Raw genomic sequence first — 140,600 nt, 5'->3', positions numbered from 1 at the left:
TTGCCTTTTTGGTTTAAAACTTTGAAAAGTGTGGTGTATCGGAACCCGCTGTATGAGTTCCAGATCCACACTGATGACCTCCAGGTTTATTACTTTAAATGTAGGCAAAGATGAGACAAATCATTGTTAACAGACGCTTCGGAATAAGTTTGAATGATCATAAAAGGCCTGTCGACCTCATTTTCCCGCTGTTTTTTCGTTTCTTTGTGTTATGGAATAGCAAAAGCCCTTAAGAGACTTACTTTATCCACTTTCTTAAGTTACCGATAAAATCCTCATTTTTAGGGGAAGTTGCAAAGAAAATTCATTTTTAATTTCATATTTGGTGCCAAGCATTGTGTTAGACACAAGTGAGTCAGACAGGACCCGCTCTCAAGAAAGTGAGTCTAGTGTTAAAGACGGATAAATACATGCGGTTCATTTTTTCAGTGTCAGGCACGGCGACTAATGCTTTCTACCCTCTTCATCTCCATGAGCGTCCTTCCCAAAGCCCTCCACATAAACATAAAATCTAAGTGAAAACGAATGTGCTTACTTTTGCAAACAGTGTCAAGACAAGTCCTGTAGCCGCCTTTCCAGTTGGGTTGCCCTCGTCAAGCCTATCAGTATGGCGGGCCTGGACCCCCAGTAGAGTAGAATTATCCTGGTTTTCAGGTGAGACCATAGATGCAAGGAATTCTGCAGGGCCTCACAACTAGTCACTGAGGGAGCTAGGATTCCAACCCAGGTTTGTCGGATTCCAAAGCCCCAGTTCTTAACATCATGATTATGCAAATTAGGAAGGAGCACAAAAAGCGGTCAATTCTATTTGAGAAGGCCAAGTCGGGCTCCATAAAGAAGGACACTCTTCAGGGAGGTGTTGAGGAACGAAGTTATTTGTTCAGACTAAAATATCACTCTCTTTCAGAGCAGCTATTACTTTCAAAGTGAAATGACAGGAGAAATTTTTACTTTCTTACTTTTCAAAGGACTTTGAATTTCTATGGTTTTCCTCCAGAGTATGTTAGTTTGGGGACCTATAGCCAGGGTTGGCTTTTTGGACATGCAGCTAGTGCAGTCACACAGGGCTGGCACTTAGAAGTATTTGGGGTTTAATGCTCTGCAGTTGCAACCTTGAATTTCTTAATCATTTCATCTTGAATTTATGTTTTTTTTAAAGATTTTATTTATTTATTTGAGAGAGAATGAGTGAGAGAGAGCATGAGAGAGGAGAAGGTCAGAGGGAGAAGCAGACTCCCCAAGGAGCTGGGAGCCCAATGCGGGACTCCATCCTGGAAGTCCGGGATCATGACCTGAGCCGAAGGCAGTTGCTCAACCAACTGAGCCACCCAGGGGCCCTTGAATTTATGTTTTTTAAGTGAAATTTGATGGGCCGATGGAGCAAGCCCAGGGGTCTTGGAGCCTCATTTCCTACACAGTCCTGCCTCCCATTTTCTCCCCTACTTCTTCCCTGGTGCTCATTCCCTGGCACCTTGCCAGCCCCCCAAGCCAATCCCATGACTGCTGTCCACTCTGTTGGGGCAGCAATCTCACTGCTAGGAAGGAGTGAGAAGGGAATCTTGCACTCCACCACGGCCATCCACCTCTCACCCCCATGGGTGCCTGGACACCGACTAGGAGATGATTAGGGTCAGACACAGCCCCTGACCCCACCTCTTCCTATGTCCCTGGGTGAGATATACAGCCATCCTTGCTGGAGACTGGAAGTGCCACGGCTACTAGTGGGAATCTCTTGCCTGTCTCCATGCAGTACCAAATGTGGCCAGGCACAGCAGTTCTAATTCCTTGGGGGTCGCTCACGCACTGTGGGAATAGTAGTTGACTTCCCTGTCCCTGGCCAGAACCCCACATTTCCATTTGACATTGACCTCTGTAAGTTATGTAGCTGGCCCCGCCCATGCCCTTTATGATCTCTGTCTTTGAGCAAGGTATTTGTCTCAGTGCCTCTGTTTCTACATAGTGTGATGACAATGGCAGTGATAATTATCTCAAGGGTATTGGGGATTGTTCTGAAGCCTGAAGATGATACAGGTGATGGCCCAGTAAGCAACAAGAACTGAAAAGGTGACAGCTGTCTTGGTACAATCCTACCAAGCAGGACATGATTTAGCCTCTCTCCCACACCCCAGACTGTAGAAGGAGAAGCAAAGTGACTTCTCCCAATAACCAACTGTGGGACTTTGTATAACAAAGAGGCTTTGTTTTTTGCTTGTTTGTTTTTGTTTTTAATTTCTAGTCCAGTCCTGGGACTAGAAATAACAGCTTTTATTTTTAATCAACTACACGAAATTTCCCACTCTTCAAGCCATCCCATGTTATGATAATTACTTTATCCTACTCTTCACCATCCATTTATGGTCAAATTGGTTTGCAGTATGATCATTCTGGACACTGGACACAACCACTGCATTCATACATGCTCAGGAAACCAGCCAATACAGCAAGCAAGGAAAGGTTTTAGAGAGTGGAAAGGCTGGCTGCCTCCAGAGACACTTTAGACTCAATGATGAAAACCCACACTTTTTTTTTTTTTTTTTTAGTAGGATCGACGCCCAATATGGGGTTTGAACTCACGGCCCTGAGATGAAGAGTCACATGCTCCACTGACTGAGCCAGCCACGTGCCTCATAAACAACAACAACAACAACAACAGAAAACAGGCTTTCTTTAAGAAGCAGTAAGAAAATATATAGAGAAATATATAGAGTAAGAAAATATACAGAGAATATAAACTACCATCTGTTTCCATCTTGCTCTTTTCCAGCTATCAGCATATTTTTACTTAATCTTTAGGGTGTGGGTCAGATCTCCTTGGGAGAGCCTCTCCCAACTGATTGAAAAATTCCTGTCATGCTGAGGTCAAATAATTCTCCATCTATTAATAAACCCAGATGGAAGCCCTTAGACCTTGAAATATTTTAATTTACACACAGTAGTTTAAAGTCACTCTTTTGTCCTAATGCTGCCCTAAGCTTACTTGGAGAATTATAAATAGGAACAAATCTTAGCTCACATAGAAACAAGTGCCCGACCAAAGGCAGTGCTTCCCACAGACAAGTGAAACCTATGCGTACTCTGAGAAAGGGGGTTGCCTCTGGTGGATGGTTGGGCCTAGCCTAGCCACATTTGTATTTCCTCTTCTTTGAAGTCACTGAAAGCAGCCTGTCCGTGTGTCTTACTCATCTTTATCTTGTGCGGATGCACGGTAGGAATTCACTTAATATTGCCATCTAGATGAGTGAAATGTAATCAGATGAAAAGCATCCCAGGCAGCAATTGATTATTAGGTTGGGGGAAGCAAGAGTTCAAATATGTATCATATTTTATATATTATGTTATATTGCATATATATAATATCCAAGGACTAAGAGGTACGTGTTATTGAATGGCCACTTGCCCAACTTCAGTTTTAGCAAATGGTCTGAATCTGAAGATTTACCCTCTTCTTTCGCCTAAAATAGAAAATTCCTTAGCCTCTTGCCGCAGTCAGGGCTCTTTCAACCTTCCTGTGAGGTTGGTGAGTAACAGAGCTGGATCAAGAAGCATTTGGATCGTTCTCAATCTTGTGGCACTACAATATGAGGGCCTGCTAGGGAGACTCAGAAATTGTAAACAAGAATGTTCTGGTAATTTCTTCCCCCACAAAACACGCAACTTAAGATGGTCACGTGGTAGGGGTTCTTGATGAGCCTACTCTATGATCTGATTCTCATCAGAACACAAGTTCATGGCCTGATTGGTTTTTCATTAATAAGGATTTAGTAATGGCTCATTCTGACTTGTCTCCCAGCCTCTCCCAATAAGACTGGAAGTTAAAAAAAAAAAAAAAGGTTGGGGGGGGCACCTGGGTGGCTCAGTCAGTTAAGTGACAGGCTCTTGATCTCAGCTCAGTTTTGATCTCAAGGTCATGAGTTCACTCCCAGCATTGGGCTCCATCCTCTTGGTGGAGCCAAATAAGTAAATAAATAAATAAATAAGATCAGAAGTTCCCTAGGACATGCATAATTTCCTTTATAACTAGCATTTAACCATGAATTGGATGCTATAATATTAAGTAAGACTTTAGTGAGGAGGGGAGAAACAAAGATTCTCACCCATTAAGGGGTGGGGGGAGGATGGGATAAATTGATGGGGCAATAAGGAGGGCAACTTTGCAATATCCATCAAAAACTGTATCAATATGGGACGCCTGGGTGGCTCAGTTGGTTAAGCAGCTGTCTTCGGCCCAGGTCATGATCCCAGCGTCCTGGGATCGAGTTCCACATCGGGCTCCTTGCTCGGCGGGGAGCCTGCTTCTGCCTCTGCCTGCCATTCTGTCTGCCTGTGCTCGCTCGCTCTCCCTCTCTCTCTCTCTGACAAATAAATAAAAAATCTTAAAAAAAAAACTGTATCAATAATTTCACTTCTGAAACATACAGTTTCATACATACATTTCTGTATGCAACCTATAGATACATCCATACATGTGTGAAATGCCATATGCCCAAGCCTACTTATTGTAGCAACTTTGTAACAGTGGAAGTTTGGAAAAGTCTAAAGGTTCATCAGCAGGGATAGGTTGAATAAATAAAGGCACAGCCATAGAGTGGGATACTATGGAATGTAAAAAATGAAAAAGTTTTTAAGTGGAGGCTATAAAATTTTGGTAAATATTCTGGGGTTATGTGCTTGGTTTCAAGCACCTGGCTCCAGCAATTAATAGGTGTGTGACTTTCAATTAGGCATTTATCTGCTTAGGTCTCAATTTTCTTGCCTATAAAATGAGGGTCATGGAGGAGGCTGGCTGGCTCAGTCTGGATAGCATGAGACTCTTGATCTCAGGGTCATGCATTTGAGCCCCACATTGGGTGTAGAGATTACTAAATAAATAAACTTTTTAAAAAAAGATTTTATTTATTTATTTGACACAGAGAGAGATCACAAGTAGGCAGAGAGGCAGGCAGAGGGTGGGTGGAAGCAAGCTCCCTCCCAAGCAGAGAGCTCAATGTGGGGCTTGATCCCAGGACCCTGAGATCATGACCTGAGCCGAAGGCAGAGGCTTAACCCGCTGAGCCACCCAGGCACCCACTAAATAAATAAACTTTAAAAATATTTAAACTGAGGGTTATGAGGATTATGATGGCATCTACCTCCTAGGATTGTTATGAGGATTAAATAAATTAATGAATACACAGTTATTATATTGTTACATGTTGTTACATAGTCCGTGATCAAAGCAAGGGGCAAAACAGTAGACAGAATAGGCTACCATTTGTGTACAAAAGTAGAAATAAATACTGTATATACCTATGTCCTTGCACTTAGATAGAAATAAAAGGAACTATGACATCAATTGCTTTTAGAGGGGGAACGTGGTATTTGGAAGAAAGATTGAAAGAAGAGTTTTCACTGTATACTCTTACAAAATGATTTATTTATTTTAGAGAGAAAGAAAGCATGAGCAGGGGGAGGGACAAACTGGGGAGGGAGAGAGAAAGAAGACTCAAGCAGACTCCCCGTAAGTGTGGAGCCTGACTCAGTTGGGGCTCAACTCAAGGGGCTCAGTTGGGACCCTGAGATCATGACCTGAGCCAAAATCAAGAGTCAGATACTTAACCAGCTGAGCCACCCGGTTGCCCCTCACTGTGTTCTTTTATACATCTGGATTTTAAACCATCAGTGTTATTATCTAGCTCAACACCAAATTAATTTAAAAATTACACACAAACTCACACACAGAATTATCTCCTATAGGTTTTTTAGATTGGGGTGAAAGTGACATGACCTGAAATTAGCCATTTTAAAGTGAACAATTAAAATATATTTGATTTTAATTTAAAAGCAAGAGCCTTTTATATGACATAACTTTCGGTCTCTACTTGTCTTGGCATTAGTTGCCAAAGCAATCCATCCATTCAGGTCTAACCTCACCACCTCTTTGACATCTTCCTTAGAGACTGTAGGAATCAGTCTAGAGGTCTTCTGAATCCGTAAGCATCCAGTATCTGTACGCTGCATTGGCCCATGAACTGGAATATGCCTGGGAATCACGACAAAAGGGCCTCCTCACCTTTGTCTTCTCTCCTAGAGTTATCCTGGGAGCTTCTGGAAATCAGAGGAAACCCTCTTGCGCATGTTGGCATCTCCTACGGTGCTCTCCTTGGTGCTCTGAAGAGGGTATCACATTGATGGAAAGCCTTCAGAGCTTGCCCCAGCTACTGAACGTTCCTGAACCCCGAAGGTCTCTGGGACAAGGAAACTGTGCCCTCTACAGGACAATCTGGGAAATGCTGAGCAAGGAATGTCCAGGTCTCCCCCACTAACCAACAGCTCTTGTCACCCCACTCCGCTTCAAGAAAGACCCCCATTAGTATCTGTTTTGTTAATGAAAAAAAATCCAAAGACAATTTTTGCTTTTAACAAAATGGCAATTGCTTCTTTGCTTACGCCATTGCGGCTTAGAGTAGATTTCATAGGAATGCTTTCCTTTCCCACCTCAGGGGAAACCTGAATTCACAGCACACATCGGGGAGAGGGGGGTTCCCTCAGGTCCAGCACGGGATCAAGGAAAATGACGGAGAGGGAGGAAGCCAGGCCCAGTCCCTCTCTGTCCTCCTTCACCAGGCCTCCTCAGTGCCCGCCCGCTGAGTCTCAGTAGACGCTGTGCTTCCGTCAGTGGCCAGGCCGCCCCCAGAGGCTGTATTTGAGGAGTGAGGGCGGCGGTGTCACCAGGCCCGGAGAAGTAAAACAACTTGCCCGAGGTCGCACTGATCCGTGGCGCCCTGCAACTTAACTCCTGGAGTAACACAATCTTCCTCCTGATCATGAATTCTAACACAGGCAACTTAATCTGGTTATTTCTAAGCTTTGTCTTTGTCACTTTGAGTCTTCTAAGTCAGTCACAGTCCATTTCAGAGCTCCCTTCTGTGTGTCTTCCCTACTCTCTGGGGTGAATTAAAGGATGAGCCCCAGCGGGGCCTGGGGTGGGGCAGGGTGGGCTGCCCATCTCCCTGACCCAGGCCCGTTGTCCTGCGTGTCGCTGGTAGGTGCCTGGTTCCGGGGGTGCGGACTTGGGCCTGTAATCCCTCGGCCCCGCCCCTGTTGCAGCTGGCTGATGTGGCGATTCCTTAGAGAAGCAGCTCAGTCCTCCACCCTGGGGCACGTTGTGCCCTATCTGGGAACGGGTGTGCCCTTTTCTTCTGTGAGGCAGCCTCCCAGCAGCATCTTGGCTCTCTTTCCTAATTCCTTTCTGGATCTCACTTGGGGGCCACCGTTCCAAAACCCTTGGGAGGCCCGGAAATGTCAGGGGTTTTTTGCAAGTTCTCTAGGGCCTGGAAGTCCATGCCACAATTTCAACTCCTCTGTGCCTGGAGGCAGTGGAGGAGAGATTGTGGGAAGGGACACGCTCTGAAAAAAGTGGGGGTGCCAGACTCCGGCCAGCTTGTCCCTTCTTTCCTCAGTTTCTCTAAGTGATGCGGTAACGGTGGGGCAGTAAATGCAGGAACACTACCTGTTTCTTACTCTGCTTTTTCTCTCCCAGTCTAGTTCTCTCCCCAGCTCAGAGCATAGGGCAGAGAGAGAGAGAGAGAGAGAAGAGAGAGAGAGAGAGAGAGAGAGAGAGAGTATGTGTGTGTGTGTGTGTGTGTGTGTGTGTGTGAAGTAGGCGGGAGGAAGCAGCCCGCAGAAAAACCTGTTACTTTTTTGGCTCTTTCAAATTTCTCTTGACTCATTCCAGGATGAAAGAAGTCAAGATCTGGCATCGGATTCACAGATGAATTCCAGGAAAGAGGAATGAAAAAAGCTCGTTGACATCTCAGATTATTAAGATTGACACGTCATGCTTTTCATGTTGACCAGCTATGTGGAGGCTGTGTGTCACAAAATTAAAACAAGGTATTATTTCTCTTTGCATTTTAACTGAGATCAGAACCTTCCATTTAGATGGTAGAATTTCTGGTACTCCAGCACTAGTTGGGAAAAATTGAGGGACCTGACATCCAGGCTGCTTCTGCTCGAACTCAAAGGAAGATGACACTGAGAGAAACTTCTCTTCCTTCCCAGTTTTGTTCGGGGCTGCCTCTGGTTTGAAAATCTGGAAGAAAGGTGGGAGGACACCTCTTTTCCACAGAAGAAGGGCCACTGGTGTTTGGAGCCGAATCATCTTAGAAGGAAGAAGGAAGTGGTTGCTGTCATAGGGGCCAGGAGAACCTTCTCAAATAAAAACAGTCTGCGCATGCCTCCCTCCTGGGATATTTGGTCTTTGTTGAAAGTGCAGTCAGGCCTGTTTTGGGCTTGGCTGACCCCTTCCCGCTCACTGGAACCCTGAAAGGCTTTTTGTTCAGGTAGTGGTAGAACACAGAGGATGTGAAAGGCCCGCTGTTTTAGGTCTGAAAAAGTTATCTGTCCCAAGGTGAAGATGTAATCAAAATTGTTTTTTAAAAATCCCTTTGTCCAAAGGCAAAAAGAGAATGCAAGGAATAGAAATGGCTGAGCTGCCAAGAAACATCTCTGTATTTTTAGAGAGTTACTTTTCTGTTTGAGCTCTGTTAATGGCTGGCCATTTCCCTCTTCCCCTCCAGAACACTGGAGTCTATTCACCATTCATTCACCTGGTCTCTGGAACATTCTGAGGGCAGCCAAGCAAAGCACCACACCAGGCAATCTCAGGCTTTGCAGACATCTTAGGCAGGTTTAAGAAACCTGAAAAGAAGTTTTGTGGCTCTGCTAAAACGATGGGTTGGGGGGAGGGCAGAAAGAGGGAGGGGAGTCAGTTCATTCTTCCCCCTCATGTGAGACAACATCAACTGAAGAGAAAATACTAGGAGGAACTTAATCTGAAACCACACAATAAATTATTATTAATATTATTAAAGATTTCATTTATTTATTTGACAGAGATCATAAGTAGGCAGAGAGGCAGGCAGAGAGAAGGCGGGGGAAGGGAAGCAGGCTGTCTGTCGAGCAGAGAGCCCGATGCAGGGCTCGATTCCAGGACCCTGGGATCATGACCTGAGCCGAAGGCAGAGGCTTAACCCACTGAGCCACCCAGGTTCCCCATTATTATTGTTATTTTTTATAAAGATTTATTTATTTGACAGAGAGAGACACAGTGAGAGAGGGAACACAGGAAGGGGGAGTGGGAGAGGGAGAAGCAGGCTTCCTGCCTAGCAGGGAGCCCAATGTAGGGCTTGATCCCTAAACCCTGGGATCATAACCCGAGAAGAAGGCAGACACTTCATGACGGAGCTATCCAGGTGCCCCCAAACCTCACAATATTAGAGAAGCAACTCATTCATTCTTTTCCCTTTTGTTTCTTTTTTCCTTTTTTCTTTTTAAGTCATTTCTATACCCAACATGGGGCTTGAGCTCACAACCCTGAGCTCAAGAGTCTAGGCTCTACTGCCTGAGCCAGCCAGGGGCCCCCAGATTCATTTTTATTTATTTATTTTTTAAATTTCATTTTATTATTATTTTTTTAAAGATTTTTATTTATTTAACACACAGAGAGAGATCACAAGTAGGCAGAGAGTCAGGCATAGGGAGGCAGGAAGCAGGCTCCTTGCTGAAGCAGAGAGCCCGATGAAGCTCGATTCTGGGGCCCCAAGACCATGACCTAACCTGAAGACAGAGGCTTAACCCTCTGAGCCACCCAGGCGCCCCTGAATGGGAGTTTGAATGCTCTACTTTTCTCCTGGTCTCCTCCTCTGCCAGGGCAACACCGGCCCCATTCCTGAAGGAAAGGTTCTATCCCTTGTGGTCAGGAAAGGAGCTCCCCATGACCTATGATGACCCCTAGAGGGAGCAAGATGTGCACCAATGGGGAGAAGTGAGCATCAGGGCTTGGCCCCCGGTCATGCTGTTGGTTCCAGTCAGGCAGTGGCGGGAGATGAGGCTGGAAGGACGGGCTGGAGCTAAGTTTTGGGGCCCCTGAATGCCAGGCTAAGGATTTTGAAATTTATCCTTAGGTATGTGGAGCTATTGAAGACTTTTTATATCACTTTTTTCTTTTTAAGGAATTATTTGGGGGTGCCTGAGTGGTTAAGGCTCTGCCTTCAGCTTGGGTTATGATCCTAGGGTCCTGGAACAAAGTCCTGAATCGGGCTCCTTGCTTAGCGGGGAGCCTGCTTCTCCCTCTCCCTCAGCTGGTCCCCCGGCTTGTGCTCCCTCTCTCTGGGTGTCAAATAAATAAAACATTTTTATATTTATTTATTTATTTATTTATTTTTTTAAGATTTTATTTATTTATTTGACACAGAGAAAGAGATCACAAGTAGGCAGAGAGGCAAGCAGAGAGAGAAAGGGGGAAGCAGGCTCCCTGCTGAGCAGAGAGCCCGATGTGGGGCTCGATCCCAGGACCCTGAGACCACGACCTGAGCCGAAGGCAGAGGCTTAACCCACTGAGCCACCCAGGTGCCCCAATAAAACATTTTTAAAAAGAATTATTATGTAATAATTATTTAAGAATTACTAAGTAACCATTTATTGTGTAGTAAAACTTATTATATAAACATAAAAACAAGAAAATCTCCTAATTAAATAGAAATAAAAGTGCCACACTGAACAAGCCATTATTATACTACATAAGGGGTAACCACTGGAAACATTTTGGGAAAGAATGGTCTGTACATATGTTTGTCCATTAAAACAAAAAGGGATAGGGACACCTGGATGGCTCAGTTGGTTGAGTATCTGCTTTTGGCTCAGGTTATGATCCCAGGGTCCTGGGATTGAGTCCCGCATTGGGCTCCCTGCTTAGCTTGGAGCCTGCTTCTCCCTCTGCCTGCCGCTCCTCCTGCTTGTGCTCTCTCTCTCTTTCTCTGACAAATAAACAAAAAAAATAATTAAAAAAAAGAATTGTCTTAAAAAAAAAAAAAGAATTGTCCACTCATGGACATTGTTTATTTACACCTTTTTTTAAAAAAGGTTTTATTTATTTATTTGACAGACAGAGATCACAAGTAGGCAGAGAGAGAGAGAGGAGGAAGCAGGCTCCCGCCGAGCAGAGAGCCCGATGTGGGGCTCGATCCCAGGACCCTGGGATCATGACCGGAGCCGAAGGCAGAGGCTTTAACCTGCTGAGCCACCCAGGCGCCCCATTTATTTACACTTTCAAACAAAGAAATTTATCTTACTATTTATTACAAAAGTTTTCCATGTTCATTGTCAAATCATCTGCGTCTGTTGAAAAAGTCATTGAGGATAAGCAATGTTAATAGTTAATAGAACTTCTGTGTGCGCGTGTATAGTTAGATGCATGTATTGCGGAAGTGGACTCTTCCACAGATACTGGTTTTACATAGATTTACACATGCAGTGAACATCTCAGCGGCCAGTAAATACCTCGCTACATCATTGTATCTAATGATCCACCAAGTGGATGTTCCATCTGTTCAGCTCCTGACCACTTAGGTAACATAATAAAAATCCTTATGCCTGTGTCCAGTTCTTTTCTTAGTGGAATCACCCTAGTTATTTTCTTTAAATGTTATTCTGGGATACAGAAATTTTATATTTTTGTAGTAAAACTCATTATTGGTTGATTTTCAGATATTCCCATGATAAATTCCACTTGCTTGGGGTGTGTATATATATAATATTATATATAATATAAATTATATTATATTAGATAAATATAAATAATATAAATATATGTATAATAAATATTATACATAAATATATTATATATAATAAAATTATATAATACATATTAAATAAATATAATGCATATTATTTAAAATATTTATTTATTTATTAGAGAGAGAGAGAGAGCACAAGTGGGAGAGAGGGGCAGAGGGAGAAGCAGACTCCCCATTGAGTAGGAAGCCAGATGCGGGGCTTGAAAGCCAGGACCCTGGGATCATAACCCATGCAGAAGGCACACACTTAACTGACTGAGCCACCCAGGCAACCTCTTTTTTTTTTAAGTTGTTTTTTTTTTTTTTGAGATGTGAGAGAGAGAGAGAGAATGTGTGCCAGTGCACACACACAAGCAGGGGCGGGGTGTGGGTGGAAGGAGAGGGAGAAGCAGGTTCCCTGCTGAGCAAGAACTCTAGTGTGGGGCTCCATCTGAGGATCCTGGGATCATGACCTGAGCTGAAGGCAGACACAAAACTGACTAAGCCACCCACACACCCTGTGATACATCTTTATCACTTTCTTTTCTTTCTTCTTTTTTATAAGTAGGCTCCCGTCCAGCATGTAGCCCAATGTGAGGCTTGAACTCATGACCCTGAGATCAAGACCTGAACTGAGGTCAAGACTCAGGTGCTTAACCAACTGAGCCACCCAGGAGTCCCTGTATTATTCTTTATATATATTGCTGGGTATGATTAGATAAATCTCTTAAGGGTTCTTCACTCTTATCAGGTACATTGGTCTGAGCTTTGTTTTTCTTCCTTTCTTTCTTTTTTTAAAAAAGTAAGTTCTACACCCAATGTGGGGCTTGAACTTATGACCCTGAGGTCAAGAGTCACACACTCCACCAACTGAGCCAGCCAGCAAGCCCGAACTTTCTCTGAGCTATTTTTATTTGGTTTTGATATCCTGGTAATGTTGGTCTCATAAAGTAAGTTGAGTTTGAGCCCCAGAAAAAATTATTATAAAGTTATTCATAAGTAACTTTATGGGATCTCTTACCCCAGCTCCTCCCACTCTCCAGTCTGTCTAGTATGTTCCAGTTACCCAGAACTCCCCTTTTCAATTCTCTGGCCAGAAATCTGGGGTTTTAGTTACCACTACCTGTTACACACTTCTATGGCTGTACTCCTGTCTGTGGCTAAGCAGTGAGTTTACCTTTGGAAGGTGGAACTATGGCAAATTGTTAAGCTGATGATACTTCCGTTCTTGTTTTCTCCAATCTTCCTGTCACTAGTTACGTTTTAGAGTCCTCAAACTGCTGATCTATGTATTTTATCCAGACTTTATAATTGCATTCAGAGGGAGAGACAGGGAGGAGGGTGCTTACTTCAACTTACTGGGAACTGGGATTCATAAATTTGGTTTCAATTAATAATTTAGGGGTGCTGGGTTGGCTCAGACAGTTAAGCGTCTGCCTTCTGCTCGGGCCAGGATCTTCAGATCCTGGACCAAGCCCCACTCAAGCCTGCTCAGTGGAGAGATTGCTCCCCGCCCCCTTCCCCTGCTTGTTCGTGTTCTCTCTCTCAAATGAAAAAAAAAAAAAAAATCTTTTAAAAAAATAATATAGTTCGTAGCTGCCTTTCCACTTTATTATATACTAAGCCCTCTCTTTTTTTGTTGTTGTACACTAAATTTCAGGAAAAGAGAAAATTTAAGAACTCATACAGGTAAGAATTTTGGCATCTACAAAATCTTTTTTCCCTTTGAGCCCATCTTTGTTTCTCTTCAACTCCCATAACCTTCTACCTCTTTCATTAAATGCAACCAAAGAGCAGACAGGAAGACAGACAGGCTGCTCCAATGTTACTGTGAGATTTTCTGATTTTTGGTCTCTGCTTTATAAAATAAAGGGTTCCCTTAAGGCCATAGTCTGCTTAAATTTCAGGCCTCCTTCCCCACATTTCTCTTGAAACAATCAATGAAGGAAGTGCATTTTGTGTTTCTTTATGACTGTCCTTTAGATTTTATTTTTTAAAGTAATCTCTATACCCACCATGTGGCTCAAATGCACAAGATCAAGAGTCGGATACGCCACCAACTGCACCAGCCAGATGCCCCTATGACTGTCCTTTATAAGAAGTGTGGGACACATCAAGTATCCTACTGTATAGGAGAGAAACACATGATCACAGAATTGAAGAATTTTGGAGCGTGCATAGGTAAAATGGCTGGAGTCTCGGGTATCATAAAATCAAATGCACACAGGCCAGTCTGGTAGGCCAACTAGGGAATGGTAGAGGCTATGATACACTTTCCAGAAAAGAGTTTGTCTTAAAAATTTATCCTCTGGAAGGAATAGCCATTAATCTCAGCTTCAGCTAATTGTTAGTGCACAAGAACATACGCCCCTTGTCATCGATCTTTCCATTTTTTCAAGAGAAGTCAAGTTGGGATTTTTGTGAAATCCTTAACACAGGCTGTTTTTAACAGTGTTTGGGACAAGTAAGACACAGCTGTATCCTGGACCTAGTATGTAAGATGACTTCTGGCTAGGTACAGGTTGAAATGCAAAGCAAAGGAGATGGAAGTCCCTCTTTTCCTAGAATTGTCTAACCATTGACCTTTCAAAAAGATGTAGCTTTGTAACTTCCTTAGAATGAAGAGGTGAAAGGGGGCTGATGGGTAGGCCTTTGGAGGAGACCAAAATTGGATTACTTAAAAACCATTGGTACACCATGTCTTAAGCATTAAAATTCTACAGCAAGAGGCTTGGCTGCGGGACACATCTATGCGAGGTTAGGCTGGGCTTTGAGGTCCACAGAACTCTCCAAGTATGTAGCTTTCTGATGATCTGACCCAATTCAAGAGATTACATTATTCAAAAGATCTTTTATTACAGAAAGGACAAGCTACTTAAGCTCAAACCCTAAGCCACGCATGTGTAATGGTGAACATAGAGCAATGTTGTGAGGATGAAATAACATACACTGTTCAGCACAGTGAGGCGGACTTGCTTCCAGGTATTTTGAGTAGCAGCGACATACTCCCACGGACGCTTCAGAGGAATAATCTAGGGGCTGTTGGCTGAGAGACTGGAGGCAGAAAGAAAAGAAAGCAAGATTGGAGTTTAGAAAAAGGCAGGATTTGGAGATAATTTTAACAATGGTAATATCTAAACCTCGGAGGATGAATGAGATCCTCAATGCCATGTACATATACAGAAAATGCTGATGACAGAACCATGGGTGCTACTTAGAAGCAGCAGCAGAGAAGGAATGTTCAGAGAGATAGGTGGGAAAAAAATCCCCAGAACACAACCACCCAGGAATTCCAGTGCCCTGGAAAACAAGAGAAACATTAACATGTTAGATAGCAAAATCAGCATGCATTTGGCCAAAATCTTCTTTATGCCTGCATTTTGGCTGCCATGAAATAACGACCAACTTTGAGGCAACTTGCTGTGAGACTTCTATTCAAATGATCTTATCGGGTACATGGACTAACAATATAAAGGCGTAACTCTTTTTACTGTGCTTTGCCTTACTGCCCTTCACAGATGCTGCATTTTTAATAAATTGACGGTTTGTGGCAACTCTGCATCAAGCAGGTCTATCAGTATCATTTTTCCTCACTTAGTGTCTCTAAACCACATTTTTTTTTTAATTAAAGATTTTTATTTATTTGACAGACAGAGATCACAAGTAGGCAGAGAGGCAGGCAGAGAGAGAGAGAGGAGGAAGCAGGCTCTCCGCGGAGCAGACAGCCCGATGTGGGGCTCGATCCCAGGACCCTGGGATCATGACCTGAGCCGAAGGCAGAGGCTTTAACCCACTGAGCCACCCAGGCGCCCCTCTAAACCACATTTAAAAAATAATTTTTAAAAATTTTTAATAAACATATAATGTATTATTGGCCCTGGGATACAGGTCTGTGAATCGCCAGGTTTACACACTTCACAGCACTCACCATAGCACATACTCTAAATCACATTTAAAAAAAAAAAAGATATTTACTTATTTGACAGAGAGAGAAAGAGAGTACAAGCAGGGGAAGAGGAGGGAGAAGGAGGCTCAGTCCCAGGGTCCTGGGGTCATAACCCGAGCTGAAGGCAGTTGCTTAACCAGCTGAGCCACCAGGCACACCTCTAAATCACATTTTGGTAATTTTTAAAATATTTCTTTTTTTTTTTTTTTAAAGATTTTATTTATTTATTTGACAGAGAGAAATCACAAGTAGATGGAGAGGCAGGCAGAGAGAGAGGGAAGCAGGCTCCCCGCTGAGCAGAGAGCCCGACGCGGGACTCGATCCCAGGACCCTGAGATCATGACCTGAGCCGAAGGCAGCGGCTTAACCCACTGAGCCACCCAGGCGCCCCTTTAAAATATTTCAAACTTTTTCATTTTAATTGTTATGGCAGTCTGTCATCAGTGATTATGACTCTCTGAAAGCTCAGATGACGATTAGCATTTTTTAGCTTTAAAATTTATTTTTAAAAACTTTGTTTTTTTTAAAATACATAGTGGTAGGGGCACCTGGGTGGCTCAGTCAGTTAAGCATCTGCCTCCAGCTCAGGTCATGATCCTGGTGTCCTGGGATTGAGCCCGGCATTGGGTCCCCTGCTCAGGAGACAGCCTGCTTCACCCCAGCCCCACACCCCCCTTATGCTCTCTCAAATAAATAAAATCTTTTAAACAAACAAAAGACCTAACGGTATTGCATACTTAATAGATGAATGTAACTTTTATATATATGGGGAAACCACTTTATTGTGGCATTTACTGTATTATGGTGGTCTGGAACTGAAACTCCCAGTACCTCCGAGGTATGCCTGGTAATCACACCTTCAACTTGGAAAAGATCTGATTATCTTATGTACTTTCATACCTAATGCCAGGACTTTTAACCAAAATCTTAAGCAAGTGGTTGTAATTTTGAACACAGGCAACAACTTTACAAATGACCTCTACCTATTTTACTATTGCAGTTAACATTTTCAAAAAGTTCTTTCTTCAATTGATTTTTTTTTTCTATAGCTTTTTATACTTGAAGATACTTATAATCCTCTTTCCCCCACATCATCTCTAGTCCCTACTGCTCTGTGGTTCCAATTACACGGAAATTCACTATCTCGGTCAGAGTATCACTTTAAAAAACAATGCCCAGAGGGGTACTGGGCTGACTGTCAATAGAGCATGAAACTTTTTTTTTTTTTTAGAAGATTTTATTTATTTATTTGACACAGAGAGCGAGCGAGCGAGCACAAGATGGGGAGTAGCAGGCAGAAGATGGAGAAGCTGGCTCCCCAAAGAGCGGGGGGAGCCTGATGTGAGACTCGATCTCAGGACCCCGGAATCATGACCTGAGCTGAAGGCAGTCGCTTAACTGAGTCACCCAGGTGCCTGAGCATGTAACTCTTGATCTCAGATTGGAGTTCAAGGGCCACGATGGGTATAAAGCGTATTTAAAAAAAAAAAAAAAAATGTCCAGAATTGAAGACCATGGTTCTAGATATGGTGTGACCAATGCCAAGGATATGCGTCTCTCATTTTGGGTGTCAGATAAAAGACAGAAGTAGCTCCTTCTGGGTTAAGTTTCAATGCTGGCTCACTAAAATTAGTTGGGATTGGTAATGTAGGTTTGAACTTCCCTCCAAACCCCTTACCTATGCATTTACATTTTTTTTTTGGAAGATTTTATTTTTTATTTGACAGAGATCACAGGTAGGCAGAGAGACAGGCAGAGAGGGGGAAGCAGAAAGCCCAATGCAGGGCTCAATCCCAAAACCCTGGGATCATGACCTGAGCTGAAGGCAGAGGCTTTAACCCACTGAGCCACCCAGGTGCCCCTGCATTAACATTTTTAAAGATTTATTATTTTTAAATAATCTCTATACCCAGCGTGGGACTCAAACTCACAACCCTGAGATCAAGAGTCACATGAAAGATGCCCCAGGCCTTCTGTTTTTATCTACATTATAAAGAACACTAAATTGCACTTACAGGCAGCAAGTTCCTTTTAAACAGCTCATAGCAAAGCTCAAAGTAAATTACAACACCCTGGAGTTTTTTCTTATTAGGAACCTGTCATTCTGTTATTACTCTGTATTTCTTTAACATAGGGCTCCACTGATCCAAGCCCTAGGTATGTGCTGTTTTCCCTATTTCTGAACTCATTTTAAGAGTGATTAAGCTAATGGAAATTACCTAATTGCTTTTTCAGTATATGTGCTGCCGAAGCGAGCACCTTAATTGCTTTTTCATACTCTGACTCAGTAGACTGTAAGGAAGCATTCACATTGTTACTCAACTGATTAAATAGTCCTGTCCAAACCAAAGACCCTATTTCTCTAATACCTGGTATTACTTGGAAGTCTATTAAGAGGTGAATATAGTAGGTTTGTATTTAACATACGAGTTTAGGTACTTCTTTTCTTCTTGCTCTCTTTTTTTAAAGATTTTATTTATTTGACAGAGATCACAAGTAGGCAGAGAGGCAGGCAGAGAGAGAGGAGGAAGCAGGCGCCCCAGTTTAGGTATTTCTAAAAAATACTCAAGCTTTTTAGTTACTGTTTTCCATTTTCACATTTTATTTTATATCTAAGATTATCACACTAAACAAGATAAAGACTAAAATTACCTAGACTACAGTTAATCAGTAAAACTGCTTAGAGAATGGGATATTATGATTTGCTAAATATCCCAATTAGCCTATTGCTATATATATATATACAGTATGGCTAATAATAAAATACCTTTGATACTAAATACTAAAATTAAATACTAAATTTAAAATACAGTTTTGCAGGGTGCCTGGCTGGCTCAGCCAGTAGAGAATAAGACTCTTGATCTCAGGGGGTGCCTGGGTGGCTCAGTGGGTTAAAGCCTCAACATTTGGCTCGGGTCATGTTCCCAGGGTCCTGGGATCGAGCCCCACATCGGGCTTTCTGCTTAGTAGGGAGCCTGCTTCCTCCTCTCTCTGCCTGCCTGTCTACTTGTGATCTCTGTCTGCCAAATAAATAAATAAAATCTTAAAAAAAAAAAAAAAAAGACTCTTGATCTCAGAGTCATGAGTTCAAGCCCCATGCTGGGTGTAGAGCCTCCTTAAAAAAAAAAAAAAATATATATATATATATATATATATATGTAAAAATAATAGTTTTTGGACTTAAGAGTACATGATGGTCACTGCTATAAAGCATGTTTTTTTCTTCAAACATGATCAGTGTACCACTTGCACCAGAACCACCTATCTTGAAAGAAAAAAAACCTAATTTGGAATGATCCTATAGTGCTTGTTAACTGAAATTTCCTGAGGCACCTGGGTGGCTCAGTTAAGTGTCTAGACTGTTTTTGCTCAGGTCAAAATCTCTGGGTTGCGATTTCGAGCCCCAAATTGGGCTCCATGCTCAGTGGAGTCTGCTAGAAATTCTCTCTCCCTCTCCCTCTGTCCCCTTCCCCACTTACACGCACACTTTTAATAAAATCTAAAAAATAAAAAAAAAGAAAGAAAGAAAAAAGTAATTTCTCTATGTATACTGATATGGAACAATCTCTAGAACTCCCAAGATATTAAAGGAAAGAAAGGCAGCCACAGAATATACATAGTATGCAGCCATTTATAGAAGAGCAAAAGGGTGCACATATTCAGACCATCTGCACAGACCATGGGTATAAGGACATACAATGGATTTATTGACTCCCTCTGGGAAGGGGCAACTTACGAGGCAGAAGACATTTTATGCCATATACTTCTTTAGAACTTTTACATTTTAAACATGTATGAACCATCCACTCAAACAATATTCTTAGGCTTATTCTGGCCCTCCTCAAGTTTTGGAATTAGGGCTTAAAAATATTAATTTTTATGTTTCCCAGATAGCTCTCATTGAACAGCCAAATTTGAGACCAATGTTATGAATATTATCTCTCTAGGATACTATAAAGTTTGCCCTTTACTGGGAAAAATCTTCAAAAATTAGATAGCTGTCAAATTCAGTATAAAAAGTAGTGGGTCCATAGAAGCAGCTGTTTATAACTTCAATTCATAACATACATTGACAACATAATAGCATGACCATGCAAGAAAAAAAAATTTTAAGAAGGAGGAAAAAATTATAAAATACGGACTTAAAAAAATCAGAGATCTTAAAAAAAAAATCAGATCTTTTCTGTGCTGTTTGTGCAAATTCTCCATTTTTAATTCTAACTTCTTCTAAGAAACAGAAGAATAGTGATGAAGGAAAAACAATACTAATTTGGAGTGCACTGTACAACGGGGTGGATGAAAGTAATCAATTTATTTATCATTAAATTACTCTAACATAACAACAGGGAAAGCCAGCCTGAGATGCAGAGAATAACTGATAATTAGTTGCCAAAACAATTGGTTCAAGAATGTATTAGGATGATGCCCAATACTTTTTTTTTTTTTTGAAAAGACTTTTTTATGAGAGAGCAAGCGAGCACATGTGTGCTGGAGCACACAAACAGGGGGAGGGGCAAAGGAAGAAACTGAGCAGGGAGCCCCACCCATGGCTCTATCCCAGGCAAAGGCAGACCCCTAGCTGACTGAGCCACCCATGCATGCTCCTCCCAATACATCTTTTCACTAGAATTTATAGTTTTCTTTAAGAATTATCAGTATGGGGTTCCTTGGTGGTGCAGGTCATTAAGCGACTTTTGGTTTGGCTCAGATTGTGGTCTCAGGATCTCAGGATTGTGGGATTGAGCGAGCCCTAAATCAGGCTCCACACTGAGTGCCGTCTGCTGGAGATTCTCTCTCCCTCTCCTTAAGCCTCACCCCCCTGCTTGCTCTCTCTTTCTAAAATAATCTTTTAAAAAAATGTCAAAGCAGAAGACAGTAATGAATCCAAGTTATTTCATATAAGATGGTTAATGTGGTCTAGCCATAACAATGGAAATTAAGTCATGCAAAAACTTGGTACTGAAACAATTATTTTTATAAAAAATTTAAATGTCACCAACTGTTTATCTGGATGAAGATACCCAAAACAAATCAAAATTTTGTAACAGGCTGAAAACGTGTTTAGAACATAACTGCAAGCTGAAGGCAGCAGCATGGAAAAGTGCGGAGTATGAATTTTGAAACTTGACTCAATTTCAATCCTGTCACATAAGTTATTTGTGATCTTGTCAGCCACTTTGGGGTTCAATTTTCTCATCTGAAAAATATGAAATACAGCACTGTAACTTCTTGTTTAAAATGGAAAAACATGTGAAATGACCTAGCATGTCACTGGGGTGTGATGTTAAGTTCTTGCCTTCCCTAAGAGAACAGTGAGAAACAACATTCCAAAATTTTACTGGGCAAAACTAATTATTCAAATATTCAATCATTCAAAAAATTTATTATTCAAAACTAATTATTTGAAAGAGTAAAATGAGACCTAGAAACATTTAAGAAACACAAAACTGGGGATAGGGGTGAAAAAGACTTGTCTGTGTTACACAGATAGTATGTGACAAGCTTGGGAGAAAAGCCTATGTCTCCTTTTCTAGTTCTCCAGTGGCTGTCTCCTATAGTTTCCTGGTCTACTAAGGGTCCAGGGAAAGATTCTAACTCCAGAAAGACACTGAGTCAATATACTATTGAATTATAGTTTTTTCTGGAAATTATGTGCTCAGGCAACAAGTAGGTGTCAGGAATAACAAGATATAAGTACCCAAATAAGCCCGAATATGGTCATTTCAAAGCAAAAGTAGTTTGAGTCAACTCTAACATAATATACATTTAAGTCATTATGTGAATTTAAGTTTTTATTTGTGTATTTCACTGTAGTGCTGTGACAACAAAATGACATCTGTGTACCAGAGCATACATACATCAACAGTAAGATGTAACTTCTCATTACACCACTGCTAGAATATTTAGCTTTTTGTAGGACACATAAGCATGTAAGATGGCCACACCAAATAATTTTCTGGTTTTTTTTTTTTTTCCTTAGATAACCTTAATTTTTTTATCAGTAATACTTTATCAACCTCACTGTTAAGAGAACTGTAAATTACCTGGGTGATGGGGCATGAGGGCACAGAGGAGGAATCATTCAACTGTGTTATACTGTAATAGTTTGCTAGAGTAATCTCACACACACCAATAAGGAACTGTCATCATAATTAAGGGCTAGTTACTGTTGTTAGTTGCACAATGATAAAGTTCTTTTGAAAATATTGGTTAGCCCACTTATATATGAAAAATGCCCTTTCCACTTATGCAGAAGAAAAAAATATTCAGAAAGTTATTTTTGGCCTTGCTATGTCAAAAAGTCAACTGTACAAAGATCTACGTGTCAAACCTAAAATTATAATTTTAAAAGTCTATTAAAAACAAAAATGTCATGCATTTTTATTATCAATTATGCAGAGGCTTTAAAACTGTTGCAAGACCATATAGTATATATTAGCTTTTATACTGCTAATGCACAACTAACAGCAAACTTGATTAGATTAACAGAAATCTGTCTTAATTACACCTTTATATATCACACTAGAGACAAATGCCACAAGATCTGCAGAAACAATCAGTTCTGAGTACTTAAATGGCAGAATAACTTTTTGTGTTGTAATCCATCACATACAGAATAACAAAACAAAAGGAAAAAATTCTGCAGTTTCACGTTACAAAAAAACGTACTGCCGTAAAATATTAAGAAGGGGTAAAGGATATCACCTATAACACAAAGTAACAACTAGTGTCAAAGAGCAAACAAAACTCCTAAATAAAATATCAAAATACACATAGCAACTGAAGCACAAATACTGCATTAAATACAGTAAAGATTTAATAAGACTAGTTAATAAAAGACACAAAAATAGGGGGTGCTAGGGCAACCAGTAAATAAAACCAAAATAACGGGGAAAACATCTGAAGCATTGTTTTTCCCCTAGTTGGGGCACAATTCTTTTTTTTGGGTGTCTTTCCATTCATATAATACCTAACACTGTACATTAAGATATTAATGTCACAGAAAAACTTGGTTCTTCCATGAAATTCTTTAAATTCTTGATAAATTTTTCAAAGTAGACATTATTATGAATGAAAAACAACCAACAAATGGGCACCTGTTGTTTTTAACACTGCAGATTTACAGGAACTTTTTAAAAGTTATCATAATCTTTTTTGTCTTTTTTCCCCTCAGCTTCAAATCCATCAACTCCATCGCTATCCCTTCTTCGTTTCCTGTTGTTGTGGATGTTAAAACGTTGGCTCATTTGGGGTAATGGATCCATGCCTAGAACTTTGTGTATCTGGCGGAATGCAAGGAGTCTCAATGCAAACTGCAACAAAAAGAGCCAGGATTCAGAGTTAATTTTAAAAACCAAAATATTAATTATTAAGTAGGCTTACATCTCCATATAATGTAAAAAAGCATATTTAATTAAACACCTTGAATAATATTAAGTTTCACAAACTAAATGCTCTGTATGTTCTAGTGTTTATATTTTCAGGCTTTTCTGTACCCATGCCGTTTTTCCTTCTTTTTAAAAATTTTTATTTTATTTATTTTAAAAAAGATTTTATTTATTTATTTGACAGACAGAGATCACATGTAGGCAGGGAGGCCAGCAGAGACAGAGGAAGGGAAGCAGGCTCCCCTGCTGAGCAGAGAGCCCAATGCGGAGCTCGATCCCAGGACCCTGGGATCATGACCCGAGCTGAAGGCAGAGGCTTTAACCCACTGAGCCACCCAGGCGCCCCCAGTTTTGGTTTTTAAAACATAAGCTAAGACATAAGCCTGGGCGGCTCAATCAGTTAAGGGTCTCTTGGTTTTGCCTCAGGTCATGATCTCAGAATCATGAGATCACGTCCCAAGTCAGCTCCACGCTGGACATGGAACATGCTTAAGATTCTCTCCCCTGCTCCCTCGACCCCTCCCTGCCCTACTTGCATGCATTTGCATTCTCTCAAAAAAAAAAAAAAAAGAGAAAAAGAAAAGACATAAGTTAAGAAATAAGTCTTTACAAAAATTCAGTATTATGTCATTAAAAAAAACCTTGAAACTTAAAACAATACACAGCAAAAGGAATGTAAATCTCATTGAGGAAATCCCTCTTCAGTTTCTACCCATGTATTTTCCCATTTTTTCTGTGGATGCCCATGTGTATAGGCTGCACATGTACACACATGAACACACACTTTCCCAGGTTTACAAAAAAGGGTCACATTTCTTCAACTTGTTACTTCATGAACTAAAATAAAAATCTTCACTAAAATGGTTATGTACATGCAGAAATAGGTTAGGCATCAATGTCACAAGATTTCGTAAGACATTCATCAATTTCTGGGAATATATACCTCTTAAATTGATTCAAGGAGATGAAGTCATTTGATTATATGGCAAATTTCATTATATGGTTATAACCTTCAATGTAAATGTTTAGATTATTTTTTGAGATATAATTAATATATCCTAAGAGTCTCCCTTTTAAAGGGTGCAATTTAGTGTTTTTAGTATACTTACTCAACCATAACCACTCTCTAATTATAGAACATTTTCATACCTGCACCCTCACACCCCCATGACCCAGTGTTATTCATTCCTGAACCCATCCACCCTTAGGTCATGGTAACTACTAATTTACTTTTCCATTTCTACAAAGATTTGCATGCTGTGGATGAATATTTCATATAACATCTGACTTGGCTTCTTCCACTTAACAAAGTGGCTGCTATTTAGACTGTTTTTTTAAGAAAGGATTTTATTTATTTGAGAAACAGTGAGAAAGCGTGCGCACGCGCGCGCACACACACACACACACACACAAAATCAGGCTATCAGGAGCCTGATACAGGGCTCAGTCCTAGGACCCCAGGATCATGACCTGGGTGGAAGGCAAGGGCTTAACCAACTGAGCCAGGCCCCCACCAACGCACTTGTTTTTCAGAGAGCGAGTGTGTACATGGGCAGAGAGGGATTGGGGGCTGGGTGAGGGAGAGACCACATGTTAAGCAGACTCCATTCCCATCGCTGAGCCCAATGTGAGGACTGATCCCATGACCAGGAAGTCAGGACCTGAAAGGAAATCAAGAGCTGGACACTTAACTGACTGAGGCAACTGGGTGCCCTGAGACTATTTTTAATACCCATTTTCTTCAGCTGAGATTTAGTTGTTTGTTATAATTATCTGTATGAGAATTTATTATTCTAGAACTTTACCCAATTATACAATTGCAATTCCTTAGAACTTTGCTTCATATGTTGGCTTTTGAAATCATGAAAGTCTCCAAATCATGTGTGTTAAGGACTTGACACAGCATTCTATTTAGTCCGTAATTCTGGATTTTTGCCAGTAGTCGGTGCTTCTCTTCTCATTTAAGCTATAATATAAGGCTGATAACCTTCTGAAGTGAGAACTAGATATATTTATAGTTAATAGAATACTAATTCTTTATTGAGAGATTTAGAAAAGATAAACAGAATAATGCTTTCTTCTGTATTCATGGAAAATACCCAAAGATATCTGATTTATGATAATGAATACTAATATATTTCTACCACAGGGATATTGCTGCTAATCATCAGCCTATTTGAATACTAGAAGATTCTAAATGAAAGAATACTCCAGAAAGTAAAATCAAGCATTTGAGGCTAGAGTGAGCATCCTATAACCTCTTATTCTGTATGTATTTCTAACTTTAACAAGGGAAAATTCTGCCACACAACTGGCAATTACTTAGCAGCAAACAAAATTTGAGGACTGATACTGGAATAATTCTCAAAGATATCTTGGAATTTTAAAATAACATCAAAGAAGATTTGAGGTTTACTTTACAATTACTTTTTGAGGGGAGAGGGTTAATACCTATGGGAAGGGATCTGAATAAATGACCAAGGCTGTATCTTGAAGAAGCAACTTGTAAAGATTACTGAAGGGTAAGACTACAGAGGAACGCCTGGGTGGCTCAGTGGTTAAAGCCTCTGCCTTCAGCTCAGGTCATGATCCCGGGGTCCTGGGATCGAGTCCTGCATCAGAAGCCCTGCTCAGCAGGGAGCCTGCTTCCTCCTCTCTCTCTGCCTGCCTCTCTGCCTACTTGTGATCTCTGTCAATACACAGCAAAAGGAATGTCACTCTTTTTGTCTGCCTCTCTGCCTACTTGTGATCTCTGTCAAGTAAAAAAAACAAAACAAAAAACAAAACTTAAAAAAAAAAAAAGAAAAGAGTAAGAGACCATAGAAATACACAAAAATAAAGATAAGCATTATTGGGGAGTGGGGGATAGACCTAGACAGAGACAAAGGAAGAAGAAAATTATTAACATGGGTGCTATAGGTCACCAAGAAATAAACTCAAATCAACATGGGTGCAATTTGTAATTCATAGAGCTTATTCGGATTTTACCAGTTATATATGCACTCCTGTGTGTCTTTAGCTTTAATGCAATTTTGTCATATGTGTAGCTTTGCATAGCTACATCACAATCAAGATATTAACTGTACCATCACCAGAGACTACCTTTACAGCCACCATTAACAATCCCTACACCCACACTCACTCCTAACTCTTAGGAACCACTACTGTTCTCCACCTCTGTTATTTCATGAATATTACATAAATGGAACAGTGCAGTTAACTCCTTTACTTTTAACAAGGACATCTGTCACTCCTACCCAAAGCCAGACCACTTTCTTCAAAGTGACGTTTTAAAAAAAATGCCTTTCGGGGCGCCTGGGTGGCTCAGTGGGTTAAAGCCTCTGCCTTCGGCTCAGGTCATGATCCCAGGGTCCTGGGATCGAGCCCCACATCGGGCTCTCTGCTCCGCAGAGAGCCTGCTTCCTCCCCTTCCTCTCTCTGCCTGCCTCTCTGCCTACTTGTGATCTCTGTCAAATAAATAAAATCTTAAAAAAAAAAAAAAGTGCCTTTCGAATGTGAATTCTTTTAGTTTTTGAATGCCCTGCTCCTAACCCTAAATTTCCTTTCCCTTAGAATTTACAAATAATTTCTCCTTTAAGCACCAAGGAAGAAAAAAAGCCACTTAGAGTAACTATCTCCATTCCCAAAAATTAAACCCAAAGAAATACAAACAAAACTTGTCTAATAAATTAATCCCTTAATATGACTTAACAATTTACTTTAATCTTGATACTTCCAAATTATCGTTGCCAGAAGAGATAACGAATCAAGAATTTAAGTCCAGTACCTAAATGTCTTAAGAATCAATTATTACTAGTTCACTGCTAGTTGCCTTTTCTCCCCTTAGTACAGTTTTGGAATAGAAAAAACGAAAGTTATAGTAGTTTTAGATTGACTTTTTTCATTCATTCGTTAAGGTTCACGTATCTTTTCCATAAATCTTTTTCCAATAAAATTACCAGTTGATAATGATAATCGCCAACATTTGTTAAGATCCTTCCATACACCAGATACTGTTAATACAGTTAAACACATTAACTCATTTAATCCTCCCAATAATCCTGCTTCAGACAGGATATTACTTTTATCCATTTTACAGGTGAGACAGCACAGGTGGTATTCAAACTCAGGGAATCTTGACGCTAGAGCCCACACTCTTTTCCCCTCAAAAGATTTTATTTATCTGAGAGGGAGAACACACGCACAAGCTCTCACAGGGGCGTGTGGAGGGGGGCACAGAGGGAGAGAAACTCAAGCAGACTCCCTGTTGTGTGTAGAGCCTGACAAAGGGCTGGATCTCACAACCCACGAGATCATGACCTGAAATGACCAGTCTGACACTAAACTGACTGAGCCACCCAGGTGTCCTGAACACACACTTTTAATTAACTACATTGGACAGCCTTTCCAGTAGCAAGAGAGACATATAAATTATAACAATAATCACCACAAACCACACAGCGTATCGCTTCTTACAACCAGAGTACATACACAGTTCCCAGACTGATCACGACATATAACCTAACTCCCACATTTAATAAGACACTGGAAATACAGCTGTATTTTTATATTAATACGCTTCCTTCAGACATACATACTATAGTTAAATACAATTTAAGGTTATGTTAGTGAAATCTAATTAAATTATACACCCTCCAAGGGCTTACTTACGAAAGAAGAAGAGAAATGAATATTACACAGTGACTTCTTTTGAAGGACAATTATAAAAACCAAAACTTTAAGGGCAGTGGCCCAACAACAAAGCTCTGGGATGAAGAACACATTTGTACCTGTGCACTGGATGTGATGTCTTCACGCTGTTGGTCAGTCATTGTTGCCAAGGTATCAAATGGATCCTTCTCACAAGGATCCAGAAGTCCAGGACTACCTACAAGTAATCAATATATGGAGAAAAAGGCATTAGCATTATCCATTTGTAAAAGAAAGAGTTCTTATTCAGTTGTCAACACCCAAACATTAAGAACAAAGCAAAACTTACCTTTAAGAATAATGCCTGAAGAAATGCACTCAAAAACTCTTCTTAGTGCATCTCCTGGGCTCTGAGGACTAGAAGCACTACTGATTGCTTTTTCTACTAGTAACTCCATAGCCTAAAAATAAAAACATAAAAAATGTGTTTAACAGCTTACAGACCAAAGGAATCACTAATTTTTTTAAAAAGATTTTTATTTATCTGAGAGAGAACAAGAGCAGGAACACAAGCAGGGGGAGTGGGAGAGGGAGAAGCGGCTTTCCACAGGGAGTGCAATGTGGGGCTCGATCCCAGGACCCTGGGATCATGATCTGAGCTGAAGGCAGACGCATAATGACACCCACCCAGGCACCCCCCAAAGGAGTCACTCATTTTCACACACTAGAATGACAAATTACTTATGAAGTGGTTATTAAAAATTTTAAAAGATTGAAAACGTGACAGAACAGATCACGAAACCAGAATATGAATCACATATAAAAATCATCAAAATGAAATAAAACAAGCAATGAATACAAAACTCTTGAGGCAATATGTAACTTACATTTTAAAAAGATACTGTAACTTATGCTTAATGAAAAATGTAAAATAGATTAATAGGGTTTTTCTGGTTTCTAGTTTTAATTACTGCTGGTCTATCCTATGAAATGACAGTCCTTAACATTCTTTTTTACCCCAAATATTTTATTTGAGAGAGAGCACGCATGAGTGGGGAGAGGGGCGCATGAGTGGGGAGAGGGGCGGAGGGAGAGAAGCAGACTCCCTGCTGAGCATGGAGCCTGACTCTGGCCTTGATCTCAGGAACCAGGGATTACAACCGGAGCCAAAGGCAGACACCCAACTGACAGAGCCACCCAGGCACCTCAGTCCTTAAATTCTTTACATATTTAGGGCTCACAGGTTTAAAGAACTGTAGGTTCTTTAAACCTACAGTTAGGGGCGCATGGGTGGTTCAGTTAAGTTAAGCATCTGCTTAGGGCATGATTAAGTTAAGGATCGCTTCAGGGCATGATCTCAGGGTCATGGGATTGAGCCCTGCACCGGGCTCTCTGCTCAGCAGGGAGTCTGCTTCTCTTTCTCTGCCCTTCTCCCCACTCATGTGTTCTCTCTCTCTCAAGTGAATAGATAAAAATCTTCAAAAAAACAAAACAAAATAAAACAACAACAAAAAACCCCCCTACAGTTAGAGCAGGTTAATATCCCAAGTAATGAAGACAGTGTTCTTTCTTTATAAACAATGTATGTTATCTAAATTTTCACTTAATGCACAAATGAACTTCTATTATCTTTAAAGAAAATATAACTTATGCTTTTGCTATAAATTACACGAGACTCAAAATTTAAACCAGAGAAAAGTGGAAGTATAGACTTAGAAAGGAGACATGAAGTGTTCTTAATGTTATTAGAAAAATTTGCTTTCATTTAGATTTTAAAACTTGAGATATAATTCACATAAGAACCATTCTTTTAAAGTGTATAATTAGTGGTTTTTAGTATACTTACAAAGCTGTTCAACCATACTTGCTATCTAATTCCTGAATATTTTCCACCACCCCCAAAGAAACTCCATACTCCTGGCAATCATTCCCATCCTTCTTTTCCTCCAACCCCTGGCAAACCACTTTCTATGTCTACAGATTTGCCCATTCTGGACATTTTTACAAATGGAACTATATAAAATGTGGCTTTTTGGATTTGGCTTCCTTCACTCAGCATAACGTTTAAGGTCTACTCATATCATAGCCTTTACTGAAATTTTAAATATGACCACCAATATAACATTCAAAGAAACTGAATAGACTGGAACTACAATGAAATCCTTAAAAAGATAATGAAGCTGAAAATACCTTAGTGAGAACCCATTTTATTTTTATTATTATTATTTTAAAAAAGATTTTCCTTATTTGACAAGAGAGCGAAAGAGCAGAAGCAGGCACAGCAGCAGAGAGAGAGGGAGAAGCAGGCTCCCCACTGAGCAGGGAGCCCATGCGGGCCTTGATCCCTGGGCCCTGGGATCATGACCTGAGCTGAAGGCAGTCACTTACCCAACTGAGCCACCCAGGTACCCCGTGAGAACCTATTTTTAGCTGTGTACCCAAGAGGCTTATGGATGTAACCTGAGGTAAAAACCATATCCACCTATTCACCCAAGGTCATCTCGCAGATCTTTTAAATAGGAAAAACTCTAAAAAGTTTGGACATGTGGAGACTGCAATTCCAAACAAATTAGGAATAAATTATAAGAGATGGAAATTTAAACAGACAATATACATTAACAGCTACAAAAACTGATAGCCGAGCAGCACAGGATTAAAAACAAAAAAGAAAAATATGTAAATCACAATGAAAAAGTTTAGTTCAGTTTATTCATTAGAAAAATACAGGGAGATGTTCACGACTTTTTTAAAAAAACTATTTATTTTTATTAACATATAATGTATTATTTGTTTCAGGGGTACAGGTCAAAAAGGTTTTTCATTAAAAATTTTTAGGATCTTAAGAAATCAGCTTCAGTTACTCGATAATTCTATGAATGTATTATGAAAAGTATTATGAATCTCACTTTTTAAACAAACCAAGTATTACTTTAAGATGTCTTATAAACTGTGAAATCCTTAAGGAGAGACCAATATCATTTATTTTGAGCTCCTGTGCCTAGCATAAGTGGCCAACATACAGAAAATACTGAATAATAAAATACTTAGAAAACAAAATACTTTTGAAAATAATCCTGCCTATAAGAGAAATTAAGGGTAATAATTATAAAAATTATTGATGCTATGCTTAAAGTGCAAAACTGAGTCACAAAATATGCAACTTTTGTAAATATAGTTGACCCCAAATAACACGTGTTTGACCTGTATGGGTCTACTTACATGTGGATTTTTTTTTTTCAAAAAATGTATCAGAAAATTTTTTGTACATCTGTGACAATTTGAAAAGACAGATGAACCACAGAGCCTTGAAATACCAAAAGAATTTAAGAAAAAGGTATTACTATAAAAAAAAAAAAAGAATACAGGATATAGGGGCACCTGGGCGACTCAGCTGGTTAAGCATCTGACTTGATTTCAGTTCAGGTCATGATCTCAGGGTTGTGAAATCGAGCCCAATGTTGGGCTCTGTGTATGGAGCCTGCTTAAGATCCTCTCTCTCGGGGCACCTGGGTGGCTCAGTGGGTTAAGCCGCTGCCTTCAGCTCAGGTCATGATCTCAGGGTCCTGGGATCGAGTCCCGCATCGGGCTCTCTGCTCAGCAGGGAGCCTGCTTCCTTCTCTCTCTGCCTGCCTATCCATCTACTTGTAATTTCTCTCTGTCAAATAAATAAATAAATAAAATCCTTAAAAAAAAAAAAAGTTACAAGATTTAATGCATACAACACAAAATATGTGTTGACTGTGTTATTGGTAAAGCTTCTAGTAAAGAGCAGGCTGTGACTAGTTAAGAGTCAAAAGTTTAGACATGAATTTTGACCTGTGTGGGGATTGGTGTTCCTAACCCCTGCATTTTCAAGGGTCAACTGTATCTCAAACTTTTTATTAAGTACTTTCAGAGAACGTTAAGAGAAAATTAAGTATTAAATAATCAACTATAATCTTGGTATGCCAAGATACAGGATGTGTTCCAAGTAATTCAAAACTTTAACAAAATCTGCTTAATAACTGACCTTAAGAAATGAGAATTTATTTTTACTTTTTTTTTAAGATTTTATTTTATTTTTATTTAATTAGAGAGAGGAAGAGAGCACAAGTAGTGGGCGCAGCAGCAGGAGAGGGAGAAGCAGGCTCCCCCCTGATACAGGTGCTCCAAAATATGAGAGCTTATGATTTATACTTGCATATAAAGGTAGAAACTAAAACCCAAGAAAGAAATAACTTATGAAAAACCAAGAGTCAATACATCAACACACACAGTAAAACTAAGTCCACTATGTGCCTTCTGAGATGACTTGCTATGAAGTGAACAATTTAAAAATACTGATTATCTAGAACACAGTTGTTTGCCAAGCAGATATCTGTAAGTTAGGAAAGCAAAAGCAGAAAACACATGGTTTATAAGCTCTGAAATGTATGCAAAGTAAAAGGACAATATCAAAGATACATACTATTGAATCAAAGAAATAGTATTTAGACTGTACCATAAAGGGTCTTGGTAGTTTAAGTTATTTAGAGAGAAAAGCTCTCCATATTAAATTATTTGAAATCTATGATTGTAATATTTGCTTTCAAAACCACTCAAAATCCCTCTCTGGTATTCAAGATGTTGAAGTGAGAATATGGTGGGTCATCTGGTGTGAAGTTCCAGCTTTCCCTGGGTCTTCTGGTAGGAGCCATGATCAACTGTGCTGATAACACGGGAAGCAAAAATCTGTGTATCCCTATGAAGGGGACACCAAGGGATGACTGAACAGACTTTCTTCTGCGGCTAGCATGGGTGAGATGGTGACGGCCACAATGCAGAAAGACAAACCAAAGCTCAGAAAGAAGGTACATAGAAAAGTGGTAATTCAATAATGAAAGTCATACAGGAGAAAAGATGGTGTGTATCTCTATTTTGAAGATAATGCGGGTTAACAGTAAACAATAAAGGCAAAATGAATGTTTCTGCTATCACAGAACCAGCTGCAAAAGCATATTTAGACTTGCAGCCCAGGATTTCATTCATTGCCAGCAGGACTGCATGGTTTTTCGGTGTATTTGTAAAAAAATAAAAATAAAAATTATTTGTGCCTTCCCTACCTTACCACTCAGTGAAGCCAGTTTTTCCATAATAATGCTTACTATGTGGCAAGCAAAATGCTAGGCACTTTTTATGTATGATTTCATTTAGTTCTCATAACTAGATGTTATTATACCCTAATTTTAAAAATGGGGGTGGTGGGGGAAACAACTTAAACAGGCTGTCCAACGTTATATAGCTAAAACATAAAAATTAGGCTGGGATTCAAACCCAGGTCTGATTTAAAATATATTTTTGTTTTTTAAAAACCCACAGTTATATTTCAATAAATATCCCATATCAATGGATTCAAACTGATAACTAGTTTCCTTGCATATTAGTTCCTTTTTAAAAAAAGATTTTAAAGTGATTTTTTTTTATTTTCTTAAAGATTATTTATTTATTTGACAGATCACAAGTAGGCAGAGAGGCAGGCAGAGAGAGAGAGAGGAGGAGGCAGGCTCCCCGCTGAGCAGAGAGCCAGATGTGAGGCTCGGATCCCAGGCCCCTGGGATCATGACCTGAGCCGAAGGCAGAGGCTCTAACCACTGAGCCACCCAGGTGCCCCTAAAAAGATTTTCTTTTTTTTTCCCAAGATTTTATTTTCTGGACGCCTGGGTGGCTCAGTTGGTTAAACAGCTGCCTTCGGCTCAGGTCATGATCCCAGCGTCCTGGGATCGAGTCCCACATCGGGCTCCTTGCTTGGCAGGGAGCCTGCTTCTCCCTCTGCCTCTGCCTGCCATTCTGTCTGCCTGTGCTCGCTCTCTCTCCCTCTCTCTGATAAATGAATTAAAAAAAATAAAAAAATAAAAAAAAGATTTTATTTTCAAGTAATCTCTATACCCAACGTGGGGCTCCAACTCACTACCTGAGATCAAGAGTCACATTCCATTGACTGAGCCAGCCAGGTGCTCCACTGCCTGAAAGTACACCTTATAAAATTGTGAAAACACAAATACTTTCATTTGGTAGCAGTATAAACAGGTAAAACCTTTTTCAGCGTATAACTGACAAATTCAAAAATTTACAATAGGAGTATTATACTTAACAAAAGCACAAAAAGGGGCGCCTGGATGGCTTAGTCCGTTAAGCATTTACCTTCGGCTAGGGTCATGATCCCAGGGTCCTGGGACTGAGCCCTGCGTCAGGCTCCTGGCTCAGCGGGGAATCTGCTGCTTCTCTTTCTCTCCCCACTACTGCCTGCTCACATGCTTTCTTTCTCTCCAATCAATTAAATCTTTTTTAAAAAAGTGAAACCACAAAAGATATCTAACACAAGAAAATCTGGTTAAATAATAAAAAGAATAGTAATTATCTCCTTCATTATAGCTAATACTTACTGAGAGCTTGTTATATACTAAGCATTAACCAATTTAAATCATCACAATCACCTTTTGGGGATAGATTTGACTATTATTCCTATTTTACAGGTGAAGATGCTCATATTAATAAATAGAATTTTATGAATACCATTACAATAAGCAACTGTATACAAAAAAACCATTTCTACATTCCAGCTGATGTAGGCTAATACTGATACATGCATGACAGACTTCCATTCCTAAGTCCATGTGTAGGATGTTCTATTTTTGTATTGTATTTATGTATAGCACCGTATTTCATACTCAACAATCTTGGTAAAAATTGTCATGTCTTGTAGGAAAGCGACTTTTACAGCTTTCGGGGATTCAGTAGTGCATATATCTTTAAGTAGATGGTTTCTGTTAGACATACATTATTTTTAAGCTAAAGTGAATGAGATGATACACTTCCAAGTGTAATTTGTGAACTCTTTTGCAAGCCAAGACAACAGTTGTTTGCCATGAAGGTCAGTTTCCTATCATTTAAAAGCTCTTCACTGGTTCTAAAAATGACAGACACGGGGCGCCTGGCTACTCCAGTCAGTAGAGCAGCGACTCTTGAGTCTTGAGACTCCAGAACTCGAACAAGGAGTCCTGAGTTCCAACCCCCTGTTGGGTAAGGAGATTACCACGGGGTGAGGGGGGGCAGGGCCAGTAAAATCTAAATTACTCATGTTCTTAACACACACACACACACACCCTCGAAATACATATAAAGAAATACTGAATCACGTATTCCAACAGCTATCTGAGCACAAAGTAGAATTATAGTAGCTCTCTCAGCCTCTTCTTTGAAAACTGTCCTTTTACATTTGACAGACTGCTTTTTTTAAAAAACCATGGTAAAATTCACATAATATAAAATTAAGTACTTTAAAGTGAGTAATTCAGTGGTATTCAGTATATTCACCATGTTGTACAATGACCATCTCTTACCTATCTCAAAACAATGCCATAATCCCAGAGTAAAACCCCTTAACCCATTAAGAAGTTTCTTCCATTCCCTCTTTCCCTCAAGTCTCTGGCAACCCACCAATTTGCATTCTGTCTGTATGAATTTTGTGGGTATTTCACATAAATGCAAAAATATAATGTGACCTTTTGTGTCTGGCTTTCTTCACTTAATGTAATGTTTTGGAGGCTTATCTATTGTCACAAATCATCCTTTTTTGTAAAATATTCCTTAACCTAATCTACACTGTTCAGAAATACATACAATAAATAATAACATATTATGAACATTAAAAAATTAAGTATATGCCTTTTATAAATTATAGCACATATACCATTCCAAAGGAGGTTTAGATACTATGTCATAATTCTGATGTCAGACTAATTTGACAAGAATTCTACCTGTATTTTCTGAGCCATGGGCTCAGGACAAAAGAGGAACTAATTTGAGGGCAGAGTACCATTTTCAGTACTCACTGCAGTAGTGAAGGAAAGCCTAAAAGTAGGCACTGTTACTTTTTTTTTTAAATTTATTTTCAGCGTAACAGAATTCATTGTTTTTTGCACCACACCCAGTGCTCCATGCAATACGTGCCCTCCTTAATACCCACCACCTGGCTCCCCCAACCTCCCACCCCCCGCCCCTTCAAAACCCTCAGATTGTTTTTCAGAGTCCATAGTCTCTAATGCTTCACCTCCCCTTCCAATTTCCCTCAACTCCCTTCTCCTCTCCATCTCCCTATGTCCTCCCATGCTATTTGTTACGTTCCACAAATAAGTGAAACCATATGATAATAGACTCTCTCTGCTTGATTTATTTCACTCAGCATAATCTCTTCCAGTCCCGTCCATGTTGATGCAAAAGTTGGGTATTCATCCTTTCTGATGGAGGCATTAATACTCCATAGTGTATATGGACCACATCTTCCTTATCCATTCATCCATTGAAGGGCATCTTTCTTGGTTCTTTCCACAGTGTGGCGACCGTGGCCACTGCTGCTATAAACATTGGGGTACAGATGGCCTTTCTTTTCACTACATCTGTATCTTTGGGGTAAATACCCAGTGACACTGTTACTTCTTTACTCAAAGTAAACTGAATGCTAAATAAAACTGAAAATAATAAAGTTCGTAAGAATCTCACATTTCTTTTATGAAAATCAAGAAAATTACTTTTGGGGCACTTGGGTGGCTCAGTTGGTTAAGTGTCTGCCTTTGGCTCAGGTCATGATCCGAAGTCCTGAGATGGTGCCCTGCATCAGGCTTCCTACTCAGTGGGGAGTCTGCCTCTCCCTGTCCCCCAACCCAACCCTGCCTGTGTTCTTTTGCTCACTCTCTTTCTCAAATAAATAAATAAATAAAGTCTTTAAAAAACAAGTTATTTCTGCTTAAGGTGACAGTATAAAGCCTAATTTCAGAATCTCTTGCCCAAACACAAAATAAATATGTTACAACACGCCCACGCAAAAATGTAACAGTTTCAACCAAAAACAGAGGAAAAGGTCAGTGAAAGAATCTTTCCAAGGAATTGAGTGCCCCGAGTAACTCTCTCCATGGAGCTCGTAACTCCGTTATCTAGAGGGAAGATGAGGGTAGGGTTGGCAGCTGAATGAAAAAAATAAAAAAAATTCACCTATAACTGCCCAACTAAGAGAAGTAGATAAATAAGTCATATTGAACGCAGTTGCAGAAAAATAAATTTTCCTAAATGTAAAAACTCCTTCTACTCCCCCCTTCCTTTATCAGAAAGAGGAAAATAGAATTCACCATCCTGAAGACTCTTGCAGAAGGAAGGAAGAGAAGAATACAAGAATCCTAATTATCCACATCTAATCACGTCTAAACAGATATTTGGCTAATACATAAGAAAGGTACATAAGATTAAGATCTGCCAAAGAAGGAAGTGGTAGGGAAAAGGTATTATTAAGGGTGGCTGTAACTCTCAACAGAAGTGTCCCAAAGTGCCTTCACATACTCAAAACACTCTGTTGGCTCAGGGAAATGGAAGTTGTTCCTAAAAAGGATGGTGAATAGGGAAAAGAAAAAAAAGAGAGAGAGTGAGCACAGATTCTGCATAGGTGAAGGCTATAGGTACCTACCCTGGGTTTGAAAACCAAAGCATGAAGGTATGCCAATGGAATCTACCTCACATAGAGTAGCAGAGCACATTCAATCAAGCCGCAGTAGAGAGCACCACCTATGCCAGCAAATCCATACATCTTGGGACGCCTGGGTGGCTCAGTTGGTTAAGCAGCTGCCTTTGGCTCAGGTCATGATCCCAGCGTCCTGGGATCGAGTCCCACATCGGGCTCCTTGCTCGGCGGGGAGCCTGCTTCTCCCTCTGCCTGCCATTCTGTCTACCTGTGCTTGCGCTCTCTCTCTCTCTCTGATAAATAAATAAATCTTTAAAAAAAAAAAAATCCATACATCTTTTGTTTAACTCTCAAAGCAGAGCTCACAGAGGAAGAAAAAGGAGAGCAATTTAAAAAGGCATGGAAAGGTTCAAAGACAATTCTTGTTTGGAGCACAAAATGATTTTGTAATGGAAATGAAAACTAATGAGACGAAAAAAACAAACCCAAACCAAACCAGGCATGATATCTCTGTATTTGGGTGGAACACACCACAAAAAATAGAGATGAAAAGTCTATTCTCTACGGACTTTGAATGATAATGATGTGTCATCTATGCTCACTGCTTATAACAAATGCACCTCTCTAGGGAGAAATGCCGATGGGGAGGGTGTGCATGTGTGAGAGTAGAAGACGCAAAAACTGCTCTAAAAAATAATGTCTGTTAAAAAAATAAAATAAAAAACCTGTTCTGGAAGGATCTTAGTTTAAGCTAATAAAATCTATCTGCTAGTATTCTGAGTTATAAGAGAACTTGATGAGCAAAAAACCAGTAAAATTAAAAAGTAAAAGTTGAGATGAAAAGGAAGATTACAGAACTAATAAAGCATACTGAAATATAAAATAACATTATTAGAGAATAAATGAATTATAAATCGCAAAGAAGACTACGACATAGCTGAAAACCAGGTTACTGCCAAAGAGATAATCACAGGAGACACAAGAGGAAAGAAGACAAGATTTAAAACAATTATAGGGATGTCATGGTGACACAGTCAAGTTAGTGGCCAACTCTTGCTTTTGGCTCAGGTCGCGCTCTCAGGGTGGTTAGATAAAGTCCCATGTTGGGCTCACACTCAGGAAAGACTGCTTAAGACTCTCCTTCCCTCTCCCCAACCTTGCGCAGGTGTCCTCTCTCAAATAAATTAATAAATTAATAACTTTAAAAAAAATAAAACAATTACAAAGATAAAAGATATGAGAACAAAAGCAGTCCAACATAAGGATAATGGGGCCCCTACAACAGAGAATGCTATTAATCAGACATAATGGAGGATGGTTTTCTCCCCTAATGGAAAGAAAAAGGAAATCTGCAGGACAAAATGACAAAGATTTCAATAAAATGCTGATATTGAAAAACAGATCCCAAGACATAATTTGGCTAAAGTTAATGATATGCAAAGATAAAGAATTCTTTCAACAGCCTCTAAAAAAAAGTCAGGGCCAAAAAAACTAGGCTGAACTTAGACTTACCAAACCCAGTGCTGGAAGGTAGTGAAGTGAAACTAAAGATGGGGAGGGGGAAAAACTGTGACCCAACAATATATTTCTAATTAAAGTAATGGCGATTGGCAGAGCTTCTCAAACATGACAGAATTTTAAAAAACTTAAATGCCTTTTGATAAAAACTATTTGATGATAAAATGCAATCAGGAAATGAAAAGCCCCAGTACAAAACCTGGTGGTTTGCACTGAATCATTTAAACACAGAACATTAATCAGAGAATATCAATACAGAAGGTAAATGCAGTTATTTTCACACTTTTAAAGTTTAAAAAGTCCAAGTGTGTAAATGTCTATTTTCCAAGTGGAATTAAAAAATTTTAAGATAAGTTAATCAAGAAGCATTAAACACATTAAAAAATATTAATGGAACAAATGTAAGATTACAAAACAAGAAACCCAAAGAAGGATGGGGGGCGATATAAGTGAAAAATGTCTCAGCTTTTATGGGTGTAAGTTGACAGATACTATATATAACTGTTAACAGATGAATGAGAACTTCATATAAAACTAGAAGAGGAACAACTAACTGTCACAAAGAAAAAACATTCACATAACAAAAAGAGTAAGAAAAGGAAAGAATAAAAATTAAGGTAAAGCACAGAAGAAAACAAACATAAATATACTCATACCAGACAAATACTCATGACAAGAAAGCTAGAGTTTCAATGTTAATCAATGGACAAGGCTTATTAACTCATGACAGAAAGAGTTAAACAAGGGACCCTTCATAATGGCAAAGGTTCAAATTCACAATGATGACATAACTGTATCGTTTATGTCCAGAATTATCCCTGCAACAAAACAATAAAGCATAAACTACAGGAAATAGAACCAAAATGGAAACATAACAGAAACAGATTTTAATTCACTTTCATCAATCCATGGATGGATGAAGTAGACAAAAAATAAGTAAGGAAAAACTACAGAAGATATGAACAAAATGACTAAGCTGAACTAAGAGGTGTATGCTGTGTGTTACACCTTATTGAGAACATCTCTTTAAGGTGCCCATTGGGGAAAAAATGCCCAACAGATCATAAAAACTGTACATACTAGAATATAAAGCAAAACTTTAAATTCCAAAAATTGTAAACAGAATGTATTTATCAGATTACAATGCTACAAAAACTAGAAATTATTTACAGAAACAAAAGTAGCCTGCCTTCAATCACACAGACCTAGGATCTTCTCTCAAGGAGGCATCTGGGTGGCTCAGTCAGTTAAGTGTCTGACTCAGGATTTTAGCTCAGGTCATTATATCAGTTCATGGGATATAGCCCTGCATTGGGCTCTGTGCTCAGCAGGGAGTCTACTTCGGATTCTCTCCCTCTCAACACCCCTCATCCCTGTCCATGTGCACTCTCTCTCGAAAATAAATAAATAGGGGTGCCTAGGTGGTTCAGTGGGTTAAGCCTCTGCCTTTAGGCTCAAGTCATGATCTTGGGGTCCCTGGGACCTAACCCTGCATCGGGCTCTCTGTGTGTGCTGCTCTGCCTCCTTGTGATCTCTCTCTCTCAAATAAATAAATAAAATCTTTAAAAACAAACAAAACCAAAATAAATAAATAAATCCTACAAAAAAACCAAATTGAGAGTGTACTTGTCTTGATGAGCCCTGGGGGATGTATGGATCTGTTAAATCACTGTATTATACACCTGAAACTAATATTAAATGCATGTTAACTACACTGGAATTAAAATAAAGAGCAAATGAAACAAGTATCCAACACAAGAAGTTTGTAAAAGAATAAAATAAACAAGGAAAACAGAAAATTAGAGATGAAATTAGGATTAAATAGGAAAATGATGGATCTGGCAGATAAATCCAAGGAGCTAATTCTCTGGGGAAAGGAAAAAATAATATGAAAACTAAGCCACTGCCTAAAGGCGACAATACTAGGAACATTTTTAAATGCCAAAATACTGACATTCTTGTGTGTTTTAAGCAATCAAAAAACCGGTGTACTTTATTTTACATACATCATTTCAAAGAATAACCACCAGCTTCATTTACACTCTTTGACTCTCCTATCATTACCCTGCCATTGCCTATGCTCTTCTAATTCCTTCTACACCTTTTTCTCCCTTCTCCACTCAATTCATAAAGCTCTGCCCCCTCAAAGGGGTGTCTGAAGTTCACATCTCCCTCTGATAAAGAGGAAAAATAAAGTTGTAGGGCAGGGCCATCTATAGTGATGAACCTCTAGACTTCAAGAGTAGCCTAGAAAGAATGGCTTGAGAGTCCAGTATCGTAAATATCGTATCTTGGACTTAATACAATAGAAACAGCCTCAAGGGCACACAGGTGTAGAGAATTGAAGTTCCCTGCTGAGCAGAGAACCCGATGTGGGGCTCTATCCCAGGACCTGAGCTGAAGGCAGAGGCTTAACCCACTGAGCCACCCAGGCACCCTTATAGCACATATATTTTTGTACATTAAAAAATTTGAAGTGAGATAATACTAAACATATTTTTATATTAAAATATATAAAAAACTGGGGTGCCTGGGTGGCGCAGTCATTAAGCGTCTGCCTTCAGCTCAGGTCATGGTCCCAGAGTCCTGGGATCAAGCCCCACACTGGGCTCCCTGCTTGGCGGGAAGCCTGCTTCTCCCTCTCCCACTTCCCCTGCTTGTGTTCCCTCTCTTGCTATGTCTCTATCAAACAAATAAATAAAATCTTAAAAAAAAAACACAAACAACTAAGAATTTAGTGAATTCTGACCACATTACAAATAATGAAACACCCATCTGTCATTTTGCTCCTATATAGCAACTACTACTGCTGGCTAGTCTAATCAACAAAGCTAAGAATTAAAAACAAACAAAATAATAATGAAGATGCTCCAAGTACTTAAAAAACCTTGAGAGGGGCAACCTGGGCTGCTCAGCTGGTTAAGCCTCTAGGCTTTTGATTTTGGTTCAGGTCATCTCAAGGTTGCGGGATCAAGTTCCACATTGGGGTGGCATGGCAGGAGGAGTCTGTTTGAAATTCTCTCTCCCTCTCCCCTCCTCTGGCTCACATGCAGTCTCTCTTTAAAATGAATAAATAAATCTTACCTGTGCCCAAAAACCTAAAAAGAAAAACAACAACAAAAAAAGCAAAAAGCAAAAAACAAAAACCCCAAGATCCCCAAGAACAAAATTCTATCATATAACAATGTGAATAGCTGAACTGGTCAACTTTCCTAGGATAACAAAAGTTGCCAAAATTAAATAGGAGAGATAAAAATTAGACTACCTGCAACAGAAAAAACTGAGAAAATGTTACCCCCTTTATTAATACAGATTGGGAAATAATGTCATCAAATGACAGTAGTTTGATCCTCTAAAAGTGTTTCAGAATTTGGATAAAGAATAAAAACTTTCAAATTGTTTTTAGAGAGCTAGTGCACCAGTGATTCTAAATCTGAAAGAGGACAAAAATAAAACGATAAAATTTTCTTTTGTGTCACCAAGAAAATTCCTAACCAGGTTATCAGTAAACTTAATAGTTCATTAATATCATTTTCGTGTAGGAGAGTCACACTTGGAATGCAAAATTAGTTCAGTATGAGGAAATCTATTTGTACAATGAACAACACTGAACAGGTTGAAAGGAAAAAACTATACACTCATGTAAATAAAGCTTGAAAGATTATCTGATAAAGTTTCATTTCCGTTCCTGACTTTCTTTTTTTAACCTTAAAAAATTTTGTTAAAAAAATATAAGCTCCACACCCAATTTGAGGCTTGAAACTCACGATCCTGAGATCAAGAGTCACAGCTCTACGACTGAGCCAGTCAGGTGTCCCTCTATTCCTGATTCAGAATTACTTAGCAAACCAGGAAAGGACTGATAATTCTAAACTGATAAAGAAGTACCTCAAATAAAAGGCTAACCATCATGCTTAGTACACTAGTCACCTTAGAAGCATTTTCTTTATGATTAGGAACATAGCATGCATGTATTTTCTTTTACTTCCTATTTATTCTAGAAGTATCAGTTAAATTAGAAAAAAGAAAGATGACAAAATGTCATTTAGGTATGATTCTAAGATTAGAAGACCCAAGAGAATCATATGAGAAAAATTATTACAAATAAAGGAATGCAGTCAGGTGATAGGGGTTGCAAAATTAATATCCAAAGTTAACAGTTTTTATATACACAAACAATAACCAGAAAATAGATGTGAAGGGGGAAAAAGCCTCTAAAAGACAAAATACCTAGGTACAAACAAACAAAACCCAAACTTAACATGCATAGAACATATTCAAATCTAAGCAGGTACGTAAAATTAACTTCAGTAAACTTGACGTCACATACTCTAGGGTAAGAAGAGTCAGTATAAAAGTGATGATAATTCCCCCAACATGTATTAATTTCAATGCAGTACTTCTTAAGGAAACATCACAAGAACTTCGGAGAAACTGAACAAAGTTGTAGTCAAGTTCCTTTGGAAAAACAAATACGTAAGAAAAGCCAAAAAAATTCTTCTGAGCAAGATGGTGTTTAAAAGTGGGCAAAGAACAGAGAGGGAAGAATGTGACAATGAGGACACTCAGAAATTTAAATCTCTGAAGCTTCAATCATTAAGAGTTCAGTACTACAGAAGAAAACAGACTAAGGAATCATCAACTGCAGAAATGGGCACGCAAAAAAGGAACTTTGGTCTAGGACAGGGTTTTTCAACCTCGGTGCTATCAATAACTAGTTTTGATAACTCAAAATATCTCCAGACATTGCCAAATGTCTCCTGGTGGACAAAACCGCCCCTGGTTGAGAACCACAGGTTTATAATAATGGTGGTATTTCAAACTGGGGGTTAGAAGGTGTCATTGTTAAATAAATTACTAAGTGGTACTGGAATAATTGGCAATTGGTCTAAAAAAACATTTAGCTAAATCTATTTATGATTTAAAAAATTTTTTAAATTGAAAATTATTTTTAATTATACAAGTAATGTATATACATTTTGTCCTGATAAAAATTAAACATTACAGATCTCTACCATAACCATCCCTTTCTCCTACTCCTCAGAAATAACCCCTATTATAAGCTGGAATATATACTTATCAAAGCCTTTATTATGTATTAAAAAAATATATATGCACTTGTAGAAAATGCAATTTGATGGGGGAAAAAAAGCTTTAGAAGAAAGCATGTGTGAACCAGTTTATAATCTAAAATACAAGAAGATTTTTATAGTAGAATATAAAACCCAGAGGTCATCAAAGATTAACGGATTAGAATTTACAAAAATTAAAAATTCTGATATAACAAAAATGGTAATATAAATGAAATGCTGGAAAACATTTTTGTTACAGATAAGGGCTGATTTCTTATATAAAGATTTAATATAAGTAAGAAAATGTTGAGTAACAAAGGAACTGCTGGTTAAGAGAAAAATAATTCTAAATGCCAGCAATCACTCAAATAAAAAAATGTAAATAAAAAACAAGACCATTTTATATTTATTATATTGTTAAGAAGTGTGATGATGTCCCAGAGTTAGTGAGGGTGTGAAGGAAATGATCGATCCACCAGTTTCTGGATGTTTTCAATGATCCAACTTTCTCAAAAATAACTGGCACATGTTCTTTGACCTTGGAATTCTAGCCCTAGCAATTTATTACATGAACTATAATACAAAAGCTTGACAACAGTATAATGAAGACTTAATGGTAAAATACTGCAAACAACCAAATGTCATCAAATGGATACTAATTAAATAAAATATGGCATGTTCCCTAAAGGGAATACCATGTAGTTAATGCAAAGAATAAGGTGGATTTGACTGTGCCTTTCTCAAAGAGTTCCAAGATGCATTTTGTTAAGCAAATGAAAATAATTAAATAGCATGAACACCCATGTTTAGAAAAAAATTAAAGCATTCAAGTAGCCTGGCTATTCACTTCTCTCTAACCCAACTCTGAAACCAATACGTTCAATTATATTTTTGAATACGCTCCCCCCTCCAACTGAATTCTTGCTACTCAGGAACCAAAAGGGCTCAAACTTCACAGGGATACTAGTACATATATAAAAATAAGAACATGTATGGTGTATATACATGTACTTTTTTCCTGGAAGTAATCACAACAAATGTCACAGATAATTTGCCATTAAATAATAAGATGACTCACTTTTTGGTGACTTTCTGCATTATTTGAATTTCCTAACTTCACATATTTCTTTTTCTTCTTCACATTTCATTTCACAATCTCTATTTCTGGAATTTTTAAATTTTTAAATATTTTTTTAAAAAAGATTTTATTTATTTGACAGAGGGAGAGAGTGTGCACGTGCACGAGTAAGGGGAGGGACAGGACAAGCAGACTCTCTGCTCATTGGGGAGTCCAATGCAGCACTTCTTCCCAGGATCCTGAAATCATGACCTGAGACCAAGTCAGACACTTAACTGACTGAGCCGCTCAGGCACCCCTACATTATTAAAAAAAAAAAAACCTGTTAACAGAACTCTGCATAGGGAGATTAATAGCTTAATTTTTAGTCTTTGTACCTTTATGTAAATAAAAGCCAATTAACGATTGCTGTTACCTTAAAAAATAAACATAAGAGCAAAAGGAAAAAAAAGGAGGATAATACAAAAAGAAACATCAAGTGCAATTCTTTAAATAATAAAATCTCAGAAAGTTAGACACTCTATGACCCTCAGGATTCTCCCTAGAAGAGGAAAGGAAGTACATTTAGCAAACGAAAAAATAAAGTTGACAATTAAATGTAAGAGGAGATTATAAAAACTGTGATAGTGTTTCCTAAAGATTTATTTTTCATACCATAAAGTTACATACTACTCACCCAGCTTGGAAAATCAGACCACGTTGGAACTCGCTGACAGAGGTCCCGGAGAATACGTATGATAATCACACAGGACTGCAGACCATTAGCTCTAGCCTTGAGAGCAACACAAAAACCCAGGTGAATTAATCTTAGAAATATTGAAAATAATCCCTTGATGAAAAAAAGTTAAAATACCACTGTTCAATGGAAGCTCAGATAAAAATAAAACAAAAATAACCACACTTAAAATTGGATTCAATGAGCTGCCATTTACAGCAATATTTTATGCCAGGGTTAGTATTTAAAAGCTGGTATTTTAGGTCAAAGTAAACAGATTATACAAGAATAATATTTCTTGATCCCCTGTGAACCTTGACCTGTGTTCATTTAAAACAGTAAACTTAAAAAAAAATTCTGCCTACATTAGAAATAAAAGAAAAAGTAAAGAGCTAAAAAGTTTGTCTAGGGACTGAAAGGTTAAGGAAATCTGTTTGGTTTCCCTTCTGTGCCTTTGCATGACTGCAAAGTCACTAAACCAAACAGCTGCTTCCTCACCTTTCACTCCCTACACTTATTAACTTAGAGAAAGAGGGGGAAAAAATCTTAAAACTATACACAAAGCTTTAAACACATATTCCATTATTTAAAGCAAAAGTTAATCTGCAGCCTTATGGAATATAATATATATACACAAACATGTGATGTTCCTAAACAAGTAAACTTTAAATATAGCCACTAAAAATAAAAATAAAAAAACCCAAACTACAAAACACCCCCAAACCTAAGGTTATTGTCAAATTAATAGTAACTGCAATATGCAGATCTTCATACCCAGCTTTCTATGTTAACATATTTTCTGAGATTTAATTTAAAATAGTATTGCTTGGGCAATCTTTTGAAATGTTTAAACACAGTTAAACATGTTTACTGAACTACTCTCTCATAAGGCTACAAGAAAAAAGTAAAATGATGTTCCGAACCTGGAACCACTTAGCGTGGCGTAGAGCAGCCAGAGCGTCAAGGCATTTTTGCCTGTCCAAGACGTCCGGTGGGTCTTTCACCATACCCGAGGTTACATCTAAAATGGATTGAATTGGCAAAATGCAGTGAGGAATGGGTGTTTGACCAGGTGAGCAAGACACTTCCTTAAAGTAGCATCAGTGTCACATGAGCCATTTGTGAGTTTACCAGCACTTTAATGTACCCAGAGTTATTTTCAGCAAATTTATATAACCCAATGTGAAAATCAAAAGTATTTAAACTCTTAAGAAATGTAATAAATGATTTCTGCAAATAACCCTACCCACCAAAATAAAATCAAAAGGAAGGATTACTGGACACAGCGCACCAGCACAAAGACAAGACAAGAGGGAACACAAAAATCCACCTTAATAAATGAGAGTTCATGATAAACTATTAAGTTTGTTCAGTATTCTAAATGGTCAGAGGTTATTCTGGGGCTCATACAGCAAAGAACTAATAATAAATATGGAATGATCAATACAGTAATAATTATGGAAAAAAACAAAGAGCCAAAAATATGCATTTCTAAGAGGTTAATGGTTTCTCTTCTACAGCTTTAAGGGAATATGAAATGCTCTTTAATAAAGTTTCCATAAAATATCCCAAAGAATAACTGGAGAGAAATAATGGATATAGAAGAAAAGGGCGAAAGGAACTAGCATGGTTAAATAGGATAAGTACAGAAAAAGAAGAGATGCAGTAAGAACTCTTTGATGATAAATAATAGGTATGGTCTAAAATTATAATAACTGATTTTAAATCCGATTATTATGTTAAAACAAAGGAGCCATCTAAAAACCTTGAGGAAATCTGAACCTAACTAGGACAAGAGGTTAATTTTACATTCACGATAGAGGGCCAGCTATGTTCATCTAAACGTATCTGTAGAGTGTGTATAAAAATAACAGCATATTAGCTAATTAAGCTATTCAAAATAGCAACTAAGTCAATTTAATTCATAGCTCTTAATGATTTTAACAGTAGAAGTATTTTCTAAACACAGCATAATTACATACTAGGTGAGTAATCTATTGAATTTCACAGTCTACTGGCTAAAGTGCACCAAAATTATGGGGTATTTAAAATATAATTTAATAAATCATTGAGGTTACCAAATGAGTATAAGGGACAAAAGAAATAATATGATAAAAGAAGTTAAAGATGATTTTTAGAGTATTATTGCACTTTAGGCAAGTTATTTAATTGTATATATTTTGTATGAGCATTCAGTTATCTTAAAAGACACTTGTCCTTATTTTGAGGAGATAATACATAAAGAAGCATATTCTAAAAATGATAACTCTATCCATTGGGCTTTCTATTCTTAGTTCTTCTCCTCAAATAATCAAATGATCCAGATTTTTCAAGAAGACATGTTAGAAGGGCGATTTTCAGATAATCAAAGAATGCTGTGTAGCATTCTGAGAATTAAGACTGAAAGAAGAATGTGGATACTAAAAAGAAACTATCAAGACAAAACATTAGTGATTTTTAAAAAACAGTGGACAATCTCAAAACCTGCAAGACCTACTACTAAAATGAGAAACATACTGACCATAAGATATAGGGCTCTTCTGAGATAAGGAAAGAAAGGGATACAGAAAAACACAGCTAACTAAGGGGAAAAAAAAAATCACTTCTTCTTTTTTTTTTTTTTTTTAAATGCAGGATTACAGAACTGCTTAAGGACCCTCTTTCTATTCCCTTATTTACATTACTTGCTAAAGCTAAAATGCAAATAGGTGACAACGTGCAATCTCTTTCTAAAAAAAGTTTCTGAATTTCTATATGTTATTTTCACAATGTTATAATTTCCTTTAATATGTAAGAAAATTTTTCTTTTTGAACACAAGCATTTATAACTTTGAAAATTTTAATTAATGATACAATTTCAAAGATGCCAAGACACCTATTGCAATTTAAAAACAAATTAAGAGCTGTTAAGTAGAAAGTTTCTGTTAAATTTAGAGTGTGGATTTTTGCACCCTTTTTATATTTCAAGTGGATTAACCCCTTAGGTATATTGTACTAAAAACAAAAAAATTATACTTCTTGCCTAATACCCAGTTAACAAAACAAAAATAATTTAATTTATTTAAAAAAAAAGGGGAGCAAATTCTTATCCTACATAAATGTATTTCATAAATTTTAAGGGGTTAATCACTAGTTAGAAGACATGCTGTGTCCACACTATTTTATGATTAAAAGTTAATGGGAATATATTAATTTAAATTAACATGGTTATGTAAAATACATAATCCACCCACAACCATTTAAAAACTAGTGTGAACACTGCTCAATTCTGGAATAGACAAAGACAAAACAAACAAAACAGCCACACAAAGGACAATAAATGCCAGACTCTGCATCCAAAATCCCTCCTTAATCAAATGGCAGGTGTGACACTGAGCTTTTGAAAACCTTGGTCAAAAATCCTTCCGATGTCTTGGCAGCAACCCCTGACAGGAATCAATTCCCTCTGCTAGAAGGCTTTGGACCGGGCCTGATAAGCTACAGGTGGAAAAAAACACACACATACTTGACTTGCTGCAGAGAAGACACTGTAGCAAGGGTTAGAGCATTTCCAACATTTCAAGCTTCAAGTCAATAGTGTTTAACTGTCAAACACAGTACCATAAAGTAGATCTGACATGCGTTTAACAGTTATTTGGGCAATTTAATAATTTTTAAAAAATAATTGAAAAATAATTTTTGGTATTAAACAGGACCATTAAAGAGCTACCACACTGCACAAGGCACAAGTCTCAAGACTTATAATTGTTCTTCCGGCAAAGCCTTCCTTACCCCCTGTACTAACTCCCCAAAGCAAGCTATAGGCTTTAAGTGATTTTAAGACACAGAGCATTGGGAGCTGCAGTGAGAGAGAATACATACCGTTATTCTGCAGCAAGAAAGAAGCAATCTTCATAATGAAGCTAAAGACATAGTTTACTGCAGTTATCTGCAGCAAGGAACACTCTATCAATGTTTCTATACTTTTTGCACATCCAACTTTTCAGCTCAGTGTCTTGAAGTAAAATCTTCTAGTTTTGGGCTGATCATTTCTCTCACCAGAGTATTTATGAAATCCAGAACAGTAATTCTAACTCAATTCTGGGTCAGACAAAAATATAATTTTGTTTCCTTTAGAAGGAATAGGTTATCAAAGACTCTACTACAAATGTGGTATGAACTTTAGACTTCTGCAACATAATGAAGTAACCTGGTACTGCATAAATTTAAGGCTAAATGTAATTGGATAAGATGTGCTCTGAAATAGTATAATTTCATTCTAAGTATAACAGCTTTTATCTTATTAGAAGATTTTTCAAATCCTAAGGGTCATATGTTGCATATGAATTGAATAGATCGACTCAGGAACTGTTTTTTCCCCCAGCATATCCATAGTCAGACCTTCAATGGAAACTCATGTTCATATAAAAGATCCTTTACACAAAACCCAATTATTTTTAAGATGCAAAGCTTATACAACATACAAGTCCTGATATGATATATATGTGAAGTATGCAAGATTAGACATGCCTCCCAATGACCACATTTTAAATTAAGTGTTCTCTTTCTGGGTTGTGGAAAAGCCCAGTGCCTTTAAAAAAAAATGCTTTGCTGTAAGAAAACAAATTTAAAGGGACAGTAACTAAGAGCCTACTGATACTATGTTAAACAATTTTAGTATTTAATATACAGTATTCTTTTCTATCTGTATCACAAAGAAATATTAGTGTAGACTATATAACTTCATACTCAACAAGTTAAGATGTACAAAAACAACATGAAAGGAAACAAAGTAAATTTTATCTGACCCATAAAACAACAGAACCAACATTAGGCAGACACTGACCATGCTTTTTGGCTTAAAAGCTTTTGAAGCTTTGAAAATGTTACAGAACAGTCCCTAAAGCAACATTGCTGGCACCAGCAGGATTTCATATTCTACAATTGTAAAGTAAGTTTAAAAATCCTGTACTGTACTATAACTTACTAAGCCTACACCATTTATTTTTCAGTATCTCTAGTATAATAATATTGGGTTTAAATGCCCAAATCTATGTGCATTAGGATGCTCTGCATTCATGAAAACTCTCCAAACCAAAGAGCAACCTCAGAGAACTAGAAATATTTACCTCAGGACAAGCCAAATCCATGATTACACATATAACAATGCCTCTTAAAACATATTACAAGTATATAACCAATTTTATTTGAAACTCTCGTCTTTTTTAAGACAAGGCAAGAACAAGGAACTTCTTAACAGAAGTTAAATTTGTGGCCCTTTACTACCAACATTTAATTTTTTTCATGTGTCCATTATGTCAGCAAGAATAATTTTGAACTTTTTTTTTTCCAGAAATCTGAGGTTAGCAAGAAAAGAAAAAAATCAAGAAAGTCAATAATACCATGAGTGTTTCATATAAAAGTACATTACTAAAAAGAGCATTTACTTTCTGGGAAATGATCTTATTAAGCAAAACTGGTTGCTACTTAAGTCAAATCTATCAAATTCATATGTAATGCCAGCATGTTGCCTTCTAGGGCTTAATGCCATCTTAAAGAGTAGGTAAATGAAAAAAAGTTAATAGAAAAGTAGAATGTTTAATGGCTTTCCAACCTCCTTCCCTCATGTTCTCTTCTCGAATAATTGGAGATGTCAGGGTGATAGTGACTTGCATTTTGGGTTCCACACATGAATTCAAAATTATTGCCGCTTCAGACACAGCACATTTTATATCATACTTCTCAGGACTTATAACCTATGTAATGAAGAGCACAAAAAATTAGCTGGACTTTTATATTATCAGACAAAGCAGTTTCATTATGGCTCTTTCATTTTCTCACCATCTCAAGTATTTTTACTTATTTTTAAAAGTTGTTTATTTTTTAAAAAGTCATCTTTATACCCAACATGGGGCTCAAACTTAAAACCTGAAGATCAAGAGTCACGTGCTCTACTGACAGAACTAGTCAGGGCCCTACCTCAATCCTTTTATAAGGAGTAGATAATATACTTCTCCTCTAAGAAGCCTTACAATAATCCAAGTATCATTCATCTCTTACTATACTTTCCTTTTACAGTTCTTTATTGAGCTAGTATTTACCATTATTTGTATCGGGAGTTATTTGTATATGTCCCTCTTAGATTATAAATTCTTGAATAGAAGAAACACTGCTGTGTTTACTACTATACCTTCAAATTGCATCTGGGTAGTTAAGTTCTTCTACATCTGCAGAATTTGAATGAAACTAAATAGATCCTTGAATTCAACCATTCCCACTGTATGTACATTGTGAAATCAACACATCTATACATCATAATTGGAGAGCAAAAAGTCTTGATTAAGATCCAGAAAAACCAAGATTCACTGTAATTTGATAGATATAGATAAGCCGCAGTTTCCACTGTAATTTGATATAGATAAGCCCCAGCTTCTATGAATGAATGCTTTACAGAAATTACATTGAGTGTTTATAGTACAATATGTAAGTTCAAATTCCATCTATTACTTTACCAGTGTTGTGAATATGGGCAAATTATTTAACTCCTCTACCCTGTTTCTGTAAAATGGGGACAGAAATTGTTACCTAACCTGAGGAACTAAATGAATTAACTATATAAAGCCTTAAAACAGTGCCTGGTTGGGGCACTTAGTCAGCTAAGTCTTTGACTTTGGCTCAGGTCATGATCTGGGGGTCTTGGGATTGAGCCCCATCTTGGGGCTTGTGCTCAGCGGGGATGTGCCTGAGATTCTCCCTCTGCACCTCCCCTCCCCTAACTCGTGTGCTCTTCCTCAAATAAATAAATAAAATCTTAAAACAACAACAACAACAACAAAACAGTGCCTGGTACATACTAAGTACTATATAAATGTCACCTATAACAATGATGATGAAGAATTTTTTTTATTCCCTTGTATAGTAAGTACAGTCTGATTTGGAAAGGGTATTTTGCTTTTAGTCTAACTGCTTATTTCCTTAGGATATATTTCCCTACTTCGTAGTTTTATTAAGCATCTTTTTTTTCCCCCCAGATTTTATCTATTTATTTGACAGAGAGAGACACAGAGAGATCATCAGGCAAGGGGAGTGGGAGGGGGAGAAGCAGGCTTCCAGCAGGGCAGGGAGCCCAATGGTCACTGGGATCATGACCTGAGCCAAAGGTAGATGCTTAATGACTGAGCCACCCAGGTGCCCCCAAGCATCGCAATTAAGATCAAGGTATTTCTAGCAAATTATGTAATTCTCTCAAGGCCCTCAACACCCACCTCCCCTCATATCCAACTGCCCTAGCAGCCTCAACAGAGGGATAAAAAGCAGACACACAATGCCAATTCTTCTGGTTCCTAGCACTTAAAAGACTCAACCACAACGAGAAATTTCTTATCTGGAACAATGGGAACATAAAGCAAACAACATTAAGTGTTAGCTGTCAGAGCTTAAGTTCCACACTGTGGTTCACTATCCCTTTTGCTACCAGTTGCTCTGCTGTAGTCAGGTACTATTTATTCTGACTCACTGCTGTAGAATACACATGACCAATGAAATGTCAATCCTTGGATTTAGAATACCTAATTAATTTTTTTTTTTTTAAAGATTTTATTTATTTATTTGAGAGAGAGAGACAGTGAGAGAGAGCATGAGCGAGGAGAAGGTCAGAGAGCGAAGCAGACTCCCCATGGAGCTGGGAGCCTGATGCGGGACTCGATCCCGGGACTCCAGGATCACGCCCTGAGCCGGAGGCAGTCGTCCAACCAACTGCGCCACCCAGGCGTCCCCCTAATTAATTTTTAAAACCAAAAGGGTTTTGAAATAAATTATATACATTAAATTATTCAAGAAATATATTTCTTTAAAAATTTATTTTAGGGGCACCTGGGTAGCTCAGTGGGTTAAAGCCTCTGCCTTCGGCTCAGGTCATGATCTCAGGGTCCTGGGATTGAGCCCCACATCGGGCTCACCGCTCAGCAGGAAGCCTGCTTCCCTCTCTCTCTCTGCTTGCCTCTCTGCCTACTTGTGATCTCCATCTGTCAAATAAATAAAATCTTTAAAAAAATTTTTATTTTATTTAGAGAGAGAGAGAGAGAGAGAGGGAGTGTGCCGGGGTGGCTGAGTGTGTGCTGGGGGTGGGGGGAGGCAGAAGGAGAGGAGGGAGAGTCTTAAACAGACTCTATGCTGAGGGCTGAGCCCAATGTGGGCCTTGATCTCAAGACCCAAGCCAAAACCAAGAGCTGGACATTTGACTGTATCATCCAGGTTCCCCAAGGAGTATTTACTTTAAATCCCAATCTGAGATTATGAGACTAATGTGTAACATTTTCTAGAATTCAAACTTAAAAAGTTTGCTTTTGTAAGACCAAAAAGGGGATATTCTACTAATTGTGAATTGCCATGATTTGCTGGACAAAGATAGAATTCCTATCATTATAAAGACAGAAAAAGAAAAATCCCAGTAAGACCAGGGAAATTCAAATTAGACTATTTCTTACTACATTTTATTAAAAACATGTATTCAACTAAACAGGCGAGAGGTTCACAGATTTTAAAAATTCAAGTTTGCTACACAGGGGTTTTGTTTTTAACAAAAAAAAGAAAAAGAAAAACCATTTTCTGTCAACAACTGCCTTCTCTCTTAAGCTTCAAATCTTGGAAAAAAAAAAAAAAACCAGGATGAGGACATGTGCTATAATTTTACATTTTTAAATAAATTAGTAAGATGGCTTCATGTCAAATATAAGCACTATAAAACCTAAAAAAGCAAACTAGAAAATAGTCCTACCAATTTGCACAACGAAGCAAAACAACAACAACAACAACAAACACCCCCCCCAAAAACAAAACAAAACAAAAAAAACACCCTCAAAAGGGAAAGTCAAGCCAAAAATTTAAAGGCTGGCTTGGGTTTAGGCTGAAGCACAGTTAGTCCTGCCAAAAACTTCTGAACCAGACAAGGGGTAAAAATGAACATTTCCATAATACTTACAGCAAGCTGTTTGGGTAGGTTTTCTGCAATACGGCTTAATAATGTCTTTGAAGGTTTCTCGGAGCACAGCAAAACAAGGTTGACATTTCTATCTCCTCGGAGAAGTAATCCTTTTGCCAATACTCCCACTCGCAAAACTCCTTTTAAAGCTCTGCAGTGAAATCAAATTATATTATGACATTTGTCTTCCCAGCCACAGCCATGATAATCTCTAAATATATAATAGTAAATTAAACAATTGTATGCTATCAACTACAGTTTAAAAATATTTAATATTTTTATTTATTCATTTTTTAAAATATTTTTTATTTTATTTGACAGAGAGAGAGAGAGAGAGAGATCACAAGTAGGCAAAGAGACAGGCAGAGAGAGGGGGAAGCAGGCTCCCTGCTGAGCAGGGAGCCCGATGCAGGGCTCGATCCGAGGACCCTGAGATCACGACCTGAGCCGAAGGCAAGAGGCTTAACCCACTGAGCCACCCAGGCACCCCCAATATTTAATATTTTTAAGAAGCAGCCTTCATTTAGATAAGATATATAGATAAATAAATCAAAAACTAAGATCTCACGGGATCTTTTGTCTCACAGGACAATTTCAAAGAATATTAACATCTCTGTGTCTCATTTTACAAATCAGAATTAAGAGTCATGGTTCCTTATTTTAAAATCTCATGACCCTGAGACCGAGACCTGAGCTAAGATCAAGAGTTGAATGCTGGGGCACCTGGGTGGCTCAGTGGGTTAAAGCCTCTGCCTTCGGCTCAGGTTGTGATCCCAGGGTCCTGGAATCGAGCCCTGCATCGGGCTCTCCACTTAGCAGGGAGCCTGCTTCCTTCTCTCTCTCAGCCTGCCTCTCTGACTACTTGTGACCTCTCTGTCAAATAAATTAAAAAAAAAAAGAGTTGAATGCTTAACTGTCTGAGGCACCCAAGTGCCCCAAGAGTCATGTTTAATGTAATGTAAAAATATTTCCAAATAGTAAAAGGAAAAATCACAACGTAAAACTTGGTATGAAAGATGTTTCCAAGTGTGCCTGTGTGGCTTAGTTGGTTAAGTATCTGACTCTTGATCTTACGGTAATGAGTTTAAGCCCTGTGTTGGGCTCCACAGTGGGCCTGAGCTTACCTAAAAAAAAAAAACAGTTTCCAAAGCTTAAGTTTCTTCATGCTTTATGGTCAACGAACTAAGGAAACAAATTGCTAAAATAAGGACTGAATGTGGGACAGAAACAACAAAGGAAAACTGAAGAGCAGCTGAATGCAATTATGGAGGCGGCTTTGAAAAAAAGACTCAAAATAGTTTTATATAAATTAAAATAAAATTAGTAAAATCACAAGGTTGGAGATTTTAACTGTGTTATTTATTTTAGCAAAAAGCAGCTAAATGCATTAAATATCTACCCAAAAAAGACATGTATATTCACACCAGAGAATTTTTAGTCTTTGTAACTTTTTATTTCAAGTATAAGAAGTACATGGAAAGAAAAACAAAAAATAAGCAAGTAACTCTGAAAACACACCTGTCTTTACCTCCCTCTTTCTTATCATCTCCCTCTTTGCTCTTGCTCTTCTCATGTTCAGACAAACTGTCTGAAACAAGTTTTAAAGCACGTTCAGTGATAGAAACGATTTTCTGAACTGCCTGTAATTCTTCTTCAGTTGGATAAATGGTTGCGTGTTTTGTCATTACATAACGGTCATCAGATGAATCAGGACGACGTAATGGCTAGAGAAAAAAAGTTACTTCATTTAAAAGCAATGTTTCCTGGGCAAAAATAAACATATTTTTCATCTACATGTATGTTTGTCATATCTTTTTAATAAAGTCAACTATGCAAAATGTCCACTTAAAATATCTTCCCCTTTTCTACTTCAGTAAAAACAAAACTGCAACTTTGGAAAAGTTATACTATCAAGAGTTGGATGCTTGTGTATGTATGCATTTGCTTATCTCTGTATGTACACATGCTCTGCCTGAACACCGTATCTAAAGTTATGGAAATACTTCTTATTCAACTTTAAAGACTGTTGATTGTGAAAATTTTTTTGACTTTGATAAAACAGGTCTTACAAATGCTTGTTCTGTGTAAAGATAAATGAGAAAGAGAGTAAGTTAAAGAGGAGGACTTTGCTGTTTCTCCTAAATGCTCTCTGGAAAACAACAAAAAATTCTCTAGTTTTGTAGTCTAAACTTCTATGGAATGCTCTTCATAAGCTGGTGTCTCTTCGCTTACACAGCTTCTATGGAACACAAAGCTCAAGATGCATTATCTTTCCTACACTTTTCCTAGTACATCAACTGTGATGCTCAAGTGGAACCATTTACATACCCCTTATCCTGCACTCAATTCAGAAGCAGTAGCAGGTTTTAGATGGTCAGGTTTTGAAGAAGGAAAGAAGATTCTCAACAACAGGGAATGGGAAGGCAAAGCAGCTGCCTTCAAAAGTGGTTGCTCTTGCAAATGTCAAGAAAAACAAAGGAAAGAAAATCTCTAATTTTAAAGAACACTTGACAGAACAAAAGCTCTGCTCCTGTTTAGCTTTTACTGAAGGTTAAGAAAAATTCATGGACACTCTATGAAGTCCTTTATAAGACATGAGTTAGAAGCTATAATAAAAGGAGGAAAAACTCTAAATCAGATGAAAAACTTATACTGACATTATGAGACTATTAAATCTAAGAATTAGTTTCCCCAAAATGTTATCTTCTAAAGCTGAATCAATCTTAACACTTTTATCCCCTAAGTAAATTATGTGTACACTTACTGCAGGCCCCTGTGGCTGAGGAGGCATGCCTGGTCGAACTCCCAGAAGGCCTAATGGGCCTGGGGGACCATGAGGATAGCCTCCATCAGGCATTCGGCGGCGATCATCCCAATGGTGTTGTTCTTCCTCCATTCTTCTCCAATACATGTCCTCTTCATAACGTCTGAAAACAGAGAATGGTATTACAAACCTTATTACAAGAAAAATACAACCCAAGAACTTACATCAATAATGACAAAAAATGCAATTAAAAAAACTGTCCCACATCAGCTTAGCTAATACCTGCCTTTTTCCCTAGTGTAACTAATATCCTTTATTTGCTTTAAAAATCTACAAATAGATGAGAGTATGAGTGAAAAGAGGTGAGAAAACAAAGAGAAAAGCAACACAAAATTTCTTAGCCTGATGTCAAAGCCAAAGGAACAAACACTAGAAACCTCAGAGATTCCTTCAATCTCTACTTCTTTAAGATATTGTAAACTTAAATGCCTACCTACAGTGGCTGGACCAGTAATGTGTGTCAATGAAAAACCTGAAGCACACATTCAGGAATTTTCTTCCTGTCTACAGAAATGTGCTCCCTCCTATTTTCTATGTAGCGAGAACCTCTTAAGACTATTTTTAATTTCCCCATTTATGATACCGGCATACACAGATTTGTCTACTGAGGAAAAACAACAGTGCGAGACAGTGATGAATGGCAACTCACATTCTGTCTCATTTGTGGGGAAATATTAAGGTTGGGGAGGACTATGGTCAAGTAGAAAGCACGTCTGTTATCTAGCATTTAAATAAAAATTTGAAGGTGGGGGGAGAAAGTACATGTTCTGGCTAAAGAGAACAGCTGTTACTCAGCCCCAATTAATTAATGCCATAAGGGAATACAGGGTTCCAATCTCAAGATCATCAGGATTTTAATATTTTTCAGAATCTTTAGTGTTGGTTCAAATTAAAAATACTATGTGTATCAAATGAAAACCTCCATGGGCTGAACCTGGACTGTGGGCAGCTATTGTATAACTTCTGCTTTAATGGTCATTTTCAGAATCTAATTTCTTTTTTACTACCCCACTCTCACTTCTGTCTTTATTTTCAGCTTCAAACTAGGATACTGGTAACTACGAAGAGAAATTATGTTTCTGACATTAATTTTGATAGGAATAAGTTTTACTAGACAAATTTGTTTAATGTAAAAGAAAGAAGCACACTTCTCCAAAATCAAAAACAAAAAAACCCAAACCCACGTATGCTTCCCATGTAGCTCTTTAGAAACTACCAATTTCCTCAGATTGGGAATAAGCAGTGCTTTTTTGGGTCATCTGACTTAGAAGTAGTATAGAAACACAATTCTCTGTTATTTAGGCCTTGAGAGAAAATGAATAACAGGTTGAAGGCTTTGAAAAACTATACTCATCCAGTTTTGAATAGTTTATTGTTATTATTGAACACAAATGTTTAAGTTATGTAAGGGCAGGGATTTTTATCCATTGTTTACCAATTCATACTCAGTACCTAACACACTACATGCAATTTTCTAGCACATCATAGGTGCTTAATAAATATTTGATATATCAACAAAAGAGGAAAAGTTCCATATCTAAGTACAGAGTTTCAAATGCATTTCAAAGGCCGATTATTCACAAAAAATGAGACTGATATATTTAAACATATTAAAAAGTAAAAACCAATACATAACAGTTAAAACTATCTGAAGATAACACATTAATAATAGGTTAATAGCTACAATATAGTGTCTGTACAAAATAAGTTAAGTAAAATAAATAAATAAATAAAACCCAGGCAATTTACAAGAGGAAATGTAAATGTTCAAACATGTAATAAAATTCAGTATGTGAAATAAAAAGTGGTTGACAAGGATGTGGAGAAAAAGGAACCCTTGTACAATGCTGGTGGAAATGTAAACTGGTGCAGCCAAGGTGGAAAACATTAAAAATAAAAATATCTTATGATCCAATAACTCAACTACTGTATAACTAACCAAAGAAACTGAAAATACTAATTTAAGAAGATACATGCACATCTATGTTTACTGAAGTATTATTTATAATAGCCAAAATATGTAAGCAACCTAAGTGTCCACTGATGGACAAACAGGTAAGGAAGATGTGGATGGACACACACTGGAATATTATGCAGCTGTAAGAGAAGATGAGATCATGCCATCTGCAACAACATGGATGGACCAGAAAGTATTATGCTAAAAATAAGTCAGACTGAGAAAGACAAATATATGATTACTCTCATATGTGGAATCTTAAAAAACAAGTAAGCAAACAAACAAGCAAAATATAGAGAACTGATATAAATACAGAGAACTGATGTTTGCTACAGGGAAGGGGCGTGAGGGGATGGGCAAAATGAGTGAAGGGGAGTAGAAGATCTGAGCTTCCAATTATGAAATGAGTAAGTCACAGAGGCATAATATAAGGAATATAGTCAGTGATAATGTTAACAGTGTCGTCTGGGGACAGATGGTAGCTACATGTGTGGTGGGCACGTATGAAGTATCAACTTACTAATCAGAATGTTGTACACCTAAAACTAATGTATTGTGTGTCAACTATATTCAAAGAAGCTTTAGAAAATTTGCCAGAAATATAATTATAATTCAAACTGAACTGAAACAAATTTGAAAAGATTTACCTTTCCTATCCCAAATTTCAAATTTGAAAACAAAACCCAACCAACCAAAAACGGATTTCATATTTCTCTCTCTCATTGGCAGAGAACTTTAATGTTGTAGCAGCAATTTTCAAAGTGTGGCCCAAGGACTCCAGATGGTCCCTGAGGCCCTGTCAGGGGATCTATGTCTTAATATTAAGACATCATACACCTCTTCCATTCTTACTCTCTTTTGAATGTATAGTGGCGTTATCCAGAGGCAGAATGTGGTATTGCAACAAAATGAACACAGAAGCACACATGAGAATCATGCTGCCTTCTTTTAAGCAAGACATTTAAAGGGATCTGCAAAAATGTCAAACAGTATCATTCACACAATTCTGGTGAAGAAATAGTTTAAGATTAATTTTTCACCAAGTTATATTTATTAAATATATGCAATGTAATATAATTAGTCAATTTGTTTATATACATATTTTTAAAGATTTTGAGAGAGAGAATGAAACAGAGTGGGTGAGCACAAGAGGTGGGGAGGGGCAGAGGGAGAAAAGCAGACTCTCCACTTAGCACGGAGCCTGATGTGGGACTTGATCCCCGGACTCCAGGATCATGATCTGAGCCAAAGGCAGCCGCTTAACCAACTGAGCCACCCAGGCACCCAATACTTTATATTTTAACAAATATAATTAAAATGTCATTCTTAAATGAATTCATAAATATTAAGCTTCTCAGTTTTAATTTTTAATACAGTGAAATCTTGACAGCTATAACCCATATAAACAAAAACTATTTGGAGTCTTTAATAATTACTGAGTATAAAGGGTCCTGAAACTCAACTGAGTTTATCTTTAATATTATTCTTCAACTATATCTTCAATTATTATCTTCAATAATTATATCTTCAATTATTATCTTCAGTAATAATGGAGTATAAAGGGGTCCTGAAACCAAAATATCTGAAAATAATTGAAGTTCGAGTACTCAGTATATGCAGAAGCATGGGTTTCCTTCAAACAAATATTTCTATTTCTAGAAATATTATTATTACCAACATAAAGTCATAATTTATGCAATAATATAGCCTCAAGCATGGTCAATGTAATAACCATGATACAGAAACACTGGAAACAACCCAAGTATCTAACAGAGGAGGACACGCTATAAAGAAAATTACACATCCATATAAGAGAATACTATGCCGTCACAAAAAAAGAAAATAATCCTAGCTTAATTTTTATTTTTTTAAAAGATTTTATTTATTTATTTGACAGAGAGAAAGATCACAAGTAGGCAGAGAGAGGGGGAAGCAGGCTCCCCGCTAAGCAGAGAGCCGGACGCGGAACTCGATCCCAGGACCCTGAGATCATGACCTGAGCCGAAGGCAGTGACTTAACCCACTGAGCCACCCAGGCGCCCTCCTAGCATAATTTTTAAAGTGGCATATAAATGAAAAAAAGTGAATTATAAAATGTGTACAGGGGTGCCTGGGTGGCTCAGTTGGTTAAGTATCTGCCTTTGGCTCAGGTCATGATCCCAGGTGCTGGGACTGAGCCTGTCACTGGGCTCCCTGCCCTGGCAGGGAGCCTGATTCTCCCTCTCTCACTCCCCCTGCTTGTGCTCTGTCAAATAAATAAAAAAACTTAAAAAAAAAAAAAAAAAAAAAAAGAAAGTGTACATTATGCTTATTTTCTGAAATCTATATCCGTATAGATATATTTAAAGTATTTTATTCATTTGACAGAGAGTGAGTGAGTATATACACAAGCAGGCAGTGTTGAGAGGGAGAAGCAGGCTTCACACTGAGCGGGGAGCCCAATGTGGAGTTCAATCCCATGACCTGGAGCCCCTGAAATAATGTTTTATTTATTTATTTAAAAAAATTTTTTTGAATTTATTTATTTGACAGAGATCATAAGTAGGCAGAGAGGCAGGAGAGAGAGAGGAGGAAGCAGGCTCCCTGCTGAGCAGAGAGCCCGATGTGGTGCTTGATCCCAGGACCCTGAGACCATGACCTGAGCCGAAGGCAGAGGCTTTAACCCACTGAGCCACCCAGGCGCCCCAATATATTTTAAAACTTGTACAAATACTCCTAGCAGCAGTATTCATGACACCCCAAAAGTGGAAACAACGCAAATGTCCATCAACTGATAAACGAACAATGTTACACATTCTTATGATGGAATATTATTAAGCCATGAAACAAAGTAGTTATATGCTAAAACATGCACGAATCTTAAAAACATGGTGAAGTGAAAGCAGGCAGACAAAAAACACCATATATCGTATGATTCCATTTATATGAAATCTCCAGAATAAATCTAAAGATTTATTCATTTGAAGGGGGGGTGGAGTACACAGAGAGAGAGGGAGAAGCAAACTCCCCGCTAAGCAAAGAGCCCAATGGAGAACTTAATCCCTGGAATCATGACCTACGCTGAAGGCAGATGCTTAACCAACCGAGCCACACAGGTATCCCCAGAATAAGTCTACAGACAGACAGTATATTGTGGTTGCCCAGGGGTATATGTAGGGGTTGGGGGAAAATAGGGAGTGACTACCAATGGGTTTGTGGTTTCTTCTGGAGAGGGTGACAAAAATGTTTCTAAAATTGACTGTGATGAAGGCTGTACAACTCTGTGAAACTCTGTGAATATTACTTAAAAACCACTGAACAGTACCATTTAATTTTTTCAAGTAACCTCCAAACCCAATGTGGGGCTTGAACTCATGACCCTGAAATCAAGAGTCACATGCTCTACTGACTAAGCCAGCTGAGTGCCCCTGAATTATATTATTTAAGGATATGCTGGGGCACCTAGGTGGCTCAGAAAGTTAAGCACTTGACTCTCTGATCTGGGCTCAGGTCATGATTTCAGGGTTGTGAGATCAAGCCCCATATGGGTATCTGCACTGGGCATGGAGGCCACTTAAGACACACTCTCTTCCCCTCTATGCCTCTCCCCAGCTTGCATGCACTCTCTCTCTCTCTCTCTCTCTCAAAAAAAAAAAAAAAAAAAAAAGTCATCAGTTATATCAATAAAACCAAACATTAACATATCTCTGGAAGACATGTTTTCTCTTTTCGCTTTCCCTATAGCCTCAAGCTTTTATGATAGATATTTCTTTTTAAAAAGCACACAATTTTGTCTAAAATCTACTAGATCCTATACTCATGGTATTTCTACCATGTAACCAAATGTTCTATTTTGTTTTAACTGAGACATTTATTTAAAATATTAAACTATTCTGGGGTACCTGGCTGGCTCAGTCAGTAAAGCAGGTGACTCTTGATCTTGGGTTTTTGAGTTTAAACCCCACACGAAGTGGAGTACAGTTTATTTAAAAAAAAAAAAAACAACAAAAAACTATATATAATTTAACTATTTCTTCATGCACTTAATCTATGTAAGATACCACTTATACTTAATATATATAAGATACCACCAAGGCCACAGTCAAATACTAGAATAGCCAATAACTTAATTGTAATGCATTTCTTTTCTATATCTAGGATCTTCCTGAAAAGTGAAAACTTAAGTACATCAAATAATCTGGACTGCTTTGAATAGGAGTCACTCAGAATAGCTAAGCGTTTTAGAAAGGCCGAACCACTGTCTATCATGGTACTAAAAGTTAAAGATACTACCTCATTTCCATTCTCCAGCGTTCTTCTTCTTCTCGTCTTCGCCAATACTCTTCTTTCTGCATTTGCTTCCTCATTTTCTCTTCTTGAATCTTTCTGGCTCGAATACTGGGCTTTACTTCTACTTGCAAATCTGGATTTACTTTTTTCTGTCAATACAGACATTTAAAAAATCAGTGGGACCTCTAATAATCTACACATATTATTCACCAGACAATCCCCCATATTCTTTCATCATAGAAGTTTTCAGTTGCAAATTTTTCACTGTAAGAGTAAAATCAGTACAATAAGTAATTCCTCTAATACAAGAGGAAAGATTCAGAATACATTAATAAACATTCTTCTTTCCCTCCCACCCCTAAATTCTTAATTGTCTACATTTACAATGACATACTTAGTATCTAAAAAGTACAAACTAACCAATGGAAGAAATCCTTCCTGAACTAATGGATATTTCATTTTCCTTTACTTGTTTGTAAGCAGATGATTCTAAATGTCTGACTGTGAAGGTTAAAGAACAGACTATTTTAATTTTCACCACCTCTTTGTTTAGAAGGGAAAATATGAATCTAGTGCATTAGTCTAGGCTAATTAAAAACTTTTTTTTCTAAAGATTTTATTTATTTATTTGACAGACAGAGATCACAAGCAGGTAGAGAGGGAGGCAGAGAGAGAGAGAGGAGGAAGCAGGCTCCCTGCTGAGCAGAGAGCCTGATGTGGGACTCAATCCCAGGACCCTGAGATCATGACCTGAGCCGAAGGCAGAGGCTTAACCCTCTGAGCCACCCAGGCGCCAGGCTAATTAAAAACTTTAAATGATGTGGATTTAACTTAACATCTGAAGTGTTTTCAATGAGGAAGTCCTCATCTTAAAATTCATTTTAGTGGGAATTTTACCAAGACAAAGAAGGTAAATAGATGGAGACCTAATACTTCTTTCAAAATACTTTATGTAAAGCAATTATTTATATATACATGATTACTTGATCCAGGCAATGTTACTTTCACTAAAAATGATCAAATATGGTCATACTCTTCTTGACTAAGTATAAAAAACTAATCAATAAAAACCAAACATCTGAATGTAAGACATGACATGCTAATGTTAGCATACAGTTCATGAACTGAGTTATATTTAGATATTTTGTTTCCTATGGAAAAGGTTCCAAGCTGTGTTTAAAAAAATAAAAAGTAAAAAGACAAAAAAAAATTTTTTTAAGATGATTTTATTTATTTGAGAGAGACAGAGAGAGTGAGTAAAGAGGCATGAGAGCAGGGAGAGGCAGAGGGAGAAGCCGACTCCCCGATGAGCAGGAAGCCTGACGCAGGGCTCGCAGGACCCTGAGATCATGACCTGAGCTGAAGGCAGCTGCTTAATGGGCTGAGCCACCCAGGTGCTCCTGAAAATTTTTTCAAGAGGGGGAGGGGCAGAGGGATAAGGACTCTGAGATCGTGACCTAAGTTGCAATCAAGAACTAAACATTTAATTGACTGAACCGCCTGACAGTTGAAATCTTACTCACTTTATACTGAAGTCTGTGTCTTCGCCCTTTTAAGTGCATCTCCTTAGCATTGGGATCATTAAAACTGCACTCGCATAATTTACAATGGAATCGAATTACTTTTCCCTCATCATTTCGTACCTTGACATGGGAAAAAAGAATTCAAGAATCATTACGAAAATACTATAGTTGAAGACTTCATTCACAAACCCTCAGATTCTGTGATGAATATATGTAAACAATTAAATTTGCATGTATTTGCTTTTGATATTAACTTTAATTTCAATACCTTTATCTATGTGTAAACATTTAGATTTAAATGCAATTGGATAATAATTCTCTAATAAATTCTCTAATAAATAGTGAACAACTGCTACTGGCTAGTTATTGCTCTTGGAGATGGAAATAAGAGAATTAAAGACATTATTTTGGCATACAAGTTTCTGCAAAGCTTAAGATCTTATATATGTAACTTTATGGAAAATCAATGTCAATTTTTTCCCAAATGCACAACCAATTAGGAAGAGAAGTATAGGGTTATTAAGATGCCTGTAATGGATACTAGGTTCAAATTATTTGTGGAAGCTTTTAAGACTGGCTCTGAATCCAATTCTCTGAAGTTTTGGATTACTTAATTGAAAAATATCATTAAAGATTAAGGTGTCCTGGCCATATACATTTCTTTAGATAGCCAAACCTTACTCTCTTAAGATCTGACATTTTAAAATTGTGAACTACTTATAAACTATATTAATCCACTTTTCTATCTGGCAAAGACAACATAGTATGTAATTTTTGTTGATGGGAGGAAAAAAAATGAAGAACTATTTAACAAAAATCTACAATATGTTAGGAATTATTCTAGGTACTGTTATTTAATCTTCACAACTTTGGAAATATCCAAGTTTTATAGATCAGGACACTGACGCTCAGAGAATTTACATATGTTCTACAATACAGTGAAAATAAAGACTAGTGCTACACCATTCTATGGCGGGCTTTTTGCTAATAGCAAATATCTATCAGTCCCCTCCAATGTTCCCTCACTCCTCAATTTACTGAGTTTACCTATAAAACAAGAAGATTTCTAATCAAGCTTGACAAATCAAATAAACATGATCTGATAACTCAGCAACTTTAATTTTATACATGAAACTACATGACTGTCCGGAAAGAAATACTCTATTACTTTCTGGTTCACAATTTTTTTTTTTACTCTTTATATGCCAGATACTTGAAGGATATAAGAATGCCTACCAAACAAATAGAAAGTTATCTTCTATCACAGTGATGGTGTTGGTAGGAATAAAGTTAAAAAAAAAAAAAAATTACGATGTCACTTAGGCAAGCTTAAAGAGCAAGAAATTTATTTATTTGAGGGTGGAGGGGCAGAGGGAGAAGACCTTCAAGTGAACTCCCTGCTGAGTGTGGAGACCACCATGGGGCTTAATCTCACGACCCAAGCCAAAACCAAGAGTCAATCGCTTAACCGACCACCATCCAGGCGCCCCAAGGGCATGCTTTTTAAAAACTTTTAACAAAGATACCTGTGATATTCCTTTATAAGTAACCTAAATCTAATTTTACACATAAAGCATTCCTGCAACAAAATGACACTTTTTTTTGGCGTGGTGGTGGTGGTGGTGGGGTTGGCGGTGCAGAGGGAGAGAATCTTAAGCAAGCTCCATGCCTAGCACAGAGCCCAACATGGGGCTCAATCTCACAACCCTGAGATCACGACCTGAGCTCAAACTAAGAGTCGGACACTTAATCAATCAGATACTTAATCAACTGAGCCACCCAGGCGCCAAAAAAGTGACAGACTTCTTTCCTATACTAATCTCACAGTGATGGTATTCTCAAGTCAATACCTCCTCCACATAATCATGGCCCACGGGCTGCACATCACTCTGCAAAGCAGCAAGAGATGCAGGTGTGACTGGGTCTGAGACGGTGTCTGGCTTTACTTCTGGAATCTGTACAGAGGCTACAGGAGTGCTTTTAACACATTCGGTGCCTTTTAAGTCTTCTGTTTTATTTCCTGTTGACTGCAGCTTATTCCCACCTAGAGGAGCATAAAAGAATTATAGTAATTTTCATTTTTCTTTTGTAAATGTATAATCTGATACAAAAGAAATTTCAGATAAAGTTCTATTTTTTTCACCATCAGTCCAACTCCTGGTTGACATACAACAGAATTTTGAAGAACACATCAACCACTTGGCTTTTTTCTCCTGTTAATGAAATAGATACCTGGATTTCTTCCCTTCTCCTACAACCAATGATCCTGTCCCCACCATGACTCTCATAACAACAAATACCTAAAAGGGGACAGCAAGTAACTAAAAAGATAGGGTCTAAGCACAATTCATGTTTGTATCCCTAGTTCCCTCCCAAGCAACTGGGTGATAGGATATCACCCAGTCCTGATAATATAAGAATTAGATAATGTAGCTGCTTTTGAGGTACCAACAATTTAAGGGAAGATACAAATAAATACTATGTTAAGTGCTATAACAAGTAGGAACACAGTGAGGTGGGAATGCTTAAAAAAAAAAACAAACAAAAACAAACAAAAACCAAAAACCAAACCCCCACCCCCCCAAACAAAACAAACAAACAAAAAAGCCCACAGACCCTTTACTCTCTAACATGATCCAGTTAGCAAAGGCTTCACTAAGGGTGTGTCACTTGAGCTGGGCTTTTTTTTTTTTTTTAAAGATTTTATTTATTTATTTGACAGACAGAGATCACAAGTAGGCAGAGAAGCAGGCTCCATGGAGCACAGAGCCCGATGCGGGGCTCGATCCCAGGACCCGGGATCATAACCTGAGCCAAAGGCAGAAGCTTTAACCCACTGAGCCTCCCAGGTGTCCCTTGAGCTGGGCTTTAAAAGAAGACTAATTAGGTATGAATTTGGCCCAGAAGAAGGAAGAGAATGATGTCTAAATAGAATACCATACACAACAATATGAAGTTTAAAAGACTATGGTAAATTCAAGGAAGACATCAGCATCAATTACTATGTAGGCAGACGTGATGACACATTCAGACTATGAATTATCGAATGGATAATTAAGGAACATAGTTTTTTCCCATATGCAAGGAGAAGGCCACTGAAAAATTTTTAAGCAGGAGACTAGAACAATTTGACATGTATTTTAACAAAACGACTTTGATAAGCTTGGAGAGACTGTATGTGGTATAAAACAAAGCTCTGAGGAAGAGACTTTGAAGGCCTAACACAAGTCAGTAGCTATGAAGAAAAAACACATCTTTTTGTAGAAATACTATAATAACAGAAACAAAAGGACTAAGTAAACAACCGGAGACAATGAACAAGTAGAAATAATATCAGTAAAATTTTCCACGTGAAAAAAGCAGCAATTTGAAGAGATTACTTCACGACATTCTTGTGATGGAATCAGACACTGGATGCCCACAGAAACCCAAATAGATAATAACCAGGTAATTCCTACACCACAGCTTGAAAAGGTGGGAGTTTTGAGTTTGCCCAAGAGATTTTAAAGTTACTGCATAATGGAATGAATGAGACCACTTGTGAATACTGGGTGAGAAAAGTGAGATAAGAACTAGAATCAGAATTTTAGAAGCACCACCATTTAATGAACATGAAGGCGGGAGACCCAAAAGAGACACCTGAGAATGGGGTGGAGAGACACAGAAGAGACTTTAAGCTTTAAGGCACAGCAGTCAACTGTGTCAAATGTCAGAGGAATCACCAGTGTGAGACTGAAAACTGGTCACTGGATTTGGCAATTAGATCTTCGGTGACTTCTGAAAACAGTTTCAAAAGAGTAGAGTGCAAACAGTGGAACAGACTGAGGACTGGATAAGAAGTATAGAAGCAGATAAAGTAAGAATTAGGCTGCAGCATGGGGAGGATTACAGTAATGAGAAAATGTCTGGCTTTTTTATTTTGTGTTCTTTAATTTCTAAAGACTATGGAAGACACAGGTAAACCAAAGGAAGAAACCATTAGAAGATGAAGGACTGATTAAAAATTCAAGAGAAAAAAACAGGTATGTGATCAGTAAGACCCCAGAGAAGAAGGGGGTTGGGTACAAGAGCATAAAACAGAAGGGTTAGGCCTGGCATGGAGGAGAAACATCACTTTGACAGAGTTAGGAGAAACACAGAATCTTCAGTACTTGCCAACAAAGTTTATTTTGGGTGTAGATGTTTTCTTGGCAGCCATATTTGTAGGCACTGCTGATACTTTAGTGTTGGATGTGCTATTAAGAGACGAGTTTCCTGTAGTTGTAAGACCTTTCACTGAAGAAGTTGCAATTGATGAAGTATTCACAGTACAATTGCTTGCTGCAATGCTTGAGGGAGAGGCAGTCGGTTTTGAAGCAGACACAGCTGTTGAAGAAGTAGCTTGGCTAACAACGTTTGGTTCTGTTGAAGGAATGGGTTTACCAAGTTTTGTGTGTAATTTAACCACCTACAAAATAAAAGCACATTTGTGAGGAAACTCAAAAAGCACTGATTTTTAACTTTTTCTAAAAGAGTTTTTCTTTAGAATCAAGGAAATGGGTATTTATCATTTTAAATAAAAACCCTAAAAATATACACACACACATCCTCTGCTTTAAACAACATAAACTAAACAAAATCCAGTCCTTTTTTGAGAACTCTGTGAATACCCTTGGATGCTCTGAGCATGACAAGAGGAAAATAATCATACAACAAATTTCCAAGTGGAAGAATAAATTATCTAGTTTAATTCAAAGGGAAAAAGTCTCCAATCTTTCCCTCTTTAAGCACTGACTATTTGATGTTACCTTTATGTATATCAGCATATAAACAAGGCCTATAATCCACTCAAAGTTTTCAAGTTTTAAAGACACCTATATTTAAACCCTCCATTGAAAAAGTAAAAGAAAAAAGAGTAAGACATAAGGGTGTGTGGGAAAAAACACCTACTTTCTGATGCTTAGCACCACGAATGTGGGCAGCATATGCATCTGCTCCTGTACAAGACACATCGCAGAGCTCACAACGTAACTGATTCTGAGTCCCACGAGTAGAGTTGTTGCTGCTGCTGGTATTCTGTGAGGCTTTCAATGCGGCTTCTTTTTTTTTATGTTTCTGTCCTTCTAAATGTTCTTTGTAAGTCTGTTTCAAACAAAAAGGATAAATGTTGCTTTGCTAATTTTCTATCTATATCATTTGAAATTATTCAATTCTCAAATCTCTAGTACTCATTTAGTAATGCGGACTCAACAACTGTAAAAGCGACTGAACAAGAGCATGTGGGATTCCCTATAGATGTGATGTATCTGTAGTTCTCTGTACTCTGCTTACCAAGAATACACTTATCCAACACTTTGATTTGCAAAGGACTTTCATACATAGCCATATTAACAATATAAGGTAACCACACCCAGTTTTAAGAATTTGAATCTTCTACTACTTATGTATAAAGATGGACAGAGTGACCATTCCACAAACTATTTAACTGTAGAATTAAGAGGAGAGAGGAATGTATCTGTATCATGAAAAAAAAAAAGTTACTGAATGGTAACAAGACGTTTTATTAACAGGTATGTTTATTTATAAAACTAATTTTTCTAACTCAGAATGTGTTTTCATATAGAACCCATACCATCCTGAACAAAAGCTTATCTAAAATACGAAACAGCCAAAATTACGTATGTTTGCAAGGAAAAACAGTATTATTGTAATACTAGCCAATAAAATAGTGAAACTATATTAAAAACTATCTGGGGATCCCTGAGTGGCTCAGTCGGTTAAGTGTCTGCCTTAGGCTCAGGTCATGATCCCAGGGTCCTGAAACTTGAATCCACTTTGGGCTCTCCGCTCAGACGGGATCCTCCTTCTCCCTCTCCCTCCTGCTTATGTGCTTGCTCTCTGTCAAATAGATAAATAAAATCCTTAGCAAAAAAAACCAAACAAAACCCCAAAAAACAACTATCTGGAATCAGCTGATAAAAGGTAGCAGATTTATTAAAATGAGGTTAATAAGGACTGCTGTTTCTTTTTCCTTGAGTGGGGCCAAATAGTTCCTCTTCCGTGTTTTATTTTTAAAATTGTTCTTAAGACAGACGTATAATTAGCATAAAACTGTATATTCATCACAGAATTTCAGAGCTGGATGGAACTTTAGAGATTACCTAAACAATGATTTTCTAATTTTTAAACAGAGAATCCTTTCTCCAAATGAAATCTTATGCAGAAGTAAGGGAAGTTGCTCTGCTTTTGAAACAAAGAGGGAGACCTAAGACCCAGTCATCTGATTCTCCTCTCATTATCTACAGTGGCCTGGAGTGGCTCCATGAAGCAGTCTGAGCCTCAAATATTTAGGGCAAATCCTTAATAAGTGATGAAACAAAAGCCCAAAGAAATGAAGGTCTCCAATTTGTCCAAAGCCACACAGTGGCAGAGCCAGGTCTGAGAACCTTAAACCTGAACCTTACTCTCTCTCCTCATGTCCAGACCTAGGTTCTAACCTACAATGCCAATGATGCTTTTCTCATTAGCCCCTTAAGGCACTGCCTCTGACTTGCAGAAGTATCCTTGGCCTATTCTTTCGTAAAGATCTAGGCACTCCAAACTGATGGTCAGCTTTATAGATATCATTCTAAATGCTACTCTTTACCTATGATCCTAGACCCATATTCTATTATATATCGGTACCAGATACTCAACACATCTCTTAGGCCTACATTTGCTACTCATGGCATCATCCCCTCTCAATAGCCATTGCAGAATAGGATATACTCCTTCCATGTTTAATCCTGCCCAACATTCCCTACCTCCTCCCTCTCCTCCCACCTTGTAATCACAATGAAACGATTTCCTATCACACTCAAAATAGGGAGAAACAAGGTTTTATTCTAACTAGTCACATATATTAATTACTCCCTAATTTGTGTAACTCAGGGAATGCTGATAATTGAAAATAAACTAAAAACTCAGTATTAAGAAGCAGATACAACTAACCTAGTAAATTAAGAAAAATGTATATAGGTGGGGCAGAGTTCTTTCAACTGAAAGAACCTACTACAGAGGCAAAGACTGTTCCTTTACCATAATATGCCTTTTATCTTCCAAACTGCTTGTCAATTCTTTTTTTTTTTTTAAAGATTTTATTTATTTATTTGACAGACAGAGATCACAAGTAGGCAGAGAGGCAGACAGAGAGAGAGGAGGAAGCAGGCTCCCCGCTGAGCAGAGAGCCCGATGCGGGGCTCTATCCCAGGACCCTGAGATCATGACCTGAGCCGAAGGCAGCGGCTTAACCCACTGAGCCACCCAGGCGCCCCGACTGCTTGTCAATTCGACATTTTTAAAGAAATTAACAAATAATGTCAGGATAAGGGTTCAACACATTAGACTTTATAAACACTCATGCCGAAATCACATTTTAAGGTATAACAATCAGGAAAAAAAAAACCGCATCGGGCTCTCTGCTCAGCGGAGAGCCTGCTTTCTCCTCTCTCTCTGCCTGCCTCTCTGCCTCCTTGTGATTTCTGTCAAATAATAAATAAATAAATCTTAAAAAAAAAAAAAAAAAAAACCTAGGGAAGAAAGGGAATAAATATTTTACATGCTTCATTAGTTGATATTTTTGAAAAAGACACTTCCCCACATCTTTCTTGTTCCCAAAGTTTCTATTCCTTCACAAAGGAAATTACACAGAAATAAGTAACATCCTATAAAGCATAGTTAGCCTTATCAGAAATGTTATCCTACAAATAAAAAAAAATGTCATCCTGCAAACTACAGATTGTTAAAAGAACTTATTTTAAGGACTTTCAAAACTGTAGAAAGACAATTTTCTTCTGCTATTTATATGCTCCAAAAAATAACACATCTGACAAAGTCCTCTCATCTTTAATTCAAGTATATAAAACTGAATTATCTCTACGGTCATCCTTTCTAAGCTACAATATTCTATTCCTATAGTCATGGACCTCGAACAAGAGCTAAGGAAATTAAAAGCCAACTGCGTTAAGTTGAAGAATTTTGTATAAAGGCTTTACAGAGCAAGCTGTGACTGTTAAAAGAAATAAAAAGTCATTCTTATCCCCAACCCTAATAAATTTAAAATTAAAACTTTTAAGTTAAAGTTTTATTTAAGGGGCAAGGTATCTTTCATGAAAAAAGTATAATTTGCCCATTTTCATTAACATAATTATTTCTAAAGTTTTTTTTTAAATAGAATTCTTATGTTTCTATACAAATACTTTTTTTTTTTAAATACAAATACTTCTTAAAAAAAGACTGCTTAGTGAAATATGTGTATGTGTTAGCTAAAAGCTAACAGGAAAGAAAATGTAAACCTTTTCTGTGAGTGTCAGAATATCAACCATACTTGACTACGAAAAATAACTTGAAGGCTCGTGGTAAAACATACAACATAAGTACCTGTGGTCCAGCACAGCTGATCTTACAAACATCACAATAGTGAATCTGGGGCGGTTTGGGAGGCTGTTTTGGTTTCAGTTGTTTATTTTGGAATGGTGCTTTTTTAGTAAAGGTGGTCCCTGTCCAGGCAGCTGTTGCAGCAGCAGCTGCTGCCGCCGCTGCCGCCTGCTTCTGTTGCTGTTGCTGCTGTTGGTAGTAGGAGGATGCAGCTGAATAGACTGCTGCTTCATAACCTGAATAAGACGTACCTTACAAATAAAATCAAACAAAGATTATGTTACATAATTACAATAGGCCAAGTTAAATGCGTTGAATTTAAATTCAATAAATTCTGCTAGCAAAGGCAGGTTTACATGTGCATATTTACAAATAATGAGTAACTCACAAAACCTGGAAAAATTATAAGTCAATCAATAAAATTTTAACTCAACACATGTCAGGTGTTATAAATATATAAGAGTGTATGATTTGGTCCTTGACTTCGAGAAACTTCCCAGTCGGTGGGATATGACAGTGATAAAATGTACATGGTTACAGAATCTGTTAGTATTTTCCCAAAAAGAATTCCTCTGCATACATTTGGGAAGGGCTGAATTTGAAGGAGAGTCTGAACTAGGATATTAGACAGGAAAAAAAGAAATTCATTAAAGTATATGCTTGATGACTGAGAGGACAGAAGATTTAAAAGAACAGAAAAAGACTTTGAATCCCGGTGATTGAGTGATGGGTTGTGCAACTGATAAAAGCAAGGAGTTGACAGAAGCTGCTTTGGAGAAGCAAGGTGAAGAAACCTTAGCAGAGGTCTGTGATGTGAAGCTGGAGTTCAGATGAATATGTAAGATAACAGAAAAAAAATTTTGGAATTAGGAATTAAATACATTGGTTCTCATTTTTCAAAAGAAAAAAAGCACTGTATTTTCTGGCTGAATGAATGGATTAATTCTATCCATTTCCATTGTTAAAAGTCTCTAATGAATAAGCACAACAAGCTAGTTACTGATACAGACATAACTTATACATGTTGTTTATGTTCAGTGATTTATAGACTTAAAAATCTATAGAAGTTTTAAATTTGACAAAGTTACTGATTTTACTTATAAGCCTATCTCAAAACTAGAAAACTTATCCCTTTTCTAAACTGAGGTCTCTGGAAATTTGGCAGACTCCCTATTTATCACACTACAAGACTTTTTTTTTTTTTCTGAAGTGGAATTGAGTGGAGGAAAGACATGTAAGGCTCAAGAAAAATATTCCTAGTTGCCAAGATGGCACAGAAGAACTACTTAAGGAAAACTAAACTTTTTGGTCTCTCAAATGCAACTACTATGTTGAAAAGAAAAGACTTATGATCCACTAGCTCTGAGGCATCTGCATACACAGGAATGAAAACATGAATTGGAAAGGTGAGGATTTAAGATGCGTGAAAAGAAAGAATCACAAGCACCTTAAAGTGGAAATATCTGGAAAACAGTGCAATCAAGTAATTTGCATGAAAAGCCTTCCTAGACTTTTATGTCAGGCTATTAAATTATAAAGTGCTTATAAAGATAGAAAGTACTGTGAGAAGAAAATATCTAACAGTAAAAACGTGAAGAAGCAGGTAGGCATATTAATAATAAGCATATGATCAGATAAGAAACAATCAGGTAACAGCTCACATAACTGATCAAAGGAGAAACTACAGATCAATAAACTCTTCTGGACAGTCTTACTAATGTCCCATGGTACTTAAAAATGTGGAGGAAGACCAAATGTATTCAAAGTGATAGGCAGAAATATGCAGTTTAAATTTCACTTCTAAAGCACCATAAATTGTCTAGTTAAAATTAACAAAGCTACTTTTAAATTGTAACTGGCTAGGACCATTATTTTTATATGAAAAATTTTAAAGATATTTTCCAAATGACTAGCTGTTGTGTACAGTAACTGTAAAAATACCACTTAAATGTAACCTCATGAATTAATGTATCAAGAAGATAAAAAGTAGCATAAGGGCAATAGCATTTTACAATGCTGGATGACCAGGACTTTCAGCTTTTTTTAAATTGAAAATCCACAGTATTCGGGGCAGTGCTCCAGATACAGTGAAGTCTAAAAACAGATCTATAAGACAACTATTATTATCCTTACTTGACAGATGAGAAAACGGGCTAAGAGACTGTGAGGCAGTCTCTTTGAGAGAGAGAGAGACAAATAAGGATTTTATTTATTTATTTGATAGAGAGAGTGATCACAAGTAGGCAGAGAGGCAAGAAGAGAGAAGGGGGAAGCAACTCCCCACTGTGCAGACAGCCCGATACAGGGCTTGATCCCAGGACCCTGAGATCATGACCTGAGCCGAAGGCAGTGGCTTAATCCACTGAGCCACCCAGGCGCCCCGTGAGGTGTTTTAAACACTGAGTTATTTATACCATAAAAATCACCACACTAAGCTTAATATTTACAAATTAATCTTCATCTGCGTATCTGTAGTCTAAAACTAATAAAAGGTAAGCTTAACTATATAGCTTACTACTTAATCTCCTATGATTATTGGCAAACAAATGTACATTTCTCGTAAAAGCACTACTGGAAAGTAAATAGAAGGTTGAATCTCTAAATAAAAGCTCAATTTCTGAGGGCTAAAACATTTTCACTTAAAAAGTACTTTTATTAAAGGAGCACCTGGGTGACTCAGTCGCTAAGCATCCAACTCTTGATTTAGACTCAGGTCATGATCTCAGGGTTGTGATATTGAGTCCCATGTTGGGCTATGCGCTGGGCGTGGAGCCTGCTTGGGATTCTCTCTCCCTCTCCCTGACCTCTAGGGGAAAAAAAGTACTTTTATTAAAAATCCTTATCAATAAGGGGTGCCTGGGTGGCTCAATTGGTTAAACGATTGCCTTCGGTCAGGTCATGATCCTGGAGTCCCAGTATCGAGTCCCACATCGGGCTCTCTGCTCGGCAGGGGGTCCGCTTCTCCCACTGATGTCTCCCCTCTCATTGTCTCTCTCTCTCTCAAAAAAATAAATATATAAAATCTTAAAAAAAAAAAATCCTTATAGGGGCACCTGGGTGGCTCTGTGGGTTAGAGCCTCTGCCTTTGGGTCAGGTTGTGATTCCAGGGTCCTGGGATTGAGCCCCACGTGGAGCAGAGAGCCTGCTTCCCCACCCGCACCACCTGCCTCTCTGCCTACTTCTGATCTCTGTCAAATAAATAAAATCATAAAAAAAAAAAGTCTTTATCAATTAGTAAGTTACAAATTAAGTTGAAATATTATTTTTAAATACAATGTACAATATCAGAAACAAAAACCTACCATTCATTGCAGTAGTAAATTCAGCATGTTACAAGCCACCATTTATCAGGTACTGAGATTCTAGAACTAAGTTAATGAGATGGAAAAAACAGCTGACCTAAATTGTAGCTGATATAAAATTACACATACAGAACTCAGAAGTCTTAACAATGATTTTTTTGGATGGCAATTTCACACCATGTATCACTTTTTTTAAAAAAAGTGCATACTCTTTGACATACTGGCAATTTCCAGGAATTTAAACAACTGGCAAATTTATAAATATTTTCATACAAGGATTATTTTACCCACTGTTGTTTCTAGTTTTTCCATAATACGAAAATTAGCATCCCAAGAAAGATACTTTAAAATATATATAGTACAACCAAACAATATTATACAGCCATTAAAAACTATGTATTTCTAAGTATAGATTCTGACTTCTAAATACCATATTAGAAAACGCAGCTCCTTTGTGAAATGGCTGATTGTGAGTTTTGGGCATGAAATGCTTTAAGTGTATGTCCTTACTGTGGAAGAAAAAAAGGAAAAAGTCCTCAAAAAATAATGATGCCAAGTCCAAAAGGTTCAGGAGCCAGTTTGAAAAGGATCTCATTGGCCAAAATTGAGAAAGCATGCACCTCAAAAAGAAAAATGAAAGTAATGGATTATACTACACTGAACAAAAAATACTGAGTCCACAGTAATGCTAAAAAGAGGTGACGCTTCCTTAGAGAAGAATGCTGAGAATCAATGTAAAAAGATTTTATATCCATCATTGTAGAACTTGATTCATTTAAGAGACTTTCAAAGGATCCAACACCACAGTCAAAAGTAGTTTGGTTAACAGGCCCACAGACTATTTGGATAAGTACAAAGGGGAAAAAGTATCCTTAAAAATGGACAGATCTGGTAGTCACCACTTTAGTAAGTGATTATATACCTGCCATCAATAAGGAATTTATAGCATTACTTATGTGCTCCTGATGTGATGAAATGCTGAAGCTCACTTAGGTAGTTTTATTGATTAAAAAACTGACAAAATCTAAGCATAAAGAAAGCAGCTAAATCTGGATTATGGATTTTATAGGACAACTGGCCTGAACTCTTAAAACATGTCAAGGTCAGGAGAGACAAGATAAAACAGGAGATTATTCTACATTAAAGAAAACTGAAACTAACAAGACATGACAACCAAGTATAATCCACAATCCTTGATTAGAACCTGAATTTAAAACAAAACAAAAACACATCAAACATAGAAAGCTCAGCCATAAAAAACACTTGTGGACAACTAAAAAAATTAGATAAATTAATGTTCAATTCCTTTTAATGATATTTGCATGTGGTTATATAATGGAATACTCTTATTCTTAGGAAATACAGGCTGAAGAATTCTAGGCAAAGCACCAAGTCATCTACAACTTATAATGCTGACCCATTTGAAATGTCTCAAGAGATAAGGCAAATATGACAAAATATTAATAGGTAAATCTAAGTAAATGGTATATAGACTTTACACTATTTTTTTGAATTTTCTGCAGAATTAAAGTTCTCTAAAACAAGAAGTTGGGGAAAAACATAAATCAGAAGAATGATGTACCTCATACTTAATGACATGCACAAACATTCACAATCAGAAAAAAGCAATTAACAAAATTGTATGTGTTGGCCAAATTCACTTTTATTAAAAAAAAAAAAATATATATATATATATACACCGAATATGTATATTTCCATGAGGAAAACGAGAAAGACATGCACCAAAATGTTAATGGCAATTGGCATCTAGGGGTACATGTCCTGTGATTTAATGTTTTCTTTTTTATCTATAGTTTCTAGTTTTAAATGATGTATTATTCACATATTATAGCAGTAAATAAAAATTAACTAAATCCTGTGTAAGATATATTCAAGCAACTGAGACAAAGGAAGAGAGACAGAAAAGACAGGCCAACATGTAAGACAGAAGCAGTAACAGGAAAGGATACTATTATACTTCTTATTTTGTTGAATGTGGACATTAAAAAAAAAAAGTGTCCAGTCAGAGCTCACTGAAATTATTCCACTTAAGAGTTACAACTGATTAATCAGATATAAATAAAAATTAGAGATAAAGAGGGCCAGAAAAGTTGTATCTGGTCAATCCTGAATGACAGATCTAGGAATAACAACCTCTCCTCACTCCCAATTCATTTCTGCATGGTTTAACTTATAAATCTGTGCCCACTGCTCCTTTTGGCACCCTTTTAGATAGAGACAGACACCATAACAGACCCTGCAAGGCTTTTCACATGACATTTCCAGCCTTATCTTTTAATATTTACCCCATATATCCTGGATTCCAGCCACAAAAAACTTGTTCCTAAATACTCCAAGTCAGCCTAATTCATCACCATATCCCTAGCACCCAACACAAGAATTTAGCATAGGATAAAAAAATCTCTGAAAAACAGGGTGCCTGGGTGGCTTAGTCCATTAAGCGTGGGACTTGATTTTGGCTTAGGTTGCTGTCTCTGGGTCATGGGATCAAGTCCCGTGTTGGGCTCTGTGCTGGGTGTGGTCTCTCTCCCTCACCCTCTCCTCCCCTGCTTAAGCACACGCCTGCGCACTCTCTCAAAGCAAACAAACGGTGAAAAACAACAACAAAATTTTAATTCAGTAGTAGGCTTTTAACAAGCAAACTGGACGAAATAACTAAAACTGCCCATACCGCCTTAAATCCTCCATTGAACAAGACAAGGTCCAGAAAGATAAATAAAATGCATAACAAAATAAACCATACAGAAGTACAAGGTTACATGTCTACAAAAGAAGCAACATGTGATTTTAATCACTGAAATAATGCAAAATACCTTAGCTAGAAATTAGCAAAAACAGTGGACATAGGAAGATTTTAGTGATATTTCTCTTAATATAATGATTATTTAAGGAAATATGTAATTTCCTTAATAAAATAAACATAAAATTATTTAAGAAAATAGAGCTACTCTGTCCTTCCAAGAGACGTATGTTATATAACAATATTATGGATATTTAAAAAGACTACCCAATATTTTCAAGATTTATTCCTGATAATAAATACTTCCCTGGTGGCTGAAATAAACAGTACAATTTGTCAGTGTTAGTCCCTGACTGTTAACCTTAAATTTTCAAATTCATTTGGAAAAGTCAGAAAAAAAAATGACCCTGTAAAATACTAGGTGTTATTTTTTCTAACTGCAATGCTAGGCCAGGACTCATGGCTGGCTTTCAAATGCCCAAAGAGAATTTTATGTTGTTAATTATCTCCTGGCTTAAAAAACAAAAGCCCCAAATACAACTTATTATGGTCCATTTGTCACATTATACATATATATCGACACCTATCAATTAATTCAATTCTTGCTATTGGAACTAAGATTATTCCACAGAACATCAAGATAGTTTCTAATTTTGTTTACTCATTTAAACACAGTTCATCTGTCTTACCAGAATAAGTAACTGCCGTGGTACTGTAAGTAGCACTCTGGGTATAGGATGGCACCACAGTAGCAGCAGCTGCTACTGGCTGTACGGTGGAAGATACAGGATAAATGGAGAAAGTAGTGGTAGCTGGACTTGGTGTGGCTGGTTTTATGGCTGTCACTTGTCGAGTTTGCTGGGCTTGTGTATACTGAGTTGCACCTTGGCTATAACCCGCTTTGGGGGCTAAAATGGAAAAGAGATTTCAGAAAATGAGAAAGATGAACCTCAACAGTTATTATACCAATATTCTTGAAAATTAGAAAAGTGTAAACACCAACTATAAATCTGATGCTAGCAATTTCTTCCTGGCAAAGGTTTGAAATTTTTATTACCAACTGAGTAAAATATAACCTTTACATAAATTCATTTATCATCCCTTCCCAGATGCTTTCCATTTCCAAAATGGCATTTTTGTCCAAATTTACAACTAACTGAAACAGCAGTGCTACTTAAAATAGGTACTAATAGTTTTTAGGTAAAGGGGTGTGTGTGTGTGTGTGTGTGTGTGTATCGAGTCAGTTAGTTTAACCTGAGGGTTATGCGTAATATTGTGAACAGAATAAAGAGCCTCAAATATGATTTCAATTCACAGTAAAAATTTCAAAATTTAGTTATATCGGGATGTGCTCATATAACATTCATTGCCTTTTATTAATTCATCTATGGTGAATGTCAGTCTAATTCCAACTCACAAAGTGCCACTGACTTAATTCTTCAAATATCAATAGCTTGAGTGCAGCTGTTTTTAAATGGCTACCATTGGGGCACCTGGGTGGCTCAGTGGGTTAAAGCCTCTGTCTTCGGTTCAGGTCATGATTCCAGGGTCCTGGGATTGAGCCCCGCATCAGGTGCTCTGCTCAGCAGGAAGCCTGCTCCCCCCCCCCACTCCGCCTGCCTCTCTGCCTACTTGTGATCGCTCTGTCAAATAAATTAATTAAAAAAAAAAAAAAAAGAATCTTAAAAAAAAAAGGCCACCGTTCACATTTCGCTACTTTTGACCATATTCAAAATAAATGTATGCTTTAAGAAGCTTATGAACTGTTACTATCAAGCCCTAAATTAATAATTAATCTTATTAATGATCACTAAAGCATACAAATCAATTTATGCTTAGTTAAGGCACCTTAAATAAACAGCAGTTAGCAGTTTATAAAACTGTTATCTACAAGTATAAAACCTGATCCACACAACACACAGATGAGAACATTTTAGAAAAGGAAACTAATGTCTAAGAGCTAAATGGCTTACAAGGCACACAGTCAACATCAGAGCTAAGACTAAATCAAGACTCTTCTGACTCTTTAACACAATCTAACTTTGATAATTAACCAGAAGTTTGCTACAGGTCAGTGTACCCACAAATTATTAGAGAAGGAACTATAGAAAAGTTGATCATTATAATTCAAAATATTTTTATATCACTTTTATGGGACTCATAAAAATCTCAGAAGTAAAAGTACCCCAGAGTCAACTACCTCATTTACAAATAAGAGAACAGAGATGAAAAGAGTAAAACTCACTCATCCATATTAGTGGTAAAGCCAGTACTAGAAGCCAGTCTGACTCTTTCCTAATCGAAGGTCTATCCACACTCCCATGGTCCTTCAAAAATTAACTAAAATAAAGGAACTATCTACTTCTCTGAACTCAGCTTTGTTTTAGAAGTTATCAGGAGAATCTCTATCAAAAAATCCATCTTTTAAAGACTACAAGGGGTGCTTGCATGGCTCAGTTAGTTAAGCATCCAATTCTTGACTGAGATTCTTTCCCTTTGCCCCTCCCTGCTGCTCACATGAGCGCTCCAAAATAAATAAATCCTAGGGTGCCTGAGTGGCTCAGTACGTTAAACATGGGCCTTCAACTCGGGTCATGTTCCTAGAGTCCTCAGATTGAGCTCCACATTGGGCCCTCTGCTCAGCTGGGAGTCTGTGTCTCCCTCTCCCTGCCACTCCCCCTGCTTGTGCTCACACACATGTTCTCTCTCTTATCGTCAAATAAATAAAATCTTTAAAGAAAGAAAAAAGAAACAAAGACTACAAATACATAGGCTTCCTTGAAAACAAAGTATTTCCTGTATTTGAACCATTACATTTACTATAATATCAGATGCTAGAAACAGAACCAACTGTCATTACTGATCAGAGAAAGATGAATTAAAAATAAGGGCCAAAAAAAAAAAAAAAATAAGGGCCCACAAAGGGTTTCCACTGGTTACACAAAGGCAATCAAGCAGCATGTTCTGGGCATTTCTGGCGAAGCTAAGGATGTGGCCAGAAGTTATCACCACAACTCCTATTGTACAGCTTATTTCATAGCAGAAAGAGAACTGTAAAGCTGAAGACCAGGAACAAAAATTCATCTCTGGGAGAGAAGAGCATGATTATGATTTGCCCCCATGGCCCCCACCCTCTTTGGTACTCAAAGAGCAGAGCAGAAGAAGAGAAGGACATGGCTACAATTTGCTTCTTGAGGTAATATAACAAAATAGCTTAGGTGGACTCAAAAGGGTATTTTCATGAAGCACACTGAATAATGTATTTCAGTAGTTTTCAATGAAATTGTGTATGCTAATAAAACCCACCTGTCTGATAGTAGGTTTCGGCAACAGAAGGCTGAGGCTGGGCAGCAGCGGCCACAGCAGCAGCAGTTGCCGCTGGTTGTTGGTAGTACTGCTTACTGTCATATGCTACAGCAGGAGCTGTGGATCTTACATAGGAGTACGAGTCCTAAAGAAAGGGAATGAAAGAAGATCTTGCCATAAGTGAAGTGGTAGGAAAAAATCCCCAACTCTATAAAGTGTAATAAAGGAAAACAAAAAACTAACTATAGACCTATGTTTAAGAGTTAAATTCAAAACAAAGGGCCATCTATTTTTGGACTTTTAAAAATAAGGTCAAAACCATTTCAAGCAGCATGTTTAACTTTCACATGAGAAAAAAAATCACTGAAACATTTTAAAATAATGCTTATCTTTAAAATCCTATTAAGAAAGGGGGCATCTGCGTGGCTCTGTTGGTTAAGCGGTAGTCTTTTTTTTATTTTTTATTTTTTTAATTTTTTTTATTTTTATTTATTTGAGAGAGAGAGACAGTGAGAGAGAGAATGAGCGAGGAGAAGAAGGTCAGAGAGCGAAGCAGACTCCCCATGGAGCTGGGAGCCTGATGTGGGACTCGATCCCGGGACTCCAGGATCACGCCCTGAGCCGGAGGCAGTCGTTTAACCAACTGCGCCACCCAGGCGTCCCATGCGGTAGTCTTGATTTAGGCTTGGGTCATGATCTGAGGGTCCTGGGATCAAGTCTGGTGTTGCATTCTTGATAGGGAGTCTGCTTGAAGATTCACTCTCCCTCACCCTTCCCCCTGCTTCTCCCTCACTGTGTCTCTCACACTCAAAAAAATAAATCTTAAAAAAAAAAGTCTATTAAGAAATTCATAGCAGTTTTGCTTTAAAATTGGATCTCACTGTAAAGACCACTGGCGTGTTCTAAGCTTTGTGACTATTCCAGTTTTCTTTTCATTCTTTTTTATTTACTACTATTATTATTATTATTAACAACTTATTTTTTTAAAAAAGGCTCCATGCCCAGAATAGAGCCCAATGCAGGGCCTGAACCCATGACCCTGAGATCAAGACCTGAGCTGAGATTAAGACCTGGACGCTTAACCGACTAAGCCACCTAGGTGTCCCTATTTACCACTATCATTAACATAATGAATAGAAACTTCCGGATCAGGGAAAGGAAAGGGGAACACAGGTTCCAGGCAGAAGGAACACTAAATATAAATCTCCAAGGCAGTGAGGATCAAGGTGAGCTGGGTGAATTCTGGCACTAAACAAAGTGAGGAGAGAGATGGGAAGGTATGTAGGTGGAGGCTGAAGAAGTAGGCAGGGCCCAGAGAATGATGGGCTTCATTAACCTTATTAAAAACAATGGAATTTTTTACATTTCATCTCTGGACATAATGAAAACAATCACACATGGAAAAAGGAATTCTGAGTTTAGTAACATGCATATTTTTAAAATTAAACTTTATTTACTTATTTTTACAGAGAGAGCACAGGGAGGAGCAGCAAGGGAGAGGGAGAGAGAATTTCAAGCAGACTCCCCACTAAGAGCAGAGAGCCCACTGTGGGGCTCATCCCACGAACCCAGATCACGACCCGAGCTTAAATCAAGAGTTAGGCACAGCCAGCTGAGCCACTCAGGTGCCCCACAGCTTGCCAAATATTAATAAAAAATACTAATATTATAATTTATATGTCAATTCATTACTTAACAAAATAAACTCCTACATTAGAAAGAAAATAGAAAAACTAGGCAAAGTTCAGAAGATCCTAAAGCAAACAAAAAGAAAACAAGTTATTAAAGGATTAGAACCAGGGGAGCCTAGATGGCTCAGTCAGTTAAGTGTCTGATTCTTGATTTTGGCTCAGATCATGATCTCAGGGTCAGGAGACTGAGCCCTACATCGGGGGGGTCTGCACTCTGTAGGGAGTCTGCTTGAGATTCTCTCCTTCCCTCACCCCTACCTCCTGCATGTTCTCTCTCAAATAAATAAATAAATAAATCTTAAAAGAAAAATAAAGGATTAGAATCAAATTTAAATAAGTAGTAATTTAGTACCATAATAAACATAGTACTATGAAAGGGAATTAGATCTTCATGTCCCAAATAAGACAGAACCAAAAGCAACTACAGAATATAAGAGCAGCATCAATTTCTGTTACATATGAAGAAAGAGGACTTTGAGAGGAAGAATGTGCAGGGAACAGAATTTCTGCCCTTGTAAAGTACCAAAAAGACACTATGTAATTGTTTGGCCCATATAGTTTAGGCTCATGGTTCCCAAAATAGGAGACAGAGGACGCCTGGGTGGCTCAGTGGATTAAGCCGCTGCCTTCGGCTCAGGTCATGATCTCAGGGTCCTGGGATCGAGTCCCACATCGGGCTCTCTACTCAGCAGGGAGCCTGCTTCCTCCTCTCTCTCTCTGCCTGCCTCTCTGCCTACTTGTGATCTCTCTGTCAAATAAATAAATAAAAATCTTAAAAAAAAAAAACAAAAAACAAACAAAATAGGAGACAGAAGAATACCGCCATAGTACAAACAAGGAGCATTGTCCCTATTATCTTCATTTTTTTGGAAACCCTGGTTAAATATTTAACCAGTAATTAAAGCAAATTACTTCTAATTAAAGCAGACATGGATATAAAATGGACTGGAATGGACTCTGGGGAATTATTAATAAAACTCATTGCAAGGGAACTTAATTCTTGGACTATGCCCTTAAATTACCTAAGAATATACATTCATTTCTATCATCTGAGGTATAGTTTGGAAGACCCAAGTTTGATAAGCACTGGCTTGGACATTATTATCATACACTGGGGTCAGTGAAGGCTGCGTGTTAAGACCACTGAAACTAGTAGTTTTCTTACCTGGTAGTTCTGTGTAGTAGCTGGGGGTGGTGGTGGTGGTGCTTCCTGTTGTCTCTGGGTATAACCATAGTCAGTTGCTGTATGTGCAGTGGGGTAACCTCCATAAGCAGCAGCTGTTGCAGCAGCTGCAACAGCTACTGGAGCAGGCCTGGCAACTGCGACTGTGGCGGCTGCTGGTGCATAGGCAGCAGTAACTGTGTGAGCAGCTACTGGAGCCTGATGGACAGTGTAGCTAGCAACTGTAGTTGGATGAGAGTAGGCTACACCCGAAGCTGGCTGCTGGCTATATTGTGGAGTAGAAGAATAAACACAATACAATTTAATTTTAAAACCTAAGAGTTTAATACAATAAAAAGCACATTTTTTAGAAATTTAATTATCGACTATGAAACACCAAGTATTTGAACACAATAAGCCTAGTCAATACCACATTTGTTACTGTTGTATAATTTTTATTCCTTAATCTTAATGCATTAGACAGTCACGCATACTATGCTTAAAATCATGGACCATATTACAAAGGAGGGATGACAAACTGGGATAAAAAGCAGTAGTAGGAAGAAAAGAAAACTTGATGAAACTAGGAATTTTAAAAAGTATTTGTTGCTTGTAGAGTTCTTTATGTTCTACAGTTTAAAAAAAATCTCTACAAAGAAATCATGTTAAAAATATTGAATTCTAACTCCAATGGTAGAGAACATTTGAAGCAGAAACTATTACCCAGTTGACTTAAATACTTCTGATACTCTAGGGTTGTAGTTCTCAACTGGGGGAGATTTTGCCCTCCAGGGACATCTGGCATGTCTGGAGATATTTTTGATGGTCAAACTGCAGAGGAGGTGGTGGTGTGTGCTACTGGCGTCTAGTGGGTGGAAGCCAGTGATGCTGTTACATATCCTACAGCGCACAGGACAGCTACCCACAACAAAGAATTATCCGAAGAATGTCAATAGTGCTGAGGTTGAGAAATCTTGCTCTAGGGCACAAAACCTACAACAGACTCTCTATTATTTTAAATAAATTACTCAAGTTACAGGCAGCGTTTCATTATACACATTTATTTCTCTCAAAAATGTAGCACATGTTGCAAAAGGAGACCTAAGTCAGATGCTTTGCAATCATAACAATTTAAAACGCAAAGAGGCAAAAACATTTTCCAATGTAAATGAAATAAATTTCCAGCTAAAGTTTTCAGAGTAATGTTTAAATTTTTAAAATTTTAACTTTTAAATTGAGAGTCTATGTTACATAAAACCAAGGCTTATAGATGTTAAGCACATGAAAGTCTATTTGTCGTTCTAGGTTCTCTAAAATGCTCAAGATTACACTTGCTAAAGCTTTATTACCAAGGCAGAAGTGCCTTCTAAAAAAAAGAAGAGCCCCAACAGTTACTTAGCTGACAGGTCTTAGATGACCGTAAGTCTTAATATGAGCCAACAGTTAAGAATAGCCAAGAAAAAAATACCTGACTGAAGCTGAAGCTACTCTAAGAAGTGTCTGATTCATGGGTTATAGTACAGCATAGTCTTCCTGGTGTGCACTCTACCCATACAAATATGGCATGGAATTAAAATTTGGGGCCACATTTTAACTGTATTAGAAAAAACACTAGTAATTACAATATATTCAAAAGGAATTGATATGAAGCTTATAAGTATGGCTACTATTTCACATAAAAAGTGGAGGAACATTCAGTCTAGAAGAGGTGACTGGGGAAGATATGAGAGCTGCCTTCTAATAGAAGAGACTTACTCCATGCTGCTCCAGAGAACAGAACTAGAACCAATGGATGGAAGGGTGGCAGATTTCAGCCCAATATGAAAAAGAAAAAAAAACAAAAACTTAGAACAAAGTCCAAAGAAACTCTTATAATTTATATTTGGATGAGGTTTTCCACATTTTGATATTAAAAGTAGCTAATATTTTCTACAAATATGACAATTAAAAGACAGGAAAAGGGAAATTTAAATTGTAATAGTGAAAAAATTGGTTTGGGATTGACATTTCCTATGGATAATTCCATAGCCTTAAGAAAAAATGCCAATAACGTATTTCTTCAAAATTCCTAGAACTGAAAAAAGAATTATATTTAAAATATAAATATACCAGTTCTGTGAAACTTGTATTTAACATTTACTGATAAAATTTCACACATTCAGACTACACTGCATAAAAAGGATTTGGTTATGTAAAAATTCAGATATCTTGGATTCCTATACAGTTTCCATTCATCCCATTGCTCTTTATTGCACATCTGTTCACACTTCCTGGTCTCCAAAATTGTCCTATAGGACAAAAAACAAGAGTGGGAACAGAACAGGAATGTCAAGTCAACCAGGCAAGCAATCTGACTTATACTGGCTCTGATCCTTACAAGTCCATGTGACTAAAAAAGGGATGATATGCTCTGGTTTAAGCCTACTGCCCCCTCATAATCATTAACCGTATGCTCTCACACCTGTGTGTCTCAGTTTGAACAATAAATCTTATAATCTCCCTTCCCAGAAAGCATATAACAGGATGTCAGTATGCTTAGCAATTAACATATACTACATGCCTAGGACTGCCTAACTTAAGTCTGATCTGTATAGTTAGATCTGCTCTGTACGGCTGGACCCATATCCTCTACCAAGAGCATCATGAAGAATAATGATCTAGTTCTAATTCCTATAGTTAAGGGCTAGGGCAACAATCTGCTGTTCAGAATAAAGATTTTCTAGTGTATTATCTTATACCCATCTAGGAAATTTGTTTCAATCTGAAATATCCTTAGAAAATTGACTTTTATGTGATGTATATGACCAGCCTGGGTTATAGCAATTCAATTAAGTATCTAGTGGCTATGTAAATTTTCAAAAATTCAGGTCACATCAAATTCTAATTAGTTTAAGCAAAATTAGTCTAAGATTGAAATATTTTAAACCAAGGTTTCGCCTAGTTTGTAGTACTCAAATAAAAGGTATTAAATTATATGCCTTCATAAAACTTAAGACTTAATGGTCACTAAATGATTTTTAAAATAAAATAAGTAAATAAAACCCCCAAATTTTGTGCCATAAAAACATCTGTGAAATATGCAAAGACTTTCATTTTCATCCAGCAGAGAAGCAGCTTCTATTTGGATAATATCCTTTGTAGATAAATTAAATCTAATAAATCAGTTTTAAACCAGGACAAAAAATAATAAATTAAAAAACAAACACAAATATGGGACGAGCAAGGTTAAGAAATACATAAAATGGGAGGGTGTTTCTCTTGGGAGGAGAAAAAGGTAAATAAAGTATTTAAGGAATTATTAATATTAAAAAGTAGTAACACTTTTATATTCTTGGACTTAACCTGGAGGTTAATGGCCAGCTCTCTCCTTGCTTACCAGAAAGTGAAACCAGCCAGAGAGTCCTTACAAAATAGCTGACCAAAACCACGATTTGAAGAAAGCCTATATAAACTGCAAAAGAAATAGGAATAGTCCTGCAGGAAATGGATATCTCAATGCAACAAACAAGAATTTTCACAAACTCTAATTTGTAGTCATAAAGTAAGAACTTAACATCAGTCAGAAGATAAAGTTAAGGGATACAGACAAGATCAGGATATAAAAAACTATAAAAGAGAAGATAAATCTAGGAAGTCCAATATCCAACTAGAAGGAATTCTGAAAAGAAAAAAGCAAATTAAAGAAATGAAGAAAGAATACTTCCTACTCTGGAAGGGAGACACATATTTTCAAATTTAAAGGGTCTACAGAGGGGTGCCTGGGTGGCTTGGTTTGCTAGGCATCTGCCTTCAGCTCAGGTCATGATCCCTGGGTCCTGGGATAGAGCTCCATATCAGGTTCCCTGCTCAGTAAGGAGCTTGCTTCTCCCCCTGCTTGTGTTCTCTCCTCCTCTCTCTTCAATAATGAATGAAATCTTTTAAAAAGGGCCTACAGAGTGCAAAATAGAATGAAGGGACAACACCTAGAAACATACAGCATTTCACAACATCTCAAGGTTAAAAAAAAAATCTTTCAAAGTCTCCAAAGAAAAAGTCACCTGCATACAACTAAACAAAAACCAGTTTAACAGATTAACTAGTGGTTAGAAAACAGCAGACTAAAGTCTTAAAAATGTGAGAGAAAATGGTTATTAATACAGAGTTCTGTACCCAGCTAAATCACTAAGACAGAATAAAGGGTTTTTTTCCTTTCTTTCTTTCTTTCTTTTTTTTTTTGACATTCAAGAACTGAGTTTACCTCCTATATACCTTTCCTTTGGAAGTGACATGAAGATGTACTTTAACAAAAAAATAAACCAAGAAAGAAATCATGGGGTCCTATAAATAGTAGATCCAAACCCAGGAGGGAGATGAGAGCCCAGGTCAGCAGCTATGCATCGGGCCCAAAGAAGCAGTGAGCTTGGACTCGAAGTGAAAAAAGACAGAAGCCTCCAGGAGAGTGATATCCAGGAAGATAAAGAACTGGACTACAGATAGTAGACCAGAAGCTTGGAAAAACATTAAAATACAATCAAAGGGGATGCCTGGGTGCCTCAGTGGGTTAAGCCTCTGCCTTCCGCTCAGGGAGTCCCACCCACCATCAGGTTCCTTGCTGGGCAGGGAGCCTGCTTCTCCCTCTGCCTCTGCCTGCCTCTCTGCCTGCCTGTGTTCTCTCTCTCTGACAAATAAATAAATAAAGTCTTAAAATACAATCAAGGCACCAAAAAGATTTTGGGGGAAAAAAGGTAATGAAAGACTTCAGCAGGGGCACCTGGGTGGCTCAGAGAGTTAAGCCTCTGCCTTCGGCTCTGGTCATGATCTCAGAGTCCTGGGATTGAGCCCCGCATCAGGATTTCTGCTCAGCGGAGAGCCTGCCCCCCCCCCAACCTGCTTATGATCTCTGTCAAATAAATAAAATAAAATATTTTAAAAAAAGACTTCAGCAAATATGACGTTACTCAAGAAAGGCATGATCTTGGTAAAAGACACCACAGTTAAGCAATTAGTAGGATATAAAAATAGTAAACATCCATTTGAACTTGAACTGAGGAATATTCTATTAAGTGGTACACGGTTGTAAAAATGGAACACATTAGGAATAATAATCATAGAACACTACCACCTGGGTCCACAGTAAGTACTATTTACAGTCATAATAAAGTTTCTGCCATAATAAAGTTTTAGAATCAACCTAAATTACAGAAGATAAACTATGATTACAGAATATAAATGTTAATCACAAGTACAACTACAGCTAAGTTGGGGGATGGGGTGGGAAAAGAAGTAAAGTAAAGCACCAGAGTTTCAAGATTCTTTTCCTAAAATAGAGAGTACTGAGATACTGACTACCTTTGTTGGAAATGGGGGAGTGTCTGAAAACAAGAGAAACAGCCATATCATTTAACCTGGAAGGAGAAATGAGAAGCATGAGAGAATATATACTAAATCTTAACTACGATTATAGGAAATCAAAATATAATGTGTAAAAAGTCAATAAATTAAGACACAGGGAAGCATATTATTTTATGATATGGAGTTAGAAATAAAACCAGAATGCATTAAAGGTGGGAGTCTCTACAATGCAGAATTGGGGATAAGGGATTAAGAAAATGATTGAATGTTGTTTTCATTAAAAGCCCTTCTATGGTGCCTGAATGGCTCTGTCAGTTAAGTGACTCTTGGTTTTGGCTCAAGTCATGATCTCATCAGGGTTGTGCGACTGAGCCCCACATCAGGCTTACGCTCAGTGTGGAGTCTGCTTGAGAATCACTCCCTCTCCTCCTCCACTACACGCACACGTGTGCTCACTCCCTCTCTAAAATAAATAAATAAAATCTAAAAAAATTCCCTTCTATACTATTTTTAATTACATTATGTATAATTTTGGGGGAGGGGCATAAAAGATAATTTTCAAACTGGTTAGCTGAATGACCAACCAACCACAAATTTAAAATACTCCTGTCTAGGTATTCTAATATAATTTTTTAAAAAAGATTTTAATTTACTTATTTGACAGAGATTGCACAGTAGGTACAGTGGCTGGCAGAGGGAGAGAAAAGCACACTCAATTCTAATTTCTACATTTCTGGTCTCGACCCTAACCTATACCCAACTCTGAGCCCATTTTTAGTGCTTTTAAATTCCATTATGACCTGGATTTACATTATACTAAGGTTATAGTCACTACCAGCATTAAAACAACTATGCATACTAATGGTCTGTCCATGTAAGTGGCATCTGGTAACAGGAAAAATATTCCTATACCTCTTTTACTTTCTGTACAGCAGTGATTTTCAAAATAGGATCCAAGGCCTGCTCGGATCCAGGAGGTTATCCCTTTTTCAATTACAGATTGCCTTCATATAATTTAATCCAAACAATTTACTGTAACACACTGAATGCAGAAGCAGACCAAGCACCATTAAAAAAATTTTTTTAAAATATTTTTTAAAATTAGCATATAATGTATTATCTGCTCCAGGGGTAGAGGTCTGTGAATCGTCAGGCTTAAACACTTCACAGCACTCACCATAGCACATACCCTCCCCAATGTTCATAACCCAACCACCCTCTCCATAACCCCCCCACCCTGGCAACTCTCAGCTTGTTTTGTGAGATTAAGAGTCTCTTATGGTTTGTCTCCCTCCTGATACCATCTTGTATCATTTATTCCTTCCCAAGCCCCCAAGCCCCCCACTTTGCCATTCAAATTCCTCATATCAGGGAGATTATATGATAATTGTCTTTCTCTGATTGATTTATTTCACTCAGCATAATACCCTCTAGTTCCATGCACGTTGTTGCAAATGGCAAGATTTCATTTCTTTTGATGGCTGCATAGTATTCCATTGTGGTGTGTATATACACCCCCCCACCCCCCCACATTCTTTATCCAATCATCTGTGGATGGACATCTAGGTTCTTTCCATAATTTGGCTATTGTGGACATTGCTGCTATAAACATTTGCGTGCACATGCCCCTTCAGATCATTACATTTGTATCTTTAGGGTAAATACCCAGTTGCACGATTGCTAGGTGGTAGGGTAGATCTATTTTCAACTTTTTTTTTTTTTTTAAGATTTTATTTATTTATTTGACAGACAGAGATCACAAGTAGGCAGAGAGGCAGGCAGAGAGAGAGGAGGAAGCAGGCTCCCTGCTGAGCAGAGAGCCTATTTTCAACTTTTTGAGGAACTTCCTTGCTGTTTTCCAGAGTGGTTGCACCAGCTTGCATTCTCACCAGCTTGCATTCTCACCAACAGTGCAGGAGTTAAGTGACCTTTCTCCGCATCCTCACCAGCATCTGTTGTTTCCTGACTTGTTAATTTTAGCCATTCTGATTGGTGTGAGGTGGTATCTCATAGTGGTTTTGATTTGTATTTCCCTGATGCCAAGTGATGTGGAGTGCTTTTTCATGTATCTGTTGGCCACCTGGATGTCTTCTTTGCAGATGTGTCTGTTCATGTCCACTGCCCATTTCTTGACTGGATTATGTTTTTTGGATGTTGAGTTTAATAAGTTCTTCTTTATAGATTTTGAATACCAGCCCTTTATCTGATTACATTGTTTGCAAATATCTTCTCCCATTCTGTCAGTTGTCTTTTGGTTTTGTTGACTGTTTCCTTTGCTGAAGCACCAATCATTTTAATTGAGATATTAAAAAGATTTATAAAAATCTTTGTAAAGATATAAAACAATGCCTCATCTCCCTATTTTTGGAGGACAGGATATAGTTATTTCTTTATAGTTACATAAAGAAACTTGGGGTTAACATGTAGTAATCTTATTTTGAAATTATTTAATAATATCTTTTTAAAAATTCTAGGGCAGTAAATAAGTATAACCAACATAAACAAAAGCTCTAGGGGTCTTCGATAACTATAACTGCTTTAGGGGTCCCAAAACCGTAAGCTTCAAGAACTACCATTTTATGATACAGAGCATTAACTCTGATTCATCATTCATTTTCCTGCTCTTTACACCTTTAAACAAAAACATTTTCTTCTATTCTGAAACAGGGAGACAATTCTCAGGGAAAATGAGCAGCACACATGGTCAGAGCCCGAGGTCTGTTGCTTACAACTGCAATATTCCTATCGAGGGCTCCAAATCTCCCAGTTTACCCAGTGTGCTGTTCACAAACATCATTTTCTGTGTTAGCAGACATGAAAGGTATTGGGAAGCAATGGCCTACAAATCTGGGACTCCCACAAGAAACCAGCACAGAAGGTGAATTAGAAAAAAGTCCATTTTCCCTTTCAAGAGAAAACTGTAGAAGAACCTTTCCTAGCTCAGCCTTGGCTCTGGGTAAAAGGGAGAGAAATATCCCTAACAGTTTTTTTTTTTTTTAATGAGAGAGCAGTGTGCGGGCATGGGGTGGGGGAGTGGGGCAGAGGGAGAGGGAGGGAGAGAATCCTAAGCAGGCTCCACATCCAGCATGGAGCCCATCAGGGGGTTCCACCTCACGACCCGGAGAGACCCTGAGATCATGACCTGAGCCAAAATCAAGAGTTGGATGCTTAACCTACAGAGGCATCCAGACAATCCTTACCTGACAATTCCTTTCTTTCTTCTTTTTTTTTTTTAAATATTTATTTGAGATAGATATAGTGAGAAAGCACATGAGCAGGGTGGGGGGATACAGGCAGAGGGAGAAGTGGGCTCCCCGCTGAGCAGGAAGCCCAATGTGGGATGTGATCCCAGGACTCTGGGATCATGACCTGAGCCAAAGGCAGAAGCTTAACCAAATGAGCCACCCAGGCACCCCTCCTGAGACAATTCTTTATGACAAGTTAGTCTTCCCTTAGGTTTGAGTTCTCGAATTCACCTTATCTAACTAGGAAAACTCCAAGCTAAGAAGTTAGTTTAGTAGATCTCTGAGCTGACAGTACTTTCACATGCCAGAAAATACATTTTCCTCTCTAAATGCTACAGTGTTCTAAGAAAGAGAAGATCTCAATAAAAACAACACAACAATCCTATAAGGAAACAAGTTACTAGAAGCTAGAGTTTGCAGAATTAAAAAAAAAAAAAATCCTTTTTGAAAAGCCTGAAAGCACTGGAATTATTGAATACAAAATATAAAATAAGTAACTTAAAAAAGTAAAAAAGGAGCATCTGGGTGGCTCAGTCCATTAAGCGTCTGACTCTTAATCTCAGCCACTCCACCCCTTTTTTTAAGGTTTTACTTATTTACTAGAGAGAGAGAGAGAGGAGGGGTACAGGGAGAAGATCTCAAGCTGACTCCTCAGCACAGAGCCCATGAAAGGCTCAATCTCACAACCCTGAAATCATGACCTGAGCCGAAACCAAGAGTCAGACACTTAACTAACTGAGCCACCCAGGCACCCCTCAGCTTAGGTCTTGATCTTAGGTGTTTTTGAGTTCAACTCTGCATTGGACTCTGCACTGGGTGTGAAGCCTACTTTAAAATAATAATAATAATAATAATAATAATTTTTAAAAAAAGGTAAACGATTAGACTATCAAAACTAAGACTCAGGACCATGAAGTTGATTAAAAAAACAAAAACAAAAACAAAAAGACAAAAAACCAACCAGATGAATTTTTAAAAGAAAAGACCTCCCAGAAATGAAATACAGTATATAAAAATTATAATCAGAAACTTAGAAAGGTATTACATAACTGATTAGACATGGCTGACAAAAAACTTAGTGAACTAGAAAGTTATCCCCACAATTACTCAGAATGCACTCAGAGACAAAGAGAAGAAAAATATTAGAGGCTTAAAAACGATGAGGATAGGATAATAAGTAATAAGTTACATCTAAGTAGAGCTGCAAATGGAGAAAATGAATAGAGGAAACACATCTAAAGAGAGTATCTGAGATTTCCCAAAATTAATGAAAGATTAATTTGAAAGCCCAAACAAAAATAAGAGAAGCACCGAGAGGGGAAAAAAACAAAGTGCCTACAGAGACTGAGGACTTCTCCAAAATGAGGAAGGTGAAATTAAAACAACAACAACAAAAACCCTGTTACTAGTACAACCATATTAAAGGACATTCTTAAAGATTTTTTTAAGAAAGAATGAAAATGATCTCAGAATGAATGTCATGTTAAGAAAGTGAAATATGAAGGCAAATTTAAATAATCAATGACTATATAGAATAATGGTATTCAACAATGATGGGTTGTGGGGTTAAAATGTAAAATACTATACAGTAATAGCACAAAAATCACCAGAGGACTGATCAAAGCTAAAGCATTTTAAGTCCCTGTATTGTTCAGAAATGTAAATAAAGATAATGATTTACTTTAAACTGCATAAAATCTTCATGATAAATTTTTAGAGGAACCATTATAAAACAGAAGCAGAAGTTCAATTTCTGACCTTATAAAAGGAATGAGACAAGGTTTCAATCAAGAAAACGAGACTGCTTCTATACTCAACATTATGGGGTATGTTTCTCCTCCCCCGGAAAACATATTGTGTGTGTGTGCATTATTTTTAATTCTGGATAAAATGGCAAAGTAACTGACAGACAAAACGCTTTTTCCCTTTTCATGGCATACAAAATACAATTTGGTCTTTTCATTAGTCCAAGCTGAATGTTCAACACTGTTGGACTTTTCTATTTTCTAGGTCAAATTATGGCATTTTATATACCTACCAATTCACAGATTTTTCTTTATATTACATTTACTATTTTATGATGTGACAAAGATGCAAAATTAAACTTCCTCAGAGAATCACCCCAAAGACAAACCATCTTTATTCTGTACACTTGCTATTATATATCATGCTCCCATTACCTTTACAACACTATTAAAACAGTAACTGTATTGCTGAATTTTAGAAGAAATTTAAATGTCTTCTAAGAACTAGAACAAATAAAATAACCAATCCTATAATTTTTACTAACACATTACACTAGCAGACTATTAGTGGGTCAGGGTGGTTAAATGTTATATAATATGAAAACTGTTAAGTTTTCTTGGGATCCATCACTCATAGTATACCAAGAAAAAAAGTCATTACCATTACCTGGATCCACTGGACCTTTTGCACTTTTGTACTTCTGAAGTCGATTAAATTATGTACACAAGAATAAGGGATAATAATAACATTGATGATAATAAAACCTATCAGAAATCTTAAAAGCAGCAGTAGACCCTAATTTTTACTCCATTTGCTCCTGGTTTTAAAACGAACCATGTTCTCTGAACAGAACCACTAATCAACTTTCATGCACAAATCTGTAACATTTCTCTCTCATAAATGCTGACTGCAGATTTCAATTATTATCTCTAATGAATTCTAACTTACCATTCTTCTGGTTTTTCTTTTTGTACCTGCACTGCCAAAATGCAATGCTTGCAAAATTTTTAAAAACATTTGATGGACTGGGGTGCCTGGGTGGCCCAGCTAGGGTTAGAGCATCTGCCTTTGGCCCAGGTCATAATCCCAGAGTCCTGAGACTGAGTCCCGCATCAGGCTCCCTGTTCAGCGGGGAGCCTGCTTTTCCCTCTTTCTCTGCCCTTCCCCCTGCTTGTGTGCGTTCTCGCTCAGTCAAAAACAAACAAATGAAAACCCAAAAAACCCACAAAAAACATTTGATGGCTTTACGAGAGATAGTCATCTTCTTTGCTCCATAACCACAAAACATTTTCAATTTTAAGTTTGGAATGATCAATATATAAACAATCTTTTCCTTTCTACACCATTGATCTCCTCCAAATTATCTTTGAATACATACCTGCCTTCAGCATCTATCCACTAATAAATCATACGAAGTAAATTCTGGTGCACAAACATCACAGAAGATGAAAGAACTGCTGCCACATACACTTTTAGCAAACGGAGATGTTCGAGATCTTTTCATGGAATATTACACAATGAAGTCACTCTTACTAACTGACCTGATAAAAACACCATATTTACTTTTTTTAACCTTAGAAAAACTTATCTTTCACTCACTGACTTCCCAGTTTAAAAAATTTTCACTTAGGACATTGTATCTGAAGATTCTTGGTCTGAGATCTTGCTTTTACAATCAATTTTACTAACTATCATCATTAGTCTAGAGTGATGCTGTTTTTTTTGCATTCATGTTATTTATCTAATAATTGTTAAACATCTTCCTGTCTTTTCTTCTCTGCCAATACGGACAGAGTATGGACAATTTGGAATGCTCAGCTGTGCTAAGGAAAAAACTGAAAGCTAACTATCAAGGCAGTGTCTCTACTTTCTTTCAGACCATCTTCAAAGATGCAAAAATTGGATGACTGGGTGGCTCAGCTTGTTAAGTGTCTGCCTTCAGCTAGCTCATGATCCTGGAGTTCCTAGATGGAGCCTGGCATCAGGCTTCCTGCTAGGAAAGCCCCTTACCCTGCTATCTTATTCTTCCTCAAATAAGTAAAATCTTAAAAAAAATAAAAGATGCATGTGCTATGGTGAGTGCTGTGAAGTGTGTAAACCTGGCGATTCAAAAACCTGTACCCCGGGGGATAAAAAAAAATTTATAAAAAAAAATGTAAAAGTTTGGGCAATGAGTGTCTTCCAATTGTTTTACTATTGTACCACCCTTCTAGGTAATTCCAACATTCCTCCATTTTCCTATCGTATTAGTCTTTTTTAGAGTAGTTGGCAAAAAGTGACAAAAGGAAATAATTCCTAAGATAATGAAAAAGCAAAATGTTTCAAGACAGGGAAAAATAAAATCCATTTACCATTTATCATACGGTAAATCTTAGACTTATAAAAAGGATCCAATAGATCCATATAGTAATTGGAAAATAAAATGGATTTCATTCCACTTATTTTTTTTAAAAGATTTTATTTATTTGACAGGGAGAGAGCACAAGCAGGGGGAGTAGCAGAGGGATAAGAAGAAGCAGGCTCTTAGGTGAGCAGGGAAATCTGACGCAGGACTCGATCCCAGCACCCTGGGACCATGACCTGAGCTGAAGACAGAGGCTTAACTGACTGAGCCACCCAGGCACACTATTCCACCTTTTAAAAAAAAAAAAAAAAAAAAAAAAAAGATTTTATTTATTTATTTGACAGAGATCTCAAGTAGGTGGAGAGGCAGGCAGAGAGAGAGAGAGAGAGAGAGAGAGGAGGAAGCAGGCCCCCCACCGAGCAGAGAGCCCAACATGGGGCTCGAACCCAGGACCCTGGGACCACAACCTGAGGTGAAGGCAGAGGCCCCAACCCACTGAGCCACCCAGGCATCCCAACACTATTTAACTTTTAAAAATTAGAGGATTTTCTTTGGAAGACCTCTAAGGAAGAAAAAGTCATGAAATGGCAATCCTTTTAACTATTTGTAAATAAAACTGCTCAAAAATCAAACCCCACAAACGTCTGGGTACATAAAGTTAATTATGTACGCCATAAGTTAGATACCATAATTAAACCAAAGTACCCTTTAACTTTCTGAACTCAAGAAAAATTTTGCCAGTGAAAGAAAAGCTGGTAGATACCATAAGTCAATTAAACCAAAGTGCCCTATAACTTTCTTAACTCAAGAAAAATTCGCCAGCGAAAGATAAGAACACTCACACTAAGTGAGATGAAACAAAACTAAAAATAGCCTCCTAACACTTAAGGTCAGTTTTTATTGTCAAATGTTTTACAAACACACTAGGAGTATTTTCAGAAGTCTTTTGATTTTATAAATATGGAAAATGAATTACAAATGTGTAAAGTAAGATCCTGAAATTCTTAAAAGTAGGATAACCAGATATTCTAAAAGTAATGGATAGCCAGTTAAGATTGTAAGCAAAAGAGTGTTGTGCACAATTTACATTTTATGATGAGCATTCTGTTTACAGTAAAAAATGGTTTGGGGTGGGTATAACTTGGAGTGAGAGAAACCATAAAGCCATCTTCATAAATCAGAGCATTCTTTGCCCTCATCTATATGGTTACTATTTAAATGGCTTCTATATTATTTTTCCTATCAAAAAAGTAGATTTCTTCAAACTTCTTTTCAAAAACATTCTTTCCGAGTTAAAGCTGACTACCCTATCACTGTAATGCATTTTATACACTACATTTTCCCAGAAATAAAAAAAAGATTTAAAAATTTTATTTTCATTCATCATCAAGAATAGTGTTTCCCAGTATTTTATGCCCCTTTGATCTCTAAGACCCTCAAGAATTTATATGAATACTAAATGAAACCACAAAACTTTTTTTTTTTTTAAGTCCCCAGGATGAAGGTCCAAGTATGTGGACAGAAAAGCAGGTTTTTAACAAAAGATCTAGGACACAAGCAGTAAAGTTAACCTTATCCACCTCACAGTGAGGCTGGAGAAACCGGGAGAAGGCCTTTCCCTCCAGGGACACTGTGCATGCCCTAATAGAGACCACAAAACTTACTTTAAGCAAAATTTTATCACAGTCTTTCTGTAGTTCCAAATAAGTAGATTTGAGGTTTTCTATAATGGCTACCCATTAAAATTATACCTATAATTTGATAACTAACACTGCTTACTACCTCTCTTCTTCTGGTTTTTATGACATTCTCATGGCTCTTTGCCTACCCTGTATTTGTTTCTTTCTCTGGCCTTACTTTAAACACAGATGTTCCCCAAGTCTGCTCTGTTTTTTTTCTTTCATTCATTCAAAAATGTTTACTAAATGATACATTTCATACACTTGTATATAATGGGGATCACTACCATATAAATGATATCCAGATTCATACTTCCAACCCTTATCCCTTTCCTAAGCTTCATTTCCAAATGGTCTACTGAATATAATAGCTAACATTAATGGGGATGTAATATATGCCAGGGACTGTTTTCCAGAACTCTGCAAATACTATGTTAATGAATCCTCAAAACACAATGGAGAATGTAGAAGCCTCCCGGGATGCTGGTAATATTGTTTTTATTTTTATCTGGGTGCTGGTTATACAGGTATATTCAGTATACGACATCTCATCAAGCTATACTATTATATGTGCAGTTCTTTTTATATATATTGCACTTTAACAGAGAATTTTTTAAAAAATCTCAATCCTATGAGGTAAGGAACAGTATTATCTCCAGATTAAAGATGAAGAAACTTAAGTATCAAGAGACTGTTTCTCCACTGTCAAATGGCAAGTGGTATAGGGTACCAGGATTCAGCTCAGGTAGTCTGACTTCAGACCCATCCACTCTCAATCATATCAAGCATCATACAATTCTGTCCTGGCTCAACACATGTCTTCTGTCTAAAATGATCTTCTCTCAGTGGCACCTGGGTGGCTCTGCTGGCGAAGCATCTGCCTTCAGCTCAGATCATGATCTCAGGGATGGAGTCCCAAGTCAGGCTTCCTAATCAGCAAGGAGCCTGTTTCTCCCTTCCCCTCTGCTGCTCCCCCTGCTTATGCTCTCAAATAAATAAAATCCTAAGAAAAAAAATAATAAAATGCTTTAAAATAAAAAAAATAATAAAATAATTTCCCTCATTTTTCTGCGTGGAAGACTATGAAGCATACCTCTAACTTCATAGTCAGAATCCTCCAATTCCCCATTTTAGTATTTTATTAAAATTCAGGTATGATCATAAATTTACATAAATGTAAACTCCTGAGTGCAGAGACTGCACATATTGTAGATACTCATTAAATATCATGTGTTACTCCCTAAAAATGTATTTTAACATACAAATTATATATGAGAAGATTTATATTAAAACAATAAAAAAACCCAATGTCATATTTATTTAATCTTTATTTGTCCTCTACATGCATGAAAGCACACAGCTTTCACACAACACTCAGAAATGCTATACTCAGAACAGTGACCCTAATTCTGAGATGAGAGTGCCAAGGACATAAATTGTCTGAGCATAGTAGGTCCACTCCACACCTTTAATCATGTACCTACTAATTCTAACACAATCTGTCAATTACTACACTTACAAGCCCCAAGCTCTGTCTTCTGGTTAACCTGATGGTGCACTTCCGGGAAAAAAAAAAAAAAAAAATTTGGCTGGTTTTACAAATATGTCTATTTAAACATCTATACCTTATAATCCAACTGCTCATAAGCATAATTCCATCTCTGGGACCTCAGTTTTAATCCAGTGATCTATGTCTATCCCTATACCGAATAAAGTTTGTGTATGTGGTAACATATGACCTTGCTTGTCATATTATTACAAATCTGTCATGACTACTTTTGGACAAATATTGTCTTCATCACCACCATTAGAATCTCTTTTGATCCAGTAACTCAAAAAACCTGTTGTGATTTTTACTGGAATTACATTAAATATATAGATTACTTAGGAGAAAGCTGATAAATTTTTTAAAGAAGATTTTATTTATTTATTTGACAGAGACACAGCGAGAGAGGGGACACAAGCAGGGGGAGTAGGAGAGGGAGAAGCAGGCTTCCCACCGAGCAGGGAGCCTGAGGCAGGGATCTATCCCAGGATCCTGGGATCACTACCAGAGACAAATGCAGATGCTTAACGACTGAGCCACCTAGGTGCCCCGAAAATTGATAACTTGATAGTATTGATTTTTTTCACTCCATGAACCCAGCCCATCCTCATTTATTTATGTCTTCTTTTATGGGCGTTATATCCTAATGTATTTTTTTCCTTAAGTGTTCTACAAATTTCATTTGTTTTATTTCTACTTAATAGGCTTTGTGGCTATATAAAAACAAGATTTAATTTAAAATTTATTAATTCAATATTGCTAAAATAGTAACTTTACCAATTTTTGCCTAATCTTAGATCCAGAAAATCTGCTGAATGCTTATTATATCTCATATTTTTGTCTATCACTTGTAAATAAAAAATTTCCTTCCTTCCCAATTAAACTGACATGGAACCTGAGACTTATCAATTGATACTCAAATACCTACTTTTAAAACATTTTACTTAAGATTATGACGTTCACTATATAAAGTATATGAAAGACCTCAACTAAGGAGTTCCTCTAAAATCCTTATAGTATTTTAAAAAAAAATCCTTATAGTATTATTCAAATACCTATACTTCATAGATAACTAACATTGGTAAAAGGCTTACTGAAAATCAGGCACTAGGGTAGAAGGTTTTATATATAATCTTGATCAAAGGAAAGTTAACTGAGGGAACAGTCTCTGAAAAATGAAGTGATTTGGCCAAGTGACTGATGGGATAGAGCTTAGATTCAAATCTGAAGTCTCAGAAGCTCCAAATCCATGCTCTTCTTGTATATGGTAAAGCCATTTAGGAAAGCACAAACATACACCTTAAACGTTCTATACAGGAGTATTTTGGCTCACAACTACTCTTAAAACTATTAATATCACAGAAGTATCATTAATGTAACAGCAGCAATCCTTTTAGAACATTTTCATTATTTCAAACTCATTCATGCAATATGAATCCCAAGATCTCTGATTCAACAATGAAAGAGCTGATATAATTAGCAGTTGCAGAATTTTTTTTTCCGTACAGCCAGTAAACTTCCATCACCATGATTGGTTTCGAAAACCTGTTCACCTGGTTTTTCACCTTCTCGGTGAGTGATTACTCCTTTTCTACCTTACCAGTGTTACTCTTATTCTTTCCTCAAGACATAGTTTTCTTACCACTACATTCAAAATAAAGTAAAAAAGGAAGAGGAGGAGAAAAGGAAAATTCATCAGCTAATCAGCCTGCCCAAGTTATCTATCTCAATGATGTGAAGAGAATAATTATCTTTTAGGAACAGACATAGTAAAGATATCTCAAGAATCACTGGATGAGATGCCTTTGTAGCAGATGATTAAACTAATGTCCAGCAAACAGTCAGGATTCACGTAAACATCTACCAATTAACAATATTTGCTAAGACTCGAAGACTATGGGGGTAAAGTAATTATTCTGCATCTTTACATAATCTCTACCCCAAAGCCTTTGAATTCAATAAATACTAGATATAAGAAGGGTTAAAAAAAGTTGCAAAATGGTTTTTTCAAATCGCTAACTTTAAGTTATTTAGTGATACACTAAGTATATATAGGACAAAGAAAATTAGTTTAAGCAAAGGCTAAAGATTTAGATTATCCAGGTTTTAACAGACAAGTAGCTTGATTAGATAATGTCAAGGAATTGATGTCTAAGGCTTTCCTAAATAACAAAGGGAAACTGGCTGTTTAAAACTCAAAAAAATGTTTGTCCTATTAATAGTGGAATATAATGGATTACTTTATATTTATATTACATATATATATTTGTGTATGCCACAAACTCCTCTCTGAAAGTGAACACCTATGAGAACCTCTGTATTACTCCAATGAAGGAGTGAAAAAAAAAATGATTTTAAGCCTATGAAACGATCAGAAAACTTTTTTTCCACTGGGGATTATCTTCCCCCACATTCTTTGCTACCCTAAGTCCTCCTAACTGTTGAAATATGTTTTCTCAAGATCACAAAATTAGATTTATCCGTAAGTCTATCTTCTCAAACAAAAAAGGTAACTCTATTAAAGTAGATTACATACCCAACCAAGTCCCCTTTCTGCCTCGAAAGCATCCTATTTTCTCACCATACATGAGATCTGCTTTGTCCTGTGCCCCACAAATTCTACCAAATACACATACATAAACACATACAAATTAATACTTTAAAATATTTTGATTTCTTCATTTCCAAGGGTAAAAAGCACACGAAAGGTCAGAAAATGAAAAGATTGCATTTGCAAGGGCGCCTGGGTGGCTCAGGTCAAGATCTCAGGGTCCTGGGATAGAGGCCTGCTTCGGGCTCTCTGCTCAGCAGGGAGCCTGCTTCCTCCTCTCTCTCTGCCTGCCTCTCTGCCTGCTTGTGATCTCTCTCTGTCAAATAAATAAATAAAATCTTAAAAAAAAAAAAAAAAAAGACTGCATTTGCAAGAGTGGCAAATGGGCGTAATAGGTTTATTCACTTAAAAAAAATACAAAGAGGAAGAAAAATATTCAGTAGCTGATGGAATGTGCAGCACAAAGGCTAAGTAAATGCTTATCACAAAAAGATTTAATATGCATTACACAAATGAAAAAGTTAGCTTATCTAGCAGTTAACAGTTAGAAGTAGCAGAATTCAGAGCTTTACATAGCTATATAACCAAGAAAACTAAGAAGCAGAATGCAATGAAGATTTAGGTTACTTTCAGTTATCTGTATTCAACAACAGGCATAGCAACTACTCACATCATTCACATGTAAACGCTTAAAATTTCCCCAAGTTTGCATCCTTTAAATTAAAACAAAAAACCCCACAAACAACAACAAAAAACTTGCAAAGTAAGCCTTGGTCTTCCATCTCAAAGTTATATTATAACGATTTCTAGGCAGAAAAAAAATAAGCATCATCACTGCATTCTTTGCATATCCTTTTATTATGGCTACTTATCTTCCTTGAGCCAAAGTATTAGCAGTATTGGGCCTGGTTTCTTCCCATTAAAAGCAAACAACTTTTCATGTACCTTATCTATGTAAGAGGGACACAGCACATTAAACAGTTAGTTCTGCTGACATATGTATGCATAAGTAAGTATAGCCCAAATACTAGTCTTTCCTCATTAGACATACACATAACAATTTAGTAATTTGGATGGTTGTTACAGTTTACTGAAACTTGAGATTCAAAGCCAAAGAAAAAATCAGATACAGAAATTCTGTACTAATCTTCTATACCAGGATAAATTACATACATCCAACTATTTTATTAAAAAAATAAAAAGTATCTTTAAGTTGCCATTTCCTCCATTTCTGTCTGTAGGTTTGCAATAGAAAAAATACTTCGAACTGCCAAAGAACCCACTACATTTTTACTAAGTAAATAATCCTAAAATCTATCACTCTGCCCATAGTAACAACAAAAAATGCTGTGTGAAACAAGTCACATTTTTAATGGCTAAATACAGCTTTGTCTAGAACACATAGTACTTGGTAGCACAGGATTTATAGCACAGATGCTGATTAGCTATCTTGTTTCCCAGAAAAAGAAAATGGTTTGATTTTTTTCTCTCCCCACAAAAATTATTGGTCTAAAAGGTGTTTATCAAAGTAACTGACACTTTGTTAGCTTAATTATCACAACTTATAGGCCAAGAATTTAATATCTAAAAAGTCCCAAGACTTTGCCCCAATAATTTGTCATCTCAGTCCTTTTTCTGGAACATGTCTCAAGATAGAACAGATTTGTAAAAAAATGCCACATGCATTCAAAACACTCAAAACAATTATAAAAATACCAATTTTGTAAATATAATGCATTTACACATTTTAACAGCTCTTAGAATCAATGGGGTTGTAACCATAGTATTATATTTTAATTAGCAGCAATTTTTAAAAATGATACATAAAATAAGTCACCCTTTACAAATAAATGGCATCTTAGAATTCCATGAAATACGGCAACTTTCTCAGAATCACAGGCTTTTACTCAAGAAGATAGCCCAATATCTCATTTTACAGATGAGGAAAATGAAAGCCCGAATAAGTATGTCCCCAACGTCATAAATTCAAGAGCAAAAAAAGACACAGAAGCCAGGTCTTCTGATTCCCAGTGATGCCCTTTCCATTACACAACCCAACACATGAAGTTAATGAGATGAAAAAATTACCTGGGTTTAACCAAATAGTTAACACACAGTTATCTAATATAATCTCTCTCTATAAAAAGCTTGTCACTTAGGAACCCTGTAGGTTTATGGTCTGAATCTAAAGAAAATGTCTCGGACTGACTCAAAAGCCACAACGACCACACACACACACACACACACACAATCTAGCGTGTTTTCCTCATTTGGTAAGATGTATAATGAATTACAGACACTTCAGAAATTAGAGCTTCCCTTAATGTAAAGATTTCATAGGATGCATCAGAGTAAGTCAATATAATGTCTCTTGCACCTCCCCCCCAGCAGCCCCCCCCCCCCGCCCAGTCCTGGGAGAAAGACCCGCCAAGGGGAATTATTACCGCCCCCCACCCCCCGCCCCCGCCAAAACTCAACAGTTAGAACAGGCCAGGGATTCATTTACCAGTACTAGAAACTTCGCACATCTTTTCCAGTCCACCAACTACAAATTCACAGGTGGTTGGTATGTTTACATCTCTCCCCGGAGGAAAAAAACTAAAGGAACCCAATCAATGTAGTGACACCCGCAGTTTGTTTGCACGCTTCGAGCGGAGGGACAGGAGGAGCCGAAGGAGAAGGTACCCGAGAAAACGACACGTTATCTGGGCTCTGGGGGGCCGCAGCACCGGGCGAAGACTGGCGCACAGGAGGCGTCGCGGAAGAGGCCGGTGGGCAGCGCGCCTCGGCACTCCCCTTCGCCCACCCTCTCCGTTCCCCAAGTGGGAGAGGGATTAGAGGTGGGGACTGGGCAGGCGGGGCGGGGGCTGGGGGGAGATCCGAGCCTCGGCCTCGCTCCCTCCCTCAGCCGGCCCGGTGGAGGTGGCGGCGGGGCTCCGAGGCCGCGGGAGGCCATTTTAGCTGCGGGGCCGCGGAAAGCCCCGGCGGCCCTCCACGTCTCAACACCTCGATCGTCCCTCGGTCCCGCCCTCCCCCCGGGGGCCGCTCCCCGCCGCGGGGCCAGGCCGTGCCGTGCCGTGCCGGGCGGGGCGGGAGAGGCCACCCGGCCCGGCCAGCCTCGGGCCGGGGCTCGGAGCCGCCGGGCGGGGTCCGGCGCGGGGGCGTCGTGTCGACGGGATCCGGGCGGAAGAGCGAGCAGAGGGAAAGAAGGGAGAGGGCGGGGAGCCGTTACCTATACTGGGCCGCAGCCGCCGCCGCCGCCGCCCCGCTGTGGGTGAATCCAAAGTAGTTGCCGGTCGCCATTTTGGCATCTTCCCCCAGCCGGCTGGGCACTGCGGCGGGCACGGAGAGTCGGGTCCCATGGCGGGAGGAGAGGTGCGTTGGGGCAGAAACGCCGAGGGAGGGAAAGGGAGAGAGAGAGGCGCTGTGAAAAGCCGCCCTCGCCGGGCCGGGGCCGGGGCCGCGGCCGCCTCCCCCTCCCGCCTCGCACTCCCTCACTCACTCGCACGCCCCGGTGGCGGCCGCCGCCTCCTCCCCGGAGCCAGTCCCAACCCCCGCGTCTCCCCGCGGCCCCGGGTCGGGTAAGGGGCCGGGCAAGGACCTCGGCGGGGTACTTTATACTCACCATAGGTGAAAGAAACTACAGGGCATATGGGAATCATGGGCTCGGGCTGCTGCTGCTGAACTCTGAACTCTCACCCACTGCCTCCCTCCTCTGCCCCGCTCCTCCTCAGCGGAGAACAGACCGCCACCTCCCGCCGCACTGCGCAGGCGCCCCCTGCGCTCGGCACCCTGGGAGCTGTAGTCCCGGCCGCCTTCGCGGCTCTGGCGGGCGCGTGCCGGGCCTCGGGCCGAGGCGGGCCTGGGTGAACCGGCGGGAGAAGGCGGTCTGGCAGCTAGCTCTCCACCGGGAAGTGACCGGGGAAGGGAGCCGCAACAGGGGCGATAGAGGAGAGTGCGAGGAGCGCCTCGTCCTGCCGTGGGGGGAATCAGGGAGCGTGACCACAGAGAGTGACGTCGGTTAGCCTTCTCTTCTTACTTTTCACCCTTTCACTTTTTCGTGTGCAATGCTCTGTTTCAGTCCTTCTCGATTGTGCACTCTTCGTGAGAATTTGAGCTGGAGGGGCACCTGGGTGGCTCAATGGGTTAAGGTCTGCCTTGGCTGAGGTTATGATCCCAGGATCCTGGGATCAAGCCCTGCTTCGTGGGACTCCCTTGCTCAGCAGGGAGCCTGCTTCTCCCTTTCCTCCCCATCTGTGCGCTCTCTGTCACTCTCTCTCTCAAATAAATTTTTAAAAATCTTTAAAAAAAAAAAAAGAAGAATTTGAGCTAGATGAATTTGTATACTTCCTTATTCGCTCATTCTTCTTGTTCCCAGCCTCAAAATTGGGGAGGGAAAGACAGGGGAGGAGAGGAAAAGAATGCTAGTCTGTTGGACTGGAAGCACAACTCCAAACATCCCTCCAGAACACCCTCTTCCCCCCACCTTCAACCCTCCCACCCCCACCCCAATGAAGTGTCAGGCTACGTCGGGGAGATGTATCCGGGGAGAAAAGGAAGTCCATTTTTACCTTCTGGGGAAAAAGGAGGAGGGTGTCAGACAAGGACCAAATAGTATAGCGGACAGTGACTGCAGCTTTAGGAAGAAAGCCAGGCAAAGATAGGAGGGAGGTGCTTTTTGTAGAGTGTGGGCAGAACAGTCTCCTGAGCAGAGCCTTGAAGGAAGTGAGGAAAGAGCCTGGTGGATACCTGGAAGAAGGACAGCAAAGGGAGGGCCCTAAAGCCGGAGTGCGCAGGAGCAGCAAGGAAGTTAGTGAGGCTGGAGCTGAGCGATAAGGAGACAGGATCTTCAGAGAGGTCCCTGCTAAGGATGCCAAATCTTTCCTGGTGAGGACAGAAGACTACTCTCCCTCATGCAAGCATTTCTTTCTTCCCTGTGCTTTCTCTCTGTTTTCTCTTTACTTTCCCCGTTCATTTCCACCCACTCTTCCTTCTTACAGACCGTCTTCTGTTGGACTATTTCCTTCCCCCTTACTTCCTGCCTCCAAACAATGCATAAATGCTCCATTTCACCTCTTCCTCATCTTCTCCATGCCCCAGACCCTCCGCTACTGGCTTCTCCTCAGTGTTTGTTTATTTACTTAATTCTTTAAAAATAATCTAACCATTTTTTAAGAAGTTTGTTTAAGTAATCTCAACATCCAGTGTGGGGCTTGAACTCATGACCCGGAGACCAAGAGTCACGTGCTCCTCCAACTGAGCCAGCCAGGTGCCCCTCCTCAATGCTTAACATGAGCATTAAAAAGAAATGCAAAGGGTGAATCAGAACTCACTCATGAGGTTTAGGGCTTTATCCCACATTTTTATGCCATAGCAGAAACAATACTTCACTTCTTACTTGTGCCAACCAGACTCCCCCACACCTCCTACAAATGTATGAGTTCTAAGAACCTGATTTATCCTCTTACTCATTTCAAAAAAGAGAAAATGTAGAACACTGGGGGGAAAATCAATGTCATTGTTTTTGACAATACTGATGTTTCTCTAGGCAAAAGTTATTTGCAGTCCAAGTGTGATGGTAGGAAAAAGTGTCTCCTACACATAGGATATTAGAACCCCATTTAAAGGTCTTGAACTTCATGGAGCAATAAAGCTTTTAAGGCACTGTAACTGCTTTGATAAACTTGTACTATTAGTTACTAGGCTACTTGAATAAAACTGGAGGAGAAAAGACAGGTGTTAATCACCTGCCTAAGAAGATTATTTTTAGGCCAATTTTATGCTTGGCTGCTTGGCAGGCCTTTAGAGGACGGAAGAAGGCTGCTGGCCCACCCCAGTGAGCGAGCAGGTAACTAGGAAGAGGGAGGCGTGCCTCTTTGGTAACTGTTCCTAGAGTTCAGAATAAGTGTGGCAGTGGTGAAAATTGTCTGCAACAGTGTACTCTTTAAAAAGAGAATCTGTAGGAAGGGCTCAACTTACCCTTGGCATGGATTTATTCAAGGAAGGAATTTTGGGATGGGCTTGGAATTAAGAAGCCTTGGGTCCTTTTCCTCCGTATTTAGTAGCAGTACGACCCGAACACATTATTTAATCTTTCTCAACCTCTATGACAGGAATAATAATAACATCTCCCTCACAGGACTGTGGTGGCAGTTAAATGAGGTAGCACTTCTATAAACCAATGTCAAGCACAGAGTATTTATGTAAAAAGAACTAGGCGGGATGATTGTGAATCCTTTCAAAATCTACCTTCTAGTAAGTGAATGCACTATGCAAGTCAGTCACCTAAAACCAAAAAGTAGGTGGCTCTGCTCTGGGAGGCTTTATGTCCCCAGTCTAGGCAACATGGTCATATGTAATCCTCTAGACCAAAAACAGGTGGGAGACTTGATTGGAGGAAGCCACTCATAACATCTGTCATCCTTCATGTCCAGAAATGGTTGGCGCGGGAATACAAAAAATTACACTTAGCTGTCATTCTCCACACTTCAGCTAGAGTGATGGGTTCAAAATGCAAATTTGATCAAATCCTTCTGTGCTTCCTCTCACTCTTAGGACCAAGCAAAATTTTCACGTGGCTTATAGAGTCCTTGCAGTCAGGCATACCAGCCTTTTCCAGCATCTTCCTCCTCCTTCTCTTCATTCCAGCTACCTTGGCCTCCTCTTTACCATGCTCCCTCCCACCACAGGGCTTTGCATGTTTTGTCTGACTAGATGGTTCTTCCTTCCTCTCTTCACCTAGTTAACCCTCATGCTTCAAGATCTCCACTGGATCAATTCTTCCTCAGTCTTCTCTGACCCCCTAGTCCATCAGACCCTGATTATGCTCTCAGAGCCTCAGGCATCCCTCCTTAAGTTGCCTTTGTGACAGCTGCAATCTCACACTTACTGCGCCATTGTTTGGTTAGCATTATTCCTGCCATCAAACTACAGCTGGATGAAGGCAGGGTGCCAGTATGGGGTGCCTGGTGATAGGCACCCAGTAAGTACTGATTGAATAAATGAACCAGGTATTGCACAGCTTAAATCTTTGATGATTCAGAAGGCAGTTTCAGGAACCTGTAATGCCTCGGGGTCATCATTAAGAACTTCAGTTAGCATCTGAAGGCAAATGAGAAAACGGTTAATCGGCAGATCCATTAACCACAAGGTGGAGCTGGTCTGAGAAGGCCTGTCCCTAAACTCACCCCCAGTACATCTAGTCACCTTTAGTCACACCTTTGAATTGAGACCTGGTATCCTGAAAGGCCTTGTTAAAATGCAAACCTGTCAGCCAGAAGGGATAGTATATGAGCTACTCTGTATAACAAGAGAGTATGGCATGGGGAATGAGGGCTTGGTCTCTGAAGCTAGACCCATATGACTTCAAATCTCAGCTCTCACTAAGTGATAGGGCTTTAACAACTTCCGAGAGGTAAAGGTCCTAGGTCAATGTGGGGTTCATTGCAACTACTATGCATGTTGGTTGGTTATTCTAACCATCACCCATTCCTGTCACCCAGAGAAGAAGCCAAAAAATGGGATGTAGGGGAAGGGTAAGCTCAAGCCCATGATGGGACCGGGAAAGGGGTAGGGGCACAGAGGATCATGCATGAGGCATGCAAGGGGAGGCAAGGGGCAGGCTGCGTCTGCGTCATTGTTTCCCCCAGAACCAAGGGAGGGAGCAAGAAGGCCAGGAAACTCTCTTGGAACCTATCATGGTCTCCCAAGTTAGTTACAGCGATTGCATTTGGGGCTAACAAAGAAAGAACAGGAAATGAGGCTCTAGCTCTGGGCATGACTTGGACAGGCTGAGATTCCAGGCATTCTGGGACTTTACCAACATAGGCAGATGGTGCTAGGAGCGGACAGCACGTGGAGGACAACAGAGTCAGGTTAGGGAGCTGACCTAGATGTCAGACTGAATTTTAAGGGCCAAATGGGTAGGACAATGTTCATGCTTCAAAGGGAAAGTTCTGATTTTATTACTTTTTTAAAAAATTTTATTTATTTGGCAGGGAGAGAGAGAGAGAAAAAACAAGCAGGAGGAGCAGCAGGGAGCCTGATGTGGGGCTTCATCCCAGGACCCTGGGATCATGACCCGAGTCAAAGGCAGATGTTTAACCACCTGAGCCTCCTCGGAGCCCTGGAAAAGTTCTGATTTTAATCAGGAGAACCTTAATTGAAGGAGGTACTCCAGGTGGTGGGGATGTGAAAGACCAGGAAGCATTCCCCTCTAAATTCTTCCATCCTCTCCCCTCCCCTCACTCCTTTCTCCTTTTCTCCCTTCCCCTCTACTCTTCTCCCTTCCCTTGGAGGAATAACTGTGTAGTCTTGGAAATGTGCTGTAGTAAGGATATTCTTCAGAATCCAATTAAGTTCTTTCTTGAGTTTTTGGCCAATGGATGGTGGGTGGTGGATAAATGGATAGAGGCATGAAGAACTCTTAAAGAATTGAGGAGCAACCATGGTCCAAGGTCAGACACTAGGGGAATCCACAGAGATAAAATGCATCCTTGATAAACACAGTGACACTGACTGGTGCAAATGGGGGTTTAGTGGAAAGATGATGTATTTCATCTCTGTCAAGAGGGTTTGTGGGGCGCCTGGGTGGCTCAGTGAGTTAAGCCTCTGCCTTCGGCTCAGGTGGTGATCTCAAAGTCCTGGGATCGAGCCCCATATTGGGCACTCTGCTCAGTGGGGAGCCTGCTTCTCTACCCCCCCCACCGCCCCCCTGCCTGCCTCTCTGCCTAATTGTGATCTCTCTCTCTCTAAATAAAATCTTTAAAAACAAACAAACAAAGAGAGTTTGTGATACAGTGGTTTCTTCTAGGGGTAGTTTTTGTGAATTCAAGTCCTGTCTGTACCACATACTAGTTGTGTGGACCAAAGACAAGTTATATAACCTCTCTGAGACTCAGTCTCTTCAGGAACTAATAACACCTTGTTCATATGGTTGCTATGGACATTAAATGAATTAATATATGAAAGGTTCTTAGAACATTGCTTGGCACATAGCAAATGCTCAGTGCAATCATGACTCCATTAACAAATCCTGAAACCATTAGCAGTCATTCCTCAGGCCCTGTTCCTCCAAGTCCCTGGCCACCATTAACCTCTTTTCTGTCTTTATGGATTTATCTGTACTGGACACTCAGTATAAATGGAATCATATAACATAGAGCTTTTTGTGTCTGGCTCCTTTCACAAAGTCAAATGTTTTCAAGTTTCTGTTATGTTATAGCATGTATTGCTACTTCATTCCTTTTTGTGACTGAATAATATTCCATAGTTTGGATCTATCCCATCTATTTATCATTCATAAGTTGGTGGATATTTTGGTTGTTTCCTCTATTTGCTAGGAAGAATAACACTACTATCTATGAACACTTGTGATGGCTAATTTTATGTGTCAACCTGACTGAGCCAAGGGTAGCTGTAAAGCATCATCTCTGGGTGTGTCTGTGAGGGTGTGTTGGGAAGAGATTAGGGTTTGAATCACTAGACTGAATTAAGATGCCCTCATTTCTATGACTGGGCATCATCCAATCTGTCAAGGTCCTGAACAGAACAAAAGGGCAGAGGTCTGGGGAATTTGTTCCCTCAGCTTGAACTGAGACATTCATCTTCTCTTGCCCTGGGACTTCGAGCTTCTGGTTCTTGGGCCTTTCAGCTCCAACAGGGATTTATACTATTGGTTCTGATTCTCAGGCCTTCAGACTTAGATTAAATTTCATTCCCAGCTTTCCTGGTTCTGTGGCTTGCAGATAGATGATTGCAAGACTTCTTGGCCTTCGTAACAGTGTGAACCAATTCATATAATAAATATCCTCTTATATATAATCACTGTATATTGGTTCTGTTTTTCTGGAGAACCCTGACTAATACAAAATTTTGCACTGACGTATTTTCAGTTCTCCTGAGAGCAATTTCCTGTATACACCTAAAAAAACCTTTCTAAATATCTCAAGTTCTCTTTCTCTGCACAGCCACTGCCCTAATTTGTCTCTTGCCAAGGCCATTCAACAGCCTACTAATTGGTCTTTCAAAGGATCTAATCCTCTCAATTCCATTCTCCACGTAAGTATCAAAGGACCTAAGATTGAAAAATGGTACTAATAATAGTAAGAAGAACTATATACATTACAATAATTCATTCTTTTAAAAAATCTGAAGTAGAGGATTGCCTGGGTATCTCTGTCGGTTAAGGGTCTGCCTTTGGCTCAGGTCATGATGTCAGGTTCCAGGGATCAAGTCCCTCATTGGGCTCCCTGCTGAGCAGTGAGCCTGCTCCTCCCTCCGCCTGCCACTCCCCCTGTTTGTGCTTGCTATCTCTCTCTCTGACAAATAAATATATACTCTTTTTAAAAATCCGAGGTAGAGACTATTATGTGTATCCCATTTAGAGATGATAAAGCTGAGTTCACAAAGCTAGTAAGTGTCAGAGGCAGGATTTAAATCTAACACCAACCTGATTCCAGAATGCCTAACCTCTGTGACATACCACCTTCTTGAAACACCTCTGGCCAACACGTCTCCCCTGCTAAAGTCCTTACAAAGATTTCCGCTTGGCTAAAGTAAAAACATGGCCTATTACTTATAGCACATGGCTATATCTCATTCATAAATTCCTGGAGTATTTATATTATCAACTCTCTATTTTCTGAAGCATCCCATACTTTGCATTTTCCTCACATACATCACACTTGTCATTTCTTGTTCGATGTCTTTCTTTCCCCTGGGAGAGAATGTGGTAAGCACCACAGAGTCAGGAACCATGTCTGTTTTATCACTGTTAAATTCCCAATGCCTAGAACAATGGCAAGAACCTAGTAGGCACTTGATAACTATTTGTGGCATGAATGAGAGTAGTTCTGTTTTTCATCTCTTGAGGACAATGGTTTTATGATACGTATTTTTGATATCTCCCTCTACACTCCTCCAACTACCATCTGGCACAGTACTAGGCACATATGAAAAGTTCAACCTGTTTTAGTCCTCCCAGTTCCCTTGATACTTCAGCATGGATTATCTGCTGCCAAGTCTCAACAATAGTGCTGTAAGGGTTTCCTTGTGTTAGCAACACATTCTAAGAAATTGAAAGAACATGCAGCATTCAAAATAGCCAGGAAGGGGCGCCTGGGTGGCTCAGTGGGTTAAGCTGCTGCCTTAGGCTCAGGTCATGATCTCAGGGTCCTGGGATCGAGGCCCGCATCGGGCTCTCTGCTCAGCAGGGAGCCTGCTTCCTCCTCTCTCTCTGCCTGCCTCTCTGCCTGCTTGTAATCTCTCTCTGTCAAATAAATAAATAAAATCTTTAAAAAAAAAAATAGCCAGGAAGAATAGCTATTTAGGGGCTTGGAGAAGAGGCTAAGCCATGCTGTGATCTTATTTCTTTCTTTATAAGATTTTATTTATTTATTTGACAGACAGAGATCACAAGTAGGCAGAGAGGCAGGCAGACAGAAAGTGGGAAGCAGGTCCCTGCTGAGCAGAGAGCCCGATGCGGGGCTCGATCCCAAGACCTTGAGATCATGACCTGAGCCTACTGAGCCACCCGGATGCCCCTGTGATCTCATTTAGAGATTGATATGAAATTAATGAGTGATGCTGAAGGGCACATTGGTGATAGAAACTAGAATTTTAGTGTTGTTTAACTTAAACTCCTTAATGTGGCTAATGACTACCATATTGGATAGTACAGCACTAGAATCAGATGATCTGTGTTCAAATCCTGACTTTATTATATGACTAGCCAATTTGCTCAACCTCCTGTGCCTTCTCTTCTCATCTATAAAATGGGGAAAATAATAATAGGACTAATGTCATAAATTTGGTGTAAGGATTAAGTGACTACATATATATACTTCAAGCTAGCATTGAAGTGGCTTGGGAAAGAGGTCACTTTCCCAAGTGATTAGTAGAGAGCTACTTCTGCTGGGAACACACTGTTGTGGGTATTTACATGGTGTATTAGTTTCCTATTGCTGCTATAGCAAATACTATAAACTTCTTGACCTGCAGCCAGACATATCATTTTACAATTCTGCAGTTCAGAAATCTCACTGGGCTAAAATGAAAGTGTCACAGGGATGCATACCTTTAGAAGGCCCCAGAGGAGAATCTATTTCCTTTTCCAGCTTCTAGAGGTTACCCCCATTACTTGTCTCATGGTTCCTTCCTTCATCTTCAAAGCCAGCAGCAGAGTATCTCCAAATTTCTGCCTCTGACACTCCTGTCTTCCTCTTTTAAGGACCCTTGTGGTATATTAGGCCCACCTGGGAAATCCAGGACCATCTCCTCATCTCAAGATCCTTAACATACTCACATTTGCAAATTTGTTTGGCGTGTAGGAGAATATAGATTAGGGGACCATTATTCTGCCTACCACACATGGGATAGGGACATTTTCATATCCAGTGAGCATTCTGAAAGGTCCATCCAGGTACCTCTCCCCTGGATCTTCCTGTCATCATTTTCTAGGCTGTTATTTCTCAAATCCCTGCTCAGCTGGCCAAGCTACTAGACAGTGCTCATTAATAAATATAGATCTATGCTCAGTCTATCTTTATTTACACATGAAGTAGATAATAAGGTGTACACCTTAAATCCTCTGGGAATGCCCCCTGGGAGGATTTTCCTTTACCACTATATTTCAGGGCTACCCTGAGTGGGGCAGTAAGACAAAAAAATCTTCCAATTCTAGCTGGAAGCAGTACAGCATACGGATTGATCAATGATTCTTCCACATTTGCCTCTTTCATTCACACTGATCATAGGGATTCCTGGTGAAGCTAACAATGACTGGAGGAAGAGAGAGCAAAGTACTAGGAGCAAGTTACAGGGGGATCCTGGGCCGCCTGGTTGTGACAGTGTATTTTGCTCCAGCCTGGTCTCAGATAAATACTACTTTTATTTTGGGATAAAAAAATATTTTATTTTAGACGTGTTTCATTTTGTAGTTTGGTGGAGAAGATAATACCTGGTTCATGATGGACAGTTCTCCTGGGTACTTGGTATCTCCAAGTCAGGTCTCTCCTGGGGCCCAGAAGTCTCCCAGGCTAGAAGTAAATTTTTAGTAAATGTCATTTAATTAATTTCATTGGTTCTAATCTGCCATAGATTGTAAAAGCGGCAAGGAAAATAACTCTGCCAATAATAATTGTAAGACAAAATTTATTATAATTATTATATATACATTCCAAGTTCAGAGATATTAAAATGTGAAAAACAATAGCAACAACCCACCAACCGTACATCTTAGAATCAGTAAAATGAGATACCACCCAATCCAGTCTTCGCTGTATACATAAGGAAATAGGTCTAGAGAGGTAAGTGACCTGTCCAAGATCACAGAACTCCTTAACCACGAGGCCATTATCCAGACACATCCGACTTCTATTCCAAAGCCAGTTTCATTTCAACATAGAGATTTATTACTAATGAATAATAACAATCCCAACTTTGCAAAATAAACTTGTATTAAGTGCCCTTATTCTCCTTTATGTCAGAAATAACCAGGAGAAGTAGAGGCTGGGTCTTTCCAGTCTGTGCTCCTTACACCTTCCTCTCTGGCTCTATGCTTGCATAATCAGGCTGCTTCTAGAGGACTTGCTTCGCTTTGGGGAAGGGGCCTGGAGGATCAGAATTTCTAAGAGGTGGAAGAGACTTTATTTGCCCTTTTGTGGTGGCTGAGGAGTTCTCCTTGTATAATGAATTGATTTTTTTAAATGAAAAACCTGGTTCTAAGTACATCTGATTTGCATACATCTTGGAAATATAGTCATTTGTAGCCAGGCTCCCCCACTCCCACCTACCTTGAATCTGCTTTCTAGCTGTCACACTGCCCCCTCATCTCCCCTTCCTCTGCCCACTCCACATTCCACCTGTGCGCTCTGCCCCGCCTTTCTGCTGCCACCCAGCTAGGCTGGAGGCCAGGAGCGTCAGACTGAGAGACCCTTTCTCTGCCTGGAAGGCCTTGGCGTTGTCATCCTCCTTCAGAGACACAGTCAGACCCTCAGAGCCTCGGAGCCTCTGGGCTTGGCTGTCACTCAGCCAAGACCTTTCTCCTGCCCTTGCCAACAGGGACCTGAAGTAGTGGTCAGCCTCCTGTACTTTCAGCAAGGACTCCAAGCCAAGGTAGCCATAGTACTACCTCCTTGGTTTCTCATAGCTGCATCTCAAAGCCCCACAGGCAATGTTCTGTGTCAGGTGGGGTCAGAAGAATGCATTTAAATGTCTAAACATCCAAATGTGGAACAAATGGAGCTTTTTTTTTATGATTTTATTTATTTTTGCATAGAGAGCGGGGAGGGGGGAGCTGAAGGGTTGGAGGGGGAGGGACAGAGGGAAAAGCAGATTCTGGGCTTAGTGGGAGCCTGATGCGGGACTGGGTGCAGGACTCAATCCCAAGACCCTGGGATCATGACTGGAGCCAAACACCGATGCTTAACCAACTGAGCCCCCCCAGATGCCCCAAGTGGGTCTGTCTTAACTACAATGGGAGGGCCAATTGTTTCTACGACTTTGGGAAACTTTGGGCAATATCTGTTAAAGCTCCACAAGTCCAGGTTTTTTGCCTAGCAATACCTCTCCTGGCTGTATCTACAGATATATGTTCACTAAAAGATATGTTCAAGAATATTCATAGGAGCAACTATTCATATCATCGAACATTGGGTACTGTTCAAGTATTCATCAACAAAGAGGTAAAATAAGTTCTATTCTATTCCTGAGATAATATTCAGCAATGAGAATGAATGAGTGATACATGCAGCAGCATAGATGGTACTCACAAAGATATCATTGAGAAAAAAAGACATAGGTACAGGTTCTGTGTCATTGTCATGAAACTTTTCTTTCTTCACCCAGTTTTACTGAGATATAATTGATATATTATGGAAGTTGAGGGTGTACCATGTGATGATTTGACCCATGTATATGTTGTGAAATGGTTACTATGATAAAGTGTGTTAACACATTCATCAGCTCCCATAATTAAAATTTTTTTACTTGGAGTCTTAACTAAAACCAGGCAAAATTAGTCTCTGGTGTTGTAAGTCAGGATAGGATTTGAACCCGGGCATCTTATTCCAAATTTGGATCTCTTAGCAGTTATGGGATTCTGCCCCCTAAGAAGGAGAACATCCCTCTGCCAAGAACCTGTACCGTAGGCATAGAGACGTAGTGTGGTCTTCCATTGACTAAATGGCCTTGGCAATTCAGCCTGCCTGGGGGCAAGTCTGGTGGTCTTCAGTATTAATGAGATTAATTTATCTTTGAATAACTGAAAGCTGACTAGTTAGTATGAACAATAAGGACATTGATTGCTTACTTAACAGGAAGTTCCAGAAATGTTAAATGGCTCGGTATCCCTAAGTACCCTTGGTTTCACCATCATCAGGGTAATTAGCTTTTCTTCCTCATATATTATCTCCTGGTCACAAGATGGCTGCCAGTGCTCCAACTATACAAGACAGAGGAAGGGGCAGAGGAAAAGGGATTGCTTTTAATGGTCAGCTTTCTTTCCCATCTCGTTGGCCATAACTGATTGATGTGCCCACCCCAATGTTCCATTACTGAAAAAGGGGAATAGTAGTTCAATGACTGTCTTTTTTTTTTTTTTTTAAGATTTTATTTATTTATCTGAGAGAGGTAGAGAGAGAGCATGAGTGGGATGAGAAATTAGAAATTTCTTTGTAGGTATTAGAAATTACTTTGATTACAAGTAATGGAAAACAACTCTGGCTGATGAAATCCATAGGCGGCATTAGAAGAGGCTATAGAAAGCTCACATGCTTAGCAGGAAGGCAGGAGGATCACGCAGGGAATTGGGTAGGAACAAAGTCAGCTCTGGAAGGTAAAGAAGCAGGAGCTTCTGGAATAGCCTGGATAGATACCATTGTCTAATGAATGAAAGCCAGCCATTTTCAATTCAATTCTCTGCAGAACATTTGAGCTAAAGGCAGGATCAATTTCAGATGGCTTGCAAATTTAAATGTGAAAAGAAAAAAAATCAATAAAGCCTTCAGAGGAAAACAGAGGTGAGCCCTTTGGGGCCAGACAGGGCAGGGCAGGGTGTCACATACAAGCCAGGCCTGTCTAGGGGAGGACTCCTTATCTAGAGCAGCAGTAGGAGGTAGAGGCAGAGTTCAGAGGTTTGGAGGGGACCTGTTTGTGGCTGAGGGCTTTGAGAAGCAAGCACAGCAGGTACTAGGACTAGGCCTACGGCAGCCTGACTGATTCTAGAGCCTTTCATGGTGGCTTTGGTATTCCCGATACCCCTCCATTCTTAGTCAGGATGAGCTCAGCCTGTTGGGGGTGGGGGTGGGGTTGGGGGGAAAGGCCTCAAGGCCCACAGCTGAGCAGGGACTGATATCATGCGTCTCTTCTCCTGGTGAAGAGGCTCAGTTAGCTAGGGGCAAAGGATAGGAAACCAGCTTAGCAAATGCAGAAACCCCGCATTCTTGGGGAAGCTCTCTGAGAGAGCAGAGCACTAGCTCCGAGATCAGAGAGGCTGAGACTCAGGGCCATGGATTACTTCAGCAGTGGAAGCAGAGACCACATGTTTCGCTTATGTTTTCATGAAAAACAGCTATGACTATTGCACCAGACCTCTTCTGAGCACCTTACAGGTACCATCTTTGCAGTCCTCCTGAGAACCCTGCTGTGTACGTTGCCATCACGCTCCTCATTTTACAGATGAGGAAACCAAGGCTCAGAAAGTTTAAGGCACTTGCATCAGATCATGCTCTGTGTCAACTTGACTGGGCCCTGAGGTGCCCAGACATTTGGTCAAACCTTAGGGTGGGTATGCTGGGGAGGGTGTTTTGCGATGAGGCTAACATTTGAATTAGTAGACTGAGTAAAGCAGTCCATTGACTGAAGAGACAGAGCTGGGATTTAAACGTTGACAATATGGCTCCTGAGGTACTCAACTGTTGTAGCCTCTGTTGCCTCTCATGGAAGCCAGGCAGATAAACCTAGGCCCTAAAGCAGACTATGGACTGGCAAACAGAATGAATGAGAAGTCAAGAAGACACAGATGCAGATGCATTCCAAGTTTGAGAACCAGAGAGCCAGAAGGGGTGGAGAGCAGGAGGGAGTGTCACAGAGCTGGGGTGTGAGGGAATGACCATGTTGAGGCACAATTCTGCTTAGCCCTCATTTACCTTGTACCTCCGTTTGGAGAGCTCCCAAATGTGTTTCTTTCTTTCTTTCTTTCTTTCTTTTTTTTTAATATTTTATTTATTCATTTGATAGAGAGGAGACACAGCCAGAGAGGGAATACAAGCAGGGGGAGTGGGAGAGGTAGAAGCAGGCTCCCTGCTGAGCAGGGAGCCTGATGTGGGACTCAATCCCAGGACACTGGTATCGTGACCAGAGCCAAAGGCAGAGGCTCAGCATAATCTGAGCCACCATGGCTCAGCATAATCTTTCTTTATTTTTTAAAAAAGATTTCATTTATTTATTTGAGAGAGACAGAGAGAATGCAAGTGAGGGGAGTGGTGAGGGGCAGATGAGAGAATCTCAAGCAGACTCCATGCTAAGCTTGGAGCCCAGTGTGGGGCTTGATCTTGCGACCCCAAGATCATCACCAGAGTTGAAATCAAGAGCCAGACGCTTAACTGACTAAACCACCCAGGCACCTCTTTCTTTCTTTTTTATTTTTCTTAAGATTTTATTTTTTAAGTAATTGCTGCACTCAACATGGGGCTTGAACTTACTCCCCAAGATCAAGAATTGCATGTCCTACCAGCTGAAGCAACCAGGTGACCCTGCCCTCCAAATGTGTTTCTTAACATGCATGTGAGACTTCTGATACTAGGTTGATAATGAGAATCTTGGGTTCCTTCAGAATTCCACAATGGAATCTGTCCAGCAAATTCTGTGGCTTTGAGCTATCTTGCGTACAACAGCAGACTTCTTCAATACCTGCCTTTCCATCTTGGTAAGCGTAGGCAGTGATTCTTGTTTGCTTGTAGGATAGTGTACTTATTCAACCCTGGCCTCCAAAACTCTGTATAATTCAAAACCACCAAATCTTAGCTGCAGTCTGCCCAATCTCCACTCTGAACCCCAATAATACATTCATATTCCAGACTCTTCCACTTTGCTTTGCTGGCATACTCTTTCCCCTTGTCCTTTAACCGTTTAAGTGCCACAAATCCTTCAGGTTCCATTCCCTCCACTTAGGCTTCTGCATTAGGTTTTCCAGAGAAACAGGACCAATAGGGGACATATGTGTATATCCTACATGGACAATATGTGATCTAGATGCTTACTGCAAGGAAATGGCTCATGCAGTTATGGAGGATAAGAAGTCTCAAGATCTACATTGACAACTTGGAGGGCCAGGAGAGTTTCTGTGTAATTCCAGATCAAGTTCAAAGGCCTCAAACCAGGAGACTGGATGGTGTAAGTTTGAGTCAAAAGCCCACAGGCTCGAGAGTCAATGTTCAAGTTTGAGTCCAAAGTCTAGAAAATAGGCCAATGGGCCAGCTGAGGCAGTCAAGCAAGAGGAGTACCTTTTCACTTGAAAGGTAACCTTTTTACTTTTTTGTTCTATTGCTGATTTGATGAAGACCATCTACATGAAGGAGAGCCATCTGCTTTACTCAGTCTACTAATTCAAATGTTAATCTCATCCAAAAACATACAGCATACCCAGAATAAGGTTTGACCAAATGTCTGGGCACCCCATGGCCCAGTCAAATTGACACATAAAATTAACCATAAATGGTGCCTGGGTGGCTCATTCAGTTGAGTGTCTGACTCTTGGTTTTGGCTCAGGGCGTGATCTCATAGATTGTGGGATGGAACCCTGAGTTGGGCTCTACGCTCAGTGGGGAGTTTTCTTGGGGATTCTCTCCCTCTGCCCTCCCCCCTTAATGAATAAACACATCTTTAAAAAAATTTAACCATCACACCTTCCTTCAGTTTTGAATTGGAGCTATCTGCTCCAAATCCTAAATTGTTACTGGTGGTTACTTGTACAGGGTGCAATTCCAGGAGGAGAAGGGAGAACTTCCATTTTTATTCTTTACTGTTCAAAAAGAGGGGTAAAAGTAAGTAGTAGAACTTTGAATAAATGGTGCTTTTTTGGGGGAGCTTTTCTATTTTTTGGTATGTTTTCAAATGGTCTATATTAAAAAGTGTTATATTAAAAATAATGATCCAGGGGTGCCTGGGTGGCTCAGTGGGTTTAGCCTCTGCCTTCGGCTCAGGTCATGATCCCAAGGTCCTGGGATCGAGCCCCACATGGGGCCCTCTGCCCAGCAGGGAGCCTGCTTCCTCCTGTCTGTCTACTTGTGATCTGTCTGTTAAATAAATAAAATCTTTAAAAAAAAAATGATCCAACTCTGACTGCCAGTTATAAAAAATGCAGAGGACAAAGGAACACATTTAATAAACCATGTGATACAATAAACAAAACTCATGACTATTGAAACTATTCAGGACAAACAACCTAGTTTCTTCAACAGAGAAATTGCAAGTGTTATAAAAAGAAGTAGAAGGAAAACCTATGATTAAAAGAGATTTAAAAAACATAGCAACCATTTGCAATATGTGGACATTATTTGGATCCCATTTTTTAAAAACCCCAAAAAATGAAAATGGAAAAATTTGTAGCATTTATGAGGCAATTGGAAATTTAAACACTGACAAGACATTTAACACTAAACTTTTTTTCCCAAGATTTTATTTATCTATTTGACAGACAGAGATCATAAGTAGGCAGAGAGGCAGGCAGAGAGAGAGAGAGAAGGGGAAGCAGGCTCCCTGCTGAGCAGAGAGCCCGATGTGGGGCTTGATCCCAGGACCCTGGGATCATGACCTGAGCCAAAGGCAGAGGCTTAACCCACTGAGCTACCCAGGCGCCCTTACTTTTTTTTTTTAGTGTAATGATTGTATGTGGTTACATATTAAAAAACATATCTTTTAAAGAAACATACTCAAAATTTTAAGGATGAAATAATGTTATGGCTGAGATTTGCCTCAAAATTAATTGGACAAGGGTGTGGATGGGGCAAAATTGTCATGGTTGATAATTTTGGGGATTAAGTGACACATAGAGGGCTTATTATACTGTTTGGTCTACTTTTGTGTAAGCTGGAAATTCTCTACAAATAAAAAGATTAAAAATTATGATATGTTCAGCACAATTTAATTTTAAGTAATTATTTCTACCTCAGCAACAGTGAAAGACTTCTTTAAAAATTTAGAGGTTCATTCAAAAGATAGTTGAAAGTTTCAGATGCTAAGAAATTTTCATCTCCATTTTCCTCTCCCACACAATATAATTGTCATTCCGGTTGCAGAACCAAACCCGTGTGAAACCACATACAACACAAAGTAAATTGTCAGCTCACTTTTGGTTTCTGGCTGCAGCTCAGCCCTGAGTTGGCTGTGTTCCTTCAGGTTCCCAGCTAAAGCCTTGAATGAGGCTCTTCCTGCTACAGAGACAGGAGTCAGACACTGGGGCTTATGTAAAACCCAGAGGGGTCGCCAAGATGATTAAGATATGGCCCCCGCCCTCAAGAACATGAGTCCACCATTACGCCTAAATGGCGAACGATCCATAGTTCTCAGGACATGTTCCAGAGTGTGAGATATGTCCAACTCTCAACTCCCTTCTCTCATTACACTTTCTCCTTCAAGAATTCATCCTGCTTCACAGCTTTCTACTCATCCACAAGGCCGTGATTTCCCAGGCTCACACCTCCAGCCCTGCCCTCTCTCCTGATTGCCTACTCAAATGTTGACTTTGTGACCTTCCCATCTCAATGCTCAAGGGGATTCTGTGTAACAGGGCTCCAGCTGTTTGCTCAAGGTTCCCCCGTACCCCTGTGTCCTTCCAGGGAAGTCATCCCTGATGCTTCTCTTTTCTTTGCTGTCCACATCCAGCTCCAGGTGCTTACTAAGTCCCAAGGACTCTACCCTCAAGCTGTTTCCCAAACCTGACTCCCGCTCACCACTTTACTGCTACTGTTCCATCCAAATCACTAGTGTCTGTCATCTGAGTCAATGCAGTAAGCTTCCAACCGGTTTTGCAACTTCCTGCCTTATTATTTGTATCGATGAAGATTAGGTTTTAGAGATATTAAATCAGATTACAAGTCACCCCCTACTTCCCTCTCAACTCTCTCTAGTGGCTTCCTTTTCTACTTATAACAAAATTCAAATTCCTTCCATGGCTGACGGACTCTTGCCTACCTGCTGATTCCTGCTCCTTTGGCTCATTCTCCTCTGGCCCCTGGACTTGGTACGCTCTTTGAACGTCTGCAGCAGCTTCAGGTCCTAGTATTTGCTCTTTCTCTACTAGTTGGTTCTTCCTTAAAACTTCTTACAGCTTGTTCCCTCCCTTGGTTTCAATTGCCTACTTAGATGTTAGGTTCTAATAAGTGTCTTTTCTTTGCTCTATACAAAAGAGCCCGACCTCTTCTTGTCATTTACCCTCCTGTACACCCTATTTTTTTGTATAGCACTTATGACCACTTAAAATGATATATTTATGTTTATTTCCTTATTTTCTGTTTCCTTCCCCTCCTCCTCCCAGGAATGCAGGCTTCAAGAGGCCAAGGACTTTGTGTGTTTCACCGTTGTATCTCTAGGGCTTAAATCAGTGATTGAATAAGTATTTGTTGAGTGAATTCAGTGAATGCATCTTCTAGGACTGGTCTGATACAGACTTATCTTCTCTAGAGAATGGGAAAATAAAAACACCAGCTTGTTATCATACTTAGACTCTCAGAGGGCAGGCATAAGCTATGGAGTTCATGTGAATTTCCACATGGGCTATCGGGGATTCTTTTCTCAAGAGTCTGATACTGGTATCTTGGGACTGACACCTGGCCCCCAGGACTGAACCCACATTGAATCAGAGATCATTAACTTTACCTTAACCTTCTTCGCGGTATTCTAAAAGGAAAGCAACTCACCCCAGCAGGAACACTCATAGTTGGCCCAGGAGCACTGGTTAGGTTGCTGGGGAGAGAGGGTTTGAATGCAGCCTCCTCCTCAGTGAGTCTCAAATGATCTTTAGGTCCAATTGTCTTGTAACTGTCTCCTGGGGAGAGAAGTCTTGTGCTAAAATGAAAGAATTAGTTAAGCTTCAGAACAGTAGATAGCAGCACAGTGTGGCTCTGTTTGGTGACCTTGTATAGTTTAACCCAGGTTGGAAGAAAGTAAGTGTTTCATGTCAGCAGGAACTGAGGGGAGTCGACCTCACCCGTGACCCCAGAGATACGAGAGATGTTATAGGGGATGGTGGGGCACCAGCCAGAGTGGGGAGGGTGAAGACTTGTGCAGCAAGTCTCAGTGTGTGTCTGGTGAGTAGTGACTGTTGGGATGACAGGAGAAGTGTGCAGTAAACTCTGGGGATATGCCCAGCAAGGGGCTGGATTAAATTATGTTTAGAACCCTTTCATTTAAAAAAAAAAAGATTTTATTTATGTATCTGAGAAAGAGAGAGAGAGAGAGAGCGAGCATGAGAGGGGAGAGGGTCAAGGAGAAGCAGACTCCCTGCTGAGCAGGGAGTCTGATGTTCAACACAAACCTGGAACTCAAGGATCATGACCTGAGCTGAAGGCAGTCTCTTAACCAACTGAGCCACCCAGCCACCCCTCATTTTTTTTTTTATAGATTATATTTATTTATTTGAGAGAGAGACAGTGAGCACTAGCAGAGGGGAGAGGCAAGGAAGAGGGAGAAACAGACTCCCCACTGAGCAGGGAGCCTGATGCAAGCATCGATTCCAGGACCCTGAGAAGGTGGACACTTAACAGAATGAATCACCCAGGTGCCCCTAGAGCTCTAAAAAAAAATTTTTTTTAAAGATTTATTTATTTATTTTGGAGAGACAAATAGAGAGAGCATGCAAGCTAGGGAAGGGTAGAGGGAGAGAGAATCTCAAAGAGAGTGGGGAGCCCAGTGTGGGGATTGATCCCCCGACCTTGAGATCACAACCTGAGACGAAATCAAGAGTCAGATGCTCAACTGACTGAGTCACCCAGGCATCCCTGGAGCCCTTTGATTTTTAGGACAGGTAATAAATTATATATTTTAGAAAAATTTCTATTATTAAAAGGTGAGGGCTGGGGGATCCTGGATGGCTCAGTCAGTTAAGCATCTGTCTTTAGCTCAGGTCATGATCCCAGAGTCCTGGGATCAAGCCTCGCATCGGGCTCCCTGCTCAGTGGGGAGCCTGCTTCTCCCTCTCCCTCTGTGTTCTCTCTCTCTCAAGTAAATAAATAAAATCTTTAAAAAAAAATGAAAGAAAAAGAAAAAACAAAAAGCTGGATCAGTCAGGTTTTCCTGCAATGATTTTGTGTAAAAAAACAAAACAAAACAAAACAAAACAAAACACAAACTAACTCAAATTTCAGAGGCCTATAGCAATATCACCACATCTGTGCTTCTGTCCGTAACCACTGGAGTGGTTCTGCTTCAGGCTGTGGGTCCGGTTCAGGTCAGCTCCCTGTGTCTCTTACGCTTGGACCAGCAGCTTCTCCTGGCACACGGCTGAGGTCCAGGAAGCCACGCCAGACCTTGCAAGCACATTTAAAGCCTCTGCTTCGGTGACGTTCACGAATGTTCCATTAACAAACAAACCCCAGAGTCCAGCCCCACATCAATAAGGCATGAGATCACTGTACTGGGAGACCCTATGAAGACGTGCGGCAAAGGCTCTGGACGTTTCTTTTCTTACTGGGAGGAAGTGAAGGAGCAGTAATCCAATACCCTACAGGGCCCATAAGAGCTGTTTAGAGGCACAAGTGAGTTACCATGGAAACATCTTGAGGGAGAAGAGTACAATCTCCACCATAGGACCATACAGCCAAGATTGTTCCTTTGTTACTCTTACTTTGATACATATTCCTTGATTTTTATCCTCCAGGCTAAAATTTGAGCCTCCTTGATTTCTACCCCCAGGCTAAAATATGAGCCTGTGGAAGCTCAGGTTACAAGGCCATGAATTTCTGTCTCTGGCAGGAAGCACCAAGGCTGAGAACTTGAGCAGAGTAGAGGCTGCTGCCTGTCACGGAAGGGGCTGTAGGTTCCGGCAGTGAAATGCAGCAGCCAGGCCCAGCGTGGAAAAATAAAGCTCTTGGGTCTTTTTCAAGTTTGTTTAAAATGACAGGTAAGGTCTCCCTTGCTCTGCATTTATGAGCTTGGTTCCACCATGACTTCCTTTCTAAGTCATAACAACACTCAGTGTACTGACACTGTGTGAAAATCAAGATCCCATGCAACTGATATTTCCATGTAATGGAAAGTTGCCCCTTCAAGTGCCAAAATGGTTTATTTTAACCACTTTTTAAAAATAGAAATTGCTTTAAAATATGTAACTTAACAGTCTTAAAAAACAAAGAGACCTAAACATAATTCAGTCTTTTCCTAAAGCCACAGGATACTTAGGGTGCCTGGCCGGCTCAGTGGGATAAGTGTCCACATCTTGATTTTGGTTCAGGTCATGATCTCAGGGTCCCGAGACTGAGCCCCGAGTCAGGCTCTATGCTAAACATGGAGCCTGCCTGGGATTCCCTCTCTCTCTCTCTCCCTCCTCCTTTCCCATTGCCCCTCCCCCTCCTCTCACTCTCTCTCACTCAAAATTAATTAAATAATTATGTGGGTGCCTGGCTGGCTGAGTTGGAGGAGCATGAGACTTTTGATCTTAGGGTTGTGAGTTTGAGCCCCACATTGGATGTGGATATGACTTAAATAAAATTTTTTTAAATTAAAAAGACAGTGAATTATGACAACCTGATAAAAATAAAATTTCTGTACTACCAAAGATACACACTCAATTTACAAAGCAAGCAAAAGACTACAAAGAATAGTTATCACAAATACAAAAGGCAAAATATTAGCATCTAAAATATATAAAGAATGCCTATAAATTAATAAGGAAAGATAACCTGATAGAAGTATGGGCAAAGGATATGAACCGACAGTTCTGCGAAGAGGAAATACAAATGGCCAAAACCATAAAAAGTTGTTCATGCTCCCCAGTGATAGAGCCGAATGTAGTAAACCAAAACAAAAATATCCTTTTTACCTGTCCTATTGACAACAATGTAAAAGATCACTTATAACCAACATTGATGAAGATATGGGGAAACAATTATTTGCACACATTCTGGCTTAAGTGCAAATCATGTGTAGACTTTTTGGAAAGCAAATTGTCAGTCTTTATTAAATTTTTTAATGTTTATACATTCAGTTTCCAGATGGCTTGCCTGAGGACACTTGCATGTGTGCTGTGAAACATATAGGATCTTCCCTGGCACCCGTTCATTGTGTGAAAGACTAGAGACAATCAATGGGGAGGGTGTTAAAAAAAAAACTCTGGTTGGCCCATACTATATGGTGGGGGAACTTCCATTTTTTTCTGGTCTCATATTCCCAGTGAGAGGAAATTAGAGTCCCATCCCTGTCCCCTTATTCAGACCTCTCTATGGGAAGAGGGGGATGTCTATGATTAGTGAAATTTTTTTTTAAGATTATTTATTTATTTATTTGACAGAGAGAGAGATCACAAGTAGATGGAGAGGCAGGCGGGGGGGGGAGCAGGCCCCCTGCTGAGCAGAGAGCCCGATGTGGGACTCGATCCCAGGACCCTGAGATCATGACCTGAGCCGAAGGCAGTGGCTTAACCCACTGAGCCACCCAGGCGCCCTGATTAGTGAATTTGAAAGAAAGAACTGGACATACTCAGCCAAGTTCTTTCTTTTTTCTCTTTTTTGATGACCCTCAGGGGCGATGCATTTTGACCTGTTTTCTACTGCCTGACACAGTAGTAAATGAATGAGGAAGCCGATCTACTTCCACCCATCTATCTAATTATAGGCTGAACCGCTTTAGCCAAAGATTTGAATCCATGTTCTGTCCAGTGCTCAGCAGTGAAAAAGCAGACACTGTGGTCTACTGTCTGTTCTTTGGGTGCTTCTGTTTTGGGATGGGAATAAAGAACTGTAAATAGTCGCCTTCTAAAAACCCAACAGCTTGGAACCTTGAGCAGTAGACTGGGACTGGCTTTAAGAACAGAAAACAAGGGGCGCCTGGGCGGCTCAGTGGGTTAAAGCCTCTGCCATCGGCTCAGGTCAGGATCCCAGGGTCTTGGGATCGAGCCCCGCATCAGGCTCTCTGCTCAGCAGGGAGCCTGCTTCCCCCTCTCTCTTTCTGCCTGCTTCTCTGCCTACTTGTGATCTCTGTCAAATAAATAAATAAAATCTTAAAAAAAAAAAAAAAAGAACAGAGAACAACACCTGGAGAGATGGTGCTCCTGGCACAACCAGGGCTGCTAGCATCAGGCTTTGCTGCTGTTGTAGGAAGGACAGGGCCAAGGTTCATTTTGCCGTTGACTGAAAACAGTTAGAAATGCGGTCACTTTTTATGTCAGATTTAGGGTCAAGCAGGAAACTAACCTCTTAGATTTGTTTGGCTTGTCTACAGGTTAAGAGTCACATCCACCATGCTGACCAATTATATAACCTCTGACCATGACTTTGGATTTTAGAGACTCAAAAAATATAGCTCCATCATCAGAATGAATGTGTCTATATGTACGCATGCTTGTGCATGGGTGTGTAATAAACTTTTTTTTTTTAAGATCTTATTTATTTGACAGAGAGAGAGAGAGCATGAGCAGGGGGAGAGGGAGAGGGAGAGGGAGAGGGAGAAGCAGGCTCCCCACTGAGCAGGGAGCCAGCCGTGGGCTCAATCCCAGGATCCTGGAACCATGACCTGATCTGAAGGCAGATGCTTAACTAACTGAGCCACTCAAGTGCCCCATTAATAAAATATTTTAAAATTAAAAAAATACAAAAAAGTACTCAAGTGAGCACTACCAATACTCACCACTCAGTCAAAATAGAAAAAGTATCTTATTAGCAACTATGCCAACCTTTTGGGTTAAAGTAGAACAACTCAATAGAATTACTACAAAGACAAAAGCTAAGAAGGTGATTAAAAGACCAAATCTAGGGGTCAAAGAGTCAAAGAAGAAGTAGTTGTTTCAAACGAGTCTGAAAAATCTGCTTGAGAGGGTGCCTGGGTGGCTCTGTCAGTTACGTGTCTGTCTCTTGATCTCAGCTCAGGTCTTAATCTCAGGGCTGTGAGTTCTAGCCTGTGTTGGCCTCTATGCTGGGCATGGAGCCTGCTTTTAAAAAAAAAAAAAAATCTGCTTTAGGATATAGCAGTGGAAGAATGCAAGCAAAATAAATGAAGAGATTGTCTTCGAAAAGATTGAGATCTGACAGCCTTGGCATCAATGTGTGGTCCCCAGAGCGTCAGCAAGAAGGTCGCTAGGAACTTGATAGAAATGCAAATACTCTGGCCCTTCTCCAGACCTATTTCATGCAAGTTCCAGGGGTAGGGCCCAGCAACAAGCCTTCTAGGAGATTCTGATGCCTGCTAAAAGATCGAGAACTATCTTAGAGCACAGGCTAGGTGGAATTGAAAAAGAAAAAGACAAATTTTGTTATGAACTGCCATACCTTCCATCTGTTCTTCTAAGGGCCCATTCATCTTTCCCCACAATCATTTACTCTCTGCCGGAGGCCACATCCCTCTGCCCCTTTCCCTATTAAGACAGTATTTAATCTTGAATTCTAAAGCCCCTTCTAGGAGCTACTCATTTTTTCCTGGCTATTTCCCATGTGCACATGAGGTATACATGTTAATAGACTTCTGTTTGTCTTTCTCATGTTAATATGTCTTTTTTTTTTCTTTTCAGCATAACAGTATTCATTGTTTAATATGTCTTTTATTATAGGGGTCTCAGTTAAGAACTTAGAAAGGGTAGAGGGATTTTTTTTTTTCCCAATACCTACCTCCAGGATGGAATTGTTTGATTCAGGAAGATGATATTAGAATTTGTTTGCTCTTGTCATTTGTTTGAAGATGAATGCTTTCAGGAAACCCAGAACTCACTGATTTAATGTTTCTCTCTCAGGCACCCCTCAAGATGAATTCCAGGTGATTATGTTAGAAAAACAGTATCTGGGCCAGAAAGCAAAAGGTTGGTGGGGATGAAAGCACTCAGACCCAGTTAGCATTACCAGTCACACAGGAGTCAGAGAACAGAGTGAATGGACATAAATAACTAGCTAAACTGCTTGGAATCATCCGGAAGGAGGATGGGAACTACAGGGGATATGGAACCCCAGAGGTTTATCTCATTACTATAGAAAAAGATCTGGCAGAAGAAAGTAATTCAAGACCTAGAATTCAAAGACAGGACCTCAAAAATATGCAAAGCTAAAGAAAGCCTAGGGTTTGAGGGAGAACAGATGGCAGAGGTATGGGCCCTCTCCAGGCCTCTAGGAGAATGCTTCAGTTCAGAATCTGCTGCAGGAGGCTCCAGCTAAAACCACAGTGGGGACTGGGGAAAACAGGCCCTTGAGTCCCAAGGAATGTTGGTGCTGAACAAAGGCAAGAGCTTTCCTAGGGCATCTCTTCTGAATCTCAGCCCTGCATAGACCAGAATGTCTACAGCAAGAGGAGCCCAGGACCAAAAATGTTCAAGAGAGAGTGTGAAGGCTTTGTCACCAGGCAGAACACTGAGTGGCCAGGACCATGGGGGAGATATAAACTAAGAGTCTGGAAGTCAGTGGGCGGCTAAGAAAAGAAGCTTAGATAAAACATGGTGAGTTTGCAAGAAGCTAGGAATGTCTCAAATGCTATCCTCCAGAGAAGGAGACATTTTTCTTCTATGTATATTAAATGTATGGTTCTCTCATTTACCTCTTGATTTTTTTTTTGGATGTAGTTTGTTTTCAGGCTATGGTCTCCAGGTAGCTGACATGGATGATTTGCTTTCTGGTAGGGCTGGAATCAAAGATTTCTCCAACTTGTCTTCTCTCAGATCCCATGGCCTTGGTCTTTGGTAATCATAAGTTTCTAACTCAAGCTTTGTGTACTTACATCCATCATGGGGGACTGGGAATTGCTTGAGTTCCCAAAATATGGTATGTATGTGACTTATGCTGTGACAGTCTTGTGAATTTATTTATAGAATAAATTTATATATTAGATATATAATTATTATATATTATATATTATATTTTTCATATAAAATCTATTTATAAATAGAATCTATTTACTCTTTGGAGTCATTAAAAGAGAGCTACCTATCAGAGTCTTACCTCACTCCATGTGTGAGGGCTTAAAAGAACTACACTTGGGGCACCTGGGTGGCTCAGTGGGTTAAAGCCTCTGCCTTCGGCTCAGGTCATGATCTCAGGGTCCTGGGATCGAGCCCCGCATCGGTCTCTCTGCTCAGTAGGGAGCCTGCTTTCCCCTCCCCCTCTGCCTGCCTCTCTGCCTCTCTGTCAAATAAATAAATAAAATCTTAAAAAAAAAAAGAACTACACTCATTCCAGTGGACATCAACAGGGATGCATTCTGCTAACATAAATTTCACTCGACTGGGCATCAGTGTGAGAAATTTCAGACAGAAACTGAGCATAATTAAGAAGTCAATCAGAGAGGAAGAATTTTGAATTTTAACCTCTTCAAACGTTAACTTACAAGGTTAAGGAAATTCTGCCCTTGGACTTTTTCTATGAGCTAGCCATTGTAGGAGGGAAAACATATTCCAATCTCTGTGTTACAGATATTGTATTTTTGGTTATTGTGGCAAAATATACATAACATCAAATAACATTTACTGTTTTAACTATTTAAGTGTATTGTTCAATAGTGTTAAGTACCCGCACCTTACTCTGCAACCATCAATGCTGTGCATCTCCAGAACTTTTCCATCTTCCTCAATTGAAACTCCATACCCATAAAACAATTCCCCATTTCTCCCCTGCCCCTAGCCCCTGGCAGATAAAATTCAACCTTCTGTGTCTATGAATGTGATTATCCTAGGTACCTCATGTAAGTGGAGTCTTACAGTATCTGTCCGTTCATGACTGGCTTCTTTCACTTAGCATTGAAGTGTAGCAGAATATACCACCCCAAAATACGCTGCTTTAGTATACTGATTACTTTGAGCTACAGACACTTGAAAAACAGCAAATGCAGGAAGAGGCTTTCCCTGATCTCCCTTTATCTTCCCAAAGACAGGTCATCCAAAGGAACTCAATTGTGATCAATCCTTTCCCATGGAGTTTCAACAACCAGGGAGGACTGACTCTTGTCACAGAAGAGCAGATGAGAAGTTAACACCACCCTGAGACAAACCACCTGTTCTTCTAGAAGCTCATTCATCTCTTCTAAAAATCATTTACCTTCCCCTTTTCCTATTAAGATGGTATTTAATCTTGAATTCTAATGCCACTTCAGAGAGTCATTCATTTTCCCTTGATTATGTCCCATATGAAGTATACAAGTTAATAAACTTATTTGGTTTTCTTGTGTTAAACTGTCTTTTATTACAGGAGTCTCAGCAAAGAACTCGGAAGAGTAGAGGGAAAATTATTTTTTCTCTTCTACAGCATAGTGTCTTCAAGTGTCAGCCATGTTGTAGCATGTGTCAGAATTCCTTTCCTTTGTAATGCTGAATAATATTCTATTGTATGTTTATGCACATTTTCTGTTCACCCATAAGTGGATACTAGGGTTGTTTCCACCTTTTGGCTATTATAAATAATGCTGCTGTGAATTTGGGTGTAGAAATCTGTTGGAGTTGCTGTTTTCAGTTCTTTTGGATATATACCTAGAAGTGAAATTGCTGAAACATATGATAATTCTATTCTTTTTTTTCATTTATTTATTTTCAGCATAACAGTATCATTATTTTTTCACCACACCCAGTGCTCCATGCAATCCGTGCCCTCTATAATACCCACCACCTGGTACCCCGACCTCCCAACCCCCCGCCCCTTCAAACCCCTCAGATTGTTTTTCAGAGTCCATAGTCTCTCATGATTCACCTCCCCTTCCAATTTACCCCAACCCTCTTCTCTCTAAATCCCCATGTCCTCCATGCTTTTTGTTATGCTCCACAAATAAGTGAAACCATATGATAATTGACTCTCTCTGCTTGACTTATTTCACTCAGCATAATCTCTTCCAGTCTCATCCATGTTGCTACAAAAGTTGGGTATTCATCCTTTCTGATGGAGGCATAATACTCCATAGTGTATATGGACCACATCTTCCTTATCCATTCATCCGTTGAAGGGCATCTTGGTTCTTTCCACAGTTTGGCGACCGTGGCCATTGCTGCTATAAACATTGGGGTACAGATGGCCCTTCTTTTCACTACATCTGTATCTTTGGGGTAAATACCCAGGAGTGCAATGGTAGGGTCATAGGGAAGTTCTATTTTTAATTTCTTGAGGAATCTCCATGCTGTTCTCCAAAGAGGCTGCACCAACTTGCATTCCCACCAAAAGTGTAAGAGGGTTCCCCTTTCTCCACATCCTCTCCAACACATGTTTCCTGTCTTGCTAATTTTGGCCATTCTAACTGGTGTAAGGTGATATCTCAATGTAGTTTTAATTTGAATCTCCCTGATGGCTAGTGATGATGAACATTTTTTCATGTGTCTGATAGCCATTTGTATGTCTTTATTGGAGAAGTGTCTGTCCATATCTTCTGCCCATTTTTTGATATGATTGTCTGTTTTGTGTGTGTTGAGTTTGAGGAGTTCATTATAGATCCTGGATATCAACCTTTTGTCTGTACTGTCATTTGCAAATATCTTCTCCCATTCTGTGGGTTGCCTCTTTGTTTTCTTGACTGTTTTCTTTGCTGTGCAGAAGCTTTTGATTTTGATGAAGTCCCAAAAGTTCATCTTCGCTTTTGTTTCCTTTGCCTTTGGAGACATATCTTGAAAGAAGTTGCTGTGGCTGATATCGAAGAGATTACTGCCTTTGTTCTCCTCTAGGATTCTGATGGATTCCTGAAGCTTGCGTCCTTCCCATTGAGATCAGGAACACGACAAGGATGCCCACTCTCACCACTCTTGTTCAACATAGTATTAGAAGTCCTAGCAACAGCAATCAGACAACAAAGGGAAATAAAAGGTATCCAAATTGGTAATGAAGAAGTCAAACTCTCTCTCTTTGCAGATGACATGATTCTTTTTATGGAAAACCCAAAAGACTCCACCCCCAAACTACTAGAACTCATACAGCAATTCAGTAACGTGGCAGGATACAAAGTCAATGTACAGAAATCAGTGGCTTTCTTATACACTAACAATGAAAATACAGAAAGGGAAATTAGAGAATCAATTCCATTTACTATAGCACCAAGAACCATAAGATACCTGGGAATAAACCTAACCAAAGAGGTAAAGGATCTGTACTCAAGGAACTACAGAACACTCATGAAAGAAATTGAGGAAGACACAAAAAGATGGAAGACCATTCCATGCTCTTGGATCGGAAGAATAAACATTGTTAAAATGTCTATACTGCCTAGAGAAATCTATACTTTTTTTTTAAAGATTTTATTTATTTTAGAGCAATCTATACTTTTAATGCTATTCTGATCAAAATTCCACCGGTATTGTTCAAAGAGCTGGAGCAAATAATCCTAAAATTTGTATGGAATCAGAAGAGACCCCGAATCGCTAAGGAAATGTTGAAAAACAAAAATAAAACTGGGGGGACGCCTGGGTGGCTCAGTTGGTTGGACAACTGCCTTCGGCTCAGGGCGTGATCCTGGAGTCCCGGGATCGAGTCCCACATCAGGCTCCCAGCTCCATGGGGAGTCTGCTTCGCTCTCTGACCTTCTCCTCGCTCATGCTCTCTCTCACTGTCTCTCTCTCTCAAATAAATAAATAAAATCTTTAAAAAAAAAATTAAAAAAAAATAAATAAAACTGGGGGCATCACGTTACCTGATTTCAAGCTTTACTACAAAGCTGTGATCACCAAGACAGCATGGTACCGGCATAAAAACAGACACATAGACCAGTGGAACAGAGTAGAGAGCCCAGATATGGACCCTCAACTCTATGGTCAAATAATCTTCAACAAAACAGGAAAAAATATACAGTGGAAAAAAGACAGTCTCTTCAATAAATGGTGCTGGGAAAACTGGGCAGCTATATGTAGAAGAATGAAACTCGACCATTCTCTTACACCGTACACAAAGATAAACTCAAAATGGATAATTCTATTTTTTAAAAAATTTTTTTAAATAAAGATTTTATTTATTTATTTGACAGACAGAGATCACAAGTAGGCAGAGAGGCAGGCAGAGAGAGAGAGAGGAGGAAGCAGGCTCCCTGCTACACAGAGAGCCCAATGTGGGGCTCGATCCCAGGATCCCGGGATCATGACCTGAGCCGAAGGCAGAGGCTTTAACCCACTGAGCCACCCAGGCGCCCCTGGATAATTCTATTCTTAATTTTTTTCTGGAGCCCCATGTTGTTTTCCCCAATGGCTGCACCAATTTATATTCCCACCGGCAATGTGAAAGAGCTCCATTTTTTTCTACATCCGCACCAATATTTATTTTCTGTTTTTTTTATAATAACTATCCTAACAGGTACGGTGGTAACTTCTTGTGGTTTTGATCTGTATTTCCCTAATAACTAGTAATGTTGAGCATCTATTCATTTGTTTATTGCCCTTTTATATATCTTCTTTGGAGAAATACCTATTTAAGTCTATATTAGGATTCCCCAGAGGGGAAAAAAAAAACCCAATAGGTTATATATGTCCTATATATAGACAGAGGTTTATTATGGGACTTCGCTCCTGCTGTCACGGAGGTCGAAAAATTCCATGATTTGCCACCTGCAAGCTGGAGAAATAGGGAAGCCAGATGTACAATTTCACTGGAGTCTGAAGGCTTTAGAACCAGGGAGCTGGTAACTCCTGGACTAGGTAACTCCTAGTCCAGGATTGAAGGCCAGGAGAACGAGGAGTGCTGATGTTTGATGGCAGGAGAAAATAGTTATCCTGGCTCAAAAAGAGAAAGAGGAAATTCTCCCTTCTTCCACATTTTTGTTATCTTCAGGCACTCAAAGAATCAGATGATGTCAGCTTGCATTGGCAAGGCTGATCATCCTTACTTAGTCTGCTGATTGAAACGCTAATCTCTTCCAATGAAACCCTCACAGACACACCCAGAAATAATGCTTTACCAGTTATCTGGGTATCCTTTAGCCCAGTAATATTGACTCATCACATTAACCATCTCAAAGTCCTTTGCCCATTTTTAATTGATTTATTGGTTTTCCTTTTGTTGTTGAGTTGTAGGGTTTCCTTGAATATTCTGAATATTGATCCCTTATCAGATATATGATTTACCAGAATTTTCTTTTATTCTGCACTCTGTTGACAGAATCCTTTGATGCACAAATGGTTTCAATTTTGATGAAGTCTAATTTATCTAGTTTCGTTTTTGTTGTTGTTTGCGTTTTGGTGTCATATCCAAGAAATTATTGCCAAATCCAATGTCATAAAGTTTTTTCCCATGTTTTCTGCTAAGAGTGTTATAGTTTTAGCTCTTACATTTAGGTCTTTGATTCATTTTGAGTTAATTTTTGTATATGGTGCAATTTCATTCCTTTGCATGTGGGTACTCAAGTCTTCAAAGCACCATTTGCTGAAAACATGCTCCTTCCCTATTGAAAGGTATTTACATTCTTGTTCGAAATCATTTAACTATATATTTCTGGGTGCGGTATTCTATTTAACTGATCCATATGTCTATCTTTATGCCAATACCACAGTGTTTTGATCACTGTAGTTTTGTAGTAAGTTTTTAAAAAAAATTCAGCTTTATTGAGGTATAATTGACATATATAATTGTAAGCTATTTAAGTGTACATCATGGTGATTTGCTATATGTATACATTGTGAAATGATTCTTCCCATCTAGTTAATGAACACATCCATCACCTCACATGTTTGTCTTTTATTGGTGAGAACATTTAACTTGTACTCTCTTAGCAAATTTCAGTTTTACAATACAATACCAACTATAGTCCCATTTTACATTAGATCCTTGGACTTACTCATAGCTAAAAGTTTGTGCCTTTTGCCAACCTCTCCCTATTTCTCCCATTCTCTAGGGCTGGGAACAACATTTCTATTCTGTTTATATGTTTGACTTTTAAAACAAATATTCCATACATAAGTGATACCATGCAGCGTTTGTCTTTCTTTGTCTGGTTTATTTCACTTGCTATAATGCCTTCAAAGTCCATCCATGTCGCAGATGGCAGGATTTCCTTCTTTCTCATGACTGAATAACATTATCTCTCTGTGTGTGTGTATGTGTATGTATATATGATGTGTATGTATGTATATATATGTAATGCATATATAGTATATATATATGTGTGTATAGATAGATGATAGATCGATCGATCAATCTCCCCTCCTCTGCTGATGGATACTTCAGTTGTTTCCACGTCTGGCTATTATGAATAATTCTGTAATGAACTTAAGAGTGCAACTATCTCTTCAGTATCCTGTTTTCCTTTCCTTTGGATATATACTCAGACGTGGCATTGCTGGATCATATGGTAGTCCCACTTTTAATTTTTGAGGAACTTTCATACTCTTCCATGGTGGTTGCACCAGTTTACATTCCTACCAAAGGTGCACAGGTGGTCCTTTTCTCCCCATCTTGGTCAGCACTTGTCAGCATTTCTTGTCTTTTTGATGATAGCTATTCTGATTGGTGTGAGGTATGATATCTCATTGTGGTTTCAATTTGCATTTTCCTGATGATTATGAGGTTGAGCATGTTTTCATGTGTCTGTTAGCCATTTGTATTTTTTTGGAAAAACGTCTATTCATTTCCACTGCCCATTTAAAAAAATGGATTCGTTGTTTTCTTAATGGAGTTGTATGAGTTCTTTATATATTTTGGATAGTACTTCCTTATGAATATATAAATTGCAAATATTTTCTCCCATTAGGTAAGTTGCCTTGGTTTCATTTGCTGTGCAGAAGCTTATTAGTTTGACGTAGTTCCACTTGTTTATTTTTCCTTTTTTTTTTAAAAGATTATTTATTTATTTATTTGACAGACAGAGATCACAAGTAGGCAGAGAGGCAGGTAGAGAGAGAGGAAGGGAAGCAGGCTCTCTGCTCAGCAGAGATCCCAGGGGCTCGATCCCAGGACTCTGAGATCATGACCCAAGCCAAAGGCAGAGGCTTTAGCCCACTGAGCCACCCAGGTGCCCCTATTTTTCCTTTTGTTGCCTTTGATTTCTGTGTCAAATCCAAAAAATCTTTGCCAGGAACGACATCAAGGAGCTGATTGTCTACTGTTTTCTTAGGAGTTTTATGGTTTCAGGTGTTACATTCAAGTCTTTCATCCATTTAGAGCTGCTTTTTGTGTATGGTGTAAGCAGTCCAGTTTCATTCTTTCATATTTGGCTGTCCAGTTTTCCCGACATCATTTACTGGAGAGACTGTCCTTTCCCCACTGTATGTTCTTGGCTCTTTTCTTGTAATTTAATTGACCTAAATTAATTTTTTTCCTGGGCTTTTTATTCTGTTCAACTGATCTATGTGCCTGTTTTGATTTCTATGGTTTTTTAATTACAATGGCTTTGTAATATAGTTTGAAAACAAGGAGAGATGCCTCCAGCTCTGTTCTTCTTTCTCAAGATGGTTTTGGTTATTTGGGGTCTTTTGTGATTCCATACAAATATTAAAATTGTTCTATTTCTA

General features: G+C 38.9%; 1 protein-coding gene across 3 annotated transcripts; it reads right to left on the bottom strand.

The window, feature by feature from the left end:
* Nucleotides 1-21,305: 21,305 nt before the first annotated feature.
* Nucleotides 21,306-107,762, bottom strand: ZFR (zinc finger RNA binding protein). Of its 3 annotated transcripts, XM_044233135.1 has the most exons (21): nucleotides 107,643-107,762; nucleotides 107,250-107,349; nucleotides 87,331-87,354; nucleotides 85,579-85,861; nucleotides 82,723-82,867; nucleotides 80,106-80,324; nucleotides 73,357-73,604; nucleotides 69,889-70,080; nucleotides 69,115-69,406; nucleotides 66,810-67,003; nucleotides 64,960-65,079; nucleotides 63,440-63,585; nucleotides 57,151-57,313; nucleotides 55,905-56,110; nucleotides 54,387-54,537; nucleotides 51,021-51,162; nucleotides 46,351-46,448; nucleotides 45,389-45,484; nucleotides 27,928-28,039; nucleotides 27,719-27,816; nucleotides 21,306-22,853 (listed from the first exon to the last, which is right to left on the bottom strand). In XM_044233135.1, the coding sequence occupies exons 1-21, from the start codon at nucleotides 107,677-107,679 to the stop codon at nucleotides 22,674-22,676; spliced, it is 3,246 nt and encodes a 1,081-aa protein (XP_044089070.1). In that variant the 5' UTR covers nucleotides 107,680-107,762; the 3' UTR covers nucleotides 21,306-22,673. The 3 variants fall into 3 exon arrangements, with proteins under 3 accessions (XP_044089070.1, XP_044089079.1, XP_044089088.1); XM_044233144.1 differs by lacking the exon at nucleotides 87,331-87,354; XM_044233153.1 differs by lacking the exons at nucleotides 21,306-22,853; nucleotides 27,719-27,816; nucleotides 27,928-28,039; nucleotides 46,351-46,448 and having other exon boundaries at nucleotides 45,398-45,484.
* Nucleotides 107,763-140,600: the final 32,838 nt, after the last annotated feature.

This window comes from Neovison vison, chromosome 1 (assembly GCF_020171115.1).
Source record: "Neovison vison isolate M4711 chromosome 1, ASM_NN_V1, whole genome shotgun sequence".
NCBI classification, from domain to species: Eukaryota; Metazoa; Chordata; class Mammalia; order Carnivora; family Mustelidae; genus Neogale; species Neogale vison.
The sequence above is the reverse complement of the archived record's forward strand: the minus strand, read 5'-3'. Positions and strand labels throughout refer to the sequence as shown.

What these genes read in the sequence shown, in the direction of transcription:
- ZFR (XM_044233135.1), bottom strand. Translation starts at nt 107,679, where the DNA reads ATGATTCCCATATGCCCTGTAGTTTCTTTCACCTATG. An exon ending in AGAGAACATGAGGGAAGGAG is followed by an intron (nt 46,449 to 51,020) that starts GTTGGAAAGCCA and finishes AATCCATTTTAG; the next exon opens with ATGTAACCTCGGGTATGGTG. An exon ending in GCCACGCTAAGTGGTTCCAG is followed by an intron (nt 45,485 to 46,350) that starts GTTCGGAACATC and finishes GTTGCTCTCAAG; the next exon opens with GCTAGAGCTAATGGTCTGCA.